The sequence below is a fragment of the Neopsephotus bourkii genome, unplaced genomic scaffold (assembly GCF_033783945.1).
Source record: "Neopsephotus bourkii isolate Nb327-2 ecotype Australia unplaced genomic scaffold, CSIRO-AGI_Nbou_v1 NB_787, whole genome shotgun sequence".
In the NCBI taxonomy this organism is placed as follows: domain Eukaryota; kingdom Metazoa; phylum Chordata; class Aves; order Psittaciformes; family Psittacidae; genus Neopsephotus; species Neopsephotus bourkii.
Window position 1 is genome coordinate 2,098,194 of NW_026901283.1, and position 125,854 is coordinate 2,224,047.

At 42.0% G+C, this 125,854-nt stretch overlaps 3 protein-coding genes across 11 annotated transcripts; 1 reads left to right on the forward strand and 2 right to left on the reverse strand.

Moving 5' to 3' along the window:
- The first annotated feature begins 22,809 nt into the window (after positions 1-22,809).
- On the forward strand, positions 22,810-38,199 carry FAM241A (family with sequence similarity 241 member A). The gene is made up of 2 exons (XM_061355221.1): positions 22,810-23,002; positions 36,790-38,199. Exons 1-2 carry the CDS (start codon positions 22,889-22,891, stop codon positions 37,033-37,035), a joined length of 360 nt encoding a protein of 119 aa, XP_061211205.1. The 5' UTR covers positions 22,810-22,888; the 3' UTR covers positions 37,036-38,199.
- Positions 38,200-60,651: 22,452 nt separating this feature from the next.
- Positions 60,652-118,594, reverse strand: SLC20A2 (solute carrier family 20 member 2). Of its 7 annotated transcripts, XR_009725716.1 has the most exons (12): positions 118,280-118,594; positions 92,541-93,091; positions 87,699-87,839; positions 86,391-86,476; positions 84,255-84,351; positions 82,301-82,417; positions 81,397-81,600; positions 79,425-80,013; positions 68,462-68,647; positions 67,661-67,745; positions 67,083-67,167; positions 62,221-62,358 (listed from the first exon to the last, which is right to left on the reverse strand). XR_009725716.1 is itself a non-coding variant. In XM_061355227.1 (11 exons), exons 2-11 carry the CDS (start codon positions 92,827-92,829, stop codon positions 62,194-62,196), a joined length of 1,959 nt encoding a protein of 652 aa, XP_061211211.1. In that variant the 5' UTR covers positions 92,830-93,091; positions 118,280-118,594; the 3' UTR covers positions 60,652-62,193. The 7 variants fall into 7 exon arrangements, 6 of the variants coding, with proteins under 6 accessions (XP_061211211.1, XP_061211210.1, XP_061211206.1 ...); XM_061355227.1 differs by lacking the exon at positions 67,661-67,745 and having other exon boundaries at positions 60,652-62,358; XM_061355226.1 differs by lacking the exon at positions 67,083-67,167 and having other exon boundaries at positions 60,652-62,358.
- SMIM19 (small integral membrane protein 19) lies at positions 106,408-121,562 on the reverse strand. 3 transcript variants are annotated; one of them, XM_061355231.1, is made up of 3 exons: positions 121,359-121,562; positions 121,124-121,248; positions 106,408-107,980 (listed from the first exon to the last, which is right to left on the reverse strand). In XM_061355231.1, exons 1-3 carry the CDS (start codon positions 121,511-121,513, stop codon positions 107,928-107,930), a joined length of 333 nt encoding a protein of 110 aa, XP_061211215.1. In that variant the 5' UTR covers positions 121,514-121,562; the 3' UTR covers positions 106,408-107,927. The 3 variants fall into 3 exon arrangements, with proteins under 3 accessions (XP_061211215.1, XP_061211214.1, XP_061211212.1); XM_061355230.1 differs by having other exon boundaries at positions 106,408-107,986; XM_061355228.1 differs by lacking the exon at positions 106,408-107,980 and adding an exon at positions 119,130-119,899 and having other exon boundaries at positions 121,359-121,561.
- Between the last annotated feature and the right edge of the window lie 4,292 nt (positions 121,563-125,854).

A 125,854-nucleotide genomic window follows, 5' to 3' on the forward strand; every position in this document is an offset into this window, starting at 1 on the left:
ATTATAACCTGCTTAATCAAGCCTTGGAAATGCAATGAAGCAGGAGGAAAAGCATACACTAAAATTTGAGCATGACACTTGAAAACAAATTGCAGCAGCTTAAAAGAAAACATAAGAATGTGGAGCATCCAGGGTACAGTGCCCAGTATGTTTTGGCCCATCATGTGAATAACAAGTAATTATTGCATTTATTGGTAAAGGAGAGTTACGGGGTTTTGTTGCTTCCATCTTCTCTGATCTTTTCCTAGCAACAATCAACCTGGAATATGCAGCTTTGCTTTTTCTGCTGCTGTTTGCTCCCTACAAGGAGGCAGCTCAGGGGGTCACAGCAGTCACAGAGTGAGAGCTTTAATCTTGCTTTAGGAGCAGCAGTGTCAAGACATCATTCCCTGCACAAGCATGCTGCACAGGGCTTTGCGGAGAAGACACCAGCACGATGTGAGACCTTGCCACTGGTGCTCTCCCTGTCAAGCCTTCTTGTGTTGTAGCTGAACTATCTCACCCACTGCAAACTGGGTGAATTTAATTTCCATGAAATTCTGCGGCAAATAGGCTCATTTCTTTTCATCAAAGCATGCACAACAGATCTCTTACAAGCTGAGAATTGTAAGAAGTGAGTGTACTTCTTCTTCCCTTACTGCACTGCACGTTGTATTTCACTTCTTTGTCTAAATCATATTATACTCCGTGTCCCATGGCAGCACAGTACACTTTTTAGCCCATCACTCTAACAAACTTAGATCATTTTTTATATATGTATTCTCAGTTCTCACTAAAACATTGTCTCTGAGTGCATTCCAGATTTATCTGAAGTCTTTAAAGTGCAGTAAGGGACTATCAGTGCGGGTAATTTATGCTTGCATTTGCATTCAAGTTATCATTAGCATAAAGTCTTAAATCAGATTATGATTAGCTTGCTTTTGCAAAGTTAAAGCAGAACTTTCTAAGATAAACTGTATCTTGCTACTATCCAAAAAGTTATTTCCATATAAAGTATGTTTATTAAACGTGCTGAACTGTTTCGTAGTTCCTCTAAATTTATGAAAAGACTGAGAAAGTGCTTGGCAAGAATACTTGAAATGACAATATATATCATAAATGCTTTTCATACTATATATAAAGAACTGCATGCAAAAAGAACAACTAAAATAGTTCAGTGTGTTCACTTATGCTCTGAGTATAACATAAGCCAAGCTGACCTCATTTTATATGAGGCCATTTTATACTCAGATATACAACTAAGCTTTATGTTATCTGTTGTATTTTCATTATTTTTGGCCAAATCTGAAATGAGAGCATTTGGGCTTCTGAGCTGCCTGATAGGAATTTAAAAATGGAACAAGGTTCAGAACTGACTCCTCTGTTGGATACATAACTTATTTTAAAAGATAGGCTTCTAAGCTTGCATGAAGAAGGGATGCTAATGTTGTGTTCCTATCTGGAATGCACATTTTAATTGTCTGAACTTCTATTGCAAGCAGAGTGTCATTTCTCTCTTTCAAAAATGAGTGATCTTGAGTTACTTAATTTTGGTAATCACGTTCTGGGTAGTTTAATTTTCTAATAAACTACAACTGGCAAGTTAAGCCAAATTAGGAAAATTATTAAAGCCAAGTGCCCTTTTACTGTCAAACAACAAATAGTAAGATTTCTTTCACTAAATTTTCAGTTCCCATTGGTTCCTGAAGGGGTTTGTATCAGGGATGCAAAGTCACTTTTAAAGGCAGGGTCTCAGTGCTGATGGTACACAGCGAAGCATCTCTGTGAAGCACCATTACTCAAAGCAGTTATTGCACTGATGACTCTTCAGAGGGGTACTAATTGTTTCATGAACTTTTCTATTTAGAGATGTACCCAAACCAAACTTATGGATTGGAATGACCATTAATCAAAGAATAAGCTTTTAGCACTGAATCTGATTTTTCTTCTGCAGTTGATAGGTGAAAAAGGGAATGGTAGAACCTCTTTGCTACCTGTGAAAAAATCTCAGTGAGACTGTTCCCATGTGGAGTACATTGGCTGAGTAACTGATTTTCAAAATAATTGAATAGTCCAATTGCCTGTAAACACAGAGTTTAGCATGCTTAGAAAGGTAGACAGATTTCAGCATCAGCCTGGTATTTCTACACCATATTAGTCCAATGGGATATTCTTCTTTTGTTGGAAACATTGAATATTTATTACTTGCAAGTGAAAAAAATCCTAGCCTTGATAGAAAAATCATCTGATATGTTGTGGTAGGTCCTGCCTTCCTGAGAGCCACAATAGCTTAACATCTAGGGTGAGAGCTTGGACTACCGAAAGGCCAGCAAGGAGGGCCACTTCATGCTTGGACGTTGAGGGACAAGGTGTGCAAATAGTATCATTCCTGAGGACTGCTGTGAGTTTCCTTGCAGAGTCCAAAACCAGAAAGGTTTCAATGACCATGTGTATGTGTGTGAACATATATATTTTTCAAAATACCTTCAGGTAACTTCTGTGGAAGTGTAGTTACCTGTAAACCTGTTCCATGTCTGAGTTGAGCAGTTTTAATTGTCCCAGACTGATCCAGGCAATAAAAAGGTGACTGAGATGTAGTGGCATTTGGCAAAAAAATCGATTGCAGCCATCTTCAGCACAAAAAATAAGTGTTTTTTGCAACAGAAACCTTATGCACATATATAGTACTGTTAGTGATTTGGGTTAAAATAATTCTAGAGTTAATGCTTACCCATTCCCTTCTCAGGAGCAGTGCTATGAATACAATATATCTTTTTAATTGGGGTTTTCTATCAAATCTTGCATAAGCAAATTCAAACTCCATTGAACTATACAAATAAAATCCATGCCAGATTAATTCTGGATGGTTTACAGTTGCTTACAAACATCATATACACTACTGGACTTTCTATAGCAGACTGACTCCTGAACGTAAGTCTGTTGAAAAACAGCTTAAAATGCAACGTGTACTCAGCTGAAGGTGTGTAATACATGCTTGCATACATTTCATTATGAACTCTGCATAGGAGTCTTCCATCTTCCTGGAAGATTAATGCTTATTCTTTGGCTCCAGAGAGGTAGAAGATACTCTGTGGGAGAATTCAGAAAAAGAAACATTCATTAGAACTGAAAACGTAGACAGGAAAATACATGACATTTATAGCACAACAATTTATTTCTAAGGGATTAGCTGATGAGATTTCAGGAATAAATACGATGTACATTAGGTTTAGAAAAGACTTTTCCCTAGATTACTATAAGAACATTATGCCATTGATTTCTGACACTGGATTTGTAAACTTAAAATGTAGTGCTGAATCAGTAAGCACAGCTGTCGTGGAATTCAAAAATCATCTCATACAGTCATTGTTTCAGCTGCAAATCTGACACCAGCAGACATGCAAGAAGTGTGATTTTTGTTCTAACTCTGTGATGATTATGCTGAACTTACTAATTTCAGTGCAATTCCATTGAAATAATGAAGCAGCTCTACAAGAATATTCTTTTCTGCTCTATTGGGACTTAGTTGCTTTTTTTTTTTTCCTAACCAAAGATAATAGTGGGATAGCTGTACTGTTTGAATCTGTAAATGCTCATGCTAACTTGACACCTCTGTTGCATTGTGCAGTCCTTATTTGGGTGATAGAAATATTTATAAGCAGGAAGAGAATTCAAAATACCTTTGAAATAGCCCTAAGGTTATTGTCAGTCAAAAAATAGGATTGGCATATAAAATTGTGAGAACACTGACACAACTCTTTGTGAAAAACATCACTGAAACTAGTTCGAGATTAAAGTTGAAATAATTTCTTGCAAGCAAGTCTGCTTAACTTATTTTAAGCCATCCTACTTGGCAGAAACTGTCCATGCTTTATTTTGGTGCCTTTTTTTCCATTTTAACGAAAAGAACAGTCATTTACACATCATGTGTGGAAGTAGAAGTAACAATTAAATATTTTCAGCTAGTGAGATGCAGGAGTGATGTGCCAATACTGAAAAATCTCTAAGATGCTTCTTCTTAGAGAGTGGCTAGTGGAAAGATAAGGCTGAAAGTAGCACACAGTTACTTCTCTTCCTGCATAGAAATGCTAACACTCTACTCACTGGCTTGTTTGTTGGGCTGACCTCAGTGTTGGAAGGGTATCTCAGAAAATGTGCTATTTAAAATCTTTGAAGTAATTCAGTGAAACAAAAGCCTGATGTTTTCTGCTACTGCAAAATCTCCACTGTCATCAAGTTAAAGTCAAACTATAACAAACCAGAAACTGATCTTTCATAATTCTTTGACGTTTTTGTGCTTCTTCCATTATTTCTTCTTCCTATTCCTTTGGCCATTGGAGAAACAGATATAAATCTGTATTTCTACATTTTTACATTTATATAGTTTTTTAAATATATATATGGGTTTAAATTTATGTGTAAACAAATCTATATATAAGTAACCTTGCAAAAGAAAAGTACCTAAAAGTAATTTCTCTGGATCAACCATGCTTAGTACTCATCAAGAACAAGAGAACCCCAAAGCACAGGAGAATCAGCAGACTCTTAAGGCAACTTGGCCAAACTGGGCCATGTGCTCTCTCAGGACCAACTCCCAGGATGCAGCCACAGAGAATCCTGAAGTGCTTGGGCCTGCCTCAGGATGCCACCAGTGCTCTGAATCATTCTGCCTTACCGCTATGTTGTTAGGAAGTACTTATATTACAGTAGTGCACAGGAGCACAGTTCAAGAAAAAGCACTACTAGGCAAGGCTCTAAAGTGAACTTAGTAATAGCATACTGTCTAGGAAAGCACACATCAGTTTAGAAAGCCCTCAGCAAAGTCACTCTTCCAACATAAATTACTCATCCTCAGAACACCAAATGCCTCATTAAGCTCTGAGATGTGCAATAAGACAGAGTAATCACATTTTGCCCTGAAGTGTTTGGGAGTGAATAATTCTTGTAAAGAAAATCCACCTCTTTCAATTCTCAGAGGAAATCACTGTAAACACAGCCACCAGAGAAGTACAGTTTCCATCTGGAGATATTTCTTCAAAGGGACAGCAAGTATTGCATGCTGTATGCTGGAATGCAATTCTGCATCACTAACTCATAAAAAGATAATAATGAACAGTGATAAAAGTGACAAGAACTACAGCAGTGATGGATAAATACTTGGCTGATATAAGCTGATAAGCATGTGTGGGCTAATAGAAATGCTGCTCAGCAGCTCAGGTTTTCAGGGGCACACTGATTTCCATGTCCACAATGCTGGGTGCCATTTCTGACACTCTCAGCTGCCTCCCAAGGGATCAGAGCCAGGCTTGGGCTGGGGCCTACTCGCATCTCCCACTCATCTCAATGCAAACATGAAGTGCTTTCTCTCACATCTACAGCTCTGTATTGGTATAACCTTCTTGAAGGGCAAGGGAAATCTGCCCCTGTAGCTCAGTTACTCTTTCTTTAAAATATTGTGAAGGTATTTTTATATAGTATTGTTTTAAACTTCTGATGCCTTAGTGACAGAGGCCTTTTACACAAATGTTTGGAAGCTGTTCTTATGCGAGCTTTTAAAACTTATCTCCTCTGGAGTACTCTAGGGGTCTAGACAGATTTATTCCCTTCACATATGCTTTCTTTCACTCTCTCTTTCTCTGCTCCTCCCCCTGCTCATGTTCTGTAAAACATATTAACTTCTTTGTCCTCAAAGGTATTTACTTTCAACTTATTCAAAAGATGGTCCCAAAAGTCCATAGCTACATGAATTAAACATGATCTAGTCTTTGGAACTGCAAATGTTGCTATGTTACCTTGACTCTATAAGGGGTTACAAGAAAAACATTTCCCTAATTTTCAGTGACACATTAGGCATTATTCTGTCTGAAATATCTCCATCCAGTGACTTGCATCTTTTATCAGTGGTCATAAATATCCTGAATGGGTACAAGCCAATCAAGTAAATAAATATAGCTGATTATTAGCTCTTGAATGAGATCAAAGACAACCATAATCAACAACTTTAGAGCAAGAGTAAGCAACTGACTCTTAAATTTTTGTTCTAATATATTTTTGAAAGAGTATGAAGTGTTTTAATTCCTACCTTATGCTGCCCCAGGGTTGTAATTATTGCACCATTTCTCTGGATTTAACCTTTTTGTGATATTTGAAGTCTCCATGTATCTAGTTCATAAATTCTCAGACATTTTTTCCCACTTCGGATAACTTTACCTCCTTTTGGAATGGCAGGCTTCAGTACCATGAAAGTAAAAAATAAACTGTTGCAGAAGAGACTGAAGATTGATGAAGCACAGGAACTAATAAATTACACGGAGTGAGCATATCCTGCACTTATTTCACATAATTCTTTAAAATTATTATGATGTAATCATTTTTTTGTTCCATAAAGATGGGTTTTGGCAAGAACTTGCACAGTGAACACATCCTAGCATTAAGCCTACATCCACTTTTTTTTTGTTGTTGTTGTTTTCCTGACAGGAACTGGCAATAAAAAGGCCCTATAACTGGGAGTTATAGCCTATGTACTGGGAGGACAAAACCACTGCCTGGTCTGTACACTCCTTTATTGAGTTCATCATCATTCAGGTAACCTGTATGCTGCCAGACAAACCAACCCCTGCAGAGTTGTGTTGTTTAAGTTATTTCACTCAGGTGACTGTTTCGGAGCACTCACCTCAGGAACTTGGTACCTTTAAAGCACAAAGCATCTGATTCTGACAAATCCAGTAACCGAAGTAGTTGAAGGTGTACTAGAAACAAATAGGGAGAGATCAAAACTGGGCAGCAAATTGTATTGTTTTCACCTGTCTGTAATAGCAAATTCAACTAAGACAATTCGATCTCGTTAACAGGTACTGACTGGCACTACAAGTGGTAAGCAAACAGCAGCAGAAATTAAGGCTGACTAGGCTTGTTATTTTTGGTTGCAATTTGTGTAACTGCAGTTCCATAAATAGCCTCTCTGATTTCATGAGAGCTATCCAGATTCTTCTGTCAGTCATGCTGGGCTTAGCATTGTTTCTGGTTAAAGAAGCTTCACAGATTGTGTCACAAATCTCACCTTTGAAGAAACAAGGCATCGAAAGGCAGGCACAAGAGACCTCAACTGCAGATCTCCAAACAGGAGGTTTACATTGAATTAAGGTTGGAAATGGTTTGGGCCCTTCCAGAAGCACCATATGTTTCTACAGCTGGTCATTGTTTGGATTATTTATGACCATAATTTTAGATTTATCTGGTTAACCTTTGGATAGCCTCCTAAAATAACTGTTGACTCTTTGAGTTTTCAAGGTAATATATTAAGATGCAAGGGTTTAATGTTATTATTTTATGGAAAGAACCACAAACCTTTTTATGTAATATATCAATACCTACAAAACCAGGAAATAGCTATACTATCACATATAACATCACACTGCAAAGGGAACTGCAGCATCACATACTTGTTGTTCACACCATGACCTATGCTAATTGAGATTTCTGCACAAGAAAAACAGAAAAGCAAATGACAGCTTTTTTATTGTTGTTGTTTTGGAGTTTGTTGCTGGTTTTGAGCCTTCCCCTCCCCTACAGTGCTTATCAATACTATATCTATCTTCATGTTACACCTCAACAGAAAGAGAGGAGTAGACAGGATCAAGCTTCTCTAGAAATAATTAGAAAATAAAGAGGAAATGCTTCTTGAGGACCCATGACTTGCTTAAGATATAAAATGGATGAAAGGTGATGGAAAAAAGTCTTTTCCGTATTATCCCCTATGATCCCATCCTGCGTCAGTAGAGGTGCAGGGAGTCTTTCCATTTTCCCTGAGGGGTCAGGTCCCACATTGCAAAAATATTGTGCTAAAATAGAAGTGGACAGAACACTGGTTGATTTTGCAAACATTAATCAAGGATGGTTCAAATTGAGGTTGAAAATAAGCTGGTAGAAGTTAGCATCTGTGGGAAAGGTTTTGTAAAACCGAGGTAGTTTCAGTTAGAGTATAACTACACTTTTCATGCTCACTAGGTTATGAATATCAGTATATAGGCTTCAGAATTAAGAGCATGAACTTTCATGAATTTGTTTGTATTTAAAGGGCAGAACTCGAGTCAAATGAGAATACTGATAGAATTTATTCTTCATCAGTGCTGACCTCACAGTCCTATGTAGCTTTTGGCTTCTCCCCGTGTAACAGGCTAAAACAAACCCTGAGATTGAAAACACCTTACTGTTTTACTTTGGACTTTATAGCTCATGTCCAGCCTTGATTTAAAATCATCTTATAATACTCTGAATCTACACAGCACTCTACAAAATGCACATTGATGAGGATGTTGACAACCATTAAAAAAAAAAGACAACAACCCAACTTTGAAAAATATATGTAAAATAAGGATAAACTGAGGAAAACTTTTTAGTCTTCCTAAATGTGCTGTATTTCCCTTCCCACCAGATAAAACATTCTTAAATTATGAAAATCTAGAAAGGGCTTTCTTCCTGGTCATCTTCCAGCATTCCCCCATCAATATAAAATAAATCCAAGAGAGAATCTGCAGTACAATGTTACAATAAACAATAGCCTCAATTATTTTGGAAGGATCTATACATACCTGGTAGAACAAAACATCATTACATAAGGGTAAAATAAAAACATGAATTCAAGTCTGTCAGGCAGCACTCAAGAAAAATCTTATTGTTTCATTTGCATGAAAAGGAACCAAAATATTGCATACCTAGCCCTTTTATTAGTTACCCAGATTCACTTTGGCATAACCTTTTTAACAGTCAGAGAAGGCAATTAACCACATTATCACATAAGTGTGCTAAAGTCAAACACAGCAGAGGAAGTAAACCAGGCTGATTTATTCTATAACAGCTGGAAGTTCCCCAAAATGCACTCAATATTGTACCCTGTAGTCATACAATCTTCCTTTTTATGGTTCTCAAGCTATAAAATGAATCTGTCATATTAGACCCAAATTAAAATTTCCATATTCATATGAAACAGTAACAAAAATGAAATTAATTTATATTGATGTACATAAACACCTGATGAGAGGGAATACATAAGAGGGAGCCAGGCTCTTTCCGGTCATGCTTACTGACAGACCAAGATGCAATGGGTACAGATTAAAAAATGTGAAATCTGAACACAAGAAAAACACTTTTTTTACCCCAAGAATGGTCAAACAATGGCACAGATTGCCCAGAGAAGTTGTGGAGTCTCCATCCTTGAAGATACTCAAAACCCAGCTGGATATGGTCCTGGGCACCTGCTCCGGGTGCCATGCCTAAGCAGGGAGCATGGATTAGATGATCTCCACAGGTGTCTTCCAACCTCAGACATTCTGTAATTCTATGTAAAGCAGAACTTACCCTACAGCTAGTCCATACAGCTCAGGTCCAGTGTATGGCACAATATGAAGAAGTAAATCATATTGTAGTTCCTTATATAAGATTCCACAATGGCTAAACTGCATTTTTTGACCCTTACTAATCACAGACAGATAAGGTAAAGGAAAAATATGGGATTTTTTTAATGTACCCTTTGTCCTCGTGGTTAGCTGGCTACAAATCATGCACTTAACCCACGGTGGAATCTTGTGAGATGTATTTTTGTTCGAGGTGTCTTGCTGATTTGATACAGAAACATCAAAATGTTTTCCAAAATTTCTTAAAGAGCTGGTATGTGTTCTGAAGTTTGCTACAGAATTAATACAAAACTACCGGTCATTTTTACATGCGTTAATCTATATTGCCGCCTAGTGGCTAAGATCTAAATGAGTCCCTGTACATCACCACCACGTTTTGCATATGGATATAGATATATGGTAGTTATGTACGTTATATTATTTTCATCCATTTTTAGAAACCTTGTTACGTGTATTCTATGTCCATACGTTAATAGTGTAGCCCAATATAGTAAAGATCAGAGAAATTTCCATGTTCAAGGACACTAATATTCTGTTGAGCTCTACTAGTGATTGAGTGCAATTATGTCAGTGTGACCTCAATTTTAACATGGTTATGGTTAGAGGTAGAATTATTTTAAAATGAGCTGTAGTGAAGGGCTTCAGCCATCATGTTTGAGTTGTCAGTGTTAGAAAGAAACATTCTTGGGATAGACTGTGTTATAAATGTCTAGTGAGGAGTATTTTGCATCATCCACAGAGCTCTTGTGGCCCAAAGATTCATGAGCTTGATGGTGAATAGAGTTTGTCTTGTTCAGCGTAGCAGATCCAGATACAGTAAGCCCTCATGCACCTATTTTCCATTCATTGCTGTAGTTCCTGTACCTGGCTAAGTTCACAAAATCAAGCCCTTCAGTGTATTGAGTTTGAACAAGTGTAAATCATTCGTGAGTTCCTGGTTTTCCCATTTCCTCCAAACCCCATGCCATGGATCCTAGCAGCAATATATGACTTAGTGAAAATCCAGGCTCTTGCAGAAGCTTAGAGAAAAACACTACTAGTAAAAACTACTTCTGCAGCTGACAGTGAGAACAGTCAGTTAGAGGAAAGGTTTCCTCCTCAGAAAGATTAGTTTCCAGCTACTCACATTACCTGACTTCTATCTCTTCACAGTAAGAGCACAGAAGCTGCTCTTACTACAGCTGTCAGCAGGAGTTATAGTAGCAAGGAGCAATAGATGCACACCTTGACAATGTCTAAAAGCTTTTTTAGAACGAACGTGTCTATATGAAGAGCTCGATATAGATATTTTTCAATTAATGTATTTAGGTCTCTTCCCTAGAGTTTTCTGCAGCTCAGGTCTTGCTGGAAGGAGAAATTTTAGGTCACAAAGTTAGGTGTGGAACAGAAAATAAAATCTTAATTTTATCCACCAGGTGGCAGTTTTTTACAGGGCTTCTACGTTCAAAAAAATCACCTTAAGGCAAAACAAGCTGCAGCGTGAAGTATTATTGAGCAAAGACCTGTTTCTGGAAACGTGATCTACCCACATCTCTTCTGGGAGGGGATTCTTAATTAAGGGAATGGGATTTCTGTTACTGACTTAAAAATAAAGCAACTTGGCCTAAGGTAGAATCATTGGGGGGGGGGGGGATCTATTTGCAGTATGCGGGACAAACTGTTTTTCTTCTCTCTAATTTTTTAGAACTGCATGACTGATGGTGAATTATTTCTATCTACTGCAACAGAAGAGGGAAATGGAAAAGGGGACAGTCACCGAGTAGCACAAGCTTGGAATTTTGCATTATAAATAAGCCAAAGAGGCAGTACAATTCATTCTGCAAGAGGTTCTTGCACTGATGGAAGACATCCCAGTATAAAACTCGTAAGTCTTTATTTTGATTCCATTTTAGTCCAATATACACATGATCTGATGTTTCCACCATACCAGCTGGAATTCAGGCTGCATATGTTAATATATTTGTACAGTATAAATGAGGAAAAATACTATCTCTGGTGGGAGCAGCAGAGTTTGAGTTTGGAAACTGTGCTTTTAACAGTCTCCCGTGCAAAAACTGTGGTTTAATGTTGTTTGAAAACGTTTTATCCTATTTGCACAGTTTGCATTACTATGTCTGAGTACCTTTAGGTAAATGCAGGTACATAAAGTATAGGTGATGTGCAACATACTGACAGCTGAAACTCTTTCCCCAGTGGAAGAGATCTACCTCTTGTGGCGGCAGCAGGCAGTGCACCCCAGTACCCCCAACCAATACACTCCCAAAAAGACGACTTCAGGCCTTATTTCTAGACCCTCTCAATCCTTCCCCTCGTTCTGTAGCAGCAATCTGACAGTAATAGCTTTCCCAGAAACAACACAGTGAGATCACAGCGATCTGCTGAGGCTTTTGTACTAGGACAGGTCTCTCTCACTGTCCCAGCTGGTGAAATAGGGAATATTGTAATGATGACATGGAATCAGAACAGAAGTTTAATTTCCTGACTAGCCAGTCCACATTTTGGCCTTGTATTTCTGCTCATTTACATCAGGGTTGTTTTAGAACCATTTGTGCTTTGCTAATCCATTTACTTTCCAGGCTTCTGACACGATGCTGAAAGCACCTCTGTACTCGCTGCTTCTTGTTACAATAATGGAAGATTCTGTCTCCTTAGTGCAATACATGTACAATTATTGAATGTTTCTTGAACCCTGGTTAGTGTTGTTCTACTGAAAAAGCAGGTTTTAATATAAACAGCTTGTAAGTGAGCTGCAAAAAGGCTAACTTTCAGTGGATGAGTAATGACTACGAGAGTGCCTGTAAGAAAACAGTATCTAAGATATCTCTTTGCCAGAAACAGTAAGGCTTCATCTTGTCAATGCACAAAACTGGCACATGAGTCCCATTTACTGTGACCAACTTGTTTCTGTTAAGGCGAAGAGTTTCCAGGGCATTTGCTTAAATCAGCTTTCCTACAACGTACAGTTGTGTGCTAATCCACGCCAGGTGGTAGGAATCTGCCTGACCCCATACTGTCACTGGAAGAAGACACTTAATTGGAAATGATAGATCAAATTAGCCTACAGTTGTAAAAACTGTAGCAGCTCAAGTAATAAACAGTAATTCCAGAAACATAACAGCATCCTGGAATCATGCTGTAGCTGTCTCTGATCTGAAACGCTTTGCTAGTGTACTCATGATGCGTTTTAGCCCAGTTGTTAAAAACAAATACTGATATGAAAACTGACACTCCAGTCTTGCTTACAGAGATAGGCTCCTTCTCTTGAAATCTATTCTATCGGCTATGCCTTAGATCCTCAAGATCTTCTTCTAATTCTTCTAATTATCCTGCTTCATTATACATCTCAGAGGAACATCTGATGTAAAGCCTTCTGCACATCTCCAATTTCTAAAACCTTCTAACAATTTCTAACCTTCCCTTTGCTGTCATTTCCACTTCCCTTTGTAACTCCCATCCTGCTAGTTCCAGTCCTCCCTCATCCCAGAATTAATTTTGGAATACTTGATAAAAGGAATTAAAGGGGAAGATTTCTTACCTTTACCAAATTCACTCCAAAAAATACTACAGGAATAGTACTCTAAAACTGAGAATAAGACTGTACTTTATCATTGTTGCCATGGTGATCAAAACTAGGAGATTTCATTTTTCAGCCTGTGCTTCTAATATGCTAAAATCTTGGCCCCTGGATATGGGACTGCTTAACTGCAGAACACCAAACAAATACCTAAGCCATGAAAAATAAAAGCAATTAAATATTTGAGAGTGTTAGGATCGTATCCTCAGAGAGGAAAGAGAAAAAAATGGCATGGAGGAGAATATGCTCCTACTTAGAAAGGAGGGATGGGTGACAAAAGTAAGGATGAGGCTAAGACACAGACATTCAGAAACATTTTAACTCAATAAGAAGCAGTTCTCTTAATGTTTTGGGACTCCATCTAATGCCACCCAGTGCCAGACCTTCAACCCAGGATCTCAGAAGAACACTACCACAAAAGAGTCATAGACCAATCTCTTTGATAAGAAATTTTCCTTGTGTTCCAGGCATATATATTCCGTTCCAGACCTCACTTCAAAGGAAAGAGACTGGTGAACACTTGGTTCCACCTTCAGTCCTGGAGCTGCAAATGGCAATGTCTTTTTTCACATTCTCCATGCCAAGGCAAGGACTAAAAGCACAGTTTAAGCTTACATACACCTTTTCACAAGACTAGAGGTGAGACAGTATTGTGCATTTGTGAACTTGATACACCAGGAAGTCTCCTAATGCCTAGATTTTTAGCTGCTTAGATGAGAAAAGGGCTTCTTGTAGTGGTGTGCACTATTTGATTGCTATTTTAAAGGATTCAGTGCTGTTTCATAGCATCGCACATGTCCCATAACCATTACTAAACAATTGCAAGCTGAAAAATATAGTCAAAGTTCACTGCAGCTTTTTAGCACGCAACCTCATAATTTTATACTGTGGCTTGCAGAAATGCCTCTGTAAGAAGTTCATCAAGTTACAAAATCTCTCAGCTGACATCAAGAGAAAGAAAGCCAATCAGATAGGAAGGGCAGGGAATTATAATTGAAAAGCTAAAGATCATATAACTTGATAAGGAATTCAAAATGAAGAAAAGGACCAGGCAAGGCATTGAATTGAGCAAGTAATTTGAATTTAAATGGGGTTTAGTTCAATTTCACAGCACTTGCCTTTCCAAATGCAAAAATCAGAAGCTTTGAGCATAATCATTTCTTAAAATTTCTGACATTTTCTCTTTACAAAAATACTTCTAAAATAAAGGATATTTTTCTTTACACAATCAGTCTTTGCTGCTTTGGAGCAACACAGTTCTCCATATTCTTTTGCTTGGTCATATCCTCACTTCTATGACAGTGATGAAACTGACTGGCGTTTTTTGTAGTCAGTGAATTCTGGCTGAGGATCCATATGGAATATTGCAGGTAAAGTAGCGTTTCTCAAATGACCAGCTGCAGTTGTCACAGGCACTGTAATGTCACATTAGACTTGTGTGGTGTCTGTAGCTTTTAGCATCAGTTCCCCTCTCTAACAATCACGTACCAAGTATTTCCTTCAAGCTTCAAAATAGACTGCTGTTGCCTACTCTGATTGCTATTGTTGTAGCCACATTGAGCGTTAGCAGCACATTTCTTCCTTGCAGCTGGCTTTTGGGTCTCACTGGAACCACACTTAGAAGGAAAGGTAAAATGTGTTCAAAAAGGTCATTCTAGAGTTTTAGCAAAATTCTGGATTAACAACAAGCATGTGTTCAACACCTTGCCTCCTTCTTCACTACATGGCTTAACTTACTGAGCAGCTCCCTCTCAAAATCACTGTCCCAAGTGTGTCTAAATTGAATGGCTATTTTAGTGTCTGTTAGATGAACAAAGCTGGTCCGATGGGCTGGTTGCCATTCGATTGAACTGGAATAAGCTGTTCTACTATGAATGCTCCAGGAAAGCTGTCCAGAGTGGAAACACCATTAAATAAAATAGTTTAACTCAGTACTATCATATTCTGGTATTTTTTAGAGTTAAAGAGACCTATGTAGTTTTAGTAATTAAAAAGGGAGGAATGAAGAAACAAACAAGAACGTGAAACTTAGATTTTAGAAAACCTTTTCAGTAATTTCCTTTTCCATTGTTTTCCCCTTGGAATTAGTAATTTTTCTTTCCTATTTTTAACAAACAAAACAGAAATTCATCACTGGAACGGACTTACAATTCTTCGGCAGCAATAAATATACTCCATTCTGTTTGAATTTCTTCCCTGAATATGAAGCGCAAAAACAATCTGAAAAGCCAAAAAAATCCTAGGGCATTTTAAAAGCTAAAATGCTTCAGCTATTTTTTTTTATTAATTACACCAGCTCTCCATATTAGACTGTAAGTCATTGAAGCACGGTAAGTCTTTTCACTGTGTCTAGGTACAATCCTCACTGAAGCTGAATCATGTTCCCTGAGTGGCTTTTTAAAGACTTAATAGCTGCTTCTCTAATGGAAGTTCATAATAATCTTTTACATGAGATCTCCAACACTGATGTAGAAGGAAAAATATAGTCAAGGAAAAATAGAGTTAAAGAAAAATAGCGATCATTCCAAAGCAGAACTCATTCAGCATTCTCAGTATCTTAATAGATAATACGAGCCAATTTGCTCAGGAGATGAGGAACAGGTGGCTTTGACAGTCATGAAAAACTCACTTATTTGGGATTTCCTATGGGGGTGTTCCTTCACGTTTCTGAGTTTCTCCTTTCCCACTTACTATGTTGTCTTTAGTTGCCCCAAGGAGGAATAGTAGCAGCAATAGTAGCTTCTTTGCATTTCTTTAATTAAATTCTTAAAGGCACCAGATGTTTCCATTTGCAGTCTCCCTTTCTCTTACTAAAGTACAGAGGAGTTAATCATACAGTAGGCTTTAGTTTACTCTGAACCCAGTCTGGTGCAGTGCTAATTAAGTCCTGTGATTTAGTTAAAGTATAGCTTGTCATCACAATAGGTCTCTGCTGCATTGCCGTGTATTGCTTTTTTCAATCCAGTAGAGAATCCTTAGACTTTGGCACTTTCTGTAGTTTATATTATTAAAGACTTGATTTGTAATCATTTCTTCTTGTCCAAGAACTGAAGCGTAATAATTTGGTCCTTAGGAAGCGCCTAGTTCAGTCCTTCTGAAATGTAGATAGCTAGGACCTGAAGAAACAGCAGGAAAATTTCAAAGGATGATGGTTCACACTACTTCTAACCAGGTTCAAAGGTTATTCAGGTGCCCAAAGGTACAAGTAGGTGTTTCCTGGGATTATCACTAAACTTCTCAGGCCACTTCTAAAAAATCCCAGTGTGGCATTATCTGCATCTGCATCCATCCTACATCCTTATGTGTCTAAGTATTCTTTGACTACGTTCTTGACTCTTGCACCCTCTTTCCCAGGATACTGTGATGTTAAACAGGGCAAATATTAGGCATCTGTTTTGGCATATACCCCAGACACAGCCAACAAATTTGCAGTCTTTACCTTTTATAATGGAAACTTTATCCAAATAGTCAGTGCATACATCCACTGGGATGCAGATCACTTCCCAGGTATATCCTCAGGGTGACTTTGCCTTTTTTCTGCCCACATCCATTCCCTTTGGGAAGGAAATGTGAGTGCACAAGCCAGAAGAGACCCCTGGAGCATTATGACCTGGGACACCACTTGAGGGACCGGGGCTCTCATTAAACAAGAGGCCTGCGCCAGGAAAACATCCTGTTTGACTTTCCTGTCTCACAGGATGACTGCCAGGTATTCACAGAGATTTACTCGTGGATGAGCTGCAGACCTAGAATTTCATTTATAGAAGATTAAGCAAATCATTTTTAATAACAAACACATTTGAGGATAACTTGCTCTGCTCAGGGCCAATTAGCAAAGAAGAGAGGCAAAAGTCATCAGATAAATTATCCATCATGAATTATTTGGATAATTTTTAAGAAAACTTTAAATTAGTGCAAGATAAAGATCCTAATTTATTACTCCGTTCCCTGAAGCACAAGAGTATGTGAGAGCTTCAAAGAAGTAAGATTTGGTAAAAACAAAAGTTTAAGGCATATTGCTTAGACCTTTCTGAGTCTTTATTAACTCACTTGGATGAAGTTTATCAGAGTTGTAGTTATGTTAAATTAATTACAGAAACTGAAACTGGGGCCACATGAACTGAAGACATCACCAAGCGTAGTTCTGACACCTCAGGCATAGCTTGAGTCTTACACACACACACACACACACACAGAGACCTTTCTCACAGGCTACTATTGTCAGAAAAGAAAATACTGTCTCTACTGCAGGCTAAAAACAAAACCTGAAGTGTGTGTGGGTTTTGTCAGTCTGTCTCACAGTGTCTGTTCACCTGCCCGCTCTGGGGTGCCAGGAAGCCTTCTCAATGGACTACTTTGAGAAAGGCCATTCCTCTTAAATTTTCATCCTGTGCACCTTGTGCTCTTCTAAATTCATTGCTATTTCTTTGAGAGTACCAGGTTACTGCAATCCCTTTTGCTTGCCTGGATGCTCAGGATTTTAATCAGGAATCAACGTAATCTTTCCTAGTTTGAACGAAAAGATATTTCCTGCTGACACATACCTAGCATCCCCTTTGTTCCTTCTGTATCAAGGTTTTATACACTCACAATCACTTAAAACCATACTTCATTTGGCCATATGAGATTTAACACAGAGGCAGACACAACCCCCCTAAACAGTACCCTACTATTTTGGATTGTCCTTACTTGCACTTGGACAAATGACAGCACATTAGGTGCCACATTAAGAAAAGCATGGGTTTGATTTTAGCCTAACGAATTTTACATCACCAGCCCCTACTTGTTAAAGTGCCTGTAGCCTAAATATACTTGTCCTCAAAAAGAAAAAAAACACCAACCAAGCAACCAAACGCCAACCATTTTTTCCATGTAAACACAAACTGATTCTTGGTAGAGGAAAGGAAGCATGATTAAATGTTGGGGCTGAGGTCATAGATCCTCATGTAAAGTGTTTACCACCAGTGCTTTATTAAGGAGTTTCCCTCTCCCTTCCCTTTCTCATGCCTCAAGCCATTTGTTTCTGTTCCTATGACTCAAAGCACCATCCTGCTTTAGTAGAAACAAAACTATTCATAGGACTAGGCTAGGAATGATCACAAGCTCTTTATAATACTTGGCCGATATATTTCCCTCCAGGCCCACAGCAGGGACCCTTACACAGTCTGTAAGAACAGCTGCGGGAGGGCAATGGGCCACCAGCATGGATGAGGAAGGGAGAGGCAGAGAGGGACTTGTGAAACAGGTACAGCACATCACTGGGTTTGCACAAAGCATTATATTAGTGGCCCATCAAACTTATTTCAACTTACAGATGAGCCGAGAGAACCGTTTTACTGCTATTGAACACAACAGAGAGGACTGCAAAAAGAAAAGGCTTCATTATTGTGGAGAACTGCTGAAAGCACAAGAACTGGGTGAGTGGCAGCAAGCAGCAAATTGGACCCATACTTCCAGTGTCCTGCAGTAATAAGCAAATAAATACATACATTGCTGAGAATTTGGACTGTCTATACATTTTCAAAGCATTTATTTTGCTTGCTTTGAGCTCTTACTGGAATAGAGCATGCACTTATAAAAGGATCATGGCAAGACAAAGAAATCAAAACTCTCAAACAGTAGCCAAGAAGAAAGGTCATAAATTAAGAATTTATTATTAAGATCAGAGTGACTAAGTAAGCAAAATTAAGGTTGTTTTGCAACAGAAACTTAATAACCCTAATAGGGTTAGAAGTAAATATTGACCACGCAAGGAGGCTGTGCAGAAAAATCAGGCCTTCATCAAGGATGAAAAATTGATCTAACCTAAAAATAGAATGAAATAAAAAGGGGGAAATTTAGACTTCAAAGCTGGGGGGGGGGGTAACTTTGGGCTGATTTTTTTTTCATCCTGCAAAATGATATCCAAGGGAAATGGCAAAATTCACTTGAGACACAAAAAAAATACACATACGTATAAAAAATCAAATTAGACTGGCAAATGCATTAAAAAGGGTAACTGCAGAAAACTACCCCCCAGTGGCTGGGAAGTGCTCCAGGTGACCTTTTGTAATAAGACTTCTCCATTACTGTTTTGTTTCTCTCTTTCTGAGCCTGTATATATAAGCCCATGTACATTCTGCTTTGGCCCTTAAATGAGATTGCGTGATATATATCAACTATTGCAGAATAGGGATTGCTAATGGGGGCTGATCTTTAATGTCCTTTTGTCATTATACATGGAAGAAAAAGAAACCAAATTAATTGCTTCATTTCATTTTTATTCAGTATACTCTGATACATTTTCATGTTTTGAATTCCAATTTCTCCCAGTTCATTTTGTATCCAGTGTTGGAAAAGCCATTTCTTGTATTTCTTAATATCCTCAAAGGATCTAAGAAAATTACAGAACTTAACAGCTTTACTTCAAAAATCCTTGTAAGAGCTCCAATGACCACCATAAGCTGCATAGGCACACTGGACAAATTGTCTGAGAGTTTAGAGAATTTACTTATATTAACATCTGGAATATAAAGTAGGTAAAATCTATCAGAGAGTTTGAAATGTTACATTCATCAGTAAATCCATTATACTATATAAAACCACATTGACCTCTTCCCAGTTATGACAAAAGTTTCCATTACCAGAGACTTAAAGAACCTCTGTTTTTTTCCAAGCCTTTTAATATTTAAATGGACTCTGGAGTTTGGAAAGATTCAGGATTAAACTGTGCACTCAGCAATCTGAGTGAATCTCATACTGAAGTCAGTTGCATCTGTTAGATGAATATGAAAAGTTGTCTTTTTTTGCCTGGTGTCCTTAACCACATACTTGGAGGAAGTAAGTTAGCTGAGTTGCCACTGATAGGAAATGGCAGGTAGGAAGCTGGTGAGGACTTGACACATCCATTGTATCTTGTTGCTGTCCTCTCTGAGTCCCCACAAGGGTAAGTTCTGTGTTGAGAATAACCCCAAAAGCCCAACTTGATCTGGAGCTGATGTAGGCACACAGTTGTGTACCCGCCAAATGGGCTAGAACGTAAGGCCAAATTTTAGGCTGCTGGTAGGTATTCATGCCAGCTTTCTGACAGCTGAGGGAGAGGATGCACAGTACCTGCTCTGGCATCAGACCTGTACACACTGTGCTTAGCTATCACAAACTTTTGAAACAGCAATGTGTTCTTGCTGGTTCAAAGGTCTTTAATGGCCTTTTCAGCCTGGAATTAAATGGCCTGAAACTGGTTTTATCGTACCATCAAACCACAGCCTGCACTCTGGCAGGAGTCATCTTTGCCTTCATGCCCTCAGGCACGGGAAAGAACTGAGGGAAAGGGCAGCTGACATCCCTGGAGAGGGGCTCACTGCCCCAGCCATGACAGCAGTATAGCAGTACTAGTGAATGCCACGGGCATGGGAAAAATGTGCAGGATGAAAGAGATGCATTCCTCAAGGCAACAAGGCCAATATAAGCACTCTGAATGACTTGGCCACCTGTGATCCCTGCGGTAGCATGCCTTCCCTCTTCTGCCTTTGATCCCACCACCGAAACACTGCCCTCACTGTCCAACTATCCAACTCAGCGCCTGGGATCAGAAAGTCTTTGAACCTCAGATTACTGGAAGCCAAAAGAGTACTCTCAAGAAGCACTGCTTCAGCATGTTACTCTTTACCCTACTATTGGCTATGGTTAGTGAGCAGACACCCATGTGGAGGGAGCTGCAGTCTCACTCGCTCCAGCTGTTTCTATGTTCTGCAGTCCAGGTTTCAGCAAGGCCAGTACACTCAGCCTGTCCCACCTCTGAGCAAAGCTGTAGTATTTGCTCTCCCTCCTATTGCAACCACTGCTTGTTCAGAACCCCCCCTGAATTATAGACTTTTATCATGAGGTTCCAACTCTCCTTAGTGACCCCCAAATGACAAGAGTCATGCAAGGGGACCTCTTTAAATTTGGGAGAATTTGTGTCTGTATATGTATTACAAATAGCCTGCAGGTTGCCCCATGCAAAATAGTTACTTTGCAGAAACTGTCCTTTAACTTGCATCTCTGCAATTTCTTTTGGCATGTGACTTTTTTGCCTATCATAAAGACAGCACACATTATAGTACTCCTGGCACAGCAGTCACTGGTCACCCTGAGAGGCAGCAGGGACCAGAAGCTGTGCTGTACAGAACAGCAGCCTCAGCATCAACTAAAAACCAAAATCTAATACAAGCCTTTGTGATCCATAAACCAGCAGGGGCTTAAGTGCACTGAAGTGTACCAAAAAGCTCACTGAAAGGGACACCTAATCAATGCTTTATTTAAGATCTTTGTCCAGAGAAAGTTTGCTACGCGTGACACTCCATTTCTTCACAAATGACCAAAGGAGCAGAGAACCTCAGGGATGTTTTACAGACCTGCTGCTGAGCAGCCACATCATGCACAGGAATATGTCATGACAGCCCTCAGTGGTGACGTACATTGGATTTTTCCTGGTGTCCAGTATTTCCCCATGCCAGCAGGACTGCAATGGTTTATGGGAACTGTTTCAACAGCTTGATATTCCTCCAAGCCTGTCCCTGATCCTGAGAAACACTGTTAACAAATGGGTCATGGACCAGAACTCTGGACAAGCAATTAGGTCGTCAGGACAAACCACTTTTGGCCACTTTGCACCTCGGGGAGCAGCTGGGTCCAGCTGCTCCATCAGAAGAGGAGCCGCAGGACAGCTGTCCCTGTGCTGGCCTCAACCCCTGCATCCAAACCAAAGGGCTTGACAACTGGTGTGGCTTGTGCATTGTTCCACATTTTTAAAGTGACTATACCACCACACATAAGCGTTTCTATGTGCTGATTTTGTTTCCTACGGCTGTTGCTGATTGTTGCCCAACAATAACAACAGGAAAGGCAAAAAACAGGTAGAATTCCCTCCAAAGAACAGTGTGATCCACACTCAGCCACCATATAAAATTCATCTGAATGTCTGATTTCCACTGAATCCTACTGCCACACATGTTGGTGCCTCTGCTCATTGCCTTTGGAAACCAAACAGAGTTGAGCAGACCTGCCACAAATAATACATGAAGTGGCTTCTGGATGAGGAGAAAGACGCACAAAGGTGCCATCAGTGGTCCCACCAGAGCTTGTGAACACCATGCACACTTTTGAGGGCTGCTGCTTGCTGTGCTGTACTGGGGTGGTTGCATTGACAGCACATGCAGGGCTGGCAGAAGTGAGGTAAGGGTGCAAGGGCTTTGAGCAACCTAGTCTAGTGGAAGGTGTCCTGGCCCATGGCAGAGGGCTGGAACCAGATGAGCTTTAAGGCCCCTTCCTACCCAAACTGTTCTGTGATTCTATGATTCCCTCTCTTCAGAGGCACCGTGCTGCTCCTCCACTGGGCACGGGAGCCAGGCACACCTCAGTGTGGGGGTGCATTTCCACTAACATTTCAGTCCTCCATACTGTTACCCTGAGCTTTGTGGGACACCAAAGTCTTATCTTCTGGATTTGCTGTTGCATTTCTTCTTCCTCCTGTCCATCCGCTGGTTTTAAGACGAGAAGCAGCTTCAGAAAAGCAGTTTCCTCTTTCTTGGGAGGAACAGCAAAGGCCACGCCTTCTGGTGCCAGCCCAGCATTCCTCCCCAGGCACACACCAAAGAGATGGGGTGCTAAAATTAACGCTTTAAACACCTGGCATTTGCCGGTTCTAACCAACGCTTGGGAAACCGGGTTGGCGTTCTATTTAACCAGCAGCAACCAGACAACTGCCCTCAGCAGCTCCCGCTTGAGGCGGCACCGAGCAGCAGCAACAGGAGGAGGAGAAGGCTCCTCCTCCTCTGGGTCCCACATCCCTGCCGCTGCCAGGAGCCGCCTCCTCGCTCCCTGCGGCACCGCCCCTACCCCGTGACGGTCCCGCCCCGGCGGTAACAGCGGGAGCGGTGGCCCCGCTGGGCGCGGAGGAGCCATGGGTTCCGCGGCGGAGCTGCTGCTGCCGCCGACACCGCCACAGCCGCTCGGGGAGTGCGAGCGGGAAGCGCTGGCAGCGCCCGCCCGGCACCGGAGGCGCCAGGAGGAGCAGGTGAGGGGTCCAGGAGGCCGGGCGGGCAGCGGCTGCAGGCAGCATCGGGGACGGGGGATGCCCCCGCCGTCGGGCGATGGGGAGCCGTGAACGCCTTTTGACTCACCCATAGCATTGCCGTTGAGTGGGGCTTATGCAACCGGGCTGCGTGGGGCTGTCCCCACGGGATGCTAGAGCATATCTTCCCCCCCCCTCCCCCGCCGTGTACCCGCCTGACCCTCGTTCTTCCCGCCGAGACGCATAATCCGCGTGGGAGAGGATGGAAGCAGATCCTACAGTCATAGAGGACCAGGCTGGAAGGGACATCGGGGGATCATCTGGTCCAACCTTTATAGAGAAAGCATAACCTGGGCTAGATGTCCCAGTACCATGTCCAGCCGAATCTCGGAAGTGTGCAGTGTTGGGGAATGCACTGCTTCCCTGGAGAGATTATTCCAATGGTTGGTTGTTTTTACTGTGAAAAAATTTCCTCTTGGGGACAACTGGGTTCTCCAGGGCTAAAACTTGTGCCCATTACCCCTTATCTTTTCCATGTGACTCCTTGTAAAAGGGAGTGTCCGTCTTCTTTGTAGCCGCCCTTTAAATACTGGAACATGATGATAAGGTCTCCCCTGTGCCTTCTTTTCTCCAGATGTACAAGGGTGGTCCCTGCACAGCAGTCACGTGGGAATACCTCGCTGGCAATCTTTAGGGTGCTGTTGCCACCCTCTGATAGTTCAGCTCTCAGTCTTTCTTTTAAAGTCTTAAATATATCAAGCGTTCAATTGTTTTCTTGCTTCTGGAATTTAATGTTGTCATTGGAGAAACATATCCATGCATTCTTTGATTTGTCTGCATTCTTCAGGGTATGCATTCTTGTGGCATGGTGGATGCAAGTGGCCTTTTGCTTAGGAAATGAAAAAAGCTGTGTACATTTCCCTATTGTTAATTGTAAATGGCTTGCCAGCCACTCTTTGTTTCTCAGACAGCATTGTCCTGGTGCTTAGCCAAAGGCAGAGTTCTTAACGCACCTTTATTGATGTTTCATATACAGAAAAACAGAGCACAGCCTTTTTCATATTCAGTACTAACATGCAAGGATCCACTGCAAATGCCATGAGCTGTTAAGAGAAATGCAGTAGCACTGATAATTGCACAGGGGCAGACAGAGCGCCTAGAGTACATCCCAAAGTATTTCCAGACAGTTTTGTTCAGTTTCAAATCATTTCTGTTGAAAATTCTCATAAGATGGTCGTGACTGCACTCAACCATAAGTCAGCCCTTCCACAGATAGAATAGTTTCATATTTGAAAGCATCTGGTAGTACCTGCCAGATTTTACAGCCAGAAGTGGGCCACTGCTGGAAGACATTGGTACTTGAGAATTCACTTGTTAACCACTTACATAAGTAAGTGCATCTTCCTTGTCCCTTTCTGTAGAAAAATAGGGCAGAGCAGGGCATGTACCTCACGTACCTGAATGCCACATAAGGCAGGATGCGCTGAGAGGTGCAGCAGTTCCCCTCTCTGTGTCCACAAGTCGTCCTGTGGGATATAGCAGGAGGAGGGTCAGAAACACACTCTGGCTGCTGTCTTCCCTGAAAAGGAAGGTTTAAAAGTTGCATCAGATCACGTCAGATGTTACTGCAGCCAAACTGGTTGTAACTCCACACTGAGGAGGGAGCTCCCTGCGGGTTACCACTGCCTCTCTGTTAGTGTAGGTGTGTAATTGTGATTCCAGAGGATGGTGCATGCTGAAGAACTGCTTTCCAGTGTTGCCTAAACACATCTTTAAATGAAGTTGGTAAAGCTACTGTTTGGGTGGCTGCAGGGATGCTTGGCTGAGAAGCTCTTTTCCCACTATTCTCAGGCACAGGTAGTGATTGCGGCTGGTAGTGATTGGGGTGTAATGTTAGGGTAGCAAGGCAAAAAATCTATATAGGACGTTAGGAAGAAAGAGAAGATCCTTCCTGTTTACTGGAAACATTTCACTGTCGTAGCATGGGTTTTTTGCATATTGAGGGTGCCAGCAGGAGTATCAGTTGGCTTTATTTACGATACATAATGTGAATAATTATCAAATAACAGTAAAAATAATCATAATTTGATAAATAAGAGTATTTTAGTTTTCTGTTTAGGGAGGACTAAAGCTAGGTGAGGAGTTAGCGGTACGTGCACATGCTGCAGACTTTGACAGAATGTCCCAGATTGTCTTTTCAAGAGCAGAAAGACACGCACCTTGATTTGAAGGGGCTTCTGGTTCATCAAGCCTCAGTCCCCCTGCCCTTTCTGCTCTCATGGAGGGGCTGTTGCTGAACCACGCCATTCAGAAGGCAGGAATCCTCTTTCCAGGCTGGGTCTTTACCTGGCGTCCCTCATGGAGGCCTGGCATTGCCCCTGTGTTTGCTGAGGGTGCTTACACTCTTAATGCAACCACTGGTCCTCAGCGTGTGTTTTCGTGCTTCATGTTCTCTGATGAAGTATAAATGTGTGTGCCGGCTTAGTGCTATGTGCTATGCAAAAGAAATAAATTGGTCAAAACCTGCTTTGACCATGGTGTAAATTCTTAATTCTCTCAGCTGATGTAAAGCCTGAATGACAGCAAATCCTTCGGCCATTTTTGAGAGGGCTTTTTGGTGAGGATCTGGAGCCTGTAACCTGGGTGTGATTTGTTCTCTTCCCAGTTTCCTCCAAAATAAACTGAATTTAAGATCACACCTAGTAACACAAGGCTAAAAGAAAATCTTCCTGACAAGTAGGACCTGAATAATAATATATACACCCTTCAGTGTTTGTTGTTTTTAAAGATAGTACTCTATAGGAAAGAAGTCTATTTATTTGGTGCCAAACCCTCTGGCTTTTGTCTTGTATCAAAGCTCATTATTACATCAACAAGGACAATGCTTAATGAAATTACTGACAGGTACACTTTTAAAAGAATAGAAGGATAGGTTACTGTTATATGTAACCTTAGGAATTGTTATTGCAGTGGACTGTAGAATTGTGTAATTCAGTGATTAGATTTAAAAGCTGAACTGGTTGATCCTGTGTTTAGTATCTTTTGTAGGTTTGCATGCAAAGATAATAATTATATTTACTTTAGTCTTTGAAGCATCACAGAACCTGGGTGGTTTCTTTCACTACATTGCACTGCTGTTGTTCAAAAGTGGTATGTCAATACAACAAAAGACTCAGCTGCTTCTGAAGCCATAGGAGGAGGTTGCTGCTTCACCCTGAGAGCTCACAGTTTATTCCTACCTGTTGGTAGTTATGGGTCAGATGCACAAGTTGGCCTGTATTTTCAACATCACAAGAGTTAAGGACCAAAAATCTCCTTCCGTAGCCCACTTTCTAAAATAGGTTAGCCTTTGTCATACTGCTACAGTCTAAATCTCATCAACGCCTATAAATTAAACTGTGAAATAAGAAGAGAAAGGTGACATGCAAGCAAGTGTGTAATAATAAAAGGTGAGGCCAAAGTCCTCATTACAGCAGGACATAAGGTGGTGTTAGCAAGAGACACAGCTTTGAAGCCAGGCTTTGTTACAGCAAACAGGGTTCCTGAAAGCCATGGCACTGTGGCTGTCTTCTATACTGAAAATTGTCTTTCTGGGCAGTAATGGGATTTTGTCTTTTGTAATCCAAATGGAAGGTGATGGCATAATTCCCAGTTGCTTCAGTGAGGCCAGGATCTCCACCTCATGCTAGTTTAGGACACATAGAATCTGAAGTGCTGTGTAACAGCTAAATTAAAACCAACATTTCTCCTGGAAAATGTCTAAATCACAGAATGGTTGTGTTGGAAGGGACTTTAAAGATCATCTAGTTCCAAAATTCAGAGTTAATATGCAATGCATGTATTCACAGGTAGATAAATCAGCTTAGACAATCACATTTTAACCTGCCTTTGTAACCTTTTGAGATGTTTTATTACTATTTTGAGCAGTGTTTTATCTCTCTAAGTGGAGTATTCTATCTAATAATAGATGGCTTCACGTTTAGAGGAGCAATTATAAAAAGTCCTTGGTGTTTCCCTTTGGGAATTATGTTGAAGAGGTATGAGTGATTCAACTAAGTTCAGGTGTTGAGATTTTTTTAATAAGTTTCCAATATCACTAGTATTTCTCCAGCATGAAAAGAATGAGCAGAAACAAAACTAGAGGATGATATCCTTGTGGTATCCTTCATGTGTTTCACTGTTCATTGGAATATAGGACAGATGTGTGCTGTGTTGCCTGGAATGGGATCATTTTGGTCATAACTCCGTAGAGGCCAAGAATGTTTTAAAGTAAACTTGTATGTATGGAAACTGTGGTGCCCAAGGCTAGAAACCTATTTCTAATTATTCCACGCCCAGATAATCTGAAAATTTTAGGTTTCTCCTGCTTGCAGTTGCTGGGATTTGTTTCCAAACCAAAAACAGTAATACCTGAGAGAAGGGCTTAATCCCAAATTTGTTCTGGCTCTACAAATAATTTAATTCTGCAGACATTCATAGCTACAAAATAATACGTGATAATAACTTTCTAAACAGCATTAATGGGGTTTCTGAACCTTAGAAGGATTTGAAGAAAACAAACGGAAGACCCAAAGGCAAACCCTTCAGATATACCTGTAGCACCTGCAGTAGGCAGGATAGCATGCTCTGCTTGAATAATGTGAAGATCCCATTTTCTTAAAGAAAAAAAAAGTATTCTGGAGAGAGAAGTGAATAGAATTTTTTTCTCTTTAAAAGGCAAAATGAACTAACAGCTGATGCTTTTCAGCAAGCCAGTGCATTGATACCACACTGGATATACAGTGGATTGAAAGCCTTTTGCTGGGTCGAGCTGAGCAGTTGTAGTGGGGAACTTTGCTGAACAAAATCCTATGGAAATGAAGTATTGCAGGTGTAAGGAAAAGATGGATTAGAAATTGGGTTTGGTCTGGTCTCTATGTAAAATAGCAACATGGGTGGGAACAAGTTGCAGGGACATTAGTAGGAGCAAAAGGGACAGTCTAAACACCAGGGAGAGAAGCAGGTCTTAACATGGGGCAGGGAGGTTTCCTCTCCTGTGCTGGGTTCTTATCTGTGACACTTTCTCATCTCAAACTGTATTAGTGGGGAAGTTTACTCCTGAAATTACAGGACTCAACCACAGTTTATTGAGAGAAGCCTCTATTGCTCTTGAAGCCTTCTCTGCCTTGTATGTGCACAAGTTCAGTATCTGGAAAAGCCTTTTTACCTCCTCAACACAAAACCACTACTGGTATTTCAAAGTTTGATCCAGCAACTGTTGATCTAAACTTGAGTTGCTGTGAAAGCTGACTTAGGGAATCCAGTGCAGTTGCTTTTTGTATGATGTTGTTGCTTGTTTCTATAGAAACATCTTGTTTCTGTTTTACTAATGTGTCTAGATTCTTGCTGTGGAATGATGGTTAACCCAAACATCATTTTGCAATTTTTATTTATTTATTTATTGTATTTTAAACTTCCTCTAAATATGACACTTTTGTTGGCAGCAGTTATAAAGTACTTTAGGTATCAAGAATTTGGCTAGTTTTCTTACATTTGCTTTTTTCCCCCAGAAGAACAAGTAAACTTAGTTTTTCTCTGTCTTGTTTTTAATTTCAAAGTGAGGCTTTTTCTCCCTCATTTTCTAATCTACTCATTTTTTCATATTTAAGGATGAGATTAAATCAGATTAAAAGCCTGGAGAAATGAACCTGTTTGTTGTTTTTTTTTCCTGCAGACAGTTGAAATTAATCTTGTCTTAATAATCAGTCTCTTGGCTGACTGTCAAGATCTCTTCACTGTTTACGTTCACAAGGTCAAATACTAATTGTTAGTTTCGTGCTAGCAAAGGATTGTGAGGGGATAATGATCTCTTCCTGCTATAGTAGGAAAGGAGGAAAATCAGAAACATTTCCAATAAAATCATTTGCTGTTCGTGGGCAAATTTCACTTTCTTTTAGGTAAACATATGGAACATTTTTAAGCCTGAGAAGGCAGGGTGAAATCCTGGTTGCATGCCAGATGTTACTAGTAATGAAACTGTCTACTTTGCATATGTGGAGGAGCAGGAGGCAGAAAGGCTGCACCCAGCCAACTCATGCATCCCAGGGTTTTGTGCTGGTACCCTGCTATGGGGCAAGGCTGTGCTTGCCAGAAAGAGGAGGCCACAACCTAGGAACTTGCTGTTCACTGTTAATCTCCAAAGCCTATCCATGGCAGTAGGCAGAGTGGTCAGCAGGTTGAGTACTAGCAGGATGGGGTAATTAATTCCTCTGGGATTTACAGTGCTGGCTGCTTAACTATCAGATATCTGTAGCTGGATGTTGACTGGTACGTGTCCCTGTCTGCACCCAGCTGAAGTTGGTCTCTTATTTTGGAGAGGGAACTTCTGGTTTCTTCCATCCTGCTCTCTGTCATCTGCTCACTTTCTTCTCATATTTTTCTGTAAGACAGATTGAGCTTAAGTATTTTCAGTTTTGGTTTGTATCCTCTAAAAAGAGATGACTTTGTGAGGCTCTCTTCTGAACGTTAAATGCTCCAGCTTTCAAAATACAGGAGTATTTTTCAGCAAGTAAGCATGTTCCTAAAGTCACATCTGGGAGGTTTTTTGACATTTAGGTGGCTATGGGCTTCAGCTGTCAGACACACCACCTGTTCCCTGGAGTAAAAATAACCATGACCAGAGTAAAATAGATAGTGAGCAGTTAAATACTGCAGAGAAACCTTTTATTTGGGGGAAAAAATGGAAGGGTGTGGGTGGGTGTGTAAATGTGCGATCCCTGAGCTCCCTCATTATGCCTTGTATTTTTAACATTTAATTTGGAAGTTGTTAAACTTTCAAAAGTTTGCTACTAAGTTCAGAAGGGGGTTGTTTTCTATCTAATGTAGGAATAATTCTTTTAAATGTGCCATCTCTTTCTTTCCTTTTTAGCTGTAAATGTGACTGATTGATGGCATGTTACAAACAGTTTGGAGGTGCTGCTGCTTTTCTGTGTTGGAGATGATCTTTATGGATTCCTTTTTCCTGCTCTCCTCTCTCTCTGCCCTCCTTGCCCAGCAGCATTTTTTCAACTTCAAAATCACAAGCTTTTATATGGAGAGCAGTTATTTTCCCAGTCCATTGGCCTTTTCTCCTCCATTACCTGAGTTCATGTTTGTGTAATGCCCTTTTGGATAGCTGATGTGAGAAAAAGTGAAACTGGTAGACTTGTACTCAGCCCAGTGCTCGTAAGGTTGAGTGTGGGGTGGGAATTTGTCAGATTGTCTGAGCAGCAGAAGACTGTTGCGTTTCTTCAGTTCATTATTCATTCAGAATTGGAAGAGGAATGTTATCTGGTTTGTTTTGAAGGATCTTGTGCCTTCAGAGTAGTTGATTGGATTTTTAATTTCTTTTAACAAAACAGCGTGAATCTTTAGGTGGAACAGGTTCCTTATGTTCATCTGTTCTCTCCTCCCATGGAATTTAGGCTGTTGATCTTCACCCAGTTAATTTCATTCAAGTCAGTTACCTAGATTTTATTTTTTTTTCCCATGCCTGCAAAACAATCCCAAAATGAAAAAAAAAACAACTCAACATCCTTAGGCTGAGTGTGGAAAACTGTGGACCAAACTGCTGCTTCAGCAGATGAAATGCCTGGAAGGCAGGACTGTAATTACAGCCATTCTTAGGGTTAGTGCAGTGCTGAGGTTATGGGACTGAGAATTGTAGTTCCTTTTGAGTCATTTGTGGTCCTCACAGAGAATTCATCCAGCCCACTGCTGCCTTTCCTGGTGGCCCCACAGCACCTTATTACATAGACTTGTGTCAAGTTTGTGATGAAGCAGGATTGTCTTTCTTCCAGGACACTGGCAGGAGGCACTGGCTACAGCTGCTGAAGCAGCTTGTGTTCCTCCTTTCAGGCCACTTTCTTCTTTCCAGGAATAAGCGCTGGCAGGGTTAGCAATCCTGAGCACACAAAAATTCACCTTCACAGAGATGTTGCAGTAGTTTGTCATGTGTGATTTGTGTGTGGCCAGCAAACCCACCACATCCAGCAAGTGTGGGGTGTCCCGAGCGTGAGCACCAGCCTCCACTGCTTGCCAAGGTAAGTGCTGCAGCAGCAGTTGGGCCCCTAAGAGAAGCAGCAGGCTCTTCCAGGAAGAGCTTGTTGGCAATGCTGTGTAAGGGCATCTAGTCTTTGTGTAAGGACATCATTGCTACTGTCCTTCAGTGAGTTAGCATTGCTGGTAGCAGAGAAATGCTACATCTGTGATGAGAGAGCATTCCATGCTCTCTTTGATCAGCTACAGGAAAATAACTTCCCTGGTACGTTGAGAAGGTTCATGTCCCCTTTGGATCCATTTCTGTTCTGCAACCTCCAAGGGTTTGGCAAAGTCACTTGTGATCTGCAAATGGAACTATGTGCTCCCAGCAATTCGAGGGAGAAAGACCTTGAACTGGCTACATTAGAGTAACTAGAATAATATCCCCAGGGAAGCAGTGGATTCTGGACACTGGACACTTCAGATTTGGCTGGACAGCGTGTTTGGAAATCTAGTCTAGTTATGGTTTGCCCATAAAGACTGGACCAGTTGATCCTTGAGGATCCTTCTAACCTGGTTATTCTATCATTCATTATACTTAGGAGGTACAAACAGGTCAGCCTTAAACAGTTGTGGAAAGTTCAGTTCTAACTTGATCCTTCTCTCCTAGAATGAAGCATACAAATCATTGCAAAGATAATTTCTTTGGGTGGGGTTAGGGGTGTATGTCCTTAGGGGTTCTCGTGTTTTTCTGCATGATCAAAACGCACTGGGAAGAAAAAGTTCCTCCTGTCAGACTGGAGTGGTGTGACCTCTGCTCATGACTTATCATGTGCTTTCCTGAATTTAGGCAGCAGTGAGTTTGAGTGAATGTGGTGGAAGTTTGACATAAGCAAGGGGAGTCAGTGGTCACAACACTTGTTCATCATCAACACAACACAAAATTACATAACTGGTAAAGCCACAGATGGCCATTCATGGGGTTCAGTAGGCTGAGTTGACTTTGCCTTCTCTGTTGTTTTAAAGCTAGTCCAGGAAAACAATCAGTTACATGGGAGATCTTTTTCAGAAGCACTTCTAGAAGCTGATGCAGGAGTACCGCTGTGCTTGAAGTGGATGGAACTTGCACTTAGTATGTCCTCTGAGACTTTCATTCTGACAAATAGGTCCTTTTCTGACATCTTGCATCTAAGAGGGCTCCGCATGGTTCTCCTTAAAGCATCCAAAGCCCCAAACCCATTTGGCCGTAACAGCTGGGTAAATTTGGTTGCAAAGTTTGCGTATTAAGTATTTTCAGAGTTTGGGTCTTCAAGTTCTGCCTTTCTGCCAGTAAACGGTGGAAGACTGCAGACAACAGATTTGCTGATGAAAAACAGGCTGTCCTGAATAGGAAGGGGAATTTTATAACACCAAACATCCAAAAAGACAAGGTAAAAATGGGTGGTTGATGGCAATCTTTGCGTACCTCAGTGGGCTTGTGGAGAACACTGTGCGTACATGCTGAGCAGCAGGCCAGATCAGATGGTTCTTCTGTTCCATGTAATAACTCTGTGCTTAATTTCAAATAAATGGAAACCAAATATAAAATGGAGTATGGAGTACTGCATCCAGCTCTGGAGTCCTCAGCCCAGGATAGACATGGACCTGAAAAACTGACAGAGGGTAGATTAAGATTAGACATTAGGAAGAAATTCTTCACTGTGAGGGTGGTGAGGCACTGAACAGATTGTCCCAAGAAGCTGTGGCTGCCCCATCCCTGGCAATGTTCTTGGAGCAACCTGGTCTAGTGGAAGGTGTCCCTGCCCATGGCAGGGGGTTGGAACCAGATGATCTTTAAGGTTCCTTCCAACCCAAACCATTCTGTGATTCTATGAAATATTTTTTTTAATTAAAAAAAAACAAACAAACAAACACACTATATGAAAGCATTTAAGGAATATAAAATGAAAAGGAAACTCAGCCAATGAAGTAATACACAGTGGTTGTATATCTGTATAAAGGAATCTGTTAGTGTGATTTGCTGTAAGTGCATTGATGTCTAAAATAAAATCACTTGGATGTAAAAATAATTTAAATTACAGTAAGAAGTAATTCATTACAGAAAGTTGATAACCTTAGGTAAGGAAACAAATGCAGGCAGCATTTCTGATATGTCCTTTTTTAGCTTCATTCACACAGGGAAGCCTCTTTCTTCTTCAGAAATGATCCCGTATGTGTTTATTGGGTGAGTGTCTTTCCATCTGTTGTAGGAAGGAGGGGAGAGAGGTTCAGGAGACTGTGCTGCTGTTCCTCTCCTTTCAGGAGATACTTTGGGCATGTGCCCATCTATATCCAGCTGGATCTCTGGATGCACTTCTGCTCCCCCAGCCCCTCTGAATTTCTTCATCATGCCTATCTTTCTTTGAAAGAGGGAGAAAAGGCAAATAAACTACTACAGAGGAAGCAGACCTCTCTTATGTTCCTTCCTGCATTGTGGCAAATGAATTCCGGGGACACCCGCCTGAATAGCACATGTTAGATACGAGGAGAATGGCTACTGTAAAGGCCTTGAAACCTTGATTTCTTGGGGGCTAGCGCAGGTACAGAAGTTCCCTCTGCTTCCTCTTGATACACAAAAGAAAAAATGGAAGTTATGAAGCCACAACTGAGTTGCTGATTTTTAAGACTAGCAACTTAAAACAGGAACTTACTTTGCTTTTAACTGAAGCAGCTCTATTGGAATAGGAGGCTGCTCAGAATAGTATCTTTCTCTTTCCACATTTTTCTTTTATGGTAGTGTCTATGTCAAGCTTCAGGCTGATTCAGCAAGATTTAGTATGAAAATAGTCTTAGGGAAATGAAGAGTCAGCTGGGAACTGTGTGCTTGCTGAAAAAAAAAACAATTTCAAATAACACTTAGAAAAGTACTTATGGGTAAAAAGTAGTATTTGGTTCTGAGGATACGGTTTGAGATCTACTGGCACATACAAAAGACTGCATGCTGGTTTACTATCACCCTGAAAATCAGCGAGAAAACTTACAGCTGCCAGCTTATTTAGTATTTTTTAGCAGTCTGGAGTCTTGTAGCATTACTGGTGTTTGCCCTAATGGTTCTGGTTTAAGTACACCTCTGAGGAAATGTGTTTGTCCAGCACGTGGAATATTACACAAGAGTAAGGAAAAATACACCATCTGGGTTTTACAGCTGATCATCTGTTTTCAGGGTCACTTGGTTTTGCTGAGTTGCCTGAAGCAAGACACACTCAGCCTGAATTAACTGAAGCAGACTTTGAAATCTTGAGCATTTCCATGATCATTCTGATAGGTTTTGTAAGCTCTTGAAACTGTTTAGGAGAAATAACTTGACACTTGTTTTGTAATGAAGCACACACTTGTCCTTCTCCTGTGCCTAGAGGCTTGATGTGTGTACTTGCTTTAGGAATTCATGAATCTACCCTTGTTTGAATAGGAAACGGTGTGATAAAGTCTTGCTTTAAAAAGCAAATAAGACCTTGAGAGCCTGCGTAAGGTGGAATTTACTCTGTGCCCTGCTCAAGAGACTGCGCAACTTCATGCTGTTAGCTTATCAAAGCAGAATGGGACTGCTAGAGAAATCTGTGGCTTACAGCTGCCTCATACCATAAGAGACATTGTCAGTGTGGACACATACAGTTAATCATGGTTAGCTGGGCCAGGGAAATGGAGCTTGTGGACACGTGCCTGCTGGCAGCCTCCTTGCCACTGCTGCGCTCCCTTGTTCTGTGTGAAGACTTCCAGGGCGTTAACCAAGTACCGTTAATAATCCAGAGGCAAAGTGGTTTGTTTGTTTCCCCTCTCCTGCTTGAAATGGCCACTGGTTCAAAGCCTAAGCGACTTTGCTAGAGAATGCAGTGATTTCTCCTGCACATGTCAACTGTTTCTCCCAAAAGCGGTCTCTGCACCATTTCATGCTAGCTGCACTCTGATCCCCTCTGCCACCATCCCACAGGGACATGCTCCCTGTATTCTTTGCATGCAGGAAGCAAAAAATATGTTTTCCCTTCCCAGCACATCCTTTTCCCTAATTGGTGTGATGGACATAACCACTTAGGCTAATAGTTTGCCTCACTGTGCTCTTTGGGATTAGTGGGATGAGAGTTCCTGTAATAGCACTGTCTTCCTGCATGGCAAGGCCTCAGCCCTGCCTAGTCTGCAGCAGCTCACAAGAGGCTCTGCCTTTCATGAAGAGACTAATCTTGAGGGATTAATGAGGAAACAACACTTACTGGAATAAATAAAGTGCAGTTAAAACCAAAATGCTGAAAACCAAGGGGAGAAAACAACCTGGGCCCGAGAAGTGGGCTGGAAAGAGGCAGGACAATGGCTATCAAGGCATAACCTCCAGAAAAATTGAACACAATATTCATTACTATTTAGGCTTAGTGCACCTTTCCGTTTCTGGGATTCAGTACTGAAGCTTAAGCCAAAATCTTTATGAATAAGCAAACAAAATACCCAAGCACATGCAGCTGATGGACTGTAAGGGTTTTGTTGGTGTCTTTTTTTCTGTAGCATCTGTGGTGCTTTACCTAGCCTTTATTTAGTCAGAAGGTTCTTCATTGTGGCATAAAGTCTAGCCTAGAAAAACAGTGTTTCCTTAGGTCTTCACTGGATGTTATTCTGTGAGGATGGGAATTCACTTTATTACTTGCTTTCTAATGAAGAGCCTGCCACTGCTGTGGGAAGGAATTGCTGTTTCTCCAGTGAGACCATGGTGTGTAACCAGGGATAGAGAATAGCCTTCATCTTTGAAGACAAAACTGAAGATACACGTTTGCTTTGAATCAAGGAATAGACTAATTGCACAGAGAGTTTGCAGGCCATTTGTTGGACCTATTGATTAGCGGACTGAAGTATTGATGAGTACCTGGTGCGTTTTCATTGCTGCCTAATGGAAGGGTTAGAAAGCTCATGTGCATCATCTTGAAAGCATGTTCACAATGTCACACCGAAACACAAGGCAATAAGGTTTTGTGCAAAGGATCTCTGAACACTGGGGAAGGTGAAATGAGATTTCAAGCTCTAATCTGGTTACAGATTATATGTTGAAACAGTCACGTTTTATGCAGTGATATTTAAATGTGGCATCTTTAAAGATATGCTTCTGCTTTCCTATGCATTTACTCCATCATTTTTCTTCTGGGAAGAAGTGCAGTGCTTGTTTCCATACCCCTTTGCTTCTTTGTACCACCACTTTGTGTCTGTGCGGCCCTTGGGTCTGTCTTCCTTTGCCTGACTTTCATAGCTTTCTACGCCAGCATTGGGATGGATGTTTGCCTCCTTCCTGGTTGAATCCAGTATCCCTCTTTCCTTCAGTTCCCTGTGCTTTGGTACAAAATGCTTTATAGTTCATGCTTAATAGTGTTGTGTCATTCTCATGGTTCTGAAGATATTCTGGAAGTAATTTATAACAAATCTACTTCAGACATCTCCTTCCTGAAATTACAGGTTGACCTGACATCCACGTTGCACAGAGAGGTAGTATGTATGACCTACAGGAGAGCTTTTTTTATCCCTCTAGAGTGGCATCTGGAGGGGAGCCAGGTTGTCATATGTAGTATCATTTCAGATGTCCCAGCTTTGAACAAGTGAGTGTCATCCTTAATGTAGTATTGAAGTCACAAACTATTTAACATCTCAATTTGGAGTAACTATATTGCATGGATATCTCAGTTACACTCATTCAAATAGAAACAGCTGAGACTTGTTCCAAATCACAGTAATAGGAACTGATTGTACAACTGATACTTCCTAATTTTGTCTTCTTTTTGCAGGTCCAACAAGGACAAAGAAACCACACTGCAGAACCTGTAATAGATGACTATAAAAAAATGGGGACTCTCTTTGGTGAACTAAACAAAAGCCTCATCAGAATAGGCTTCACAAGGATGTACTTTGGAGAACGGATAGTAGAACCTGTAATAATTATATTCTTCTGGGTCATGCTCTGGTTTCTTGGCCTACAAGCTCTTGGACTGGTTGCTGTTCTGTGCCTTGTCATTATTTATGTACAACAGTGAAATTTTATATATGCTGTTCGCATAAGGTATTTCAACACTGTCACTGTGTCAGTGGATTTATGTGTTTAAGTGAAAGGGTGGCACATCAAAAGCTGCAATGCTTTGAATTGCATTTCATTGAAATTTCAATGTTTGGGATGAGGAGGACTAAATTGATACATTTTAAGCAGTCAGCAGTGCCCTACTATTTCTTTGAAGGGCAAAAAATGACATGTTTGTAATATAATGGTGTCCAGCATACTGTTTTCTGCATTCTTGGGGCCTTAGTCCAAGGACTGGCTTTTTGTCATTGCCCTCTCCCCCTGCAATGTTCTTGCTAGTATATTCAAAATTTCCTGCCTGGTTTTACAAGGGCACTCGATGTGAGTGTCCTGTTTCAGTGTTGTGAGGGGCTCATGTGCTGTTTGTCCCCTGAATCTGCCTAACTGGCTCTTTTTTCGCTGAAGAGGGAAATCTGCACTAGGGAGGTTTGCTAACAAACAGACCTACAATGACAAATGGTCATAAGGTGAACGCAACTTCCTGACACAAAAGCATCTTTGGTTAGTATAGTTCATAACAAGCTTTCCCTTCGGAAACAAGCTATGCCAGCAAAATTCTTTTATGCTAATATTAGTAGCTTCCCACAAGGCTTCAGCTGTTGTTCAGGAGGAATCACAGTCCTGTGTTGGGCAAATGGTCTAATGTAGCTCTGCCTTGTGTTTGGAAATGTACTGCTCCTGCTGCTATTTTTGGGTTTTTTTTGTTTTGTTTTTTTTTATACTTGCTAGGTCCCCCAGCCTTCCTGCTGAAGATAAATATCTGGATAATTCATGGACTTTGTAGGTAGTTACAGCTGCAGTGTTGGAGAGCTGCCATTCCAGTTGGCAGTGCTAGATGGAATATTGTCTGCTTCCTCTGGGTCGCGTGTGAAGTGTCTGAGCATCCAGACAGATATCAGATCAGATCTCTTAAAACTTCCCTGATTTGCTGCAGTGTGGACCAAACACGAGCTGGAAGCCTTGTGTACATAAAGAAATCAGACCTGTTTCCTCATGCAGGGCAAGAATGTAGTTGAAATCAGGTGGTCATTTTATGATGATTCATTGTCACACTAGACAGCAAAAGGGCATATCTGTAGTTGCATGTCACAGGTAACACAAATGGGAGAATAGAATAGAATCATAGAATCATAGAATAGTTAGGGTTGGAAAGGACCTTAAGATCATCAAGTTCCAAACCCCCTGCCATGGGCAGGGACACCTCGCTCTAAACCAATAGGATATACACATTCAAGAGTAGGTGCACATTCAAGAGTAGGTGCACTCTGGCTCCTAGGGAGCCAGTGTGAATACTCAGTACACCATGGGTGTACTGGGTATTTCCAAGTTGACTGTGCTCATTTAAAGAAAAACAGTAAAATGAGACCCTCTTTACTGAATAGGCTATCAATTTAATAACTTTTAGTAAGAAACCTAATTGCAAAATACAATTCTTCTGTGGTAGAGCAAAATTATAGATTTATACAACGTAATAGATGTTAATCTACAGAAAACTACTTAACCTTTTGCAGTGACTTTTTTCCTAAACATTTTTATACTAGCAGAGATCAACAGTAGGTTAGTTGAAAATGCTTCTTATCCAGAGGCTTTTGAAGTTAAGGAGAGCTTCTCTATGGTCCCAGTCTTTCAACTGGATTCTCAAGGCTGTTTTGTGCCTACTTGGATCATGTTGGTTGCTGAGCTCTATTTCCAGGACCTTTGGCACCAGTCCTCATGGACTTTCCTATTAGTGAAATAAGTGTGATTTAGGGCAGTGAACATGAGCTTTAAAGTCTGTCTGTGCCTAAATACTATCTGTAGAGGTGTCTTTCTGCTTTTGTATCAAATGAATTAGGTACATTTTGAGGAACCTGGTCTCCTCTCCAGGCCTTCACATGAGGAGAACTGAAGCCCAGCTGTGTGTTCAGATGGCAACCTGCATTCATTGGTCCCTACTTAAATAGTTATGCTGGTGGCAGGGAAATGCTTGACAAGAGAAGACATTCTGGATACAGGGCTTTGTTACTCACAGCTGGAAGTCTCAAAGCAAACAGCAAGTACAGGCTGAACTCAGAGGCAGGAGCTCTGTACTCACAAGTGCCTAGGGATAAACTTTGGTATTGTTTCAAGTCCCTTAGAAAGCAGAGCATCTGTTTACACCTTTGTATATTTGTATAGCTACGATGGTGGATTTATATGTGTGCTTTCCCTAGACCCTTTTGTATAAGGGCTGTACTACAAAAGCATCTTGTCATTTAAAAAAAAAAAAAAAAAAGAGATAAAATCCTTCTTTTCTGTCCACAATCAAGTTATTGTTCAGAGGATCTCATCCAGTTCCTTTCATCCTGTAGGAAAAAGTCTCTGTTATATCCTTGTTCTGGTAGTACTCTTGTGTAAAGCTGCTGTGCTGTGAGATGGCATGTAGCATTTCTTCGAAGTTGTGATTTTGCTATGTATATAATGAATGGGAAACAGTGATCCCAGGGTGTGACTGACAGGATCAGTAAGGACATTGCTTATATGCATGTAACCCTTTAGTATGTGCATAACTATGACTGTTTCACTCATGAAATCATTTCAGTTGTTCTTCCAATGTTTATGTTTGTGTACATGTACTCTAGGGAAAGGTACCTTTTGTACTGAGACTGTGTACAAGTGAATGTTTATATGGTTTTTCTTAAGGGTAAATTACTACATGTTGTCCTATGAAGTTTTTCACTTTTAAAAATGCGAAAAAATAGCCCTAATAGAGTTAGGTTGACTGAAAATGAAATAGTGTATTGCATGGAAGATACCCCTTGCCCATTTGGTTTCATACATTCCATTGTATATAAGAACTTGCACAGAATCGTCGGTTGTAATTTTGTGCTACTGCTGTACTATTTTCCTGTCATTTGCAGGGAAGGAAAAAAAAAGGGGGCTGGGATACAATCAGACATAAAGAGTGAAAAATTGAATGTGGTGAAATGATGCTTACATGTGTCAGGAAAATATGATCATAAGCATGTGCCAAAAGTGAGGGGGGAATGAGTGAACAGTCCTCACATTGTGTTCTTCTTTTCATCCAGATGTAGCTCCAAGGCAGAGGAAGCACCAAGCTTTCAAAGGCTATCCCTAGCTAAAAAACAGGATGATAATTAAAAAAAAAAAAAAGAAAGAAAAAAGACAACTTCACTGTTGTCTATATAGTGAAAAGTGATAATGTCTATCTATATTGGTATAGATGATGATTATTCTTGATAGAACTGAAAGCACCTTTATGCATCTGTGTATAGAACTGTATGAAGGAACTATGTCCCTTAAATCTGTGTTAAACAACAAATGACGTAATTCCAGTTGTTCCATGTAACATATTGAAAGCTTTTTACATAACCTCTGTTTTTTAAAGGCTGGACTCTTTAGTACTATTTCGCAGCCACCAAATGCGTACGTGTTTGAACTGTGTACAGAGAAGAGGCTCTACATGTAGGAGAACCTTGGAGAACCCATTTGCACTGAAAAATCATCACATTGAACCTGTCCATATTAAAAGGAAAGAACCTATTTCTTAAAAACTCTGTATAAAATGAATCCTGTGGAAAGCACTTTGTTACTCTTTCTAATAAAAAACATTGCCATCAATGAGAACTGTGAATTCTTTATGGTGCTTTGCTCACAGTTACTTGACTGCTTTCGAAATATGGTAGGCCCAGATGACATGGGGCAGCATTCACATATCCACTGAAATTGGTTAACTTGCAGTTAGTGGAGAAACAAATCCACTTTAAACTGTTCATTCTTTTCTTTCTGCAGGTCAGAAGGGTGTTCATTCTGCCAGACACCTAAGTGTATCTGTGTTGTTCAGGATGCACAGTGAGTTAAGCAGTACAGGTTTTCTAAAAGTAGCAAAGCTGAATTTTGGTCCTTCAAACTGTGCACAAGGTAAAAATCACTGCTTGAATAAATGCAAGCCTTCAGGTTTTATTTCCAATCCAGTATCTTGGTCATGCCTTTTATGAAATGCATGCAAATTCAGGAACAGCTTGTCTTTGATTCTTTAATTCTTTCCATCCTATGCTTTGCTCTAAGCTTTGGAAGTTTATTTTTTAGCCTCTTCTTTCTTGTTATTTTTCTCCTTTCACTCTAGTGTTGCCTTCTCTGAGGCCATTCACATAGAACAGTCTCTCTGTGCCCAAGCGTTCAGGCTTTTTCAGCATTCAGTCATTTTAAAACCTACCTAGACAACCTGTTTTCAGTTGGATTTTATGTTTTACAGCATGCCTGCTTAACACCAGAGGGGAGGAAACTACGGAGAGGATTTTAAATAATATGCATATGCTGGTAATCACTTCTTTTTTGCAGTGCTTATCTGTTAGTTTAGATGAAGGTTACAGAACTCCAAGAGAGTGTTGCAGCTTTGCAGGGTAAAGGACTGCTGTTAGATTGGCACCAGGATTTTGAGAATAGATGGGTCAAGCAGCATGTAGCTTAGGGTTGTTTCAAGCTCATGCAAGTGGGTAGGTTGCCAGCTGCCTTAACTCCAGCCAAAGTTGTTTCTTTCAACAACTGTCTCCCAAGTGCACATAAAATCATCAGTGTTCCTTCTGCGCTCATTCTGAAGAAACTGAGCTTTCATCAGCTCGGTTATACACAGAGGAACCAAAAGGGGATGAGAATGGGAAAGGAGAATTGGATTTACAATAGTGTAACTTGTGTGCAAGCTTGTGGTCTCTTCAAATTTTCGTCCTGTACTATCCAGATAATGTTCTTGTCTCGTATGCATTTTCAGGAGTCTTTATTAGCCTATGTATATAATCAAATTAATACGGAAGTGAAGCAGCCGAGATGATAGATGCTTTCTCCCACGTAATTTACTGAAAGCAGCTTCTCTGCAGCCCCCAGGTGGCAGGAGGGATGTGACTGGATAAAGCCCTTCTGATGACAGGAGACTGCAGAGGAGGATACTCTTGGTGCATCCTCAGGTGAACTGACTCCTTTCAAGGTTATCCAAGTGCTGGGGAAAACATCTTGCCCAGTCCCATGTATCACTGAAATAGTAGGAGTCCAAGTGGCATGGAAAGGAAAGGACTATTAGCCACAGTCCAAGGGATTTAGTCAGTGTTTGAAATAAGAGATGATACGGAATAGAGTGTCTAGGTTTTATGTTCATTAAATGTAAGTTAATTAAGCCAAATTGTTTCTTGGCTTGCCCTGGCACATCACCTTTGTACAGAAAGAGCACTGCTTGCAGTGAATGTTTCTGCTTCTGGAACCTATCTATGTCTAGGTGTATTTTAGACGTACCATTTACTGTTAATTGCATTTTAAAGCATTACAAGGGAAAAGGGCTCATCTTCAGCCCTTATTTGCATGAGGGTTTAATTAGTACATATGAGAAGGGAGCCAAATTAGTCTCTGGCAAACGGCTGAGGTCTTCCTTGTAGAGGAAGAAGCTGCTAATTGATATGTGGGTGATGAAGGTACAAAGGACATGAGTTTGCATGCAGTCCAGAATGGGTGTTGGAAAGTGACCATTTTTGTGTCCTAATGCACAAATAAATTATCTGTTTTCTAATGTAGTGATCTTCCCAAGATAGGTGGAACATAATTCCCAGATATAAAAAGTCTGTAGCAAGGAGTTGAATTATTAGGTAAGGGAAATTACTTTGGAAACCAAAATCCTAATCTGCAAAGGATCAGACATTAAGAATTCTCTTCTTAGAATCATAGAATAGTTAGGGTTGGAAAGGACCTTAAGATCATCTAGTTCCAATCCTCCTGCCATGGGCAGGGACACTACCCACTAAACTATGTCACCCAAGGCTCTGTCCAACCTGGCCTTGAACACTGCCAGGGATGGAGCATTCACAACTTCCCTGGGCAACCCATTCCAGTGCCTCACCACCCTAACAGTAAAGAACTTCCTCCTTATATCCAATCTAAACTTCCCCTGTTTAAGTCTTAACCTGTTACCCCTTGTCCTGTCACTACAGTTCCTAATGAAGAGTACCTCCCCAGCATCCCTATAGGCCCCCTTCAGATACTGGAAAGTTGCTATGAGGTTTCCACGCAGCCTTCTCTTCTTCAGGCTGAACAGCCCCAACTTTCTCAGCCTATCTTCATATGGGAGGTGCTCCAGCCCCCTGATCATCCTCATGGTCCTCCTCTGGACTTGTTCCAACAGGTCCATGTCCTTTTTATGTTGAGGACACCAGAACTGCACACAATACTGCAGGTGAGGTCTCAGGAAAGTGGAGTAAAGGGGCAGGATCACTTCCTTCGACCTGCTGGTCACGCTCCTTGTGATGGAGCCCAGGATATGGTTGGCTTTCTGGGCTACGAGCACGCACTAAAGCCGGCTCATGTTCATTTTCTCATCGACCACCACCCCCAAGTCCTTCTCCGCAGGGCTGCTCTGAATCTCTTCTCTGCCCAGCCTGTAGCTGTGCCTGGGATTGCTCCGACCCAGGTGTAGAACCTTGCACTTGGCATGGTTAAACTTCATGAGGTTGGCATCAGCCCTCCTCACAAGCTTGTCAAGGTCCCTCTGGATGGCATTCCTTCCCTCCAGTGTATCAACCGAACCACACAGCTTGGTGTCATCGGCAAACTTGCTGAAGGCGCACTCAATCCCACTGTCCATGTCAGCGACGAAGATGTTGAACAAGACCGGTCCCAACACCGATCCCTGAGGGACACCACTCGTTACTGGTCTTCAGCTGGGCATTGAGCCATTGACCACAACTCTTTGTGTGCGGCCATCCAGCCAGTTCTTTATCCACCAAGTGGTCCATCCATCAAATTGATGTCTCTCCAATTTACAGACAAGGATGTCGTGTGGGACAGTGTTGAATGCTTTACACAAGTCCAGGCAGATGACAGCAACTGCTCTATCCCTGTCCATCAGTTCCATAGCCCCATCATGGAAGGCCACCAAATTGGTCAGGCAGGATTTCCCCTTGGTGAAGCCATGCTGGCTGTCACCAAGCACCTTGTTGTTTTTCATGTGCCTCATCACGCCTTCCAGGAGAATCTGCTCCAAGATTTCACCAGGCACAGAGGTGAGACTGACTGGTCTGTAGTTCCCTGGGTCATCCATTTTCCCTTTCTTGAAAATGGGGGTCATATTTACCTTTTTCCAGTAGTTAAGAACTTCACCTGACTGCCATGATTTTTCAAATATGGACAGTGACTTAGCAACTTCATTTGCCAGCTCCTTCAGGACCCACAGATAGATTTCATCAGGTCTCATGGACTTGTGTACATTCAGGTTCTTAAGATGGTCTCGAACTCGAACCAGATCCTCTCCTATAGTGGGCCCAAGGTCTTTATTCTCACAGTCCCTGCATCTGCCTTCCAAGACTTGGGTGGTGTGGTCAGAGCATTAAATCCTTGAATTGAATGAGGCTGGCATTCTTAAGTGCTTCGTCTTGTTAATTCCTTATTTTGAACATTTTACCTGGTTATCCTTTTAAATCATTCTTTCGTTCATGTTCTTTCTAGAAGCTGTTAATATCAGTCCAAAATTCTTGAAAGCTGCTCCTCTCAATAGCTGTTACCAGAAGGGCTAAGACAGCACATGCAGACAGGGTGGCAGGCCACAGGAAGGGACTGGCATGTCTTCACTGTTACATGGCTGGTATCACAAAGCCTTCAAGCAGATTGCCAGCATTTCCTTTTCTGTTCTTTTCTGTATTCATGTATCTTGTTAGGCACTCAATGACAGCTGACATCAGCCAAGTACCTCATTTCTTTGGGCGTTGCAGTGCTCTGAGCTTGGGACTTTCTGCTGCTGAACAGACTGTGTAGTTGGGCACCCACATAATTGTCTTTCACCCACATAACTGTCTAACACAGACTTAGGAGTGAAAATATACTCCGGCATACTGCGGTCATGTCTCCTTCCTAGTAAGATTAGAAAAAGCACAATGATGCAGTTTTCCTGAGAGAACAAACTTCCTATTGCAAAGAGGAAAAGAAGTTACCACAAGACTTGCCCATTTTTTGATGCTTGGTAGATAAGAGAACCAAAGGCATGCAAGTGTTTGAATAAACATATTTTTCATTTTGATCCCTAGTTTCTTCATTCCATCTGTGATTAGAGAGATAAGAAAGTACTTGGCTAAGCTGTTGTTAGCAATGGCATTAACTTGGCTCTTGGTTAACTGATTCTTATCTCAAGGTCTATCAACAAGCACCTACAGATTGCTTTATTTCTTAGCTTTCTTTCAGTCCCTATTTTTACTTGTTCTAATGCTTTAGCCTAGATTTTTTTAAACGTGTTTTGGGGAGATTGTTCCTTGCTATGCAGATAGCTGAGTGGAGATGAGACTGTTACCCTGCACTCGGCATGGGTTTTGTCACTGTGGAGACCTGCCTGTCTTGTCAGCTGGGCTTTACCAGCTGGAGAAATTTCTATGCTAAAATGCAGGTAGATTTTAAAGTATAGTTAAGGTTTGAGATTAATGGAATTTACTTGTGCAGTGGCAGCTATCCTGCAGTTTCCCAGGAGACTAACCCATGTATTGTAATGACTGTGTTTTGCAAGAAACTCTAGAAAATAAGCTAAAGACACTATAAAAAGAATTCAGGTCATCATAAGTAACTGCTCTGCCATTAGTGCTCTTTTCTTTCTTTGCTACTATAGAAAAAATAAAAATCCTCCACTTAAATTTTTGAGACTGGTAGCACAAGTTCTTTTTGACAATTCCCTTCATGCATCTTTTCTGAATGTTTCCTGATTGCCGCTTTTATTTTTCCCCCTCCAAATCCCTGTGTAATACAGATACTAGCAGGGTAAAAGTGTAGGTATTCCCAGACAGAAGGCACTTGCTTCCAGACTTGTGGCAGTGCAGGCTGCTTTTTCCTTTTTAAGTGCTTCAGAGATCTCCTGGGGAAACCCAGAAACCATTTAACTTGAAATCAGCTGTACCATTATATATGATGTTATTTCTTTTTATTGTTTTGACAAGTAACATTTAAAGGCAGATTTATGACTGAGCTTATTTGGGCTGTTGCATCCTAAATAAGTCCCACTGTAGGAGTCCATAAAGGAAGACTTTGTCCTCTGTGCCTGATAGTACTGCTCTAAGACATAGTCTCCAGGGCCAAATTCAAATTATAATCAAAGGAGCATATTCCACCCTGTGGCACAGCTCTTGGTCCTGTCTTCCTTTAAGAATCTATCCAGAATCCCTTCTTTGCAAAATTACAATGAAAATTCAAAGATGGTTTTCAGGCTGCAATAACCTTCCCTATAATACAGAGTCATGAAGAAGTGTGCCAGAATGAAGATGTTTAACTGTCATGGGATCTGATAAGAAGCACAGGATTTCTGGAGTTCCCCCTAAAACACTGACATAGTGAAATCTTTCCTTCCTTCCACTTTCAGCATTGTTAATGATTTATCTGCTACATATCTGGTGAGGGTTTTTTTTTATGTTTGTATTAAATGAATATTAATTTTTATCTTCTGAGTAGTGTCGGGCTATGACATTTTCTATCTTAACATTTTTGTGCTATGTTTTTATTCAATCCCATTGTTTTGCCTGCTGAAAGTTTGTTAGATGCTGCTATTGGCAGGGATAGAAGGCAGTGATCCTGCCCTTTCTAGACCTGCCCAGACAAATGTCCTTCTGTCTCACCTCTGTGTCAGCCTGAGATCCAAGGTGTGTTTCCAGCAAGGCTTACACTATGGCAGGATTGAAGCATCCTGGCTTTTCTACCCTAGGAAGAATCCTATCAGGACTGGTTCATGAGAGCACAGTTTTGAAGGTTAATGTGTTTTGTGACAGAAGTCATCTGCATCTCCAGTGACCTTAAACAGGGAAGTCGCATGCTGCCTGTCTCTGTGCTGGTACCCAAGCAAGAGTAATTTTGGCCTTTTATGGGACTGGAAAGCCTTTGCCTAGTTTTCTGACTGACGGTTTAGGAAGAATCCTTTGCCAAGTGTGTAGTTACTAAAACAGTACTAAATACTAAAATAGAACAGACTCTGAACTTTAAAAACAAGCTAAGCATAGGCTTCTGCCTTTCTTCTTTTGGGCTTTTTGTAAGGCAAATAAAGAAGCAGCATTTGAAATATTCTTCTGTAAAATGAAAACACAGTCTTTCAGTAACACTTCTCATTTCACCTCCCAGGGCATCCTGGGACTTCCATATGTCTCACAGTTGCTTGAAGAGCTGTGTTGTGCCTGTCCCCAGTGGTCGCTATGCTTCAGCAGCCAGCACATGAGGCCAACTGAATGTGTCTTCTGTGTGTTTCTGAATCAGCATTGTTTCATTGCTGAAGTTTGAAAAGCATTTTATCTTGAGGAGGAGAAATGGAGCTTACTGCATTGAAGACGTACGCAGGCACAACCATCCATGCCATTATTACCGTAAAAAGCACTGAAGCACTGCACTGAAAAATTTAACAGCTATTAGTGCCATACGTTGGGGTGATTATCTTTGTTCATCTCTTCCTGCTTCCATGATTTTATTAACAGCAAAGATTTACAAAACCATTCTAGCATTGCAGTTCACAGATGTGCAATATCTGTAACCTTCCCTCCTGGACAGTGAGCTGTCAGAGGCAAAAGATTATTAAACCTTGGTTTTGTTTCTTTTAGGAGTGGCCTTTCCATGGTCTGCTAGTAGTAATAATACAGTGGTTACCATTCATGTGTATATTTAGGAGGTTAGCACTACTAGACTCAGTCTGAAATGTCTTCACACAGGATTTTGAAGTAGACACTGCACAGTGTATCTTAACTTTTGTGGGATCTTACTTCTTGAAACAAAGGTCCTTCATCTTACACATCTAGGAAGGAGCCTATTCCCACCTTGATCTGTGCCTGGCGTTTCCCTGGCTCCCATTCTGGTCCCCAGTCCAGCTCTAAGTATGGTGTTGTGCACTTCTTTCTTGATTATCACATAGAACTGTTCTTGAAAAGGGGCTTGCAGATACAAAAACTTACGTGAAAATGGGAATGAATTATTGGATGCCTTCAAGGATCACAAAGAGGAATGCTTGGTAATGAAAGGCAGCAACATCAAAAAGCCAATAGGTACAACTCATACACACATGTTATCCATCAGTTTAGAACAAGATCAGCTGTAGATGATTTAAAATAGGGCTGGACTGGCTGCTGAGTTCCGTGTGCTCTGAAGAGCTACCTGTTGTATAACTAAGCTGAGCTTTCATTTGGTTTGTGTATGTAAGCTCTGTTATCTCTTAAAAGATTTCTAGCTCTTCTCAGCAATGCACAGCTTGGGCGTGTGCAAGCCAGACTGCAGTTTTGTCCTGGTACTGAGAGAATTCTTTCATAGTACCTCTCTGCATCAGTTCAATCACTGTTTTCTCCAAAAACTAACTATGTCAGAGCATTTTTTGAATACTTTTAGACTCTTACATGCTGAAGTGTGTTCGTGCTTTGTCACAGAAAAGCCATCACAAAGAACAGTGGGGCTCCTTTCTTATTTGTCGCAAGTGCAAAGCAGGAACCAATCTCTGCAGTAGCCTTAACTTCTACTGGATGCAGAGTGTCAAAAAGGAATTAAAATTATTTCTGTATCTCGTGGCTTATTTTTGAGCTTATCTTCATCAAGCTCAGCTGTTTTGAGCCTGGTGCAATCATAATGGGGCTTCAATATTTTCATATGTGAGTCTGCTCCTTTAAAAAAACAAAATAAAAATAGCTTTAACCCTTTTCCTGTATTTGGCTTGTTCAGGAAGTTTAGCACATTTGTATCTTTTGCTTGTGTTTCCTATTTTGCCTTTTGAACTGAGAAATTGTCGAACTGATTGCCTGAAGCCCAGATTCCTTAGAGTTAGGAGGAAGCTACTGTGCTTTTCTGAAACTTAGTTGATACATGTGCTCTGTGTTATTACCATAATAGAAAACTTACAAAACTAGATAAAATATTCTGTGAATTCATTTCTTAGAGCTATTTTTGTTAACTCATTTCATAGCCAGGAGAACTGCGACAGATCTAGCCTACCTGTAAATCAGTAAAGTGTTTACACAGTATGGGAAGAAAAGTGTAGTATCTCAAACTGAGACAAGGAAAACAAAGAAAAGCTGTCAAACTGCAAGAAGTTTTGTAGGAGAGTTGTTTGCAGTGGGGTCTGTACACCTATCTTGTTTATATTTGCAGTACTGATGATAGGTCAAGAATTAGGTGTGTTAATAAACTTGCAGAATAGGAAGGATTATGAAAGAATGCATGGAGTTAAGGCCTGTAGTTGAAAAAAAAAAGAAAAGGTGGTAAATTTCATAGTATGATGTGGAAGACCATACAGCTTTGAATTCATAAGAAGGCACTCAAAGAGCTCATCTGTTCCAAGGGGCAAAAGAGTATAGCCAGAGGTTTAGTTGAACACAGGATAAACAGAAGCCAAGAACAATATGTGGGTGGCAGAAAATGCAATTCTAGGATGTTCTGAACAATGTATTTTTACTATGAACATATACCAAGTCATAGCACTGCACTGAATTTTTTAAATCCCTATATATATCTATATATAAATAAATATATATAAGCAATCTGATACAGAGGAGATTTCATGAAAATCTTATGGAAGGTAAAATGTTACCTTGTTTGTAAAGGTAAAATGAAGGCAGAAGGCAAGGCGTGGGGAGGTGGGGGACTAAGTGAAAGGGTGGTGTACAATTAGGTACAGTTAGTAACTTTAGTCCAGATAGTAGCAAAAATTTCAAACCCTCACTTGAGTAACATTCTGAAACAGTAACATGATCAGTGACAACACCTGGAAACAGCCTTTAGGATAAAGCTTGACTGTTTCCAAAAGAGATGCTATGGGATGGTTGCATGCCAAGCAAGAGGAGAAGACTGGACTATGGCTCTGAAGCAGATTTCTTACAGCTTTGTGTTGCAGCTACGACTAAAAGCCAAACTGTGAGTCTCACTCCAGAGACATCAGTGCAGGGGGTTGGATAGGACATACATTTAGTCTGCAGAGACCGCCTTCTGCTTGTTTTCCCTGCCCTTGTTGGAAACATATTGCAGTGGTGTCTATCACCCAAAGAAACTAACCTCATCTTTGCTCTGACTTTGGCTGGTTTAACTGGAAGATTCATTTCTGAGATAACACAGTTTATAATTTGTCTAACACTGTTCTCCGTTTCCAAGTATCTGATTTCTTTCTCTGGCTTGGAAGCAGGAGTGGTATTTTCTTCCTATCGAACAATCAAGCTGATACTATCTGTGTTAGCATCACTGCAGTGAAAGAAATGAGTTAAATGATTAGGCTAATTATTACTAAATGCTATTTGCTTGCTTTTGATTTGCTCAATAGACTGTATATTGTAGCAATGTGCTCCTAGCATCCTGGTGGGTTGGACACTGAATTACTCCTGACCATAAAGGCTGATAATCTCATGGCCAGTGATGTGAGCAACACTTCCCTTTTCAGTTCAACAGAAATTGCTCAACAGTTGTAGCACTTTCCTCCCTTTCCATGGGCAGTTCAGAAACAGCCAGGGCATAAGGGAACCCTTTCCAGGTCTCACTAATATGATTCAGATCTAGTCCAAGTCACCAGAAAAACCACAACTGCTATCACCTCAGGGCTTTCCACAGGGCTTCTGCATTAGGACTAAATGATTCAAACCCAGCTCCTACTCAGTAAACCCGTAACCCACAAAGCAACTGTCACAGGGAGCATTGTTTGATGTACTTCATCACCCACTGAGCCGAAACCCCCACAGGCCTAGGAAACCATGGCCACTGAACCCAGCTTTACAGGGGAGGGGCAGCCTCAAGGCTACCACTTCCGGCCTTCCGTGTAAACGCCTCAAACGCTCCCGGCCCGGCCCCGCCCCGCGCAGGCGCTTTGGGACGCGGTGCGGCAGTGCTCAGCGGAGCTGTTGGGGGGCTAGCACGGTTAGGGGGCCTTTACAGCGGCTGAGCGGAGCCAGTGCTGGAGTCCCGGTCCCGGTTCCTCGGTCTCCTCCCAGCTGGACGAGGCCGTTTGGGTCCTCAGCGCGGAACAGGGCAGGGGCCTGCCTCCCGCCAGCGCCCGGAGCTCCGCCTCACCCACTCCATCCCAGCACCTGGGCGCGGAACCGGGTCCAAGTCCCGATTTCCCTCGCTGTGCGCTGCTGCCCGGCGCTTGGAGTGCCTTTTTTGTGTACTAAGGCCCCGAAAAGGCAACACGTTCCTTCCGTTTAACTCTTAATTTCTGGGCCCTAAGCTTGGCAGAGGTTGGAGCCTAGTGACAAGCCCCCCAAAACAACATGACTTGGTGTCTGTTTCTGAGCCCGGCATCACAGAATTTCGTCTCCATTTTCAAACGCTAGAACTGCCCAAGTGGGCCTATTTTCAGATTCCCAAACCACAGGATTTAGGCTCTCTTTCAAAATCATCCCCCAACTCCCCAAAAAAATAATGCAGGAATGACTCCCCATTTCTGAGCACTAAAACTGGTCAACTTGGAAACCAGAGAAGGCTTACAATCTGAAGTAGACTGAAAAGACAAGAATTTTGCAGAGCAGATGAAAAGGCAAATTAGATTAAAACCTGACTTAAGTCAACTTTGTGATGAGTGAATTCCTGTTTGTTAATCAAATCTTGTTTGCTTAAAAACTGTTTAAGAGTTACTTGACTTGCTTAAAGGTTACTGGAAAATTTCGACACATTGAAATCTGGCTTATAGACTGCAAGCATCTGTTAAAGTAAACTAGGTATGGAAAAGAAGATCAAGAGCCTTCCTCCCCACACCCACCGGACCCACCGGGAGGCCGAATGAGACCCCGAAGGAGATAAGGAGCCTTTCTCCCCACACCCACCGGGAGGCAGAATGAGACCCCTTATCAACGGGACACACAGGCGCAGAATACGCCAAGAGTAGCACGTACACTGGATAAAGAAGAGTATAAAATCAGTGACTTTGGGGAAATAGGGTGCGTGCTGTTGGCGGAGCAGAGACTCCCCGGCCGCCCAGCGCTATTTTGCTTGCTGTCGCTTCCTCAATAAACCGATTTGATTCATTGGCCTGGCTCTAGTCAATTTATTTGAGCCACTATTTATAATAAACTTCATAGTTAAGACAGTGAAAAGAGGTGGACAAGTTCCATTTTACTGCCTGAGAGACTTCACCACCACTTAGATTTCCAACACCATTAACTCTGATCCTCTGAACCTTTGAACAGTGGCTCAACCTGTACATAGAGACCATTAGTTTCACCGAACTCTCGGCCCACTTTCCCTGAGGAAGGTTTGCGTACATAAACAGAGATGCTTGAAAGCTTCTGCTTAATAATACATCGTTGGGAAGTAGCTTTGTATGAATAGGGTTCAAATTCAATTTTGTAGGCTCAGCATAGGGTTTATAACAAATGTAGCTGGACCGTAAGTACATATGCGATGCCTCTAACATCGCCTTCAGCTTTGACGACTCTTCTTTGATACAGATCTGTTAGCTGCAAACTTCAGACTGACTTCTGGAGAACATAAGATCCTGAGTCAGTCTGGCTGTATAGGATTGTGCATCACATTATCCACAGTGGGGAAGGGAGGAAAGCTTGTTTAAGGTTTGCTTAAAGGAAGGAAAAGGGCTTAAAGGGAGGAAAAAGAAGCGTTACAGCAGGAGAGCTCAAGAGCAAAGATGAATTGCTCTTTCTATGAACAAGCATTGCAGTCACTCAAGTGTGACAGTCAGAAGGACTTCTGATCCTGGTAGTGGGGCTGGCACCATCTTGGAGAAGGTCTTGAAGTTCTCATGTTCGCTTGCTTTGAACACTTTAAAGCACAGCCTCTGCTTTTCACTTGTTACTTTCCAAGCTTCCTGTGTTCTAGCCATACCTTCACCAACCAGCAGGTTTACTTTTCCAACAGCATTTAAAGTAAGGAGAGAATAATTTCATTTCCAAGTGAGGAGAGAATAAATTCAATTTTAATCATGAATGCTTTCAGCTGTGTGTTTTTAGTTAATGCTCTGTCCCTCCCTCCTTTCCCAGGTGATTGGGTACACATCTGCTAATTATTTTTCATTCTTTGCCATTGTCTTCTGATGAACATTTCCCTGCCGCAGTTCATCAGCAGTTTAGAAAGGCTGTAGTATGCAATAGGTTTTACTGTTTGCTTTATACTAATACTGAAACTCCCTCTGTTTTTCCCCCCTGATTTTCCTGGACTACAAACCACATAGCATGCAAATATGGTCACTTAAAATCTTTGCAAAGTCTCATTTTTCTCTAGCTATTTAACTGTTAAAAGCAACATTCCTCTATGTGACATACAGTGTATTGCCAATGCTTGTCTTCCTCTGCTTTCCCATCTCCTCTCCAGCTCCATGTAAATACTGACAATAAAGAGAATGCCACACCTGGCTATTTCAACATGCCAGTGTTACAGATGCTCCCCAAGGAGTAAATGAGGGCCCCATTTATGCTTCTGTGACTTTTTTGCCAGGGGAGGTTGGCTGTGGGCAAGAACACAGATGCAGACAGATATCCCAGCTCAGCTGACCATAGATAACTACACTGAGTATAAGTCTTCACCGTCAGTAAAAAAGAGAAAAGCTGGATGTTCCTTAGTGCTTTTGACAGTGAGAACAAGCTGCTTTGGAAAGGTTTGTTTTGTTCTTAGGAAATAAATGACTGCAGTCCTGATTCAAACATGCCTGTGTTGCTAACAACAACTTACTGATGCTCTCCAAACTATCTTCAGTTCTTGCTCATATTGTTCTTTTTCCTTGAACATTTTCCTATTCTGTTATTCCAAACGTCTGTTTCAGCACAGCTGTAACTACCCACTAACCATGCTGTTTGTCTTACAGTTGCACTCTAACACAACTGCATTGCCTTTTGCATCAAATGAAGGAGGCAGTGTTGAGATGTGTTTGGAATCAGACAATATCCAGGTAAAAAAATCTGCATTGGGTAGTACCTGCTGCTCAGCTGCACCAGAATGGAAAATGCAGTGGTAACTCAGTGATATATATATATATATATGCATATATGTATATATGCGTGTGTGTGTATACATATATATGTGTATGTACACATATATATATAAACACGCACATACATAGATATGTGTGTGTGTATGTATGTGAGGTAAAAGGGGATATATGCCAGGCTGGTCTGAAACTAGCTTTGTGACACTCTTGGTCTTACCAAGGGCAACAGTGTGTTAATACAGTCTATGTACTTATATGCTGTAATTCATATTGCCTAATACTGTATTTATAAAGGTATTTAGGGACAGTTAATTTCTAGTGATTTTACTAAGTACAGGCACCTTAGTATCTCTTGAAGTATGAACTTTCCCTTGCATGTGGTCAAGTTATCTGGATGTAAACAAACAAAAAAAAATATAATTCAGTAAAACATTTCTCATAGTATCATAGAGATTGATGTGTTCAGGTTTGAGATATAAGAGATAGTTTCATGATGGAAGGGTCTCAGAGAAATCCCCAACAAGGATTCTTCCTATACCTAAATTAATCCCTTCATATTCCGAGTCCCAGTCAGACATTTCTGAAGCACCAGCTCCAGCATGGCTGGAGCAGTAGAGGAAAAGAATGATGGAGCCCAGGTGTCCCCATATAGGTGTATGTAGTAGGTACTACCAGAAAGTCCCAGATGTGGCAGCTTCCCTTCTGGGCTGACTTGAGGTACATTGAAATCAGCATCATCTGGGCAGGCCAGGATGTTCATCAGTTACTCGGGTCATTCAGGAGCTACTTCATTCTGTTATATAGAGCATACACCATGCTCTGTGATTATTAGGGACTTTGGCAGACTTTAAAGGTTAGGTTTCTATGTAAGCCTGTTAGAAGAGCCTCAAAGCCTCTTGAATTAACGTACATTTGCTCCTGTAGTTATGTACCACATAATCCCAGCCACAGAATTCTTTCCCATCCACCGTTATGGTGGCATATCAATATTTGTCACTTGTTATTCACAGATAAAAAGGTGGCATTCAGGGAATACTAGGTCTCCTGTATTAATACATCCAAGCTACTGAGGATCAGTTCTTCGCCAAGTTCTTTCTTGCTGTACCGCTTGATGGCACACTTGCATTAGTACAGTGCAGCCTGAAGGCAGGACAAATCAACAAGCAAATCCTGTCCAAAGTTCCACTGAATTTGTTTTGCATCATAAACCTACCTGTTTAATTGATTAAAGGAATCTAACATTGTAGTACTGAGTAGGAATTCTGTAAGCAGGGCATACAAAATAATTACACCAAAGCTCTGTATTTTGCAATATTAATCCTAGATATTGCCTGGCTATTTCATTACTTTTACATTCTTTTGGTAAGACTGATAAAGAAACAAACTTGTTGTTGCCTTACCGAGCCTTTTCTTCCAAGGGTGGCAAATTTTCCTTGCCCAGTATTTTGTTCTTTATCAGAAGGTTTGCAGGAAGTTTGTTCACTACATGTGTTACTTAGACTGTAAATGAAAATGAATTTATGTCCTCTGAGTAAAAAAAATACTATTCAACTTCATGGCAAAAGAATATTCTCCAGTGGGCTATATAAGGTTAATAAGTGAGTATGAAGTGTTATCACATATGCTACTTATCTCTAGATAGTTATAAATACATCAGCAAATGCTGCAGATGGTTACAGGCCACGGGCAGAAACAGCTTGCTGATCTGTTGGATTTTATGACTTTATGGAGAGTGTATTAAACCGTTTATTAGCTCTTTATATGCAGAATCTTAATGGCAAATGTAAATGACCAATATCTGAAGTTAAAATGTTTCAGAGTGGTAGCCTCAGAAGTAAGTGTCACGGTTAGGTAGCACCTGAGAGGTTTTGAAGCATATACAATTCTGACTTCCTCCATTACCCACTGAATTGCATTGGCAGTGATAATTACAGCTTCAGGAAAAATAACTGCTAAACAATGATAGCGGTAAAGCCCTACAGCCTTTCTCAATTAAATTGAGTGGAAATTTAGTCCTTGAGTAGTACTACTAAACTGGCTGAGCAGAATGTGAGAAAATGCCCTTGGTAGGCTGGAGGATAGCTTAAAGCAGGAGAAAGATTGCTCGCTTTGCTCTGTGACCATCCTTCTTATGGCCCCCATCAGAAAAGTCAGTGGCTACCCTCTGCCCTGTATCTAATGTTGGCATGAGATTAAAATAACAGATTGCAAGTTGAGTCTGCTCTAACAGAGGCCATGTAAGGTGGTGAATTTTGGAAAAAGCCACTGTCATCCCTGTAGGAATCATTTCTCTTATGGTTTTGCATCAGCAGCTTGTACATCCACCATTATTTATCTGTCTCCACCACAACCTCTTGATCTTTGAAGACTATTTTGGTTTTGTATTATGTCTTTTCTACCTCATTTCTTTTTACCCTTTCTGCTTATCCCAGTACTTGCTGGTTTATATCAACCCTATCTGCAAACATCTCACATTTGTTAGTGGGTCTTTAATCGTACAAATTAGGACTTTTTGTCTCTATACATTCCTGTGTGAAGGGGAGCTGGTGTCATTTTCTGTGACAAAGGAAATATTTTTACACTGGTTTGATGTAAACTACCCAAAATGAAAGAATGAAGCAAACAAGTAAGAAATATTTCATAATACTCAGTGCATCCAGACTTTTTTCAAATGATATATAGGAGAGCATTTACTTCAGTCTTTGTGAAGGAAAGGGAACTCTGCCTGGATGAACATTATTTGGGCTAAAGATGGGATAGGAAGGACAGGATTTTATGGAAGAGAACAGCCTGCAAATCAATACAGTCTTTTAACATCTTCCTGCAGTGTTTAGGAACAGTAACCCAAATAAGTAGAAAGTTTTTTTAGCTAACCTTTACATATTGCAGCTCTTGAAGAATGCTGTCTCAGAGAGTCTGGGCGCAGCTTTCTGTATCCAAATTGTTCACAGTGCTTAGGAAAACTGTCTAAACTTTGGAAAGCAGATAGATACAACACATGGCTGTGACCCAAGAAAACTGTGTGCATTCACCTTTGTTTGCCATCCAAAGCTTGTCCACTGAATGGAATTTATGCAGTTCTCCCCATAAGGTGACCAAGCTGTTCACAGTGCTTGGGTCTAGCCTGAAGTTTCCTTTCTCCCCTTTATAATTTCTTGTGCCAGTTCCCCACTACCTCCAGTATATTTTGAGCAGCACTTAACCCCATCACTCTATGACAGCACTTCATCAGTGTTACAAAGCATCCCTGGTCTTGTAGGAAACAGAATTCTGTTTGCAAGCAGCCAAGACTTAGTACAGGTTGTCATGCAGAGTCAGAGGCCGAGAAGAGAGGACTTGTCAGCTTTACCTTGATAAGCCCATGAGTGTGAAAGACATGCCACATGCAATTTCCATTACAGAGATCACCAGGAATCCATGAGAAGCATGAATGAGTGGAAGGAGACAGGCATGTAGAAAATTACTCAGACAAGAAAGCCTGGGCAGTTCCAGGTGTGCCTGCTTCCCACAGAAACCAAGGGGATTCCAAAATTGTCAGATCAATACATTGTCCATTACAAAGTACATCAAGATAGCAAATAAACATTTGCAGATTAACTTTCCTATACATTTCTCCCCTCAAGCAAAAAAGACCAGAACTTCTTTCACAACAGGAAATCAGTTTTGCTATCAACCAAAAATGCTTTAGTGCTGTACCACTTAGTTATGGACATCTTCCTGGTTCAATTAAGAGCAGTGCACTGCATCCTCCTTGCCTTTTCCCAACACTAGGTACAAGCATCCTATCTCTCTGTGCTGGAGGAGTGGTAGGGACTGTTTGGTGGAATTAGCTTTCAGAGACTGGAAACCCCAACTGCTCTTACAATGAGAGAGCAGAAATGAGGATCCTGTTCTTTAGCAGCATCTCAAATTCTGCTGTGAATGGCTCAGAAGCTACAAGGAATTGGCATGTGCCATGGTGCTGTGCTGGAAGATCTCATACAGGAGCAGACTGCAACTTGGCAATGAAGAGGACTGGCCATCAGTTGGACACTTACCACTCCTTTTCCTCCCTCTGAAGCACAGCAATGAATAACGATCATCAGTAGATATTTGCACTGTGGCATCATTGCCAAGCAGTAGCAGAGGTCACATCGTCAAGCCTGGGGTTTCTAGCAGATAAGAAGTCATGATTTGAGTCTCATCTTCCTGCAGCTGGCTGGTTGGTGTCAGCTGGGGGAGATGCAAGGAACGGTGGAACTCACACATGCACTGTGCTTGGTTTCCAGGCACCAACTGGGTTTAAAACTTTGTTTTAAAAACTGATTGCAGTTAAGGAAGGAAATAAGCTTTTGTTACTTGCATTCATCCCCTCACACAAAAAATGGTATCAGCACAGCATATTCATACAAGTTAAAAAATACTGCTTCACTTAGGAAAAATAACACTCTTTTAAAAAACTTCAGTTGAACAAGAGATGCAATATGCATATAAGATCTTTCAGACCAATGTTACCCCCAGACAAAGTGTCTGTAATAGCATCACAGCCTGTTTCAAGAACTAAATAAAGTTAGATAATGGTTACTTTTGCAAGACAAGTAGGAGCAAAGTCTGGTTGTGTCAATCAGTATGAAAATGTAATTTAGTTCAATGCAACAGAAATCGATTTTTCTCCCAAGATCCAAGATATCAGAAATTAAGCTGTGCACGGTATTTAGTTATTTGTACAACTTCACCTGGGATAAGCGTGGTTCATGCATAATTCCTTTCTGGTTTGCCATCCTGCTTAGAAGAAAGAGGCTTACAAAGCTTCGCAGTGGCAATATAATCTTACTCCAATTCCGACTTTCTTTCTGCAACCAGGAGATGGAATCAATGCTCCATCAGATCCATCAGGCCATCTCATTAGTGTCACTAAAGCAAGTTCAACAAAAGGATGAGCACAAAACCAGAGGTCCTTAAACCTTTCAAAAGACCCTTTTCTACTTCCCTAGAGAAGTAGCCAGAACATGAAATGCACAGGACTCAATCTGTTCATCAAAAACCTGTTCACTGAAAAAGCTATCCATCCCAGTCTTTTCCAGTATCAGTGGCTTATCTTAGAACCCCTGCTATGCCATCTTCCAGTGTGGGGACACCCAGGTCCCCAAGCTTGGGCTAGGAGCTCTCACAAAGCCACCCAAATCCCGCTACTGCAAACTAAGGCCCCTGTACCTTTGTGTTGCCCTGCCCCATGCATTCCCCAGCTGTATTTTCTGGGATCTCACACCACACACAGCTTTGCAAGGAGCATTAAGTTATCAACACCAAAACCAGTCTCAGTAGCTGTAGCATGGGCAGACCCCCTGCCCCAAGGGGTGCTCGGCCAGTCTGACCCATCACTAGTGCACAGGGCACCTACCTTGGAGGCAGGAGGCCGGCAGCAAGGTGCTGGGAGAACAAGGCTGCTCCATGGACAAACCAGGATGTAGTTAAGCTCACCAGTGTGGGGCACACTGCCAACCACCACAAGCAGGGCAGGGTTGGTGGCAAAACAAGTCCAACAACAGCTCAGTGACCATCAGACAAACATGGAGGGATGAAACAACTCCCAGAGCAAGAGCAAGCTGGGAAATCTGGCAACTAAGTGGGGTGGAGACCGGAGGCACCAGGAAAAGTTGATGACAGTGATTACAATCTTACAAGCACCTTCACACCCTGCCCCCTGGCTCTTCTGAGGCTGGTTTCAGTCAAGAATATACCAGTGGTCCGTGAGCCACAATAGACACTTTGGCTTCTGAAATTCAGACTGCAATTCTTCAGTTAAAAGAGTTTTCACTTGTAATAAATGTACTTATTTTGATTGCTGCCCGAGTGAGGGGCATTTTCATCATGCCCGTCTTTGCAGAGCATTTCACCAGCTTCTGCTGTGGTGATTTTCCTTCCCTGGGTGGCAAAGGACACCTCTATGACATGGAGAAAGTAACTTTACCATCTCCCTCCAGATTAAAGGTCACTGTGTTTGGGGTGGGGATATTTTTGAGATGCTGCCTTGCTGGCCATTTTGCTCATAACAGTTCTGTTCATCAGCGTGTGTGTTGACAGACGCCCAGATGCCTTTGCTGGGGATATATCACATACCCCCTGGATCTGGCACAGCCCACTGCCTCTGGAGTAACAGAAGTCTGGTTTGCCTCTGTAGATAAAACAAGGTGGCAACCTGCTGGGCCACTGGGCAGGCGTTTGTTTATGCAAGTGCTAAGATAAGGTGAGTTGTTCTGTCCTGTTCCACAGGTCCCAGGTTGCCATTGTGCATTGACTGGCTGCTCTGGTCACTCAGCTGCTGCTCATCAGTCCCACATGTTTGCTAGCGTTATTTATACAGTGGCTCTAGGGTTTCAGAGGGGTTGGAAACAAGTGCCACGGTGGGGATGCTTACAGGGACCCCGAAAGGAAGTCAGGGGAGCAGCTGGAGCCAGCAAGTGCTTGGTGAACACACCTGAAGGATCCACAGAGCTCGCAACACTTGCCATGAGCCAAGCCCCAGGCAGAGCGAGGGCTGAGTGCTGGGGCTGCCGGGACAGCAAGAAGAAAAAGGGGGCTTTTGTCAGTGCTGCACAGAGCAGTTTCATCCACAGTGGACAAAGGACAAAAGGTGGTGGATGCCAAGGAGTAGGTTTTAGCTGCCCATGAAGCCTTCCCATTACAGCTGGCATGACTGAGACACGCTCGAAAAACTCAAAAGGCAAACAGTGATAGGGGCCATTTATCTTTTTATTATAAATTTAGTATGAATGACCAATGGAAAAGTCACAATGGAGTACCAAGAACATTTTATCAAAATTTTAGCAGCATTGAAACAGTAATAGATTCCCAATCTTCTTCGGGCACCCCTTGCCCTTTGCCTCCCACCCACAAAACAGTAACCTTGTGCTTTCCAAAGCCATGCAGGGGATGTAGCTAGCCATTTTCCCCTGAGCTGCCATGACAAAATCTCATCCCAAATGCCGGTTAGCACACAACAACCTCCATTCATGCAGATCCAGGCTCCCGTTCCCTCCTCTCAGTCAGCAGCATGGCAGGAGGCTGGCAGGCTGTGGCATGGGATGGGACTCACCCTAGGAAACCCAGCATCTGCTCACATCCTTGCCATGCTCCTCACATCGGCCCCTATGTGGGGCAGCACTCCTGTGGGCACCCATACCTTCAACCATAAAACCAGGGCCAAGCCCAGTTCCTACTTGCTGCTGCCCTTTGCTTCTGTACATGGTGCTGCCATGCAGCCCACGGTCCCACTCCTGTACCTGAGAGTGTGTGGTTGTGGCTGGATGGACAGGAAGACGGGAGACTGAGGGTCTGTTCTCCCACTGGAATTGATAGCAGTGCAACCAGGAGCTGAGACTTGAAGGGGAAGGGTAGAAGGTGAGCAGTGAGATATTTCAAATTCAACCCACAAAATGAAGTCAGTCTACTATCAGCTAGCATGGAGAACTGTGGTTTGCCTACTAAGTAACAAGAACTAAGTATTTTTGTGTGCGCTTTTTGCTTTGTTTCATTTTAAGTTACATTAAGACATGAACAGTACTATCCCCGCCTCGCTGGCGGGAGCTTGGTGAATACAACATTGAGTTAGAGGTGGGGAAACACAACACACGCCCACATGTGTAGACAACATAATATCGGCAAGCTATTCCCCTGCTTCTTTGGTACTTCCTAAACTTTCTTATCCAAAATATATAAGGGAAATGCACCATTTAAAAGTTACCATTAGTAAGTATTTACACAGCCATAACCATCACGCTATGATACACAAAGATCAATATGACATGAACAAAGTTATTTTATGAAAAGCACTTCTGCACATTTTATTTTGTTCCAGTATCTTAATAGCTTTAAAAAAATTCATGTGTTATGCAGCCCTGTACCTCGCTTCTTCTTATATCAAATGGACAAGAAACATTTCCTAATCCATACTCTTCTCCAAAAGATTAAAAAATTGCCACCGAAATGATACACTATGTACAAATTTTACTAAATATTAAATTCTAGGCAATTATTTTCACCCCACTGATAATATAACTTAGGTATTGTTACCTACTATATGTATATATATTTCTTTAATATATAAGAAATGGCACCACATCACCATGTCACCAATATGACACATTGTTATGTACAGTAGATAAGAAGTTAAGATATGGAAGATGGATCCTCTCCGACCGGTTCTTTCTTGGGAACACTTCTCCCCGTGGTAGTAGCTTGGCCATTTCCCCTTTTCCCAGTGGAGGAGGCTCTTCAGATGTAAGGCAGGATCCCGTACATCAGCAGTGCCATCACCCCGGCGCTGAACAAGCCAGCCACCGGCACAGTCACAAACCATGCCAAGAAGATGTTTCGGAAGAGGCGCCAGTCGACGGCTTTCTTGGAGCGGATCCAGCCAACAGCCACCACGGAGCCAACCTTGGGACCGCAGGGATGAGAGAGGGAGAGACAAGATGTGAGGAGTAGGTCTGAGAGCCCATAATGTGCCTACAGCCACACCAATGCCAGTCAGCTGATACCAATCGATACTCTGAGATAAAAGAGCTCCTGATGATGATGGTGGCTCTGTTCTGGTGGGGTGGCAGGATGGTGATACTTCCAGGATGCTTTGACCTTTATTTTTCAATGACCTCCTGTATTTCATGGGTCTTGGGCTCAGCCAAAGGACACTAAATAAGTTTGTTTTTCTCTATCCTGCTGGCTCCTGGATCAGCCAAGAGAGCAACCCAGGCAGCCCTCCACTCACACAGCACCTTATTTAGTCTGCAGGGGAGAGGGTAAGCATCCTCCAAGTCTGTCCAGACTGTGCTCTAAATTATGAGAGCAAAGGGAAAGCTGCTTTTAAGGCTCTGCTGGAGATGGTGGCATTGGGCAAGTTGGGTTAGTTAGTGTAGCTCCTGTCCCACATGCCTGCCCTCTTGCTGTTTTGGGTTGTCCTGCCTGTTCACCCACCAGGTGCTGAACCTACTATTTCAATACTGCAGGCTATAAACAGGACAGCAACAGCAATATAAGCAGCTGAGTCCACCCTGTAACAGAGACGGTAACCTGGCAGGGAGCAGACAGACTGTGCAAGGTTAGACTTGGTACAGCTGCCTACATCAAGCTCCTCCGTCCAAACCCTCTGAGAAAACCAGCCCTTCTGGGCCAGGCAGGCAAGCAAAGCACTGAGAGTTAAAATCCTCCCTATGCACAGAGACATCAGCCTGATGCCATGGGACATGCAAACTGCACAGACATCAAGGCCAGTGCTTTTGAAGACAAAACACACTGCAGCATGGGGAAAGCTACAACCTTTTCTCCCTTCAGGTGTATTTTCAGTTAATAAGCTCAGGTATAAACTGAGAATATTTTTTTTTAAGAACTGGACTGATGAAAACATTTCCAGTGAAAAATAATGCAAAAACATCAGAAATGCTGCATTTTCTTCCTGCCCTGGAAGTGGCCCTCCATCCTGTCAACAAAAACATGTACATGTCTATTCAAACAACACTGTAAAGCATCAAGAAATGTGGAAGGAATACCCTGTTTCGAAGGAAACTCCAAGACACAGCTCGGGTTGTGCTCCCTGAAATGCCATCCCTGCCTCCTCTTCCCTGCTTGTTTTCTTACGGGAATATCAGTCCCTGCCTATAGATTAGAAGACGGCTGATCCCCACATGCAGAGCCAGGAAAGCGATAAATGCTGGGAGATCAGGGAAGCAGGGAGAGCTAGAATGGTGGCATCAGATCCACATCTTTTGTTACAGCCTACTTAACTTCTAACTACCACTTAACATTTATTTTTGGAGAAAAGAGTTACCTGTGGAAGGGAAAACTAAACTTGATATTCTAGGACTGAAAAGGCCTCAGTATAAGGCTTGATCCAATAGGGATATCTGTTAGATAATATTTAATCTGAATACCCCCTGAGTGGAGAGTATGCTGTTCTGTATTTAGGAGGTGTAAGTGTATTTAGGGGTGCCCAGCTAAGAGGAACCTCACACTTCTGACTCTACCAAAGAGTTAAACTGAGGAAAGAGCGTTTGGTTTTTCAGCAGCTCAGATGTTAGGCTGTGTTTTACATTTGGTATGTCCTTAGCATCCATCTGTCATGCTTGCAACAAGAAGCATTGCTCATTGAGCAAGCGTGCGGTCTACATAAGATACTCTCTGAGTCCTTACTGAAATTTAAAAGGTATCAGCAGTGATGGCATTGGTAATCTGTTTTACACATTATTAGAGTTTAGTTTATTAATAGTGATTTTGATGAACTAGAGGTTAGGAGAGTTGCTAAAACTCGGGTGTAGGGACACTACACCATCCGCAGAATTTCAGATGACAGCTACTTCGAGATTGGTTTGAAACCAGTGCAGTTTGCCTTCAGTATGCTCTGCTTAAAGCATTATAGAAATGCTTCTGGCCCTCTTGTTCCTGTGCAATGGCATGTCATGACAATACACAGAACATGATAATTCCATCATAGCAACACAGAGAATATTTTTCAAAACCACAAAATCTTAATAGCAAATCAGAGCTGACAGTATGACCTCAGCAAAGTCACTTTTGCACAGAAAAAGCATTTAACTCCTGCACTCTAATCTTCTCCATATGTGAACACATTCCATCTGTTATAGCTGAGAAATGCCTGTTTGTTTCCACGTCTCATTCACCTTAGAATAAATAACAGCTTCTATGTGTAAGATGCATTATTATTATTTGCCTAACTAGCAGCAGAAAGGCAAGGTATGCACTCACACCACACTGGCTTTTTAGTGCTAAATCCTAAGGGAAGTTGAAGGGTTGCAGGCAAAGCAATGTGGCTACTGTGTTAAGATTCACAAATTCCTTTAGAGGCTCAAAAGGTTAGGTCTTTCCCTCAGGCCTTCTGGACTTGGACAGTTTCAGAGGGACTTTCCTCTTTGACTAGTGGCAAGGATAAAGGTGCAGTTCAGGCTCTCAGCAGCATGGAGCATGGAAGAGCTGCGGGGCTGTAGATTTAGAACAGGCACAGCAGGCAGTGACTACCTAATGTAGAGCAAAGCCTCTGAATTTAGGACCGAATGCAACTCCTGATATGAGAAGACTTGACGAAACTGTCTCGGAAGCTAATGCTTTTCTTCCTGCTACCAACTTGCTGTTTGCCACCAAATCTGCTCCGAGACCTGAAAGCTGCTGCTTAGAGCTTTCCTTCATACATGGTCAAACTGGTCATTTTCATTATAGTCTATTGTTTCACCTTGAACAGGTCTCTCTCCACGTAAGGTGTTTCACACTTCTTTGCCACTGGTTTATCTAATTGCTACATGTTCCATTGACTAGTGTTATTGAATAGTTCTTTTCTTCCTTCATGGGGCCCCTCAAGAAAACAAGGAATACATCTGTTACAGGTGTTTGCTTTTTCTCTTGTGTTCATCACTTTGGATCTTTCAACTCAGGATCTTATTTTGGTGACATACAGAGTCAGTTATAATAATGTGACATTCTGGAACAGCCTAATCCTATTCCAAAGTAGTTCTTCCCATTATGAATGATCCATCTAATGAGATAGAGTAAACTACAGGGAGCAGACACAGACTAACCACATTACCTGCTTTTATGGAAGTATTTTTTAAAGAGAATTATTTTGTTCCACAGTTAGAAAAGACCAAGCTTTTAACTGTAGTGAATCAGTGAATGCCTCCTAATGCCAGACTCTCGTTAGCTTATGGCTTCCAAGACATTTTCTTTTTGACTTCAGTGTATTTGTCTGCACCAAAGTGTATTTTCTCTTTTACAGCGGTTGGCTAGAAGTGCTTCAGGCACACAACTGGGATAATCAAAGCTGTATTATTCTCCCTGGCAAATTCTTCTTCATGCATTTGATATACCAGTCAGCTTAAAGGGAGCTGGTTTCAGGCTAGCATTTTTAGAAGTGGATCACATTGTTATTATTTTTCCCCTCCCTACTCGATTCAGTGGAACCAGAGTTCGGCCAATGCCAGGAAATCTGAACAGCCTTTCAGAGCAGCTCAGTCTTGGCTGCTTCTCAAAGAGCTCTACAGCAGAAGAAAGAAATGATTTTGCAATAGAGGAAAGCTTTCTGAAGAAATTGTTTTCACTAGAAAAAGGCCAATTGAACCAACTTGGGACGTTTTGCAGGATGTGTGGATTTCATTGACTCTTTCACTGGAAACCAGGTCAATGTCACAGGCAAGGATGCCTGACTTCTTGCCAGCCCGCATGCCGTGCCATGGAGCAGTTAGCCCCCAAAACCTTCCTGCCCCAGCCCCAGCCAGAGCTGGAAGGGCTCCACGGTCCCCAGGGTGCAGCAGCGAATCTTGCAGGATCTGGCTCTGGTAGGGCTCGGTGGTATGTGCCAAAGCAGAGGGGCTTTGCCACCCTCGGGTCTCTGATTTCAGAGGGCCTTCTGCTCACCCGCCAGCGGGTGTGGGGTACAGACAGCTCTGTGCTTCCAAGAGCTTGGGAGTCCATGGGGAAGCAAAGGAAAGAAAGATGGAATTTGACATGGGAATTTCCCGGGGAACAAAATTCCAAATTCCCACTATGTTCTTCCAGCAGTGTAAATGTCCACATGCTCCCTGTTGCCTACAAGCACTATAAATGACTTTTCACACAGCGTATCATACGACACCATTAAATTCTGTTCATTACCCAGCTTATACCTATACTTTGAACCTGTCAGTGGTTTGGTTTTGTTTTCTTTTTAAAGCCAAGAACCTTGTTCAAAGAACTAATTACAAGGGCTATATTCTGTCTTAGAATGCACAAAAGTGAGGACAGATTGGTTTAAAAGAAGAGAGACATTAAAATGTTAGCTTAATGATGTAGCAGTGGGTTGCTTTTTCATACAGGTAGCTCTAAAATACACATAACTGGGACACACAAACTACAAGTCTACGTCATTTTAATATGTCTATATTAGTTCGATACAATTATGAAAGGGTGAAAGATGTTCCAGACTTTTGTGCAATTACTTCTAATGCTGACTTTGCTTAGCTGTCTGTACCAGCTTTAAAAGTTGTCATTGTTACTTTGCCATTGCTGTCTGCACAGCACATTGCATAGTGAAGGCAGCCTGCAACAATTGGTATCTCTTGTATTTTGTTATGGTTTGTCCTAGTGATGTGATTTACTGATGTGATCACTGCAAACTCCAATACCTTGCAATGGGTGGAGCTTATTGGAATACCCACATTTGAGGCTACAAGTACCGTTAGCGCACACATTACTTCAATGCAAAATCCACTGTGAAGAAATAAAAAAAAAAATAAAAAAAAGACAGATGGAAAACCTGTAGTAAAAGAGTTATATGCAGGAAATCCCATGCCATGCACTTATCAAGAAAGTGAAGTATACATGATGAATGGTGCGCAGCCCCTGAACAAGGAGAAACGCCACCCAACCAGGTTCAAATGGCACCGTCGGAGGAAACCAGGCTTTCCATTGTAATCAGTTTGCTTTAAAATTGAGGTCACATTTTTGTAAGTGCTGTTTTCCTTTAACCACAGCTGTGGAGTTCACACTGTGCCCGACTGCAGCGACTTTACTGTGACAACTCCAATGCATTTTTTGGAAGCCTGATTATTTTCCAGTGGCGTTGAGGCACCTCTGCCTAACAGTCCTCCGTGAGTCCTGGCTGTTTTCCCCTCGCCGTGCCATTATCCGCTGGCTCAAGCAGCACAATTTTAAGATGAACAGTCCAGACTGCCTTGACTGCAGTCGCTGGGCAAAGGCATACCTTGCAGTGTGTAGTACTGACAGGAAGTCCAACATTGGAAGCTACCACAACTGTGAACGCCGAAGCCAACTCAATAGTGAATCCACTGCGGGAAGCATAAGAAAACACTTCACAATCACTCTTTGCATCAGCTTGGACTGATACCTTGCAGTGTGCCAAAGCCTTACCCGTTTCTTCTTTCGACTGTTTTATCTCCAACTGATTTTTGTCACAGGAATAAGTTAAGAGAACAAGGAAGGGCTGAATAATGGGAATGGCACAGTCTAGTCATCTGTAGTAACCCGGCTGCAGGGCTCATTGCATCATGGACTTTTACTACTCTATGCTGTGGTGAATCATGCCTAATTAGTAATTCAGTGAAGCACCAGCAGAGGTCGAGTATGCATTAAGGATGAAAATTACTGTAATAAATAGATATGGTTTTAATAGTCTGAAGCACACTGGGAAAGCCACTGTAATCTTGCCATTTCCAAATGCACCTCCTGCCTCATTAATTAGGTCATCAGCAAGAGACTGTTCACGTAGACCTCTACACCTCAAACACATCCGGTATTAGTTTACAGGGTTATCATTTTTCCTTTTCTCTTTCTCTTGCTTTTTTTGCATTCTTTCACTCTCTCTCCTTTTTCTCTTTCTTTCTTTCATTTTTCAGAAAGACAGAGAAGTTAAAGCCAGTTATCATTAAAATCAAAGCACAGCAAATCCAGAAAACTGCATTATAAACAAAACACTGGGATAGCAATTTCTCAGATTGGTTCACACGCAAACTTCACACAACTGTAATGACAATTGTGCACCTACCTTGATGGTGTGATTGGAGTGAGGTCTTTACCCATGGTCTGGATAACTCTTCTACCCCAGACCCAGAGACCCACACAGATCCCAACACCTCCATAAAACAGCAGCCAGATGGGAGTCGACGCTTCTTGCATTACACCACCTTGCTCATAGATAAGCCAGAGCGCAACAAGGGGACCGATTGCATTGCTGGAGAAACAGAAAAGCACCACCCAAGTTATAAAATTGCAGATAATTGCCTTGGAAGAAGTCTCTTATTTTCTGTATGATTTTTCTTCATTGCATGTGCTGCACTGCTCTGACTTGACCTTACAGGCAACAAACATCCTTTCTCGCTTGGAAAAGGCTGCAGCAGGGGACTGTTACCATGTTGCTTTTTCAGTTGACACTTCATCACTGATAGTGACACTGACAGCAAATGCTGAGAGGAATTTCTCTTTTACAAATCATTTCCTGAAATGACAGTCAGTAATACCTCATTAGGTTTGTTCTGGGACAAACACCAGTATTTTCAGTACTAACTTGAAGTTATATTAAAATATAGCAATTTGAGAGCTCTGCATCTTTCAAATTCAAGTATTAAATTAGCTTTTTTTGTCGAAGAGGGAAATTAAGAAACAAAATTACCATCGCAGACAAAAAGATAAAAATATAATCTAGTCTGACAACCTCTAATGTTTGGAGATATGATCAGAATGCATCTGGGAAGGTGACTTAGACCACTTCAAACACATTGTAGAGCTGGTCAGACTGGATCAGAGAGGACTCCTTGGTGACACAGAGCTGGTGTAAGCCTGTTTTTCTACCTTGCTGCTGCTATCTAAAGAAACACTGTAAATCAGCAACACTGAAGTCCCCACTCCTAATGCAGGTCACTTGATATTGGTGGCTGGAATCTCCAGTTCCTGGAGTGAGACTTCTGTTTATTCTGAAAAAGCATCAAGTTCCTAGATATAAGGGCTAGAAGAAAAACATGAAAGCTGATATCCAGTTACTTTAGAGGCTTAAATACTAAAAAAGGAGTTGAGAACTTCAACATCCCCTTTTTCTTTTTGCAGTTCTTTTGCTAAACTGAGTAGCTGCTTGCCCTGCTGAGCAGCATTTATCCTCAACCACAAAAGCGTAAGAAGTGAGGTAGTGCTGCACTTATGTCTAAATCGTCATGAGAAGAGCAGAGCAAACCTGTCCAACGCAATTCAAAAAGCCTGAAACCAGCAGGAAGCTCCCCTCTTTGTAAGACGATAAGGAGAGATGGTCACAGCAAGCACTGCAGGCAGGACTGACAGCAATGCTCGCCCTGCAGCCAGAACCAGCTTCCTGGTCTCGCTCCAAAGCACACAGATGGAGTAAGGGCCAGTTCTAACATCATATATTGTGCAAACCAACCCACCATAACTGACAGTTAATAACTGATTTGAATCCCATCTCTACTAGATACAAGATGCTAGGGACTGAGTGCTAATTGTCAAGAGATGAGAGTCCTCAGCATTGCAAAGCTCAGCTCATCTAAGCAACACAAGACCCTCCTTTCTTATGGTCCTTGAGAAACTGAGCTCTGAACCCTGAGAAGAGGTCCTGCAAAGTAACACACAACAGCATTCAAGCTTCAAGGCAAACAAGAATACTTGAATATGCCCTTTGATATAAAAAGGAAGAGAATGATTTACAGTTGAGAAAGAGGATGAAAATAAATTAGTGAGATAACATAGATAATATAATCCAGTGGGTTTCAAGACACTGGGTAGTATGATAAAGAACTAACTACACTTTAAATAAAGAGTGATTTCCACTAGCAAAAACGACTTTAAAATTCTGGTCTGATACTGTGCGTGAGTATGCATTTGCTTGTTGAGCTTTTGCATGAGTGAAAGGATGTTATACAAAAAGTCCTTAGTGCCTAGATGCAAGAGTTACTTTATCTTCAAGGAAGAAGGAATTCTTGACTGAAGCATTTCTAATATTTTAAAGTTGACCTGCAACTTCTTTGGCAGTGTTTTCAGGTGTAGATTAAATTATTTGCACATTTAAATGCCTTACTGTGCATAGAAAAAGAAACGTAATTCACTGTACCTTCAACTGATGAATGCAGAAGGATGCATAAAGGCAACTAAAACATTGATCAGCTGAAGTGAAAACCGGTCATCCCTTCTTTTAGTGCTGTATGACATGGGACAACCTCCCTGTTGAAAATAACAGGTACATTTGGAGCGAGCCCAGGCACTGATTCCTAACTGTTCTGAAGAGATTATGAATGGATATTTGTCAGTCCTAATGTAAATGGGAAGACAAAAAAGGCTTAAAAAACTATAGCAGCAAACTATGCTCTTTTATACTAAAATCCAGTTTCAATTATTTGCAAATGCTACACCTCTGTGAATCAACTAAGCTTAATCCTTGAAGAAAAGGTTATTTTCTTATTTGTGGTAATGGAAGGCAAGACAAGGCAAAGCTCAGCTCCCTTATGCTCAGTCTCAGAGAATCCAAGCGGCTGATGCTGCCCAACAGATCAGGAGATGACACTGATGCCCACAGAGGCAGTATTTCTGATACCTTCCCTGTAGAAAAAGAAAGCAGAGAAGCACTGGATCCATATGTACTTGGAAGGCAAAAAGGCAATTAACTGCATTTTCACTTGGGGGTATCTGCACTACTGGTTACCTATACCAGAGAGACATTCTCCTCTACCTTTAAATCACGTTCAACCTGACTTTAACATTCAGCTTGCAGGGGCAGTGGCATCTGCCAGCCCAGATGCCTGCAAGTGGCTACCAAAAGCCAGCAGACTGGCAGTGGTGTGCAACTGATCTACCACCATCATGGCTCTTTAGAGGGCTCCTTCAGCTTCTGGATTTGCTCCGTAGGTCCAGTTCTAGGGACTTGTGGTACCAGCACTTCCTATGCCAATGGTGGCCTGTCCCACCACAGAACTGCTGAAAGCTCACAATGAATGCATCTGACTGATGAACTGCATACATCAGCTTCAAGACATTACAACGAACATGTGCAATAAGCCATCCCAGGGACTAAGAAGAGTTCATTGATAGAAGACAAGTCTCAACAGGAGAGTAAGATAGAAACAACACAATAAAAAACATAAAAAGACATTGTTAGATTAGAGACCTTGCTTTGAGACCTCCTGCAATTAAGTGATGTCTCCCACAGCTGGGTGACTAAGCAGATGAACCACAAGGATGCTGGCTAGACGGGAATGGGCATTCACAGTATTCCCCACTGGTTCCATCTCATTTGACTCAAGACACAGCAAGCAGAAAAAAGATGTCAAATCTTCCATTCATTTGGCAAAGATTCATTCCTCAAGTCTATTTTCAAGAAGTGATTTTCTCTTACTCTCCCACGCAGCTCTTCTACTTGTCTTAACTAACTCTGCTTTGTGCTGAAGCTCCAAGTCCTATTTGTGGTAGGTTAGAGGGAGTAGAAAAAAGTCTGAGATGGTCACCCAGGGCTCTGAACCCCTACCAACATTTACCTATATGTAAAACTGCCATTAGGTTCCTATGTAACTGAAGCACTTTCAAGGATGTTACTGCATTATTTAGCTACTGGGTTGAAAAGCCCAGGTAAGCTATTCCTGTCATGGTATAACTTTAGTTTTGCACACCTACACGTTTTCCCACTGAGCACGAGGATGGCCATTCCAAGTTAATTTTAGGATGAATTTATGAAACATTATGGCAGCAGCCTAAATCCTGAGCCTACCTGTCATGAAGTGTATTCTCCATGTCCAGTATTTTTCACCATCTCTGTGGGCTCTGCCAGCCCCTGTTACTAACAGGACACAGGACATAGCAACAGGGGTGGTGCATAGGGGCTGTTTGCCTTCCCTGGAGGCACGGTACAGGACTAAATGACATCTACAGTAATGCTTGTACTTGCAGACGTGTGTCACAGTGGTTCAGTGAAGTGCTGCTGGGTGCTTCTGAAGTGCTTTCTGCCCCTCGAGATGATTTTGCTATTTCTCTCGACTAACGTGAATTGGCACAACTTCTCTTCCTCTGCTTGCTTGTGCCAGCTGAGAATCTGTCCCGCACCATTTATAAAGCTGTTGTGAAAGACAGCATTTGACAGTGAATCTGAACTATAAATAGAGCTGGCTTCTTGTCTTCCCTGTGAGACAGATAGTATTACCAACAAAAAAAAAAACACCTACATTCAGCTACATTGAAGCAGGCTTAGAGTTTCCCATGCACACACACATGAGCAGAGATTTTTGGATACCCTTGGATCATGAGCCCTGGCCCTTCTCTGGAGGAAGAAGAACTGCAACCATTTTGATTTGGACTTTTTTTTTTTTTTTTTAAAGTAAAAGGTAAAGGTTTTTTTCAGTAATGGGAGGATGCCATCAGCTGACTGCTCTATCACCAAATTCCATCAAACTTGCCATAACCTTTTATGAACTAGCAACATTGCTGTTGCCTCACTGCTTATTTTAGGACAGTAGTGAGTTGCTCAAAAAGACAATCTAATTGTATGCTCTGAGTAAACTTTATGTTGTAAGGCACAACCTACAGACTACTTGACGACCGTGCATTGGTTCTCTGCAACCTGAAAAAGCAGGCTGTGTATTAGCAACTTTGTCTGGTTGAGTGAAAGAAGCTGGAGACGTACATTAATGCTGATTAAAACTGAATCACGAGCAAAATAGCCATATGAGACATCTATATTAGGCTTCAAATTTTACAAATAAAATTACACAATCCCCAGTCATTTGACTGTTTCTCAAACCAGGATTTCATAAACGAACTTTCCACTGGGAAAATAAGCGGGGTGAGGTTTTTGGATGTGCTGCAGTTACGCCTAGAGACATCACCCAGTTGAGTAAGGATGCGAGATAGATACGCCTGTCTGAACCAACAGGAAAAAAAATATGTCCTAATCTCCAGAGATCTCAGATTATCGAGAGTTTTATCCTAGCTCCAAGAACCGGACAACTTTGAAATGGTGCGTACACCATAGCACAATAACAGTGCGTCACAGCTGTGCCCTGTGAAGTGCAAAGCTTTGTGTGCATTAATGAGTCAGGAAGGCTACGTATTCTTTTTGCAGCTTATCACTGCATACTGTAAATGCTGGCTCTGAACATCAACTCCCTGGACCCTGGAGCACTGGGTCCATCCTCCCCTTTTGCCCACCAGCATCAGCCTTCCCCCAGCAAGCCAGGTCATGGGCCCTGCTCAAAGCAGGATGGGGAGGGATTCCTGCGCCCACCAGAGCCCCCCGACTGCTTTCTCCTTCTCTATGGCTTTCCTGCACGGCACAACAAAGACACCGTGTACCTGTACAGTAAGGACACAAGTGAAGATTCATATCTACTGGAACTGCAGTTCCAGGACAGACTGCTATTAAAAAGGGAAGAAATCAGATTTAAGGCTGCTCTCAGTAATTGTAATGCACATATTAGCTTCCTAAATATTCTAAGTGATCTTGACTGCAGCGCTCAAGGAGGAAATAAGAAATACTCATTTTGTAATCCAGCCTTATTATAGCTCCTTTAGACTCCTTATTTAGCCAGGAGACCGATTCCCACTAAGCTCCCTGCGTGCAATAATATACTGGCATTATTCTGGCCCTTCCTTCCTTTAACCCCATTGCTTTTAAAGGAAAAGGGGAAAATATGAGTCCCACTGCTGTTTGTGTGCTCTGGCCTAAAAATCTAGTGAACCTGTAGGGAGGCAAAAGGAGAAGTTTCCTTTCCCTGCATTTTGGCAAAGCACGTTATTGCCTAGTTTCACTTGCATTGCTCTGCTCAACAGTTAATGCCCTATCTGGTAGTAGTTCAGTTTCCCTAAAATACTGAAAGAATGTGTAAAAATAGCTCTGAAATAGTTTTAAATCCTGTCTTCAGTAATGTAGCCTATATCATCTGAATAATAAGAGAGCCACTCTTTGTCAAGCTTATGCCATAGATCTACATGGCATTACCTGTAGACTCTAACATGAATAACCCCTTTTTCCAATAATACTTAAGTATGAACAGGCAAGGGTAGTCCTGAAATCCTCCACATGAAATTTAATTAGAGCAGCCACATTCAAACAATTTATGCAGCAGGAACTCAGCAAAACTGAGATCCCCTGCACGAGTGTGAAGAGTCTGCAAGCAGGTTTCTCCTCACTACAGCAGCTAAACCGCAATACCTGCCCCTTGGCATCCATGGACATAGGTGGGTGGCATGGTCTGCGGTCACCCTCTGCAGGTGGAGCATCATGGATCTTGCCATCTCCACAATAATAAACCAACCTTTCTCCATCGCTAGATGCAAGCCAGGGCACACCACTCCTTCTGTCATTCCTGGGTTTTCTCCTGTGACGGTGGGAATAATGGCCTGAGGCGGAGATGGCAGGTAGGAAGGGACAGAGAAGGCTACCCATTTATAGGAGAAAAGTCTGAACGAGAAGAAACTAAACACATGAACAGAGGGGTGTGTAGGAACATGAGGCTCAAGCTTTTTTCACAGCATAAACAGCAGATTTTAATCATCAAAACTCCTGTGGAACTACAGTATCTTTCTGTAGGTCAACCTGCTTCAAATGCAAGCATTCAAGAAACAATGAGCTCCAGAGAATGCTTGAGTCAACAAAAACATCTCATTTGTGTGGATGGGCTGTGGAGTTTGCTCATAGCTTTCTCATTCCCAACCCTGTAGCAAAGCAGCCACAGCCACTGTTGTGCTGAGCACAGGAGATAGCAGTGAGTTTAGCAGTCCTCTCTAGACACTTCCAGAACAGCCTGCCCACCTGCCCTTGGTTTCAGGAACTAGTTAATTCAGACATGCTTCCAGACTCTGAAACACAGCGTAAACCATGCAACTCCTGTGACTCCCCCACTACCCACATGTACTTATACAGGTAGGCTGCTGTGGCTGCAGCGCTGAGCTTCACTATTCCTGCTGAACCAACCCATAGTTACAGAAAATAAGCTCAGTCCAACTCAGCCATAGGTGCATATAATCCCTGCTGGCCAACAGCGCCCAGGCTCCTGGCCTCTGGGGAAAGCTGGCTCTCAGCAAGCATTTAGGAAGCTGGCAGTCCTCCTTGTGTCACGCTCCTCGCCCAGGTCTTTTTTTCCATCCTGCCCTTTTTATTCTCCTGCTGCCCTTGCAATGACCTGACGTGCTCCCTTTGTGCTCGGGTGCTGAGCCAGTGAGACCTGCTCACTCAGCGCCGCTAATTAACTTCAACAACAACATTTTTTTGCAGCAGTGCTGTCCCAACACATTTAGTTGGGATTTTAAATTCTTTAGATTTCATTGAGCCCATGTGCACGATGGTGTCACAAGGCTCTCGGCCCGGCTCAGTTAGTCCCAGCCCTGGAAGGGCTCCAGCATCCTTGACACAGCACATATAAGCTCCGCGGCAGGGGGGCAGGAGGAGATGGTCTGAACAAAACAGTCACCCAAACAAGGAGTTACCATGACTCCCTGTTGCTTTTAACGCACAGCTGCCCCAGCCAGGATCCCTGCTGATGTCAGCCCAAACACAAGCTCTGACTGCTACAAACATTAGCTCCTACAGCAAACATGGCTGGTATCATCATGATGCTAAAAAGCATGATCTTGGAATAAAGTGGGGTCTAGCTATCCTTATTATGAGTTAGCTCTGCAGTCCAAGGCAAAATACTGATTTAGCTTTTCCCGGTCCAGAGGTAAAGCCTGGACAATGAAACAAGGTAGATTTCCCTTTGATTTTTTGCCCACTCAAGTGCTATCCAAACTATATGAGACACTTCTGCTCCATAGTGTTTCCAAGCTGCACCATGGTTCAGTCCATACCATATGCCTCAAGCTTAAATATGCTCCAAAACAGGTGAATTATTTAACTACCTGCAGTTTTTAATTTTTATATTAGCTTTTAATTTTTCTCTCTTTGCTTCTCTTACATGCTCCTGTCCCTTCAAGGAATACCAGCAAACAGCCTGATGGAAAATACATAGAAAGCATAGGAACAAGTGAGTTCCAGCATGCAGAAGGAAAACATAGGAAACAAACACAGAGCAGAAGATCTGGTCAATGGAAGGGCCGTAAATATACAAATGAGGAGTTTAAAACCAAATGCAGAGGAAAAAGGCTGAGAGAAAAAACTGAGAAGCAGCTTGACAGCGGCACCAAAAATGAGAAGGAAATTGAACGAAGGAGGGACATGGAAAGACAGCAGCCTTCAGTGGAGGATGGACTGCAAAGGCTTGCTTTCTACAGAAATGTGGACAGCAAGGCATGATACTAGCTAGGTTCTACCACACTATTTTTAAAACAGCTCACTGCCTTTCAGGCTCTGCAGATCCTTATGCAATATGTGGAGGAGCCAAAAGCCCAGTAAGAAGTCTTCTGCTCTACTAGACAAAGACTGGCAAAATGCCTCTGCTACATAATCCACAGGATAGAAATCTGCATTCACAGTGTTTTATCTACTCAACCTTTTTGGCATACAAAAAGGTCTTTAATTCTTATTGCTGGACCGCAGTACAATTGTAAGGATGGGTTCCTCTCCAGTCCTACACCCATGACCATCTTGCATTTCTCTCAGCTTTGACAAAACAAAGCCAACTTGTTCTTTAGTTCTGCAATTACATGAATTCAGCTTAAGAAGAGATTTTGGAATAAAAGCATGTAATAAAAACACATACTTCCTGGCAAATTTGGTAGGATCACTGACAGAAACAGAGATCTGCAATACACTAAAAAGTATGATTTTTCAGGAAAGAATATTGTCACGGCAACAAGCCAGTCCAAATGCAGAATTCTGGGGGAATTAGACTTTAAGATGAAACAAAGCATAGAGTTCAAATGTTGTCTTTCACCCTGGCTGCCTCTTAACAACAAATTTGCTTTCTGAACTGACTGCATCCTTGCAGATCTCTTCTAACAAATTCTGCTACCCTTGCCTCTTACAGAAAAGGCAAGTGATGCTTGCATAAACATGTGAGTCCTTGAGAAGTATGTACAGACATCACCTACAGGGAATAAAGAGGCAGGGGAACCTACTGGCATAGGCTGTGAGCTCTGTGGAATGGCATTTCCCAGCGTACACTACAACAAACATCAGCCATGTTTGTCCTTATTCCTATGTTCCCTTGGCACTTGATGCTGGCCACTTGCAGAGCATGGGTACAGGCCTCCATGGGTCTTTGCTCTTGCCTGGTGTGATACCTGGTAGATCCTTGCAAGTACAAAGGGAGTAATAACAAGAGTGAAGTCAAGGCGGCTGTTCAGAAAGCCCTCTTTTAAACTCCCAGGACACTGGGTGGACAGGGGTGGGAGAAGATGTAAATGTTTTCAAGATAAGCTGTGAGTTAATCTGCATGGCAAACAAGAGTGAGGAGCAATAACTGCTCTCCTTGCTGAGTCAGACAGCATTTGCCCAGATGCCTAAGGAGGACTATAAAAGTTACAAACACTGCAAAGCCCCACTGCAAATGCTGAAACAAATACCCTCAGGGCACAGCAAGGGTTCAGCGGGGAGGGGATTCAGTACGGCCCCAGCTACAACTCAAACAAGGACCACTGCTTTGACAAGCAGCTTCTCAGGGGGCCTTATCACAGTACAGGACAGAACACCCAGTAAATACCATGTGGATCATTCCAGGCCTAGGGAAAAGGCAATCCAGCCAAATCCTAAAGGAAAAATACTCAGTGTTCCCAGGGACAGAGCAAAACACCCAAACTGCCCTGCGGCCACATTCCAGCAAGATGGCAAGGTGCAACAGGGCCCTGCAAATACAGCAATGTTACAAGCAGATAAGCAATGGGAGTGCAGACAAGGAAGGTATAAAACGCTCCATCCTTGGCATACATCCTATGTCCTTCAGTCAAAAGTCTGTACTTTGTGGAATAAAGCAGAGCCAAGCCTTCAAAGCGAAAGAGGTTTGCAAATGAGTGAGTGAAGAGACACTATTTCACCAGGGTCTGACCAGATGATGGAGGACAAAGAGCTGCAGATAAACATCTCTGAGACCAACTTCAAAACTCTGCCAGCTGCCTGAGTCAACACGAACATGAGATAAAGATTCCGGGAGCATGATCCTTTTCCTTTATTCCTGGGAAATGATGTTAGTGCCGTGGGAGTTAAGGACAGACACATGTAAGCCAAACGGCTGACGGACGAACTCACCGGCTTCTTCCAAACTCAAGGAGCAACTCAGGGGCAATAGTGGCTCTGCATAAAACTCTTGCTGGGGGTACTGCATGCCAGAACTATGCTGGGAGATGGGAAACTTCTTTAATGAGCACTAGGCTATGAGCCATAGCCCATGTCCCCTCTCTGCATAGGGCACAGGAATGTGCCTCAGGGGTAACTTTGTCTATTTTGGTAAGAGAGGTGTGGCAGCCGGAGACCTTGTATGGGCAGTTTCTAACTTCAGTAGGGCTTTGATGTTAAGGCTTGTTAGATTTTCTGGGTTATTTAGTGATAAACTGCCTCACACAGCCCTAGACCCTGGAAAACTCAAAAAGATTCAGCAAAGGGAAGTCTTAAAGGGCTGCAGCAATCAAAGACATTCTTCACGCACCTGTTTTCACAATATGACAAAGGATGAAATCTGTCTCATGACAAAAGTAGTCTAAACCTCTCATTTGCTGATGGTCTCTGATCTTGCAGTTAAAAAAGGCTGCAAACTCTGCAGGGCTGGGACTGTCCTGTTTGTTTTTACAATGGTTGGCATGCTAGGGGGAGTGTCTCAATGCCTCAAAGCTTATCAAAATTAAACTAATTACTGCACAATTATTTAGCAGAGACTAAAAAAGATGTTAACATTGAGAAGAAAATAAACCTGTGACTGAGCAGCCCAATTTCTGGAAAGCGCCAGGGGCATCAGTGTCGCATGCTTTGTGAAACACAGCCCTGATGATCATCTGCCTCCAGACATGAATACACTTTCCTACCAGCCAAGCTGGCAAACCTTGCTCCAAACACTTAAACAGCAAAATCGCTGGCTTGTGAGATCTCATCCTCTTACCTGACATCATTACCTCCATGGGCAAAGGATCCAAAGCAGGCTGTTAAGATTTGGAGGAAGTGGAAAAGTAGATGGACCTGAGACGTGTCTTTCTCTTCCTTATCCTCTTCCACAGGTTCAACTGGGGGCCGGTTCGGATCTGCAAGTTCAGAGGCCAACTTCATTTCCACCCCACCTTCCTCTGCCTCAATCTCTGCCTCGGCCACTGCGTTGCAATAGCTGGAGTAGCTGTCATATCGGACTCGCTTCTTGGAGTAGGAAACAGTGTCTCCCACTAACTTCTCACTGTCCTCCGGAGTTGACGTATCCGCTGCCTTAAAGGAGGAATGCACAGGCATGCCACAGATAGCAGCTGTGTAACACGTGTAACTGTTGTTGCGGCGTAACAGTTTGTAGTTGTTTTCTTGAGCAGGCCTCTCGTCAGTGGCCCTGTCCAGGTGTATTTTGTGGAGCAAGTCTTTGTATAAACCTGAGTCCTTGTGCACAGTGTGATAAACATGGCCATCGCTCCTCACCTGGCCATCAAAGCTGAAGGTGCCATTGGAAACAGGTGATTTCACCGAGGTGTGCGTCATTGAAAATGCCCTTCCTAAAAAGACAGAGATCTGGAGTTTTTATTTCTACAAAATGCAGTGCAGAAACCTCCTCCTTCCCCATTTGTGAGGCAATAAACAGGCAGAAATCCAAGAATGCTGGACAAAAAAGATCAGCTTGCAGTAGATCGTATTCAATTCACTGCAAAATAAACTCTCTCACCTTCTGTGCGAAAAGAGCATTGTACCACTACTGGGTCTCCCCCAGACACGCTGTATGACCTGCAGCAAGTCTCTGGGTATCAGCTATTCAAAGGTGATACTTGAAGGTGAAATCCTCAGGTTCTTTGAAAAAGTAACTTCGATAAAATTCTTCTCATGTAAAATAAGCTCTACTTTTTGTGAGGTTTTGAACTGAACAGGCGTAACGAGGAATCCTGGAAAGGTGTTTTACTGTAATTTCATACTGAATATGAGGTTACCTCTCAAATGCGTTTGAGAGGCATTTATGTAATTTAAAAATAATTTAAAGAAGAAAAACAGTTACTGTGCTGCAGAAAGATTTCCTTAGCTATTCCAGCATTCTGTACATCTTATGTCTAGGAACATGATGCTGGTTATTCCCACTGTATACATTTAACAGTAGCATACACTGTAGGACACATATCACAGCTAAGGCAACAGTTCTGAAGAAACTGTTTCATTTCCTTACTTCCTGGATTTCCCCTGTGCAACACACAGAATTGGGTTTAGCTATTTTTAAATTGGAAGCATGTATCATGGCTTCATGTCATGACTTACATGATTTTGTAAGCAGCAGTTGAATATGTTAGGCATTTATTAAACAAATTACAGGGCTGTGCAGATGTTAGCAAAGCGATTATCGAAGTCAGCAGAGAGCCAAGTGTGTGGGGGTACAATCCCACCACACGAGAACAAAAAGAGCTTTATGCTGACAAGCCTGCTTCTTACAAATATACGTTCCAACAACAACGTGTGAGATTTTTTCTAGTGGAAATACCCCAAATGGTCATACATTTATCAACTAAAGCCCAAATCTTTTCATCTCCTGTGGTAGTATGCTAATCATCTTTATGCTGAATTTAACCTTCATACATCAGCAATTTGTGTTCTCTGTATTTTTCCACTGCTTAAAAGGATGGAAACACCATTCAGGGTACAAAGTAAAGCAAAAAAGGAAAGTAATTTTTGTTTTCAGCATTTTCTAACATTGAAGTACAGCAAACAAAATGTAATCGTTTTTAAGTCCTTTATAGAAAACATGACTTGTAAATGAACCTCTTTCCCAGCAAATGCTGATGAGGGATTGAGCTGAAAATCACAAACACTAACCATTTGTAACAGAGACCTACTTAAAGTTAAGAAATGCTATTGAAACAGGGAGAATATAAGCCCTTGGTGTTGCCTTAGTTTCTTACCATATGGTACACGTGGATGGTTTCCATTTGCAATAGTATCTGATGCCCCAGCAGCTTCTGTTACTGAGCCAGTAAGAGGAACTGTGCTCTCATCAGATGCTTTGGCACCAGGAAGCTCTTTAAAGACTGGTGTTTCTTCATCTTGAATTTTATCAAGACTTTCATCTGATATCCTTGACAGTGCAGCATCTTTCTTTAACCGGCCTAAGGAAATAACAGCACTGTAATTTTAAACGCAACCTATCTGTCTAGCTGCTTATGTTTCCACTATTTGCATTAACAGCATAGATCAGCATGGATACAACAACCTGGCTCCGGTTCACACACGTTCTTTATTTATTTCTAATGCTTATCTTTAAATTTGTCTGAGAAAATTCTAAAGCATCTTTGTAACTTCCTACAAAATTTGCCAGAATAGATAAATGATATAAAACACTGAGTTGCTTATTTATTAATGAAATCTGAAACTTTCCTCTACATTTTAAATGCTGCGTTTGTTGAATAGCAAAGAAAACAAGAAGAACACTATCAGCTTAAAGCTGTGACCAGCCCAACTGACTGCAAAGTTAAAGAAGTCACCTAAGGATAATCATTCTTCCAGATTTCGCCTCTTTAACATTTCCTTAATAAAACATGAAAACTGGATTATATTCCAGGATTTATTATCCTGTTTCTGCTGAGGTCCAGAAAAAGTGAGCACTGCAATGGATTACCTAACAAGGTTTTGGATTTCTACCACTGCAGGCATTTAAGAGCAGGTTACACAAATACATGAGGAATAGTTCAAGCACATTCTGCTTGTGGGTGGGGACCGGACTAGGTGACCTCTCAAGGGCACTTCCAGCTCTGCAATGAAATTTCTCATGGTTTTACATCACCCGCATTTCATGAAGAAATTACTTACTTTCTATTTTTCTCTTCATCCAGGGGCACACAAAAATCCAGACTAAGACAGCAAATACTAACGATACACCAACTGATATTAGAGCAATGGCCCACATTGGCAATATCAATCCCAGCACTGTGAAGACAAAGAAATAAAACCCAAGCAACCGTAAGTTAACATGACTTAATTATCTCAGGCAGCGGAAGACCAGTCTGTTGCAGAAAACCCTGCGTTCACAATGTATTCAAAAACAAAATGAATGAGCTAACCATTTTTAACATATATATCATAGTGCAGTACTTAAAGGTCTAATTGACATCACAACCATTTACCGGTTTAGTCTTGCAATTCCGTTACCCTACTGTGTCCTTATTTCCAAAGAAGGCAGGGGAAAAACTCCCACATTAGGGCTGCTAAAACAAGCCTGCAGTGATTTTCTTCACTAATGCATGTTAGACCATGTTGCCCATTAGGGTAAGTATTTACCTGACCTTTGCTCTGCTTAATAAAGGCTGATGCTTAGCTTAATCTAAGCCTAATTTGCTTATGATAATAGCTAAATGTAGCATTTGAGAACTCAGGTTTCAGTCCTGCAATGTGCAATCATGCCAGTAACTTTAAGTATCCCCCCCATAAAGCTCCCTGCACTTGTTCAGTTGAATGATCAGACCCTTAATGAAGAAAGAGCTTGGACTATGATCTTTCATACCTGCATATGCATGCTTGTCTTGAAAGCTACATGATTAATTCATTCTTGTAAGTAAATGTTGCCCTGACAGAGGCCTTGGAGAGTAAATATGTATTTCCCAAGTATCAAAAACAGAGTCCCACCTTTTTATTCACACAGAGACTGCTAAGATGAAACAGAAGGGACATTAAGATTCTTATTTCATTTATTTTGCTTAATGAGTCACTGCAGAGTGCCTGACCTACTTCTGCAGTACAACTGATGAGGAAACGTTGCTTATACAGCTGATTTACTGTGAGACATCTTGGATACATAGCCAATTAGACTTAAGAAAAGGGAATAGTTGGGTTATGTTATCCTCAAATTGTGAACTTCTCAAGCTTTTTATTCATTTCAGTAACGCTCTGAAGTAGTCTACTGACTGCATTTATTGAGTGCATCTTGTGTGTCAAGTTTTAGAGAAAACAAATTTCTGTTCAGAAAAGGTCACTTTCTAAGGCTGCTTTCTTTAATTCAGGGACATGTTCAGGTGTCTCTCTTCCACAATAATCCAATCTAAAGGTAACATTTAATGACCAGAGTCCTCAATAAGGTAGTCAAGATCATTGATCCTCTTTTTTTCTGAGCTCTTTTGCTGCAAATGCATGTTCAAACGTAAACTGCTTAAGTAAAGTTAAATATAAAGACATAAATACAAATATATAAACATAAATGTGTAAATATAAACACACAAACATGAGTTCAAATATAAACACAAACATAAGTAAACGCAACTATAAATAAACACAAACATATAACTGCACACAAAATATACTAATATACAAAATAAGTCCTGAAAATGACACATATCATTTCTTTCTACTGAGTTGCAATGAAAACACAGCACCCAAGAAAAAGGGTGCATTTAATGCAGAAACAGGCTTGTGGCTTCTTATCGTTTAAGGGATATAAAGAAGTAAATGTAATTAATCAGCTCCATGGTAGATCTGCCAGAACAGTGACTCTGCTGATTTCAGTGTGCTCAGATACATGAAGCTGAAGCTGGCAGCTCAGTATTTCCCGTTCCTCTAAAAAGGGATTTTCTTTTGTATCTCTGCTCTCCCCCACTAACTGGAGTGATCAGGAGCGAGTCACAAGCATGTGGGGGGTGTATGATTTACTTCTGCCTTTGTTAACTCCTAACACAGGAAATAACCATACAACGTCAACAGCTACCTGACAGCACACCGGCAGAGCATCATTAGACACTGTGGGATGCCTCCCTCCCGTGGACAGCTTACTCACCTGGTGCCCCCGTGTACATGATGGAAAACACATTAATAGCTATGGTAGCAGCATAAAACACTGGAAGTGCGCGGAGACCATTTGGCACAGGGTCTTCCTGCACAGAAATTGTGGAGAGAGGAAAAAAAAAGGAAATATTAGCAGGATTTTCCACCAGATTAATGTCAGCATGAACCACCATGAGGAAAAACACATGCTTTTAAGTCAGTGCCAGTTAGGTGGAGCTCTTGGGTGGACGGTAAGGAAAGGATGGTGACCTGTCTGGTTACACCCAAATCTGCATCACTGGTCCTGGCAAGCACTAGCATTCTGGCTTGACACTACTAATGGGGACCAGGAAGACAGGTTGTACTATCAGGTCAGGTGCAGACCTGCTGGGTGATCTGGGACCAGGTTTCTTTCTGGAAGTGTTTTCTTACCTATCTTGTCTCCAAGGGGAGGAGTCCCTTTCACTTGACATGACTGAAGGGTGTCCAGCAGGACAGGGCTTTGACATTTTCGGGCTTGGCTACAAGCTTCAGTGCAACGCACCCATCACAAGAACTTACTCCTAACCTCTCAGTTTCAACTGAGACAATCTAACACCTTCCTCCAGCTAACAGAGATCTCCAAAATGTTAAGTGTCTGGCCATACTGAGCAGGCAGCATACATAAAGTGAGCATCCAATGTTTAGTACACTGCTGTGCCTACTGTCCGCTGCAGTCTCGTGCCCTCGGTGCTCACAAGGAAAGGCTCAGCTGACGGCGCAGCGGAAATACACCGTGCGAGCCATGTTAAAAAGCCTTTGTGAGGAGACTGCTTTGGCCTTTTGAGTTGCTCCATGTGTTTGCAAAGAGCCTGGCAAAGCTAAGGGCTGGCGAATGCGGTTTTGTTTCTTGCTGCCACGAGCTAGTAAAGGGAGCCAAGAGATGGCTGCAGCCACCCTGCACTATGCCTTGGTCCTGAAGCATGATGCAGCACTGGCTGTATCCACAGGGCCAGCTGCTATTCACAGACACCCCCAAGAAGGGCATGAACCCCTATACCAGCCCATGGACTCACAAGCTAAAAGGCTGCTCTTTTTTTATGCACACACACAACACAAGTCACAACCAGCTTATGCCAGAGACTCTACAGATCTTACTACTTTGTGAATGGCACAGATGGCAGTCAGAAGACAATTTCCTTAGCTTGAATGCTTTCTGCCTCTTGAATGCTTAAATACATTGCTTTTATACAAGAGCTCTTGTGATTTTGATGACTAATTTCTCAAGTTATTAGGTTTTGAATGCAATAAAGGAACTTCTCCTCATCCTCTATGCAACTTGAGGAATTTTAAATTCAGAGCTGAGCCTGATCAGATTTATCATCTGCTTTTACCACTGACATTTATTTACATCGAAAATAAAGAGTGATGAATCTGAGGTTACAGGTGGTGCTGTTTATAGCAAAAGAATTAATCCCTCGTCTATTTAAGTTCCCTGTATAACTGCTAATATAGTGTCACTTATTTTAGGTCACTGTCATGCACTGCACTCCCCCATTTTAGCAAGTTGAATGGTACAAGAGAAATGGAAAGAGCAGGTAAGTGTTCTCGTTTCCAGTTCATGCTAGGTGGCAAGCAAATCCTCTTCTGCACGAAAGATATATGTACTGATGTTATTTCAGAGCTGCCACTTTTGACTGAGGTCACTAAAACCCGTCGATCCAGGGTTCTTGAGAATCTAGGAAATATGCAGATGCCCACCTTCTATTGTCTGATGTGCTAGAAAACCAAAGCTTTTAATTCTACAACTAGGAAATACTGATTTGGCTATCTCCAAAGGATGGTTGTTCTGTTTAAATAATAGAATGACCATCATGAGGCTGAGTCAACACCAACAAGTTTATACTAATACAGATGCAATCTCAATGTACCATCCTTTAATCAAACAGAATACACAGTTTTAATTATTACATAGCACCTTCTAAGCCTTAAATACTTGCCACATTACTTATGCTGAGCTTTCAGAACTGCTAAGAGCAGTACAGTTCCAATGGCTATAAAAAAAACCCCAAGCTGCAAACTTCCAACGCTGGAAATACCAGCACTCAAATGGGAATCTAGAACACAGCCTTCATACCAAGCACTCATTATAACAGTGGGATTTCTTTACCTTGTTTAAAATGAAGAATCTAATCAGCACGAAGAGGACTCCAGACATCAAGCCAGATAACAGCGGGGAAATAAACCAAGAGGCAACTGTGTAGAAGAAGAGAAAGAATAAAACAAGAAATAAACAGCATTCTTGCATAATAGTTAAGCAGTTGATGAGCCATAAATTTAAAAGTTCTTGTACAACTGGAACGAATGGTTTGTATGTTTACTTACAGCTGGTATAACTCAGTGTCCAGTGATACTCATGAAAATCAAAGTAATACTAGGCAATATTAGAAACATTGGCCAAAGCATTTCCTGATAATTTTGCAAGTTTTATCAATCAAATCCACTAGGAAAGTTTCTTTTAGTCTGATGCAAAGAGGACCAAAAAAGCCCTGTAATTTTCTAATCACCATGATCACAAATGTTGCAAGCAAGTGGAAAGCAACTGCATCTATTAGGATGCCATGCTGCTTGCCTCCATTTCCAAAATGCCATGGCAGCATCAACTCTAATGAATAACACACATACATTTTCTGCAGGCCAGATCTGCAAGTGTCCAGGACTGATTTAACTGAAGTAGGTGGTAAAACTCCCACTGATTTCAATAAAACTGGATTAGGGCAGAGCTCTGGAAATCTCATCCAGAGTGATTTACTGTTTGCAGCGTGGTTAACACTGATTCTGCTGTCATTGCAAACTCCCTTCTACTTTCAACAGAATTAAAAAAACAAGCATTGCTCCAACTTCTCTAAAACTGAGTTGTATTTCCATGTCTTCAGCATCAAACACTGTGTTTAACACAGGGTTTAGGCCATGACACTGGTTACAAGGCTTCCACACCAATAATGAAAACTCCTTCGCATCCCTGCGTGACTGTGCTGATCCTGCCAATGTGAGGCTGCAAATTAAACATGTTGTGTATGCCCAGCTTTCGCCTCCCTGAAGCTGGTGGGTGGAGAAACATGACTGTGGGCATTCACATGATGGCTAGCATTGTCGAGAGCAAGAACGGGGTGGTATGAACTGCCACAGAAAGAATTAGAAGAGGAGGAATGTCACCTTGAAGCAAGGCTCTGAGGAACAGTGTGTCCTCAGCTTACACTGGGGCACTGCAGCTTATGTTTTACCCCCTTCTCCACTGGAGACACCCAGCAGCCTTTATGAAAACAGCACCAGTGCATCCTCTGAAGGACAGGATTGGGGTAGAAAATCATTTAAGGAGGGAGTCCTATCAGCACACAGCAGATTTCAGGGAATGTTTTTTTGCAGGCAGTGCACACTATTTCACATAGCCTCACACATAAAAGGGAACAGGACTTACCAATCTTGACAAGCTGCATCCATTGGACTCCCTGCGTGCCAATTGCAACAAGAGAAAATCCAATCGTAGCACCTACGATACAATGGGTCCCCGATATCGGGAGTTTCAGGAATGATGCAATCAGCTGCCAAACAGCAGAACCTAGGAAAAAAACCCCAAGCATATGGTACAAACAACAACAGCAACAGTAACCTCATACAGAATATTCTTTGCCACATACCCACATTCTTTTACGAGCACTGCCTACACTCCACATGCACAACAGTGATCTCCTAAAGAGAGTTTTGTTCCTGTTCTGTCTCTAAAAGTAGATACTAAGACAGTTTAATAGCCGCTTTGAATGCTGCATCTTACTTATGACTTTTTATTACTAACAGCTCTTTGCACTGCACAACAGTCCTGCTTTTTTTATTTTTGAAGGCTTTCAGTATTTGCAGCCTGTCAGATTAAATACACAAACTGCTCTTAGTCTGCATCAAGCTTAAAAAACTCATTCTTGAGGGCTGGACCTGAAAGCCTCCAAGTGAGGAGGCATCCACCATTTCACTAATGAATTATGCATGCTCCTGAACTCAGATGCTACCAGAGAAAGGCTCAGATTTGGGGTCTAGGAGTTCTTCTGCCTCTTTTCAGGAAAAGTGAACTGAGGAGGGAATAAGGACTCTCACTGCCTTCATTTGCAGCTCATTGTGGCACTGGAGAAACTCAGAACGGCAGAAAAGGCTTATCTTAGTCATGGGGTAACCAAAGATACCCTTGGCATAAGGAAATAAGATCCCCTAACTAAGGGATGATGGCTGGCAGTCTGTACAGTAAATGCGATGTCTGGTGTCCCAACAGTCATCCCAAGGAATGATCTTTGCCAAGAGTGCAGGGGAAAAAAGAAAAAACTCCAAGCACCAGAGGGGATGCCTTGAATTTGTTTTCAGTCCCAACTTTTGGTAGTTAGATGAGACCACAGCTAGCCACCAAACCCTTGAGCACATAGCTCCATGCTCTGATTCATTTCCACATTGCAAAGACTTAGGTTCCCTGTTCCTCTTGCAGTGGCACTAACCTCAGGACACCAAAACCATTTTGGCAGTGACACAAGCTCTCTGTGGATCTCGCCTAATCTCAGAGGATTCATAAAAAGAACTCTTCTTCACCTTAAGACTTCATGGCCTTAAGACCACATCTTCTCGTGTAAAGAGACCCCAACAGCAACAGTCAAAGTGCCATGAGAGATCCTGTGTTTTCTGGCTCATGCCACCTATCTAAACAGATCTGCAGCAGAAAAAGGTGGTAAAGCAAGGTCACTGAACATATGCTGTTACTCAAAATCTCAGTCTCCATCTTCAGCTCCAACAAGAGAGAATGGTTTGAAGGTCTTGAAATGGAGACATCTGCAAACGGTAATTTGCTGGCATCACACGTGGCCACGTTTGGAAGTCAACCAGTTTGTGAAACTGATCTCTCCTGGAGTACTACCCCAAAACAACTGGTACTGCTACTGCTATTGGAGATTCTAGATCAAACAAGGACACCTGCTCTTTAAGTTTTTGGCTTCTCTTCCCCTGTACTAAAATAAAAATAAATACACTTTTAAACCTTTGACATGAACTTAGAGACCAGCAAGTGGAAGTGAGGTAACAGAAAAAACAGATGGTAACATCTGTGAAGAGTCAAATAAACAGATCAGCCAGTCACAGATACGTAATTACAAAATAGCCTGAAAAATAAGGAAAATACAACCGAGCAGCTGCGCTGCAAATGTGTAGTGAGGGCTGGGTTGTTGTTTTGGGGGAGAGGAGAATAGAGGGACAGTAACACTATCTCTTATTTAATCAACTTCACCTTGAAAACAAACAGGAAAGCAACAGGGAAAGTGATGGAGGACTGATGGATAGTCTGAGAAGGACAATGTATGGTCTAAAGAAGTTAAAGGAAGCACAATAAGGAACAGAAATAAACTGAGATCAAGTCAGAGTGGGACTTTCCTCTGGGGCTTGAAATGCCTTAACTACCTACACCAAAGTTTTAACTCCTCTGCAACTTGAAACGTACGTTCCCAATTTTTATCTTTGCAAAACTAACCTGGGAAGGGGTCACTAGACCTGTAACAAAGTCCCAAATTCAGACTCTTCATGCTTGCTGATGCCATGGCCACACACCCTCTCCTCCCAATTGCTATCCCTAAAGGAAGACGGTTAGCTGCGGACTGCCCTGACCAAGAGTTGCCAACTCCAGCTTTCAGCTCAGGGTGCATGTCACACTGCCCTGATGCTGAAGGCACTGCATCCACTCTTACAGATACGGTGCTGAGTGCCAGGTAAGAGCCCCAGTTGAGTACCACACCACCTGCAAGACTGGGATGGTGCTTTGCTAATCCCAGCTGCAATCTCCTCTCTGTTGGTGGCACCTCCTTGGCTGCACCAGCTGCTGACTTCAGCTCCCACCAGGACCACTAGAACAACACTTGGGCACTTCCTGACAATAAGCTGACAATCAGTTAATGTGAGGGAAGTACTACAATTCACTCCCAAGAGTGACAGTCCCTAGCTTCCCAACTGCCTAGCAAACAACATTTTAATACACTGTGAGTTATTAAGAAATGTTATATTTTAACGTTCTAATCCCATCGCTCCGTGCTTCCTTCTCTCTTAGGAAAAAAGGTTGCCCTGAAAATCACCATCTGCTGTTTGCTGCAAGCATCAAAGGATCTTCCACTAACATCTGGAAAGAGCATACAGAGACTTTTTGGTCTCTCCCAGACTGTTGACTCATTTGAGCCTGATTAAAATTCAGAAGCTAAATCCATTTGCAAAAACATGCTCGTAAGGCATGAGAGAATGGGGCGGGTTGGTGGGGTGAGGGGGGGAAATGCAGAGCAAAAACAGAAAGATGAAAAGAAAACAATCAGGAAGTCCCAGAGAAAATGCAGGAAAACCAGCATGATCCATGCAAAAAAAAGCTGGAGATGGATTTGAGGGGAGAAAAGTTGAAATCTGCAGTTTGTAACTTGTGACTAATTCTGAGATTTAAAATGTGGAATTTCTTCTTAATGCCCTTACTGGAAGAAGGGAATGCAACTGGTCATGAAGTTCACACAGGCTTATGTAAATACGCATACAAATAAGTTGTTTTCTTTGAGCTTCTGGCCAGTTGCCTCCGCAGGGGGCATCTGAAACTTCAGACTTTGACCCGTCAGGATCAGGATGCCAGAAATAGATACAGAAAAAGAAAAGGACCCTTCCTTAAGTAGGGACCGTCAACATCAAGAATGTGAAGGTCAGAAGGTGCAGATCACTTACATTTCAGATGGTGTAAGCTGCTCCTGGGTACATGTCCATGGGAAATGATGGAGCTACCTCAGGAAGCAGAGAGCTAAATGAAGTGGAGGGGTACTAAGAAACCACCCTAGAACTCAAGGTAAAGACCAGAAATCTGCAGCTGACCTTGCAACACATTGGGAAAGAAGAACTGATAGGGAGTGCCCAAGAGCATTTGATGTGGTTTAGGTTGGCAACCTCACAGAGGGACCACTTGGGGAAGTGGTTGTGGTCCCAGCAGGGATTTCTTGATAACCGTCCCCTCTTTCCCTTGGGCCAAAGGAAAGGTGGCCAACCTTCAGGAGGCTCAGGAGCAGCGAAAGCCCAAGGGAACCACCTCCTTACCCTCAAGCACACAAAGCCACCTCAGACAAGTCCAGAAGCTGGTCCTCAATGTCCATCTTGATCCATCAAAATAATAAAAAAGCAAAACTTTTCCACTTCCCTAAATAAATGGGAAATTAACCACATGCAGTAGACCTCTGCACAGATTCACCTATCTCAGTGCAGGTCCTCCCTGAAAACTGGGGGAGGTTAGAAGAGGGAGGTGAAATAATATTTAAGTTAGATTTAAGGATGTTTAAGGAAGAAAACCTTTGAGTTTTCAAATAGAGGAAGCTGCGATACTCATATAAATCGCATTGCCCTGTTGTGGGATGCCACAGATCTCCCAGGCTGAAGAACTGGTGGTGGGACAGGCAGGCTGGCCCCTTGCCTGGGCTGCCTCTCCTACAGTGAAAGGATTTCCTTCCTGCTGTCTCCTGCCCTTTAAAAGCAGGTTTGCTATTGATCCTTGAGGGAGCTCTTCAAAAGCTCACAAAGCCTCTTGCATATAAACAAAGAGTAAATACCGTGGCTTAATGTTACTTACCTCAGAATATGCTATTTGTTTTAAAGGGAGATTAACTTAACTGCAAATAAAAGCACCTCAGAGCAGACTTTAAGGTACGCTGAACTGCTGTTGGTTTGAGCCAGAAAAACTAAAAAGACTTTAAATGTGACCATCTATCCTTACTGATCCTTTAGCTTTGCCAGCAGCAAGGGTGAAGCGTATGATGAATTGCAATCACTCAGCTGGACAATCAGTTTAAGGAAACATGTTCGGATTTTATGTAATTTAAAAAAAAAAAAACTATTTAGGCAATTCCTGCTTGTCCTTACTCATTGCAAACTGCTGTTTGTGTAGGATCTTCTATATGGTCACAAAAGTTATGATTACATATTTTCCATTTACTATCATAAAAATCTCCAAATTATCTTTTCCATCACCCTAGGAATATATATATGTGACCCATTATGTTAAACATTTTTTCTTCTATTTGTTAAATTGCTGAACCATTGAAAAATCTAAATTATTAGGAGCATTTAAAAAACACAGGAGACTACAAAAGGAGTACAGGCCCTTGCACACACACAAAACCAGACGTGCAAGTCCAGAGGATGGGAAGACTTAATTAACAATATTGACAACGAACAAACAGGATGACAAACACACAGTGAATATTACTTGTAATTGGAAAGTATTACTTACCAACCATTGCACTCACTTCTCCTGCCATCAGCCGTGGGACGGTGTTGTTGTACAGGTTAACATCTATGATACCTTTCCGAATTGTTTCTCCTACTTTTGCTCCCAGTAACACTGAACCAGTGGTTTCAAAAACCGAAGCCAAAATGCAAGCCTGGCGTAAAGTAACAACACCAGAGCCCACAGCCGTTCCAAAAGAATTGGCAACATCATTTGCACCAACCGAAAAGGCTAAAATAAAAGCAATGATAAACCCTACAATGACCATCCACAGGTACTCATCCATCGCCATTTTTCCCCAAACTGTAGATTAGCTTCCCCTTTGCAAATAGTTAATAGTCAAGGCTGGAGGGCACCGACACGGATTTGGAAAGCAGATTTCTCGTAAACAATGAGTTCTCTCTGGAAAGTGCTGGGTAGTGTTAGAATGTGAAGAAACTGCTAACTGCTGATTTTCAAACTACTATAAATACTGTTCATTTGGCTGCCGTCGGTCAGCAGTGAAACACATTCCATATTTTGCTCCCAAACTGGTACAACTGCGATGTTCTGTCCTGCAACAGAAGAAAAAAAATAAAAAAAAAGAAGAAAGAAAATAAAAGAAAATTAAAAAAAGAAATGAAAGAAAGAAAGAAAAGAGGGAATTCTCAGCAGAGCCTGTAACAGTCTGTGTTTTCAGAAGTAAACAGATGAATTAAACCCCCTAATGGGGTCCTACCTCAGCATGTGACTGTTCTAATCATAAAGCAACTCAGAAGAGGTTAAAATTAGGTCACCTCCAAGGCAATATGTTTTTTGCAATATCACCGAGCTAGGAAATCTTTTGAGCAATTTAAAAGGATTTAGAAAGTTTGGGCATTTTGTTTGAGTTTACCTAACAGTGCGATAAACCCTCTTCCTAGAAGGAGGATTCTTCTTGGCTCTTTGCACACAGTGAGTATAAGATATGTAGAACATATAGACCATACCATACAGCCTGATTCCCAGTTGATGTCTATCATCTAGCTTCACCATCCTCAGCAGACCTCTCAACATTTTATCAACTGCAGCCAGGGATGCCCTTCTTTGAAGAATGACTTAATCTATATGTCTGTCTAGGGAATGCTACTGAAAATACTCTGAAGGGCATTAATATTCATCTATTGCTGTTACCACATCCCGTGCAGTAAGAATACAATTTTCTTACAGCTTCTCAGTCACTGGGACAGCACAATAATCACAATATTCCCATACATTCCTACAGATTTAGAGAAGTTTAAGTAAAAAGTTGAGCTCTCTGGTAACTAATTATAGGAAAGAGAAATTGCTGATAGTTATTATATTCAACCCACTGTTATAGACATAGTATTTCTTTTAATAGTTTCAGTTTTGTGATTGCCTTTTGAATTACATTTAGCTATTAATTAGTCTAATCTGAAAAAGGACTGAGCTCTTTCACACCAAAAAAACAGACAGAAAGGGACTTCAAAAATAAACCCGTTAATATCCAAAGGACTGCAAAGCAGAGTATAGGGCCCACACTGATATCAAGATGGTCAAAAGCTAGAAGGAAATTTCCTCGAACCACGTGCCTCTTCTGAGGCCTGCTTCTCTTCTGCTAGCAACTGCCATGGAGATGTTCCATGCAACCCTTTTTCCCATCCATGATGGCTGGCTACAGAAAAGTGGCATTCTGGAGGTGGCAAGGGGTTAAACGAACATTTAGCAGCAAGCATCCATCAGCCAACTCCACACCTATTAAGAAGCATTTCAAGAGATCAGGGGATATCAGACAAAAAGCCCTGAGCCCATCTCCTCCTCTAAGTTTTTCCACAGTAACTTCAGTCTCATACAAAATACCCACACCAACAGTTTCAAGAGACCATGCTTAATTTCTTTCGATGACCCCAGTGCAATGTACGTCCTGCGGTAGCAAGAAGGAAGGGTCTCTGAAACCTCTGACATAATGGCAATATTCACATATTCCCAAGATGCTGAATCATTAAGAACAACCAACAGGAAAATAACATACCTACACATCAGTGTTTCCAAGAAAACCCTTAAGTTGATGTCAAGGATTGATGCTTTCTCTAAATACACATATTCATCAGAAAAGAGGTCCCTCTCTCTTTCTCCAGGCTCCAAACTGGCTGAACAACTGTTGCTCCAGTCTTTTCCAGACATGAAGCAGACATCAATCCTTGAATGCCTTACACTGTAAAATAACATCTTAGAAGGTCTTAACTACTAAAAACATTTGTATAAGGATTTTTATACTATGAGATAACATGAGAAAACGAAGCACCAATGCATTTTTTACTTTTGAAGACTTGTTGCTTTTTTATAATTCATGAGCACTCAGCCCGTTGACTGCAGAAGGTTTTGACAGAGAAGTCTAACAATATTTGGAAGAAACAATTAAAATTAGCACTTGTTTGCCTGCAAAGGAATACAAAATTCATTCACTAAAAACTTCTATTATATATATGAGATTTTTGCTAGGACATGAAGTGCTGGACCATGGTTCTTTCTTGATCCTGGAGATTAATGATTAAATTCTTCATCCTGCATGGATTTACACAGTACCTTTGCCAAGTTAGCCGTGGTGCCCCAGTTTCCTCTCCTGAAAATGGGCAAAGCTGACTGAGATCTATGCATGCATCCACAGACACTGTGATTTCCTTCAGACCCGCAAGATGAAAGCACAGCCTTATTCCCAATGGAGATCTGTCTTCTCCACTTATCAACCAACCTACCAATTTACTGTGGTGACCCAATTATCTGGGATAAGGAAGAGCAGGGGGATTGTGACATTTCTCCACTGCAACAGAGTTCATGGGACAACATTTGCCAAATCTGGCTCCTCTGGCCACAGCGAGTTCCTGCAGCTTCCAAAATAAACCACTAAGTCACAAGGTTGCCTTTATTAGCTTCCCTGGGAGGGGGAGGAGAACTCCAGATGATCCCAAAGAAATTAAGACTTCAAGTGTCAAGTACGTATGCTCCTAAACCTCCTCATGAAGTCTCCCAAAGTCTGTTGATGGGGCTCTTGGCAAAGGGCTTCAGAGAGGCAGCCACATAATCTCCCTTCCTGTGAAATGGGGTATATGACCTCGTGAGAAGAGGATGTCTTAAGTAAGAAGTCACCCCTCCTGTCATTTTATGCAAGGTGACAGTTCGAAATAGAGCTTCCTCCAAAACTTGGGAGGCTCAACGTGACCTCTACCGCATTTGCACAAGTGACAGAGCATAGTGATGGCCAAACCTTGTCTTTAACTAGATGTAAACCAAAAGGAAAAGAGGAAAGGCAGTAAACACACATTTAAAAGTTAACATGCAGGCACCATTTGAATGGCCAGGTGTTACTATATCCAACCTTGAATAACTGTAAGAGGTGTTCACTGTTTCAGGACAAAAACAGAAAGGAGAAAGGAAAGAAAAAAGGGGGCACATCTCTGGTGAGAAAGTTTTCAGAAATGCAAAATATCCTGCAAAGTAGGCCAGTGACTAAATACAGACTAAAGCTCGTAGCATGCTTCTTTCTAGAGCCCAAAATATATCTGGCATGCTCAGACATGCTGAGCTATGCCCCTCGTCACCTAATCTAACCCAAGAGCCTGTGGTATTTCATGTTACTGGGACGAAAAAGAAACTGGAAAAAGCCACTGTATAGTAGGGAATAGCAGATCTACTTTCTGCATGACAGCTGGAAGTCACTAGCCTGTTTCTCTCCTGTGCCCATTTATATTTCATCAGCATGCCTCTATGCATGCCAAATGCCATTCAGCTTGACCTGGCAGATACTAGGAAATCCTCCCATTTACCTGCGGGATCCATACCGCCTCTCCAAGGCTTCCACAGTCGGGTGCGCTATGCTAGTGCAGCAGACTCTGGGTGGAAAAGTTAATTTTCCTATTTAGGCTTTGGATAACTCTTCCTGGACCAGCCCAGCCTGCACTGCAGTGGCCATGCTGCAAACTCACCCTTTGGCATTAGCAGGGCAGAGGAACTGCGTTAGCACCAGGGAGCTTCAGCAGGACCTAAAGCTGAAGCATTCTTCTCTGGTGGCTGTTAGAGCAAAGGGAGATGCGTAGAGATGAAATTTCAAGTTGTAAGAAGCTAATTCTATGTCAAAGCAAGATTTTTAGCTAATACAGTTCTCTTATGATCGGTAGTTAGTGTATTATACTTGGGAGGTCTGAGTTGAAGCTTCTAACTGCTTAAGTGGACTTAGAAACTTACAGAACTTGCACTTCAGTGAGAAAAATCTGATTTTTGGAAATGCTAAGCACGTCCCTCTGCCCTGCTGGCAGATGACCCAGACACCCCCCTTGGATTTTATTTTGTTGCTAGCTTCACAACTTGTTATAACTCTGTCAACAGAAAGTGCTATTGCTTCCCTAAGGGAAAAATGAAAACAGAACATAGGTAAGGAAGGACCTTGATTCATGCAGTTAGACAAGTGAATCCTCAGGAAAATGTCAGGGTCTCCTGGTAACCACGAGATCATTTTAGGAAATGTTTATATACGGACATTTACTAAGACAGCTCTTCTGGAAACTACTCACAATAGAGTTCTAAGCCTAGGTGAAAAATAACGTGAAATTTGAAAAATTAGGATGTCAGTTGTTACTTTTTTTTGCCAAACAAATCGATGCTAAAGAGAAGGCAGAACCATCTAACAGAGACAAATGTAACAGCTCGGATGAAGTTCAGAGTCTAGGGAAGCAGAGTGCATTACCTACCAGCAATCCAACTGTTTGACAGAAAGGAAACAAACAGAGACCCCATAAATGTCCTTTAAATTTCTCTTTGCAGAAAATAAGGGAAGAACCTACTGCACTCCTGGAACATTGAAAGGGATATAAATGATCCCATATGCAGCTCACGCCATAGGTAAATCATGCTGCTCATGCCATATGTGAATCATGCTGTATGTATGCAGATCTGCTCTCAGAAGTTGCCCTATGCTGCAGTTGAAAACTTTCTCCTACTCCGGACAGGACAGAGATTCCACAAGTCCCAGTTTTAACTGGTTGGTTGTTGCCCAAGTATGAGCAAAACTCAAAAGACAGCAGCTAGTGTAGCATTTCTCAAGGTAACTCTTACAACTCCTACACTCTGTGTTATGACAAGACAGACAGGGGAGGACAATTTCTTTTCCCCTGCAGTGCTGAAAACAGCAGACATTGCATGATGGACAGTGGCACTGAATTCGTAATGACAGGCAGGTTCACTTCCAGTTACCAGTGGCTGAAAAGCCTGTCTAAAATGCTTACCAGACAGCAGCTTCTAGCAGGTTTTTCCATCCCTTTCTAATTTCTGTATATTGTTCTTTATATAAAACCGATATGTCAGGCTTCCTACCTGTGTATGTAAACTCATGCCAGATCTGGCATTCCAGTCTATTGGTGCATAGAAACCAAGCCTGATTTATAACCAAAGCTACTAATACCGTTCACATCAATAATCCTTATCATTTCCAATTCATGCTTGGGCCACAAGGATCACAAATTATCTGCTTTAAAACAGTAATACTACACTCATATGAAAGGGGGTATTAATTCAAGTGGTTCAAGACCAAGAACATGCCTATATGGCTTTAAATTACATGCACAAGACTTGTCACAAGGCCAAGCACGATGCAAGTTTAGTGCTCCAGTACAGAAAAAGCACCCTTGACTTACTTAAAAAAACTGATTGCCACATCTGCAGCAGCAGGTTTTGTATCAATCAGTTCCTATTTTAACAATGTGTTTAAGCATACTTCATGCCACTACTTGATATGGAAACAAGTCTGAAGTTGGTAGCTTTCCAAGGACTCCCATCCAGCTTAACATTGCAGAGAGGGACTGTCACCGCCAGCTCCCAAAAGTTCCAGAGGATGCTTCTTTTTCTTAGTCCCTATCAACCTCTGTTCTCACCACTGAAAGGTCAAAAATGTGCATAAAATATTTAGCATAAGATTCTGTTGCTGAAAACATTCACTAAAACCACAGAGAGCAGTCCTGTTTAAACAGCAGTTCTACAAACAAGTAAGATAGGTAAAGTATCAACAGGTCCTTCTGCATTTGCTGATAATTTTCTCTAACTAGAAGACAATTTGATCCTTCGATGACTGAACAAAGTCTTTTTAACAAGCAAGTGTTTTTTATGATTCACCACTACAGATTTTTAAGACCCATTCAGAGAAAACAAGTGTTCATGGTTATGGAAAACATGTTTTATAAAACAAAGCCATTCAGAGAAATCTTTAAAACTCACCCAGTATTTAAAAGTTGTTTCAAAAGAAAAAGGAGCTAAGTTCTTCCAGCGACTTGCTCTCCCAATTGTAAATACAGGCTGAAGTCTAAAATAGACATCCTATCATTCAGCACACTCACACTGAACATGCAAACTTCCAGAGGGTAGAAAGAGGGCTATAACTTACACCAGGCAGTCCGGGGATAGAATTCACTCCGGCACAGGAGAGCACACAAGACAACACTGAGAAGCATCAGTGTGAGTCCAGAGCCTTATTCAGTAGGTGAAAATCTGCCTCCTCTTAAGCAAAGAATTCTGCTGGGGGTGGGCACTGATAAAACACAACACTGCGTCACGACTGCACTAGGGAGACAAACCAATCCAATGAAGCTCACATTAAAAGCCACAAAACGTTCCTTTTTTTTCCAATCCCCCCTCAAGCATAGGCATAAATGAGGAAGGAAATCTCATTTTTGATTGCTGGCTGGGCAATTTGGTGAGACCAGGTAATCTCTGAGGAGCCCCAGGTCTTGTTGGCAAGCACGCTTAACTCAAGTGCCTGTGATGGTAGGGTATGTACATCCAATTCAGGAAAGATGTTGCATGCTTGTTACTTTATCCACGTCAGTAGAGGTCTCACAGGCTACACAGACTGCAGAAAGTTAAAGATGTGTTAAAGAGTTTTGACTGGATCGATGCCTAAGCAAGCAACTTCACTTTCAACAGTTCAACCTAAATTACCCAATCCAAATTCCTTCAACCACTTTCCTTTAAGTGGGAAACATTTCTGCATGTATGTCAAGGCAAAAATAATGTTTGCCTAAAAGCACCCGGCTTAGCTTTGTATAAAGTATTTGCTTTAATACTATATAACGCAGTTAAGCCATTTTATTCAGCAAAAAGTAATGTAAATCAAAATCGTCACTAGTTTAGAAATCCAACAGACACCAATTTATTTGAGCACATTTCTGTTTTTTAATAAAAGATGCTTTAAATTTAACTGTTAGGTTTTACTCCACTCTCAGTCACTGAAAGCCATGGAATCGTAATTCCAACATGAACTTAAATTGGTAAATTTTCTGCATCCTGAACATTTGAGAAAAACCAAATAATTGATTTACATTTGTAAACACAGACTTGGAAACAGAATTCTTACCTCATCTATTTTTTCAAGTTTGAATAAAAGATATTTCTTAACAAGGATGCAAAAGTTTTCTAAATTGGTTAAATTCAGCTGCAGATTATACTGAGGGATAATGCAGTAAATATGAAAAGTGGTTTACATTTCTTAAGAAAACTCACATGGATCAGTAAGCCTACATCATCTTCTAAAAAGAATTAAGGCAAAACTCCAGCTAAAATTCTTCAATGCAGAAATGACATTAGAAATCCCCAATAAAAATAAGAATTATAAGTATTAGGCCATGATTCTTTATAAGAAATGCTGACTCTTCATTTAAGGTAAATTCCCACCTACTATTAAGCTTACAGTATAGGTAACATCATGAAAAGCTGCATCTCTTCAGACTGGTTGCAAAGTCTTTTATTTCTGTAATAGCTGGTAAACAGGCTTTCTAAAAAAAGCCTTTTCACTAGAAAAGTGAACACTGGTTTTCCCTTATGTACAAAAGTAAGGTATTTTAACAAAAATAATAGTAATCTTTTCCTGCAGATCTAAACATAACTTAATACTTTTTCTTTTGTTCACGAGTAGTGTCAATCAATTCAAGAGAGATCTATCATCTTTGTAAACATGAAGTCAGACTGTATTTATAGGTCTGGATTCCAAGATTTTGAGGAAGTGAATAAACACAGAAACTTTCTTGGAGCACTCAATTTAACTTTATAGAGAAAAAAAAAGAACACAAAATATTATTTCATGTTCTCTTTATAGCTGACAAGTTGTTGATGTCTGCCTTGGAAAAGCTCAAACCCAAGATGCCCAAGTAAGCACTAAACGCACCCTAGTTCTCCTTAAAGGACCATTCACTAAGGCCTAGAGTAATCACCACCAGCATGCAGATGCAGGTAAAAAGACTGCTGAAAGGACATGTTATTTGGGAGGGATCTACACAGATTTCAAAAGCCAGAAGCTGCAGGCTCGACCAGTGGGAATCATCTCGGACCCAGGAGAACAACAAACTGGAATCATTTGAGTGCCGCTTCCCACGAGCCAGTATGACCACAGCGGTGGTTTCTTGTTGACCTAAGCTTCAGAGCTCAGTCTACACGCAAAGAAAAGGATATAATAAACAGCACAGAGAAAAGGAAATATCTTCAAAGTTTTTGTTCTGCTAAATCAGCATTGTGGACTTCAGGCATGGGAAAATTCAAGCCAAGATAGGTTTACCATTAAAAAGTTACAATTTGGGATACCACTAAAGAAGCAGGCAAAGGAAAATTTATACAACCACAAAATAAATTACGAGGATCGGCTTTTGGCAACAGCAGCATCAGTTTGGTTCCCATCAAATCAAATATGTGTAGAAATTATAAATACTACATATTAAAACGTCCATCAGATAGCCTAATTTCTTTAAAATTGAAATTTATTCTGGTAAATCCACAACTGAGAGATCCCTGCTTGATTCGACAAACCCATGCTAAGAAAATTTATATTCTGGTTTAAATAATGTAATACAACATGCCAATTTCAATAACTAATTTTAAACCCCCTTCAGTTTGCATTTCCGCATCAGCTATTTTCTGAAAGATAGCCAGGTTCTCATTTACCAGTAACCACTAAAACAATGTTAATTTGCAACTTAATGTAACTTTTATATCAAATATTAGTGGCCTTTTTTGCCATTCAGATGGGAAGGCGACATATTTCAGTGATCGTGCTTATTCTAAAATACATACATTTTTAGCAGAAAATAATGGGGAGTGATTCTAATTTTCTAACATAAAACCCTGTCAGAATTGGAACCCAAATACCTGTAAACTGCATTTGGTCAGAAACAGAAATAGAATAAAATACATCAGAAAGCTGAAGGGTGTTGTTCTGGTTACATTGTACCAACTTAAATAAGGTTTCTGACCAGCAACAGGAGCTTTCAGGCTTTCACATACCTGCTAGCACTCTAAAATTTGGAGCCATAAGCAGCTGGAACCAGGGAGGTTTTGTTTCCCTTATCAGTATTTGTGCCCCTGACCCTGCCTGGGAACCCTTATTTCCCTTCAATCTACAAAGAAAGTAAATAAAATTAATGAATCAAAACAGTGGCAGATGACTGTACAGGTATAACATAGCATCTCAAAGAAATACAGCTCTTGTAATACCTCTCTTTCTAGTTTTGAAGGCCCTCATGACATCTGCACCATGGGGGACATGAAGCAGGGCACCACACACCCATCATTACCTGGAAATCAGCCCTTGGGTCCTTGAGGCTAAGGGAGATTTAACAGAGCTCTATCAAACACAGCACCATTTCTGGGTGTTTCAGTAACTCCAATGCACCTAAGGAACACCAACAAAACTGAGTATCTGCTCTGCAGATAGCAGACAGCTACAAACACAGTTCAAGCTGGAAAAAGCCATCTCCAACCAACAAAAGCACATCTGCTTTTGCATATTGGGTAGCAAGATCCAACACATTCTGTTATCTACCAGGATAAATCTCCAAGTTGAGAGACATGCTTCTATGTTTCACCGCAAGAAAAAGCATCTCAGGGACTCTTTGGAAAGCCTTAATGTGGTAAACATGAAAATTAAAAAGTCACTTGGCATTCAGGGATGGAGCAACTCCTGTGCTCTGAGGAAGCAAACCATTTGGGTGAGCTTTCTTGATGGCTCTGAACTCTGTCACACTGTCATCCAAACTTTTGTCCAGCAAGTCCCCACACGCTCGAAGATGATGTCCCACCCCAGCTCAAAGATTTCCACTCCCAATGGTCGAGGCGAGTTGGCTGTGCTTTCAGAGGCATGCAAGGAGAGCTGCCATGTTACAGAGCGTGACTCTGCTCGAGATCACACTTGTCTATCAAGTGAGTGAGCTCTGGGAAAATGAAAAGGAGGAACCCACAACTGGAATTGCCAGAGGCCAAGGCTGGCACAGAAGATGACACAGGCTGTGGGTGTTGTGTGGCCTGGGAGAGCCAGCCTGGCTCCAACCCCTGCCACAGCACAAGCCTAAGGCCAAGCCGAGCCAAGAGGAGTTCAAAGGCAGGAAACCCATTCTGAAGGCACAAGGTTTTGACCAGTCCTGAATCAAGCACTAATCCAGTTAATGCCGGGAACTGGACTCGTATTGCCAGGTACTCAGGCTGATTCACCAGAGACTGGGCATACTATGTCCATACTAAGCCCAAGGGAACGGGTGAACAGCTGAAGTGAGACTCACTGATTTTAATCCATCACTTCCCCTCCCCAGACACGTATCTGAACAAAGCAATCAGCATGGGCAAAGTATTTGAAAGAGGCCTGGCTCCTGCTGACAACCCAAGAAGCATTATACTGAAGGACCTACACAGACTTTACACAGAACATAAAAACTGCCCATTAAATACTCCTGTGGCGATCCAAAAATACACATTTTGCAAATTCAGAGGCTTATGCAAAGATCCCCTTGATAACAAGCCAGAGTGTGCTTGCCAAAAATCAACAATGTAAATTTTCCAGATAAAGGAAATGTGACACCTCAAGCCCCAGATTGCCTGCCGTTTCCATTCTGGTTTGGGTTTCAGAGAATAACCATGGTGGAGCCTTCTCCTCTTGAGCCAGAAAAAATGACTGGGGCTCGCTCCCCTGAGTCCAGCAATTCTCTCCCTTCAAAGGGTGCCGGAGTGTGTGAGTAGCTACCAACATGCCAAACCACACTGGCTGGGTCTCACTGACGGACTCCAAAATTAGTGTGGCCAGCAGGACAGAACACCAAGCACTGAAGTGAGCTAGCTGAGTGCCAAAAGGAGGAAAGGGCCAGGGGTATAACCAAAGAGAGAAGGGACAATGACACTCAGGTGCTGACCAGGGTTCTGGGAGTCAGTAGAAATAGATGAGGCCAATACATTGTGGCAACGGAAATCATATGGTTTGGGATTTTTTTCCGTATGTATTACAGTAATAAAAATACAAAGGTGGAAACAGCAATGGAAGCTTCATTTCATAGCAATAGGAACCAAATATTACAACAGAAGGCTGTTGACTGTGCCCAATACTGTCTGGAGACCATGCAAAGAATGGCATCTGCCAACTAAGAGGCATGTTTTCCCCTTCAGAATCCAACAGCTGCTCATCTTTGTTCTTCAGAGTCCATGTAATGGTCCACATCTATCTCCTGTAGCCTTTGCTGCTAGAGACATGAAGAGCATGACAGTGAAGCAAAAACCTTGAGTTTCACCTACAAGGCAAAGTTAACATGCCACCTGCTTCACCGTAGGTTGATGATGCTGCTGGAGAAAACAGGTGGCCAACAGATTTGTCACACTGGCTAGGAATTAAATCATCACCAGTGTAGCATGCCCAAATAAATGTCCCATAGTTGGGTTCTTGGCTCAGCAAACCCTTCCAAGAGGACTTACTAAGGGTATGTGATCCCTGTGAAGCAAGTCAAGAGAAAACGAGCTTTATTCTCTACAAAGGAAAATGTTGCTCTCTGCTTCAATGCTTCCCCTGTGTGAGAATTAGAACCAAAAATCATAGGAAAAGCAGATCTACAAACCAGCTTAATATAGTGGTTTTGTCAGGGATCTTGTTACCAAAACTCTCTCCCTCAGATGACCTATTGGTCACGGGGAGAAGGCTCCATGTTTTATCTGGGCTTTTTCTAGCCTGGGAGCTAAGCCTGGTAACGTTAGCTTTTGTACTTTAGTGGCCCAGTGATTACATCCACGTGCAGCACAAAGAATCTTCCCAAAGGTATGGGCAGGATAACAGGATACACTGACTCCAGTAAACTGCCGAGCATATTTATCCGTAACAAGAGCTCGAACAGGTAGAATTTCTCTGCTTGCTGACACAGAGGCTATAAAGAGAAGAAAAAGTCTTTAAGGTAGCAAAACATATTTCTCTGAGTACACGGCACCAGCAAACACTGCCAGTGGCTAGTGTGCCTCATCCTCTGAAAAAGGTGTTTATAGCTAAGCTGTGCTGATGACAGTGATGGATTACACCACACCAATGGTCGCCCAGTAGAAGAAAGAGAGCATGGATGCTCCTGAAAAGGTCAGGAATAGCAAAGGGGATCCCACAAAGAACCCTTTCTGGAGAACAGTGAGAATAAGGTCTAGCCATGCCAGGGTCCTGCTATACCCACTAAAGCTTGAATGGGGACTTCTTTAGAACTACGCATTTCCCTACCTGACAATGAAAATGGCACAGCGCTGACACAGACCTCACCATTCCATACAACCACTGAGAGAAGGGCCGCACCATTCCAAGGCAGGGTGCAAATTCCCAGAGAGCAGAAGTATTGGGGGAGGGAAAAAAAAAAAAACCAAGCAAAAAAAAAAAAAAAAGAAAATAACCCAAAAAAGAAGAAATAAAAATAAGCCAGGTATGACAAACATGCCACATGAAGAGTCCTCTGGAGTATGGAAGCACACGTGGAGCACATTTCTTGCAAGACCTGAAAGGGATCACACTCTATCTCTGTTATACTGATAAGGAAAAGTTACTCACTGTTGCCTATAAAACAAATGAGCAGATGGATGATCAGGTAAAGAACACTGAATGCTCACAAAAAAAGTACATAAGAGTATTTTCTCTTTTAAAGAAGCGAACAAGGACTCTATAACAACTGGTTGTTTCTGGTCACCGAGACCTTCAGAAGTTGTCTCCTCTTCCATCTCTCCTACACATAAATTAAAAAGGGAAAATGAATTATGCAATCTTTTCCACTGTCAATCAGTTCCTCAGCCTTGAATTAACCAGATATTGATTTACACCAAAGGAATAAAATGATGTGAGGAAAACAGTTGCTCAGAAATGGTGGAATACATTACTCCCCAAATGGGCTTAATATTTCAATCAACACTGTCTCCAAGTGCTTAACCAATTATCTCCCATAATTTGATTTTGTTTTCTTTAAAACTTGAGCAGACATGAGCACCTTTGAATCACTTCATGTAATATAAATAACTACACAGATTACAATCAATTTGGGCTATGTTACACATTTGGTTCTTTAAAATCTGAAGTACTAAGGTACTAAAATAAACACAACCCTTTCCAGCTTTAAAAATTTCTCAACCAAGCAAAAAGTATTTACCATTCTCCAAAGTAATCCAGAACACAAACCATATTGTTCACTAATGTACATTCAATCGGGGATGCAATGTTATCACTAATCTAACATGAAATGTAGGTGTGAAGAAGACCATTCTGTATCTGTACCAACTTTAAAACACTATCATCAGTTACTGACGAATATGTTTAAAATATGAACTGACCCACTAGCTACTCTACTAATCCTAGGGTTTTATTTTGCCTGGAATTCTCTAGGGTTTATTGAGAAAACAGCAAGTAAACAGCACATACGCAGAGGCACAGTTCTCCATCAAGAAAGTGTTCCACAAGAACATGCAAAAACCCACACTGAAAGTACCTCATGGGTAGATCTAAAGAAGGCAAAATATGATGAAAGTAGTAATGATGAAAGAAACACTAGGTGAATGTAGAGGCAGAAGTAATATGAAGAAAACAGAAATGTGCAGATTTACTTGTTCCAGTCAACAACAGTAACTAAAGTTTATTGATTTCAGTTTCAGCAGCTAAAAATCCATTCAAACATTTTTATATGATACAGACAACACTATCCCATATTCAAACTTTTATCAAAGTAATAATATAGGCTAGAATTTTCTCAGTCATTGTGATTTACTCATCAATTTGTACAATAAAACCTATTTTGAAATATATATATTACTAAGTGCAAATAGTTCTTTTAATCCAGTTCTAATTTGGCTGTTCCATTGTATGGAAATATCTAAGTAAAGAGAATGAAAAAATATAACCGTTAGCTACAAAAATAGCTGGACACATTCTCAGCCACTGTCTCTCAACTGTTCCCTTTATATCCACTATAAAACTATTTCCAACACACTAATCACATCTATTCGGAAGAAACTAAAATTATATGATTTCAAACTATTTTCATTAGAAAAACAGTTCTTTAACAACTGCATTTATTCTTCTACCTAATTATATACTCTTAAAGGCCAAATACTCAGTCAGCATAAAAAAATACCCATAGCCTTTTATTAAAGGATAAAGCACAAGATAAGAGTTCATAAGAAAAATAAAGATGCTCTTTGCTCTACCAGCAACACTGTCCAATACAGGACATTATATTTCATTTTAAATATCTTAAATACATATATGTCGAAGTCTTAGTACCTCCATATCAGAGACTTACTACAATTAAGTCTATTCATGTTACGATATTCCAGCATTGTAAGTTGCTGGACTAGCATAGCTAGTGTTTCCTTATAATATTTCATGTAACAGCCAAGATGTTAAAAAACTTCTACCTTTCTGAAAAGCTCTCCCCTAACTCAATACTAAGTAATGTGCACTTAAAGCTCCGCAGCCCTGCCAAGAAATCTTACCTATCTACATAGAGTATTATTGTGACCAACAGTCAAATAAAAAAGATTGAACTGATGAATATTTGATTCTGGTATCTCAGGACAGCATTACTCAAATTAGAGGACTAACACTACCTTTTGTTTCTTTTACCTATGCACCTGTTACACTTTGTATGCAAAAGCTGTTTATTAAATGCAAGCAAAAGCCTTATTTCCTGTTTCATAATGGTCATGGTCTGACCTTCTCCATATTCAGTGCACACTTCTACAAAAAAACAAAATCAATTTCAAGTACAAAGCAGCAGCTATCTAATCCACAAATCAAAACTACAGCAGTGTTCTGCTCTTCCTAAAACAATCTTGAAGCCATGATTATATTAAAGACACAGATATGAGGGGATTTTTCAACTTCCAAACAGATATGCAAACAAAGTGTTACAATCCAGGGGCACAGGTAAATCAATAAGCAAGCAAACTATGTGATGTTTGTGCAGCGTCCTCTCAAATCCTGCAATCCCTTCTAGAAAGTCTGGGTCTACATCTCCCTCTTCTTTACTCATGTTCTTCTCACATGGCTTGGTCTCAGAAACTTTCCATGCCTGTAACGGAAACTTGAGCCAACTTCTTAAATGTATGATTTCTTCATCTCCACTCATCATCCACTTCTGTTTCTGAGAAGCTCCTCATCATGACACCTGTATCTCAAGAAGCAAAACAGGAAACATCACAGGGATGAAGCAAGGAAAGATGAATAATAATATGCCTCTGTGTCTTTAATAAAATCCCAACTTTTCATTCAAGTTCCTTTTAGGAAATAAGAGTTCCTTTCACAAAAGCGAAGTTTTGCCAAACTAGGTACATAAATATGTGCCGAAATTGGGGTGACCAATGAAATCTCCTAATCTGCGCCTCTGTTCCTGACATGACGAGCAGGAAAAATCCTGTACCAGCTAGTCTCACATACTGTGGAAAACATCATCAGGTGCCAAGCTTGCAGAACTAGTCTGTGGCAGCCAGCTCAACTAAAAGAAACCACTGACCCATCTACTAACTTATCCGCTACTGAAAACAGTGTGAGTTATCTTTACTCAGGACCCGTTTATCCAAGTATGTAGAGCTCCAGCCCACAAACGAGATGGAAAACAAAGATGTAAGCCTCTCCTTTACTTTCCCATCGCTCCCTGACCTACCCAACTTCCACAATACACTTGCATTTTTACACACTTAACAGATACTGAAGATGCTTCCTCTGCATTACAGTAGCTGAACTACAAGGTGACAAAGGCCTAATGTATTTTCAATGTGTCTTTGTCCCTAAAATCACATCATAAAGCTTGGGGTTGGGGTGGAGGGGACTTGCATACCCGTTTTTGCCATCCAAAACTTAGGATCGAGCAGGCCCACAGCCAACTGCAGCACTGTTCAGAGTCTAATAACAAAAAGGCAGAGGGATGACTCATCCACAAAATGGAGACGCAGCCATCTTGCATCCAAACAGGCAGCCCAAGTCATTTGCCTGCCTCATGATTTTGCCCAAATGCTGAATGAGGGGGTGCAGCAGAAATTATTTCTGCACACTCCCCAGCCATCAAGCCCTCAGGCACCAAAAGCATCCTGCCAGCCAGCTCTCAGTGAGACAGAAGCATGAAAGCAATTTTATCTCTCCCATTTTAAAATAAACATTAGCACCAAAATCTCCTCCTAGCAGAGGCAGAGCAGATTCTACCTCTTATCAGCTACCCTCTCGAATTCTCAGAATTCCACCTCCCTCTGAAATCCTCCTTTCTTCTGCAATGCACTTGACAGCAGCGTGCTCCATACATAGGGCACACTTCACTCAGAAAGACAGCATAGTCCTTTCTTTGCCAACTCATCCCAGCAAAACAATGGTTTTGTTTCAGCTCTCTTACACTAGAAATGAGGGACAGCTGTAGAGACAGAGTCCTATCCGAGCACAAAGAGTCTTGGCTTTGGTTCTCGCACACTGCAATAGAGATGATAACTGAACCTTGGATGGTCAAAGCAAAAAACCCTCTGACAACACTCTGGGTGTTGCAGCAACAATAGCTGTTAAATAACTGGCCAGAAATGTATTTGCAGTGCAGGGATTATATGTCAAAGAAAAATACATATTCCCTCAATTCTGATCTCTTGAAGAAGTCCTTACCCCTAAAAGTGCTTAGTAGGCAAACAGTCCTGAAAACCTGTCCCTCAGTGATCATGCCTGCTGTTGAGAAACATGCTATTGCTTACTCAGGAAAGGCAACTACCACAGATTTACAGAGGACAAAAAGCCAAGGCAGCCACACATGTCCCATTAGAAGGACATCCAGAATATGTCCAGATACCACCCAATTACTTTATACCACTTAATCTTTTATTATGATAATCACTGTATGCAAGAAACAAAAACCACAATTTCACTGTTCCCTAATCATCATAACTCCATATTCTCTCAGAGCACCAGAAATTAACTGCAGACAAGTAGTTCAATTTATTATTGACATCCTTACTGGTTAAGCAGATGTCTACGCTCAGCATATGCACCATACAGATTACAAGACATCCCGGCTGCTCACTGCTGCATGCGGAAGGAGAACTGCGGAAAAAGATTATTTATTGTCAGAAAGATCTGACACCGGCTGTCACCTGAAACAACCAAGGAATTTCCAGTTTTCTTTTGAAGAGACAATTTACTGGCAGGCCGGTGGTTCTGACTTTGATCTTCGCAGCAGCCAACACCAGCAGAAGAATTTTGTAGCTCAGTAACAAAACACAGAAACCTCCCGGACTGTTAATTCAATTACAGTATTTTGGCAAGGAAGCCTTTCCCTTATACCTTGGGGAAAGTCTTCAGATTAAACAGTGCATGCTTTAAAGCCACATGCACCTCCGTTATTTGGTGTAACTGTTTATGCACCTCATCACTTTGAGAGAAAAAATATTCCACAGCAACTTGATTGGAAGACTTAGATTTTTCCTCATTTTCCAAGGTTGCATAACCGTATTGACTGTCCCATGTACAGAGACGTAATTTATAAGGCCATTTGCAACCTAATCTGACAGAAAAGGGTAGAGATTTCACAGGTGATCAATCCCTACAACAGGTTTATGGAATAAATAACCAAGGTAGCCCCCTGAGCCATGTGCCCAGTTCACAAACATCAGGGATACATCACGTTTTGATTAAATATACCCCAAGAACTACAAGGCAGTGAGAGGCTGCTCAGGCACTATGCTGCTGGAAAAATCAGGGATGCTAATGGCATTGGTTTGTAAAGAAAAAGAAGGGAGGATGCTTAAGGTATCACAGTGCCACCAAAACTGAGAAAGCTGCAGGAAACTCCTCCTCACTAGTTCAGCTGCTCACAGAGCTACTTTTCAACTTACTGAGCAGTACAGCAATACCTTCACAGCTTCCATCTTTAGGGGCTCCTGCTGACATGTTAGCAGCACTTCTCAGGATTCATTAAAGGCATTTGAACAACAGCTGTCCTCTTTTGCCAATAAAAACTGGAAAAGCAGACATAAACTGCCGTATAGGTGGCCTCAGAAAACCCTGAAAAAATAAAAATGCTTCTCAAACCCTTTCAACAAGATCCTCCCCAGGCAGGGTAAGCTAAGCACTGCCACAACAGGTCAGATCCCTGGTCCATCTGTTTGAGAATCGTGCCTCCTGTGATCGGGACCAGATGCTTCATAAGGTGGAACAGCACAAGTAGTGAACAATGATGCAATTCACCCAAAGGGGAAATTCCTTCCTAACCTCATCAATTAGCATGCAGGTTTAATATGCTTAATTTATTTTTAATCCTATTTACTGCAACTCTGGACATTGTCATTGTATATATATAAATGTCCTGGTCTGCTTGGAATCCAACTAAACTTTTGGCCTCAGTAATATCATGTGATATAATTATGCCAGGTTTCAAATGTTCCAATTTTCATTTAAACATCCCTTTGTTCTTGCACTATGGGAACTAACCCAGCTATTCACCACCTCTCTTACACTCCCAAGTGCTCCAGCTCGGCTTGTGTCATGAGCTCCCACGTCATACTGTGCTCTGTTACAGAGTGGGGACATAATCTGAGGGCCTTTAAGGCAACAATTTAGCATCTTCTATCAGTTATGCAGCAACATTTCTATAGGCTAGATTGCTGGGATCAACTGGCCCCTACCAGCTCTAACAACATTTCACATCTTCCAGGTCTTTCAAGCTCACTTTCCTGTTGTTTTCCACTCCAGAGCTGCCCTCCTTATAAGCAATCTGTTTCACCCTCTGTGGTTCTCTTTGAACCCCCCTGACAAATTTGGATACATTTAGTTATAAAAGAACAGAGAAGAAGCATACCATGCTGGGCTTTTCAAGGTCACACAGGGAACCTCTCCCTCAGAGCAAAGAATTCTCCTCCTATCTCCATGCCTGAATAAAGAACAACAGTGTCCAACCAAGCAAAACCAATCCCATTTTGCCCTGGGCTGCTGTTCTTATGAACTGCAGGTTCCTCAGTGCAATAGTAACTTTATCCTGTTTTGTTACTTCGGGATGAGCTCACAATGTATTCACTGTGATTATAATGTCAAGTACTCCAGTGCAACTGGTCACACATTTCTGCTCACACAAAGCTGCAAAAGGCGTCAAGGTATAAAGCCACACCTTCATTCAACCAAATATCAGTGAAAAAAAAATAATATATATATATATATACACATATATAATGGTGTATGCAAGCAACAGACAAGGAAGGGAGACTTACGGCAAACTTGAGGTTTAGGACCTTCTCATGTCCACAAAACATAGTTCTGCTTTCAGTAACTCTTTGGGCTAAATTTTCTTCTTCCAGCCTCTGGAGCTAAAACTTTGGACCCCAGGCCACAGGTTCTTAATACCAAAGTCTTTAGGAGAGAAAGAGTAGGTAGGTCTAGATGATATCTCATGGGAAGATGGCCCCCCAAGGAGATGACAGAGCTTTTACAATATCTGTAAGAAACACCACATAGCCATCACTATTTTGCCGTAAGTTTTTTGATTACAGACTTGGAACTGGTGAATTAGGACAAGAGAATACTTCTTTGCCTCAACCAAAAAGAAAATTACACCACTTCATCCTTCTTTAGAAGGATCTTTAGGCAAGCAATCGATCAAGGGAAAACTCCTGTTTTGGCCTATGGTCCATAAACAAATGGTGCTCTTTAATGATCAAAATAGCACTAATAGAACTGGTAATAAGCACCATGTTGCCAACTGTTAGCTCATTAAGTAATATGACCATATGCAACTCTTTTCTCTGTTTGAGGATCATATACTGATTAGAGTCAAAAAATCACACTCCTAATAGCAACTTGATTGTCTCATTGCACACTTCTCAATGACCTCCCATGCTGTTCAATACCTCTGCAGCAGTCTTAGAAACTTTGTTCCAGAGCGATAATCTTAACACTTTCTAAGGGGACATAAATGATTTCCTGTTATATCTCACATGTGCAAAGACGACATACTGAACTTCGTACTCCTACTTATTGCTCTTAGGCAATGCTCAAACAGCATTCCAAGCCACAAGTATCAGAGGACTGCTATACCAGCATCTCCAGTACCTCTGATCAGCCAGCAAGTGGTTTGCCTTTGGCATTTCAGGATTTGCTGAGGTTGAAAGAGAAGACAGTAATGATACAGAACAATTCCCCCATCAGCAATGGCAAAAGTAATCTTGGAGGCCTTGAGTGCAATGCTTTCACTGCTTCTGGGTCGTTACTGAATATGAAGTAAAAATGATGTGATATTTTCTGTTTGTCACACACAAAACCAGAGTTTGGGTAAGGAAACCTTTTAACGGACTCAACAGCGGTATTTTTGGTTGCTAGAATTCTCTATCTGCTGTGCTAAAATTAGCTTTAAGTAAATGTGCGATACAAGCAGCACATACTTTGCCTCAGAAAAAAAATCCACTGGCCTCGTACAGATCATGTGAACTTGATTACTTAGTTGCGCTATAAGAACATCAATTATTCCAAGCCTTATCTAACTGTAGATTTGCATCTACATTAGCAATGGCACTGCCACGTATCAAAATGCATGATGTTTAAAAAGCCTCAGCTCTTTTACCAAAGCAAGGGAAAGCTCCTGGAAACACAGTTGCTGCCACTTGACGAGATGGTTATGCAGAAAAGAGGTAAGATCGAAAAAGCCTTCGCCACTGCCCTCTACCCTTCCACCCTTCCCTCTGAAGGGAAAAAGCAAGTCTTTCTCTTCTGTCAACGCATCCTTCCTTCCATATTACAGTATGAAAAGAAGGAATTGGATGTATTGAATTTTCACTCCCTGACACCAAAGCTACAGAAGATGATATTCTTTCAAGCTTTTCATCGATCAATAAAAGGGTTCCCTAAGTTCTGCTCTGCTTTTACAACCGGTGTCACAGAAGTTGATTCTATTATTATCGCTCACCAGAGCGTGCATCACAACCTGAGCAACGGCAAAACAGAGTCATTCAAACATAGCGAGTACTCTGTGTTGGGCAAAGTTCACAGCAGCTGTTCAGGTCCCAGAAAGACATCTGAGAGAAGCACCATAAATAACGACATCACATGGAGGCTCCCATTGCACAACCAACATACATCTTCCCTGCTCAGGAATTTATGCTTCACACCCTATGCTGTCAGTCAAGAGCATATTACAAACTGTGTTTTCAGGATGATCCAGAGGATATTTCAGAAAGTAACACAGTCGTCCTGCCGGCTGAGTCTTTTCAAAATACTCCTTCTATTCCATTACAAAAGAGACAAGTGTTTCTATAATCTCATCCAAACCACAGTCTTTCTCAGGAGCAAACTATAGGTCCATGCATATCTTTTATATATCACAGATGTCCAAAACCAGTTTCAGCAATTCTGACTGAAACTCAAAAGGACTGCTACTTCACAGGCACAGGATCTAAGTTTTTCTTCAGATGTACAATTGTATTTTCTCAGGCTCCAATTTCAGCAAATCCCTAATTTGAGCAGCCCCTTTTTAGGATTCTTAATTTGTTTTACTGCTGGATTCAAATTAAACCCAGTTCTCCTAAAACATCTCATTCCTAGCCTCTGCAAGGGGAGAATCACTTTTCAAAGCAGTGCCTAGCTACAACTGAGAGAGAAGCTATATGGCTTTTTTATAAAAATGAGATTTCTTTTTTTTCCCCTTTCCTAGAGCTTTTGCCACAAATTGCCTTCTAGGGCTTGGTTCAGAAATTCCAAGTTCAGTTTATTGTTTTACTCATTAAGAACTAACTCCTTTTAGCAACTCTGTTAATCTTGGAGTTTGAAGTTATTTTTATTAAAGTAACGCCCAGAGTTTAGATATTCCATAAAAAGATCAGGAATTATTTTTATTAAAGTAACACCCAAGGTTTAGACATTCCTTGCAAAATCCGGAAAAACACCTTCATTCTTAGAAAGGTTCTTAGCCTTTTCCTTGTAAACACAGATTTCAGAGACAACTGAGCACCAAGAAGTTTTATCAGCCTTTTTTAATCAAAGAGTTAAAAAAGGGGTACTAAGGCAGGATTTTTCCTGCTTACAAAAATCCCGAGCCTTCTGCTATTAACACAAAATGTGGCTTTTTCCTCACCCTTTCTTGTCTTCTGTCATGGAAGAAATAACACCGATCTCCATTCCCCGGCAACAGATTTCTCATGAGACATTTACCCTGGCTCTGGGGTGCTCCGCCAGCAGTCAGTACCTCTGGTTGTACTCAGCATCTGTCCCTCAGCCAGCAGGGAGACCCACCGACTCAGGCCACACCAGTTCCTGATGGAGCTTGTTAGACTACAAGAAACTTCTTAGCATTCTTTAGCCACAACAGAAGTGGGGCTGCAAAGTAAAGGATCTTACCTCCATTCTCAGGAGCCTCAGGCACTGAAACCTTCTGCTCTCCAGTGGCAGCCCTGTCTCAAGGACAGTATGAAGTGCTGCCTTTTTGTTTGAGCAACTACGTTGATAAACTAGGTGACATCACTCAGGTTCCTTACCATGACTTAAACACGGTTTGTGTTTGGAGGGGAAAGGGAATATCTTTTGATCACTACTTCCCATCTGGAGCATAAGCAACCGCTTTGTCAGCAAGCCTCCTCCAAGGGCTCTTGCTCTTTAGGCACAACAGGCCAAAGACATCACAAAGTTAATAACATGTTTTCCATCAAGGCGCTTCTTCCCCATTGAAGGTGGCACGTAGTGACAATTTTCATCTCTTTAATGTAGAAATTAGGGCTGGGGCAAAATCTTTTCAATTCCTCCGGCAGAGAGGTTAAGTTGCAACATACTCACCTTTCTCTCTGCAGCGTGTATAATTTCAGCTTGCTCAATAGCAGCGGCACTCCTGAGTTCAGGAGGACTTTAAAAGGAGCGATTATGCTCAAGGAAGTAAGCTAACATGAATAAACTGCCCAGGCAACAGGGAGACATTCCAGAGCCCTGTGCTGTCACCAGGCTTTTGGCCAATGCTGCTTAATCATATATATGCAAAATGCAAGTTACGGAAAGATGCATCACAGTTTAGAATATTCTCAGTGAATAATTTCACACTGCACTGAAGACGCTTGCCTGCAAACTGTCCTCAGACGAAGGCACCGGAATCTTCTCCCCATTTTCAGAGCTTCTACCGGTGTAAGCAGTGCGAGTGGTACACCAAAGGCTTCTCTGCAGGGCTTTTCAGTTCATCAGGCAGTTTTCGAAGCGAAGTTTGGGAGCAAGTATAGCACCACTTAAGCACCACACTAATAAAATTTGTACCTCTTATGGCCATAAGGCACCAAGGCAGCTGCTACCAGCTACCTTCTCATCTAGGCTCAGCTGGCACATGCCAATTCACACTATCCAGGTATGTTAACACCTGACTGAAACTCAAAATGCTCACGGCACAGGGAGATATTTTCACTACAAGGCCCACAGTTTACAATGTCTTCAGCATTAAACACAGCCATGCTCATAGCTTAAATATTTAAGCCCCTCTTGAGCCTTGTCACTAAATTTATAAAGCTCTATCTGGAAAGCTTTGATCTTCTATGCAGCACCACGTATAAAACCTAGCCAGCCACGCTGTAGTTATGAGGAGAGAGACAACTTTCCCACCACTTGACAGATTATAGTTTTCACATCAGATAATAGAATCACAGTTGTATCTCCATCTGCAGACTTCATTTACAAAGATATGACTGTTCAGCAGCTCCCACTGGCATAAGACAGTGGTCAAATTCTCAAGAACACCCACATTCTAACTGAGACACACCTGTTAATGCTTTTTTTGCAGTACCTTATAGACACAAAGATTTAACTGCCTTGAAAGCAGTTCCCTCACATGCTTTTGTGATCAACTTAAATCTACGTATCATAGTAGCTTTTTAAAACAGTGCTGGGTAAGCTGCAAAGATTTGCCTCTGTACAGCATTCTCAGAATTAAATGAAACCAAAGATAACTCTGGCACAATTTTTTTAAAGGTCACAAGCTTTCCCCCTCCAAAACCTCTAACAATTCAGCAGGAACAACTTTGCAAACCCGTTCTGTGCGTGCCTACAAGCCCAAGTACTACAAATGAATACAATGAAGACCTATTGCTTCTACTCTATGCTTTTAGGCACCTATTTTTTACTACCAGCTGAAGAAAGCTTTTTTTTTTTTCTAAGTGCAATATCACGAGTTAACTGTTAAAAATCACTGCAGAAATTTAAGGTACAATCTCAAAAGCTGACTGCACTTTCTGTTCCAAAGCATACTTGTACTGTAAAAGTGAAATATAAAAACCTCCAACAAAGCAGGGTATAGTTTTGCTGGGATATAACTTCAATAGCTGCACATAAGTCAGGAAAACACAACATAACCTGTCCTTCACTCATGACCCAAGCAGCATTCTCCTAATGATCTAACATATAAAGAAGGTGCAGGCCTGGGAAAAGCTTTTGTTGCTTATCCTTAAAAACACATTGCCTTCACCAAGTCTGTGAGATACTTGTGCCACTACTTCAGGTCCATGAACACAAGCAGAGCTGCAAGTCACTCAAGATTTCTAAGCGCTTCAGCTCACCTAAAGGGAAAACTGTAAAGTCACAATTTTAGGAAGACCTCTCCTATATGAAGACAGGCTGGGAGAGTTGGGCTTGTTCAGTCTGCACACGAGAAGGCTCCGGGGAGACCTTGAAGCAGCTTCCAGTACCTAAGGGTGCTTACAGCACAGCTGGAGATGGACTTTTTAAAAGGGCATGTAGTGAGAAGACAAGGGAGAATGGTTTTAAGCTGACAGAGAGATTTAGATTAGGTATTTGGAAGAAGTTCTTTACTGTGAGGGTGGTGAGGCACTGGCACAGCTGTGACTGCCCCATCCCTGGCAGTGTTCACGGCCAGGTTGGACGGGGCTTTGAGCAACCTGCTCTAGTGGAATGGAAAGTGTCCCTGCCGCGGCAGCTGGATGGAACCAGATGATCTTTAAGGTTCCTTCCAACCCAAGCCATTGTATCATGTATAAATTACAGAATCACTACGGGCAGACAGACGGGTGGGTTTATTAAGCTGGAAAGAAGGGGCTCGTTCTGACACGCAACTTTACTGGGCTATGTGGAGCTGGCTGCTGTGGGCAGCGGCCCGGCGAGTGCTACAAAAGGCGCGCCACGAGGCTGAGGAGCTTTGCCGCGCTGCCGGCTCCCCGCTCGCCGCTCGCTCGGCGTTGCCGAGCTGAAGGACGGCAGAGCCCGCTCCCGGCGCCAAGCCCACGCTGCGGCAGCAGCGGGGTGAGGCCGGGCGGAGGGAGCCCGCGGAGAGCCGTCCCGCGGGGGACAGAGGGGGAAGCCCACGCGGCCCAGCGGCCGCAGCCTGCCCCCGGGCCCCCCTCCTCTCTTCTCCCTCCCTTTCTCCTCAGGAGGCCCCTTCCCGCCCCGAGGTGCGCCCCCCTCCCGCCACGCGCTCCTCTCCTCGCCGACGGGGCGGGGCGCCCCCGCGCGCGTGCTCCGCCGCGGCCCCACTCACCGCCCGGCGGGCGCCCTCCGAGCAGCAGCAGGAGCAGAACAGCGGCGGTGGCAGCGGCGGCGGCAGCGGTAACAGCAGCCGGCACGGCCCGGAGGCGGAAGCGGTGGCAGGAAGTGAGGTCGCCGAGAGGGGGCAGAGCGCTGCTTCCGGAGGCCGGACAGGGAATGGGACGGGGGTCCCACAGGAGTTGGGCTTTTGCGACTCGAAGTAGCGGGGAGCCGGCGCGGAGCCAGGCCTTCGAGCGGCCGGAGTAATGTGGGAAGGGACGGGCTCCGCGGGCATAATCTGCCCCTTCGCGGCATGGCGGCAGCGCTGCCTACCGCCAACACCGCCGCTAATTCCCTCGGCTGCAGAGGGGAAGCTACCTAAAGGGCCCGCCTGCGCGGAGCGGGCGGCAGATATCACCCGAGGGGGCCTTTTCCCCGGGGTAAAGCCGCCCAACCGACCCCTGCCACGGCGCAGTCACCGCGCTGCTGTCCCCACGGGCGCCAGCCCATGGATCACTGCCATCTTATAAACACCCTTTGGTGAACAAAGCCAGGTTTCCTCATGCCCGGATGGAACTGCAGTGCTGCTTACCACTGCTCCGAGGCTGAATTTAGAAGCGAATAGGAAAAAAAAGCGCTTCCTGGTCATACGCTCACTTCTCTTTACGCTGTTCATTAGTATTCTGTTCACTACTTGGCCAATCACTTGGTTGGGATTTACAACATGATACATCCTCGAGTAGTTTTTATGATTAGATGCTTTTATTAAGAAGTAATTTCTGCAGCATTCTTTAAATTAATCGATTCTGTTATTTACCTAGAAAATAAAAGTAACAGGGGTGTGATGTCTTTTAAGCTGCCACCTTTATGCAGATTTCTATAGGCAATCCCATTCTTCAGAGCAATGGAACTAAATTAAGCTAACCACCTTTGCTATTAACAGTATCATATTGGCTTTCAATGTTTTCCAGACATGCAATTCACTGTGTACTTCACAGTCCCAAAGCTCCTCCAGGAAAGCTTCACAGCCTTGCATACACACCCCCCATATAAACACAGAGCAGAACCTCTCTGTGCTGCCACCTATGACACTCCTGGCTCCCAACGCTGTTCCCCTTCACCAGGCAGTAAGGCCACAGTGTCTTCATTCACATTCACTGAATGCATTCAGCAAATTCAACACTGAATTGAACAGAAGAGTTTGCAGGCAGACAGGTACTGCCTTGCTTTCTCTAGGATGCCGTTACCAGAGAAGGCAGGAGCTAATTTCCAAGATGCCAGCAGACAGAAATGATTTAAAACATGTGTAACACTGCACTTCTGTACCCTCAAAGGTTTCTCTGAGCAGGTCTGCCCTGCACTGGGTGCTTTCATGCTGTTTCAGTAGCCCTCAGTTTGCTTCACGGGGCTCAGAGAAAAGCTACACAGAGCAAACCTTTTAGGAAAGTCCCCTTCCCCCTTGCCTTCAGCTCTGCACCAACTAAAAGGCATTGGAAATAGCTCCATACTGGCTCTTATCATCAGCACTGGAAATATCTCCTGAGTTTCTACAATTGTGGGCTTCACTCCACTGAGAGCTGTATGCTTTCAGTCTGCTTTGGTGGCTGCTGCTGTTGCTGTTCATACTTCCTTGCTGGAAAAAAGAAACACTGGTCAACACTGATTATACCATTTATTGTATACGTGTGTGTGCATGTATGCATACCTATATATATATGCATCTAAACAGGATAACAATCAAGAAGTAGTCTTAAGATTAGACAATGTAATTTCACCATTTAGCCACACAAGGCAAAGTTTCAGTCACTGGGTGGAACTAGGCCTTTCGTGTATGGCCTTGGAAAGGCTCAGTGGTAGGGTCATCGCAAAACATCACTAAATTAATTGCAGAGAACTATATTCCATTTAGGTCTTTTCATTTAAAAAAGAAATAAAAATAAAAATTAAAGACTATGCCTTCATAAGTACTATTACAGATGACCTGAATGACTTATTAGTCATACAGTTAATCCCCACATCAGTCGTCTCCTCCACAATACATAAGCCACAAGCTAACAACTACATTGACTCCAAAATTACTCTGGTTAGCAAGGCAAAGGCAGATCAAAGAGTTGTGTGGTGGAACAAACACCACATCAGCAGGCATTCTTCTGTAGAAAGGACATCCTTTTTTCATTGAATCATAGAATGGTTTAGGTTGGAAGGGACCTTGAAGCTCATCCAGTTCCACCCCCTGCCATGGGCTGGGACACCTTCCACTAGACTAGGTTGCTCAAAGCCCCATCCAGCCTGGCCTTGTTTTCTGTTTCTACAAAATCCAATGGCCTGGTTTAAGAACCTTTGCATTTAGTCTTTGCATTTAGAAGGTGGTTTTCAACTCATTATTTCTTGCCCATACTCCCTGTAGGCATGCATGTATGGCAGATGCAGAGCAAGTACAGGTGTACTCTGAATTGGACCTCAGAGTATCAGAGGCATGGGGCTCTTTCCTACTCCCATCCTGACCTTCAGTGTTAAGATGGGAGTGACAACACTTGTCAGTACAGTAAAATTCTCATTTATTTTTGATTTACAAAGTTGAATTACTTGTGATTCCACAGTCCTGTCAACTGTTACAAATCCATCCACGTTTTGGCAATATTTGGGCATTCCCAGCTCTTTTTACCTTCAACATCGGCCTTACTTTGACAGCCAGAAGGGCATCGCCTGGCTGCTCCCTCCCTCACTCCATGCTTCCTCATGCCTCAATCCCTGCTCACGTGGTGCCACAGGGCCGGGGTGTCCGCACCGCACGAGGGCCGGCAGGCCGAGGCCAGCCGGGGAGGGGGTGAGCCCCCTCTTCCCTTCCTCCACTTACCGATGGAGTACATCTCCAGCTGTTGCCGCAGCCGTATCTTCTTCATGCTGTCGTAGAAGTTGGGCTCGGGCGGCGTCTCGGCGGCTGGGGGCAGGGTGAAGATGCGCATGATCCTCCTCTTGTTCCTGCGGGAGAAGGGGCACAAGGCGGTGAGAAGCACGGCCCGGCGCTGCCGCTTCCCGGCAGGAGCCCTCGCTCCGCCTCTCCCCCATTTCCCTCCCCGGCCTGCGCTCACCGTCGCGCGTAGACGAGGAGTGCGAGGCTGGCCAGCACCACCAGCAGGTAGACGTTGGTGGCCTCGTTCCACGCTTCGTGCACCGAGTAGTCGATGCTGTCGCTATCGCCCAGCGCAGCCGACCCGCCGCCTGCCCCGGCGGCCGCCACCGCCATGGGGTACACCGGCCGTTAGGGGCGGGCGCGCCGCGGCGGCGGGAAGTGACGTCATGGAGAGCAGGCGGGGCGGGTGTGAGGTGCAGCGTAGCGGGGTGGTCCTGAGGAGCAGTGTGAGGGTCCCCACGGAGCTCCCCCCCCACTGTTTCCCCTTTTAGTTATCGGTCCCTGGGGGCAGGACGCAAGTAGGTGACTGTTTCTCTCCCAGGGGACCGAACAGTCTTCGTTCTTTCACGGTGTCAGCGTCTGAGGTGAAAGGCAGTCTGGGGGTGGATGGAGGTGTGAATACAGCAGCACTGGAAGTCTGGCAGGCGTGCTGGCAACTGCCTCTTCACCCACTTTGTAGCAGTGGAATCGTGTGGGACCTAAAAAGGGCAAGGAAGCTGGTGAAGGGTCTGGAGCACAGGTCTGAGAAACAGCTGAGGGAACTGGGGTTGCTCAGTCTGGAGAAGAGAAGGCTCAGGAGGGACCTTATTGCTCTTTACAACTACCTGAAAGGATGTTGTAGTGAGGTGGGGGTTGGTCTCTTCTCCCAAGTAACAAACGATAGGACAAGAGGTAACAGCCTCAAGATGTGCCAGGGGAGGTTTATATTGGGTATTAGGAAAAGCTTTTTCACCAGAAGGTTGTTCAGGTATTGGAACAGGCTGCCCAGGCCAGTGGTGGAATCACCATCCCTGGAAGTGTTCAAAAACAACATAGATGAGGCCCTCAATGACATGGTTTAGCGATGGACTTGGCAGTGCTGGTGTAGTGGTGGGACTTGATGACCTTAAAGGTCTTTACCAACCGAGTTGGTTCTATGATTCTGTGATTCTGTGTAGCTCAGTGGTGTGTGGTAGCAAGAGAAAAAGAAGTTCAGATTGTCACAAGCTTTTGATTTTCACACAGCAACTAAATTTGACAGTTTAGGTTGCAAAATAAAAGCCGTGCTTTCTCAAAAATCTTGCCTCCTTTTTTGTGTGTTTGTGTGTTCCAAAATGGGGGTTGCTGGATATTCAGATCCTGCAGCAACACATCTTACTCCTGTGCTCCGTATGGCTTCTGATGCCAAAAAGCACAATTCTAGGATTATGCTTTGGCAGAAAAGGTGGGGCAAAGTAAGTATTTCAGTTTAGAAACTTGAAAAGATGTCAGAACTGCACGTGAACTCAGTGCAGATTAACTAGGATGGGGATGTTCTAACACACACACTGGTATTTTCGTACTGCCTTGTGGGGCATGTTTGAGCTACACTCCTGCTTCTTTCTATTCCCCTCCGGCCCTGACACTTCCTTTTACCGTATCTTCTTTCCGACACTTAGAACTATTACAATGTAGACATTGTGGATATGGTTCATCTCCCTTTGCTTTTTGCATGTGCTTATATTGTAATTATTTATCTTCACCTTTTGTAAGACAATAGGGGGAAAAAGCAAGTATTTTTAGGGCATGATTTATCTAGCCTACATCAAACATTCAGAATGAGCCTCCCTGTGCACTTCCAGGAAGTGCTGACCCCTTACTGAGCGGAGGGAGTCTGGACACCTTGCTTGGATAGCACTCGCTTTGCAAATGATCAACCAGCCCAGCGAAACTCTGTCCTTTGGAGAGCCATTTTCTCACTGCAAGATGTGCCAAGTCATTCTCTTTCCATGCTATGGAACAAATTCATTTTCAGAGGCCGCAGATCAGGGCATAAAAGGGTATGAGTGAAAACAATATAAAAAAATTAAAAAGCACTGTTATGAGAAAAGTTCTCTGCCCCACATGGTGTGGGAAATAAGAGTAGAATAGCAATTAGACATAATTCTAGGTCATTAAATGGGGATGGCACCCATGCACAGAACTGTGGAAACCACTAAAAGGGGGTGGAAAAATAGTAAGAGAGTCTATCAGTTACGCAACATGACACAAGACAGTTAATTAAATGTGGTTTCTCAGGGATTTCAAACAGTTCTTGTGAAGCTGAGGCTTTTTGTTTGGTTTTTAGTATGTTGAACTTTCCTGCTAACAGTCCTGACAAGAGAGCATTACACATTTCTGGCCAAAAAGTGGAAAGAATAAGTAACATAAGTAACTTGGGTGCTCTTCATATTTCACTATTACCTCTAGATCTCACTTGAGCTCAGGTTCCCTTGTATGGAGTGTAAAGAAGCTGTATTTAAGCTAATGGCTCTTTTTTTATTAACCCTGCAGCTCTGCTCTGGACAACCCAGGAAGATGCTGGAATGCTCCAGAACACTGCACCCAGCTTCCCATGTGGAGGAAACAAAGGCCTGCATTCAGAAAGCGTAACTTTGGGTCTTGGGATTTTCTCTGCAGCTTCCACACATGGGAACAGACCATGCTTCACTCAGCAAGTGCCTGATCTGTTTGATTTAGTTAAATGCTTGATTTAAGGCCCAGATAATCCATCCGCCCCCAACCTAGAAGACAGGCAGAGAGAGATTTTCTTCCCTCACATACCACTCTGAATGCAGCAGATGTGAAGCCGTGGGTAGGACAGGGTTAGATTGAGGACCACAATATCTGGTGCTGCAGTGAGTATGACAGCCTTGCAAACCTGAGAAAAAGGGGTGATCTACCCCTTGCTGGCCTGTTGCAGTAAGAGTTCTGTAGTTCAGGCCTTCTGCCTCACTTCCCTGAGGAATCTGGTTCAAACACCAAAGTTATTTGACTCTTAAGCCTAGGTTAGCTTATGTTGGTACACTGTTGTTGCCTTTTATAGCTTGGGCTTTTGTTTCAGTCTTGGGCTCCTGAAACACCTTCAAGAATTTGAATGCAAGCTGCTGTTGAATATGGTCAGACCTTGCAGTTGCTGTTACATGCACAAGAAGTGGCATGACCTGCCCATTTAGATCATGTAGCATATTTATTGTAGCTTGTATGAGGTGGGATGGGATAGTCAATGCTTGTGTATGCTGTTGATGCATGAGGACACCAGTTGTTTTCTATTTTCTTGTACTAAAATTGCTTGTAGGGAAACAACTGTCATTTTCTGCTGGGCCTCTATAGGATCTGACCTCCAGGATCCTGGCCTGTGACCTAAGCGTGTAGGCACCAAACAAATAATACACAACAACAGTATATGGCATTGCTGTAAGCTAAACATAGCCAATGAAGACCCAAGCTTAGTAGCTGGATTTTCAACATCACACAGTAGCAAATAAGCCTGGGGTGTTTCAGCTGTGAGTCAGACACCACCCCTCACAGGAACCAGCTCTTGGGGAGAAAAATTCTGTGATTTAATAATAATTATTAAAAAAAAATAACAGCTTTTTGCAAAAGTGGATACTTTGCTCATTCCAGAAAGAAATCTAGCATGTACTTGATAAAAGCACCCACTTCGGTCCCACAGATTTATCACGAGAATTGCTGAAAAAGATCTTCCAACTCTACAAGGAAATAATTCCCTCTCTAAAAGTCCTTAGCATCCAGCAACTACTATAAATTTGACTGAAAGCTGCTATTACCAGTTTTGAAAATCCAGTTGCTTCACATCCAAAATGTGAATGCTGGAATCTAACAGTAAGCTCGTTTTTCTGAAAATTATGGCCAAAGAATACATGTGTGCTTCTATATATAAATATGTAATTTTTAATGGATTTTGAGTTACAAAGAGCTAAACAGAATCAGAAATTGCTGAGACATAAATATCTCTGTACTGTAAATATATTCACAATTTAATCCTGATAAATACTGGATTGTAGGCTTCAGAACACAGACTGACAATTATTGGAATTCATGTGGTCATCTCAAGTATACAGTATTCCAATTAAAATAAAACCATAATATCCTTTTTCTTTTTTAAAAGTACCATCTACCATATAATTAACTTGGATGAACTCTACAAATACATACATTATATCATGCTAGAAGAACTCAAGAACCACATTTTCTTGTTCCCAGGGTCTCTTGACTGTTTGTAAGACATTATAGTCATAATGATAGAATCAGTTTACAGTTGCAAATTCTGCCAAATATCTCACAAATTATATCTGGCAAACAGCATTGCCACTGTTTCGCAAAGATAATGACCCGATGTTTTGTTTATGTGGCACCAATGGGAAATATTTGGTTTAGAGCTTGTGATAGGATTTCAGAAACTTCGTGTGGTGTTCCAAATTGCTGATAGACTTAATAGGTACCACTCTATTAAATACACAGTAACACAGTCTTTAAACATATCCTTCCAAAAAGAAACAATCTAAAAACAATCAAACAACTATTAAAGTGAATAGTCCATTTTATTTCCTCAGCACTTACCCCCACCTACAGAGCAGCTGGTGTGGATACGCATGCAATACTTCTTTTCTCTGATGGTGTTGAACCATCATATGTGTTGCCATAAAGGCTACT

Bases quoted from the DNA above. Each gene is read 5' to 3' on its own strand.
- FAM241A (XM_061355221.1), top strand. From the start codon at position 22,889: ATGGGTTCCGCGGCGGAGCTGCTGCTGCCGCCGACACCGCCACAGCCG. The intron at 23,003-36,789 runs GTGAGGGGTCCA...TTCTTTTTGCAG, and splicing joins GGAGGCGCCAGGAGGAGCAG to GTCCAACAAGGACAAAGAAA.
- SLC20A2 (XM_061355222.1), bottom strand. From the start codon at position 92,829: ATGGCGATGGATGAGTACCTGTGGATGGTCATTGTAGGGTTTATCATT. The intron at 80,014-81,396 runs GTAAGAAACTAA...CTGTCTTTTTAG, and splicing joins CCATCCACGTGTACCATATG to GAAGGGCATTTTCAATGACG. The intron at 68,648-79,424 runs GTAAGAGGATGA...CTGTTTCTCCAG, and splicing joins CATGGAGGTAATGATGTCAG to CAATGCAATCGGTCCCCTTG.
- SMIM19 (XM_061355228.1), bottom strand. From the start codon at position 121,513: ATGGCGGTGGCGGCCGCCGGGGCAGGCGGCGGGTCGGCTGCGCTGGGC. The intron at 121,249-121,358 runs GTGAGCGCAGGC...CTTCTCCCGCAG, and splicing joins CTCCTCGTCTACGCGCGACG to GAACAAGAGGAGGATCATGC. The intron at 119,900-121,123 runs GTAAGTGGAGGA...TCTTTTTTCCAG, and splicing joins GCTGGAGATGTACTCCATCG to CAAGGAAGTATGAACAGCAA.